This window comes from Hypanus sabinus, chromosome 11 (assembly GCF_030144855.1).
Source record: "Hypanus sabinus isolate sHypSab1 chromosome 11, sHypSab1.hap1, whole genome shotgun sequence".
Taxonomy (NCBI): domain Eukaryota; kingdom Metazoa; phylum Chordata; class Chondrichthyes; order Myliobatiformes; family Dasyatidae; genus Hypanus; species Hypanus sabinus.
The window spans coordinates 65255208-65375368 of NC_082716.1; the positions used below are offsets into that span (position 1 = coordinate 65255208).

General features: G+C 40.7%; 3 protein-coding genes across 13 annotated transcripts; 2 read left to right on the forward strand and 1 right to left on the reverse strand.

The window, feature by feature from the left end:
- The first annotated feature begins 226 nt into the window (after nt 1–226).
- LOC132402047 (E-selectin-like) lies at nt 227–68781 on the forward strand. 6 transcript variants are annotated; one of them, XM_059984550.1, is made up of 24 exons: nt 227–360; nt 4193–4271; nt 6131–6517; nt 9840–9947; nt 10659–10850; nt 11528–11713; nt 11795–11980; nt 13851–14036; nt 14949–15134; nt 21458–21643; nt 23284–23469; nt 27718–27903; nt 29825–30010; nt 30114–30299; nt 32086–32271; nt 33206–33391; nt 37017–37202; nt 37363–37548; nt 37664–37849; nt 46069–46254; nt 55094–55216; nt 60101–60134; nt 64356–64411; nt 67511–68781. In XM_059984550.1, exons 1-23 carry the CDS (start codon nt 352–354, stop codon nt 64408–64410), a joined length of 3777 nt encoding a protein of 1258 aa, XP_059840533.1. In that variant the 5' UTR covers nt 227–351; the 3' UTR covers nt 64411; nt 67511–68781. The 6 variants fall into 6 exon arrangements, with proteins under 6 accessions (XP_059840533.1, XP_059840534.1, XP_059840535.1 ...); XM_059984551.1 differs by lacking the exon at nt 60101–60134; XM_059984552.1 differs by lacking the exon at nt 29825–30010.
- Nucleotides 68782–79381: 10600 nt separating this feature from the next.
- dusp12 (dual specificity phosphatase 12) lies at nt 79382–99316 on the forward strand. 6 transcript variants are annotated; one of them, XR_009514793.1, is made up of 8 exons: nt 79382–79659; nt 81339–81452; nt 81552–81670; nt 82380–82470; nt 85601–85778; nt 88487–88760; nt 98828–98964; nt 99118–99316. XR_009514793.1 is itself a non-coding variant. In XM_059984560.1 (7 exons), exons 2-7 carry the CDS (start codon nt 81118–81120, stop codon nt 88646–88648), a joined length of 744 nt encoding a protein of 247 aa, XP_059840543.1. In that variant the 5' UTR covers nt 79516–79808; nt 81043–81117; the 3' UTR covers nt 88649–88854. The 6 variants fall into 6 exon arrangements, 4 of the variants coding, with proteins under 4 accessions (XP_059840541.1, XP_059840543.1, XP_059840542.1 ...); XR_009514792.1 differs by lacking the exons at nt 98828–98964; nt 99118–99316 and adding an exon at nt 89425–94736; XM_059984560.1 differs by lacking the exons at nt 98828–98964; nt 99118–99316 and adding an exon at nt 81043–81197 and having other exon boundaries at nt 79516–79808; nt 88487–88854.
- On the reverse strand, nt 95900–108420 carry LOC132401493 (L-selectin-like). The gene is made up of 8 exons (XM_059983521.1): nt 108348–108420; nt 105348–105770; nt 101905–102012; nt 100992–101205; nt 100837–100915; nt 98820–99033; nt 96736–96855; nt 95900–95931 (listed from the first exon to the last, which is right to left on the reverse strand). The coding sequence occupies exons 1-8, from the start codon at nt 108418–108420 to the stop codon at nt 95900–95902; spliced, it is 1263 nt and encodes a 420-aa protein (XP_059839504.1).
- Nucleotides 108421–120161: the final 11741 nt, after the last annotated feature.

Here is a 120161-nt window from a genome sequence, read left to right on the forward strand (position 1 = left end):
GGTGGTTGATTATCCCCCAATGAGGAGATACAGCCCCAACACACCTACCCTTCTTTTTGAAGCCAAAGTAACTAAGAATAATTGAAAATAAGACACTGCCTTTGGAAAAATAATACAAGGATAGACAGTTATCAAATGGAAACTTCAATAAATGAACCATGAATAACTTCCCGCATGCGTGAGGAGCTTCTCAGAAAAGCAGAAGTGGGCGAGTCCCAAATCAACAGTTCTTCAGGAAATCCACACAGAGGTTGAGCTTTACACTCCTGCTGTTGAAGAATTAACTGCAGAGGTTGGCTAACCACGAAGCTGTAAGGATTGGAAACCACGCTCTTACAGATACACTATCTAATGAAAATGGTGAGTGAAGATTTTTTTGAAGTCTGGGGAAGTAAACTTGTGTAACGCTTGCCTGCTGCAGTGTAATTCGTTTGGGCTTTAGTATACTGCTTGGAGGATGGACTGGCAGTGGTAGAGGGAGCACAGAATACAGCAGTAAAACCACAGCCAAGAGAACTGTAACCTCATTTATTTACATAAAGAAAAGTTCACAAGAAAATACATGAGGTTATTCTTGTTCCAGTGCTACATATGAAAGTGTCAATATTGTTAACTATTCATGACCAGATATCAGAATCAGATTTAATATATCCGACATGTGTCATTAAATTTGTGGCAGCAGTACATTGCGATACATAATAAATTACAATGAAAAGTATAAGAAAGGAGAACGTTGGATTCAATAAGTAGTTTGGAAAGAGAGGGAAAATACTGAGATGGTCTTCATGGATTAATTGTCCATTCAGAAATCTGAGGGCGGAGGGGAAGAAGCTGTTCCTGAAATGTTGAGTGTGTATCTTCAGGCTCCTGTACCAGCTCCTTGATGGTAGCAATGAGAATAGGACATGTCCTGGGTGCTAGGAGTCCTTCATGATGCATGCCCTCTTTTTGAGGCATCACCTTTTGAAGATGTCCTCATTGCTGGGGAGGTTAGTGTTCACGATGGAGCTGACTGAGTTTCTGTTATGCACTATTTATTGCATTGAGCAAAATGCCTGTATATTTAGTACAGTAAATGTGTTAATCTATTAACTGCAAAACCTTTGATTATCAATGCAGTCAGCTGAGGGTTATGGCTTTAGCCAAGTCATTTATCAAAAATATGAGAAGGAAAGGATCATCCATAGCCAGTAGCTGCAGAAGTGAAAGTGAAAAGAACTTAAAAAAAATTATGATAGATACCCAATTCAGGTGGCAGAGGAGGAGTTTCAGGGGTAGAGAATGGTGTGGGTGCAGACACACCCAGCCCTGTGACACTAGGTAAAGTCATTTGATTCCAAACAATTGATCTATTGATCACTACAAAATGTCTCCCGGGTGCCTCCCACTCCTTCTCCTCTCCCTTCTCCTTTTCCCAACCATGAATTAGACAAATACAGTGTAGGCAGAACAACAATAGCCTCCTTCCGAATTTTCTGGGGTAAATTCGGAAGGTGCAGGAAAGGTGCATCCGAAAGATGAAGAAGTATTCTAAAGGGTGGTTGAAGCAACCGTGGCTGACAAGGGAAGTCAAAGACAGCTGTAACTCTCTTACCAGAGCTTGTATACGGACTTGGCTGGTTAGCTAACTCTGGTAACAGCCAGGTGATTCAGCAGTGAGAAGGTCACCTTTAATAAACAGTATATGTATAGGGTTGGTGTGACTTGGGGTTCAACCAAACAGGAACATTGTGATGGTCCAATTAAAGAAACTTTGATTTGAGCAAACGCTGTGTAAGTACTGCCCATACACAGTTATCAGTAGCCCAGAAATGACAGATCATACACCAACATAAAATTATAACGGAAGTATATTTACCAAATTTTCACCTTTAATGAACAGCTACAGAAAAAGAAAATAAAAATAAAAGGATCCATTACAGTTAAACCAACTCAATGTGCACATAACGTTGGAGCTCATCCTGGGGTAGTTGGGGGTGTATCTCTTCGCTCACATGCTGCGTGACTGCATGAAAGCACATGCCACATTCCAAACCCCCCTCAAAGACTGTCTCCAACAAACTGACTCTCTCAGCAATATTGACCTTTTCTTCTTGGAGCCACAAAGCACTTCTTGCAACGAGGGTTTTCCTTCCAATGGCATTCTGCAACAACTCCCCTTGTGCCCTGCTCCGCAGATCCTGCCAAAAGACCCTAAGCCAAACTACTGTCCTTCAGAAAGCTCTTCCCCACAGCTCTCTAGAACCTTCTCTCACATCTCATAATCCTGATTGGCTGACTCACATTCCTTAGTTGGACAACATGGGTCCTTATCTTAGCCAAAGCCAAAACACACTTTCCAGCGTGGCACACTGCTTTTAAAGAAAACTGCTGATATAAACTATCTTACAGCATAGCAGCAGAAATTTTAGCCAGGACATTACACAACGTAAAAGCAAAAGAGAAGGCATATAATATTGAGGATTGGGATGCCTTTAAAAACAAACAGAAGGCAGCAACCTCAGAAGGACTTAGACAGATTGAAGAACAGCAAAGAAGTGGCAGATGGAATATAGTGAAGGGAAGTACATGGCCACCCACTTTGGCAGAAGGAATAAAGGAGTGGCTAGTTTCCAAATGGGGAGAAAATTTGAAAATCTAGTGGTGTGAAGGGACTTAGAAGTCCCTAAAGGTTAACTTCCAGGTTGAATTAGTCGAAAGATAGACAAATGTTAGTATTCGTTTTGAGAGGAATAAAATACGAAAGTAAGGATGTAATGCTAAGGCTTTATAAGGCATTAGCTAGACCACACTTAGAGTGTTCTCAGCAAACTTTGGGCCTGTTATCTGAGGAGGTTGTGCTGGGATTGCAGAGGGTCCAGAGGAGGTTCAAGCCAATGATCCCAAGAGTGAAAGGCTTAACATTTGAAGAATATTTAATGGCTCTAGGCCTGCATCCACTGGAGTTTAGAAGAATGAGGAGGGATCTCATTGAAATATATCAGATACTTAAAGGTTTAGATATAATAAATGTTGAGAGTATGTTTCCGATACCGGGGGAGACTAAGATCAGTGGACACATTCTCAAAATTGAGAAATATCTATTTAGAACAGAGATAAGGAAAAAAATTCTTTAGCCAGACGATAGTGAATCTGTGGAATTAGTTGTCACAGACAGCTGTGGAGGCCAAGTCATTGGATATATTTAAGGCAGATGTTGATAGGTTCTTGATTAATCAGGGCTTCGAAGAGTTACAGGTAGAATGCAGAAGACTGGGGTGGAGAGGGATAAAAAATCAGCCATGATGGAATGGTGATGCAAAAGCGATGGGCTGAATGGCCTAATTCTACTCCTGTGCCCTGTGGTCTTGTAACCTTTGTACGATCTCTCACCATATCAACCACCAACTTCCTCAGCCTGCATGTGACATTGCTGCAGAGCTGTTTGTATAAGCTTTTGTAAAATTTGTAATACTACAGATACATTTGGAGTGCTAAATTTGTTCATCCACAAGATCAAATTCATAATCCAGAAACCAAACAGGAAACAAAACTCAGATGATAAATCTCCATGGAAATTGTGGCCATATACAAAATTCAAATGATTAGAAAATATTATGGAACCGAATCACAATTATCTAAAACACATTTTCTACTAGTCCACCCAACACTTTTGGAGGAAATAATGATTCCAAGTTAAAGGAAGGAGTTCATGCTCTCTAACAAAGAAGTATAAAAAGGAAACATTAGACAAAAAACAAACTGAAGATATTTTATATGTATTTGCAATCATTGCAACCATAGAAAACATTACATTCTTTTCAACTTCATTGAAAGATGTAAATACTCTACTATTTTAATATTCATCAAGCTAAGACATCTAAATTATTTCCATTTTTTTTCATTTGCAAGCTGGCAGCAGGTCTGTCGGGTGGGGATAAAGTCAGCTTTGGCTCTGATATCCTCCTGTTCCGCAACAGATTGCTATGTCTGTGAGGAAAGCCAACTTTAGGAAGGAGATTAATGTTTATTATTGCAATCATACAATAACATTCAAGAATAAGATTTGTCCAAAAATGAGATCACAATAAATAAAAGTACCAAACAGCACAATTCAGTATCTTATACAAAGCTAAAGGCTGAGTTTGTTATTCTTTCACTTTGTACCCAGGATATTCTTCAAATTTTTGCTTGATCTATTCTTCACGTGCAGGTATCCCATGCTAGCGTGAACTGTCCGCGGATACAAGATAAGATATTCCGATTCTTGACATTAACTGTCATTATCTATGGTAAGATTCTGTTGATTATTTGACATCTGTTACTTGGTGCTACTGCAAGGACTGTTTTACTGTTTTAATAAATATTTTGAAAAATCATCGTCTTTGAAAAGACACCTGCTTGCATTACAATCCATTTTTCCCTCCACCACCTCCCCAACCAAATTTCTCACCCCAGGGGCGAAAAATTGGACCAGAGATTCTCATTCAGTCACTTGACAGTCCATTTTTTCCTTCCCTTTTTTGCCAAAATGTCAGTGTTTTTGCTTTATATAAATTTTCCTTCATCTCTTAAAAAGAACTGTCCCTGTCCCACAGAACTAGTCATTTGATCTGTACACCAAATGTATGAGGAAAAGAATCTGGAAACTGAATGTTCTTAAGAAGCAAATTACTTTTATTAATGTTATTTCACAAATTTAAGTAAACTGTCCTCCAGAAGTCACTATGCCAGAACACTTCACGCTACTTTTCCTGAGTTTGGAATTAGGATGCTTGTTTGCTTTGCAATCAAGAGCAGTAGCACATGGATCTAAAAAAAACCTTGAAATTCATTCCATGATCAGTTGTGTTAAACATGCCATGGTTCCAAAATATCAGTCGTGTATTAAGCATTGCCTTGGAAGCTTGAGAACTGAATTTCAGTACCAGGGAAAAAGTGCTATTGCTGCTGTCTGGAGATGAATGTCCAGGAAACGGCCCAAGGAAGGCAGGCTTGGGGATGGAAATAAAAATGAACTAGTATCTTGTCACAAGGCTGAAACCCATCATACATGTTGAATTTGTGCAGGAAAGTGAAGAGGAATTTGCAGGACGTTACTTGACAGAAACAGGAGAGAGGTTTTAGAGTAAAATGAAGAGGCTGCAGAGTGAAGCTTTTCAATAAACCTTTGACAGTGAAAGACCACACACCTGATGCTGTGCTTGCTGAATGAATAGTTTTTCCATTTGACACTATTGCTATTGCCTGGTTGACCTGAGTTAAACAGGTTATAAAAACATATTATCAGTCTATATTGCAATACTTAGAATAGAGTTTTGGTAACGCAGCAGTTGAAAGAAGTGCTTCATCAAAGGTTAAATTAAACAAGACTGTATACTCCTCACAACCATATGACACGTGTGCCTTGCGTCAGCTCTGCAAAAATCCTCCTTCATCAGAATGATATACAAATAAACACCAGTGTCTTCCCCCAGGCTGGCGTCCTGAGAACTTGTACTCAATTGGTTTTCTGGGGCAGGGCCTGCCTCTTGAACTATTGCAGACATTCAGATGAAGATATACCTCCAATGCTGTTAGTGTAGCATTCTGCAATTTAGAATCAAGCTTATACTCTGTCAAAATTTTCATGATAAAGGGCACAGGACCTTATCTTCTATGTGAGGGAAGAAAGGAAAATAGTGAAAGGGAGTGGGAAAGAAATATAGGTATGATAAGGGAGGAGATGATGGATAGACAGAAGGTGCAACTGAATGAGTGGCTGAAGAATGACTGTAAATTAAATAAAGTTCTGGCTTTCAATCAAAGGAATTGGATCTGGATCTCTGCTCTAGACTCTGTGTCCCTCTCTCCCTCACCCAATATTTCATCTCTGTTTTTCATCCACATGAGGGAGCATACCAAGCAGGATGAATGTATCCTTAAAGGAAAAAGAAATCTGCTGGATTAATTAGTCTGTGCTTATGCTGATCAAGCCCATTAATAGCAACCAATTGACAGCTGTGGTTGTAATTAATACTCAAGGCTTAATTGTACACCCTATTCTAATGCTTGCTTCTGGGAGGAATAAATTCATTAACCATATTTACCTTTCTCTTTGTACAATCAGCAACTGATTAAAAAATGTTGGCACAATGTTTTTGGTTTACAGGAGTTCTGATATTAGGAGGTGCACACAGCTGGTTATACTATTACAAAAATCAACTCATGACTTGGCAAAAGGCAAGGAAATACTGTCAAACTCATTTCACCGACATGGTGGCAATACAGAATATGGAGGAAATCGCTTACCTGGTAAACTATTTGAAAGGTGGGAAAGGTCATGTCTGGATTGGTTTGAGGAAGCACAACAATATTTGGACCTGGATCGGAACAAGTCGCAAATTGGAGGATATTGGCATGAACTGGGCTCCGGATGAACCCAACAATGGAAAGAATAATGAAGACTGTGTGGAAATGTATATCAATGTGGGAGAAAATTCAGGATTGTGGAATGATGAGCCTTGCAAGAGAAAGAAGAGGCCAGTGTGTTACAAAGGTAACTAAACAAAACCAGATCATTATAGATAAAAAAAAAACTTTTATTTTGGGGTCTGAGTTTGTATCACTAATAAAATCTCAGAAAGCTTTATAAGTCATAAGGTGACTTTTGAATGAGTGCCAGAGCCCTACTTCTATCCAGACTCACTGTCCCTGGTTTCCGTTCAGCCAAGCTGACCCACTTCCACTGTAGCCAACATACCTGAATGGACTCATACGTGGAGAAGGCAGACAATGGCTCTGGCCAGCATGCCACCTCATGCCCTGCACCTCTGAATTCATACTGGCTCCAAAGAATATCCCAATAGACACCATTTTAAAAATAACCATAAAACATCTCCAAATATAAAGTTAAATCACTTCATAGTTTTCAGTCTTAGCTGTGACGAGGCTATTTGATATTATAGGCCTGTATTGAATTTCTAGACAGTTTTCTGCCTGGCTCAACTCACTGGATTGCTTAAAAACACTAGGGGTATTCCTTGACCTTTATTTTTGAACTGTGGCCTCAGATCTTTGCCTGTTCCTAAACAGGCTGACGGTACGTGAAAAAAAGAGCAGCTCTGATACTAGTCTGTGGTTAGAAAGTGTTGCCCAGTATCTGTGGTTGTTAAGAATCACTAGGGACTCCAGGTACTGGAACCTAGAAAAAAATTCTGGGAGTCAGACAGAAACTGTGTAGGGAAGTGGACAGTCAAGATTTCAGCTCGAGATTCTTCAGCTGGAGTGAACAAGGGAAGTTAGCCAGTATAAGGAGGCCAAAAGGATGGGTGGGGGGAGAGCTGCCAAGAGGCTAGTGGATCCAGGCAAAGAGGAGATGATTGGCACATAGAATCAGGTTGGGGAGGGGGGTATGGAGATAGCACTAGAAGCTGGGAGGCAACAGGTGGAGCCTGTAAAGGGCTGCAGATGATTGAATCTGACAAGAGAGGAAAATGAACAGGAATCAAATAAAGGGAGGTGATCTGTGGTGGGCCGATGGGAACAGTGGGAGTGTGCCGGTGAAGGGCAGCTGGAGTAGGTTTGGAAGGGGAAAGAAACAGATAGAGGGCTGTGGGAGGTGGAGATGAGGAAAGAAGCCTGAGTAGAAAGAAAGTGTCAGAGAAAGAGAGAGAGAGAGTGTAGTTTACATGATATTGGGGAATTCAATGTTCATGTCATTGGGTTGTAGAGAATGTAGGTGGAATATGAGCTGCTGTTCTAGATTGCACTTTGGATCATCTTGGCAGTGGAGGAGACAGAAGACAGGCAGGTCAGTACCTGAAGTGGAATTAAAACTCTTTACCAAGGAAAGAGGCAGTTAGGTGGAGCTGACCAAAAAAGAGCTTGACACGATGACAGGCTTAGAACTCAAAGAGGTGTCAGCACAGGAATACAAAGGCGAGGCTTCCTCTGGGGACAAACCCCTCAGTGTCAGAGAGGAGGCCAGAGGGGATAGTAAATACATTGCAGGGCTTAAAGCTGGGGCCAGGCATGGGATTATAAGAGGGTAACATGTCGGGCTCGTAGAGAGGTAGTAATATAGGGAAATAGGGGCTTGGAGGAAAAGAGGGAGGGAAAGGGTGAGGGGGGGTGTTTGGTGTTGCAGGGTGGGATATGATACCAGTGGTTTGTGGGGGGGGGGGGTGTAGCATGATCAGTAGCAGGGGAAGACAATCAGGAGCATCATGAGGTGGTGGTGGAGCAGTGATTCCCAGGTGCAGAGTTGGGGGCATCCTATTTAGTCAGTGTGCTGCTCACCCTGTTAGGTGAGGGTCAGCTTTGGGGGATCCATTTAAAATTGTTTTACAATGATTATCTGACGTGTTCTGATATTAATCCATTTCTCTAATTTATTCCCTTTCAAATTCCAATCAAGCAGATTTTAAATGAGTATTAACATTTTCAAGTATATATCCAGGCCAGAACAATGATGAACTGGCTTATTAGGAGGTGCTAAAGAGGAACTTGAAGTGATCTAATAGACATCTTATTTATAATTTGAAATAAGTGGAATGTGTAAGGTAAAAGCAAAGCAAGAAAAAAAGACGTGAATCATCAAGATGCAAGTTAAAGACAGGAAAAGGCAAATTTTAAACAATTTTCTTCCTTATACACTCAGTGGAGTGGCCACTTTATTAGGTGCATCTGTACATCTGCTTGTTAATGTACATAGTTGATTGGCCAATCATATGGCAGCAACTTAATGCATAAAAGCATGCCAACATGGTCATGAGGTTCAGACTAAACATCAGAATGGAGAAGAAATGTGATCTAAATTACTTTGACCATAGGATGATTGTTGTTACCAGACAGGGTGGTTTGAGTATCACAGAAATTGCTGCTCTCCTGGGATTTTCACGCACAACCATCTATAGAGTTTACAGAGAGTGGTGCAAATAAACAAAAAGAAAAAAAAACTCCAAGGAGCAACGGTTCTGTGGGCAAAAATGCCTTGTTAATGAGAGAGGTAAGAGGACAATGGCCAGACTGGTTCAAGCTGCCAGGACAGTGACATTAACTCAAATAACCATTGCACGACAACAATGGTGTGCAGAAGAGCATCTCTGAAAGCACAACACATCATATAACCATATAACAATTACAGCACAGAAACAGGCCATCTTGGCCCTTCTAGTCCGTGCCGAACGCTTACTCTCACCTAGTCTCACCTACCTGCACTCAGCCCATAACCCTCCATTCCTTTCCTGTCCATATACCTATCCAATTTTTTTGTAATGACAAAATCAAATCTGCCTCTACCATTTCTACTGGAAGCTTATTCCACACAGCTGCCACTCGTTTGCCCTCGTGTTACCCCTAAACTTTTGCCTCCTAATTCTCAACTCGTGTTCTCTTGTTTGAATCTCCCCTACTCTCAATGGAAAAAGCCTATCCAGGTCAACTCTATCTATCCCCCTCATAATTTTAAATACCTCTATCAAGTCGCCCCTCAATCTTCTAAGCTCCAAAGAATGAAGACCTAACTTGTTCAACCTTTCTCTGTAACTTAGGTGCTGAAACCCAGGTAACGTTCTAGTAATCATGTAGTTTAGTAGCTACAGGAGTCATCTAATAAAGCGGCCACCGAATATACTTTATGTTCTTCATTCAAAAAACGATCTATATGTGAAATTGTATCTCAGGTAGAACAATCGAATCATTGAGGTCCCAATGAAATGACATAATATGAAAATTTGGAATCATTGTGGATGGATATAACAATGGCCAAACATATCTTTGGAATCAAACTGGCAATATTGTGACAGTTGAGGACAAGTGTTGATCAGCCTTTAATATTGTTTCATTGCATAAAGTAAATATGCTAAATCTTTTCACAGCTACATGCACTCCAGACATTTGCAATGGTCATGGTGAATGTGTGGAAACAATTGGTTCATTTAAGTGTGCTTGCTATGAGGGATTCCATGGAGAACGATGCGAGAAAGGTGAGCTCTTAGTACAACTCAATATTGCTTGAAAATGATCTGGTTTATTAGTGCACTTTAGGGAAGGAAACCTGGTAGGAGGTGGAAAATATAAAAAGAATTGGGGATCTGAAATAAAGCTGCAGACTCAGCAGGTTAGGCAGATTCTGTAGAGAGAAGGAAAAGGAGCTAATGGTTCAGGTGTGGTGAAAGATTTCTTTAGAACTGCCAGAGTGAGTGATATGACACTCCAAAACATGGTACAGCCAATCAGCTGCACTGAAGAACCCAGGCTTACCACTGTTTTGTTTTGAACCTGGTAAACCATAATGGCGCTGTGGGCCATACTGGAACTTTGAAAATTCCCAAAGGTAAGAGAATAATAAAGTTAAAACCAGGCAGGTCAGGGTGCCTACCTAATGATGCAGTGTTTGGATGGTGACTAACAATGCCTTTTATACAACTCCTCCAACTCTTTTTTTTTTGGTTTATTACTCGTTGACATATTTTACGGTTGACATTATTGCTTTTGTGATATTTTAACATTGTAATAATCTCATGTATAAAATAAGAATTTTACAAAAACTTCAGATGCTAGATGTAAAGTGAATTCTGGAAAAATACAGTCAAAATCTGCAGTAGTGCTTAACATTTGGGTTATAAGAGCCTTTCTGAGAATGAAACACCCAGACTTTCTTAAATTATATCGGTGTTATGTTTTTTTTTATAAAGTCCTTAAGTGCCTCGAACTGGAGACTCACGACCACGGCATTATGAACTGTTCTAATCCTTACGGAACTTTCAGCTACAACTCAACTTGTGACTTTAGTTGTGTTGAAGGATTTTCAATACAAAAAGACAAGGAAAAGAGGCTGCGATGTAATGCCTCTGCAGACTGGGATGCACCTGTACCCACGTGCGAAGGTATAATCCATGTTTATATTCTAAATTCCCATTCACTGGAAGCTTTCTGAGTGAGATACTTTACACTCAATAAATTGCAAGTGGGCACCCCATTCCCTAACCAATATATACCTAATGACATTGTGAACTGCTACTTTAAGGAATAGGAACTGGAGCTATCCCAGAAATACCTGGGACTGCTGGAAGTGGTATTACTAAATCATCATTTATTAATTATACCCTTATTTGTGAACTTTACCTAAAATCTTTCTTAATAGAACCCCACTTCAATTCTTTTTTAAAAAACTTTTTTATTGCATTTTTAAGTAGTTACAAAGTAAAGTATGAAAAAAAATGTATATAACCCTTCCCCCCTCCCCTTAACCCCTCCCCCCTAACTACCCTATAAAAAAAGAGAAAGAAAGAGAAAAAGAAAGAAAGAGTGCCTGAATATCGGAAGATCCCCACATGCTCCATGGAATTCGTAATAACTTTAATATATATATTTATTTCTTTCCCCCACTTCAATTCTTGTTGCCTTTTTAAAAGCTCACTTGCCCAGGTTGAGAAGCATTACACTAATGAGTAAAATGACTGGTTTCTTCTTTATTATAAAAAGAACTCAAAATTAAAGCTGATAGTGATAAGTAATTGTTGATTTTGCACTAGCAGCTTTTTTATTTGTCCCTGATGTTCAGCTAACAGGTGCCGTGGGATGGAGGTTCCCAGTAAGGATATCATGAACTGCTCATATCCATTTGGAAAGTTCCGCTACAATTCAACCTGCACTTTTGGCTGCAGAGAAGGATATGTGGTTCATGGAGCAGAGAGAATCCGGTGTTTAGCTTCTGGTCAATGGACAGATCAACAACCCAGATGCAAAGGCATGATTTTATTTTAAGATACTGGAATACCATTTTACAATGAAACAACTTCCTTATCGGTTTTCACTTAATTTCTTTCAGTTCAACAATGTGAAACTTTGGTAGATCCGGAGCATGGCACGATGAATTGCACTGATCCTATTAATGATTTTGGATACAACTCAACATGTGATTTCAGCTGCTCTGAAGGATTTTCGTTAAATGGACTAAGCAGGCTCCAGTGTAAAATTTCTGGGCAGTGGTCAGCCCAAACACCAACATGTGAAGGTACAGTGTAGCTAAATTGACAGTTTTATTCATAATTGTATGCAGTATTCATAAAAAAATTACAGATAGCTGTGAAAAAAAGCTACAAGACAGGCATCTCTTTGGAGGGACTGTGTAAATGCTGGAAGCCTAAAACAAAAAGGTTAAATGGATGTGGTAAAAATTTCAAGGCATGACTATAGCGACCTGCCTATGTCCATCTTTTTCAATCTTTCCTCACTGTGCATTCATTTAAATAGCTTGCTTGTATGCTTGGTTTTGGATGTTATTTGGCTGGAGACAGAATTAGGTTGTGTGAACTTCGAAGTCCATCTCTGCTTTTTAAACTACATTTTCCCACAGATCTACATCCACCACTTTGATGTGGTGATCAGGCCGCCTGACATTAAACCAAAATACCATATGCAAGTATGTTCTCAATTGAAAATCCTCAAACCATTTCCTTTTTGGTTGATTAATATCAGTATATTAATAATCACCTTTCTAAAATTCAACCAATTTTCTTTGTTATGTTTTGCAACTCCAAAACATAAAAGCTAACTGAATAATAAAACTCAGGGAGAGCAGGAGAATATGTAAACTTTATTTTTAGTTTTAGCAAGCCACACACTTATGATGTGGTGAAGACGTATACCATTCACGTACCTTTACATATAATCCTAAAATTAATTATTTAAACAAGCGAAGAATGTTTAATCAAACAATATATTTACAATATTACTCAAATATTTCTGAATATAAAATACAAAACATTCCTCTCTGTGGTAATGCAGTTTATTCATAAACGCAAGAGATTCTGCAGATGATGGAGTTCTTGAGCAGCACACAAAAAATGCTGGAGGAAGTCAGCAAGTAAGGCAGCAGCTATGGAGGGGGATAAAATGTCAACATTTAATCACTACCACAAAGCACATCTTCCCTTCCCACCAAATGCCCCACCCAACTCTCCACTTTCCATAGGGGTCACTTTTTTTATGACTCTTGTGTTCACACATCCCTCCTCACTGATCTGGCAATTGCCCCTGCGACTGTGACAAATGCTACACCTTCCCCTACACCTCCTCCTTCACCAGGTGAAGGAACACTTCCCCTGTATGCCTGTTTGGGTCATTTACTGAATCCAGTGCTCCCAGTGTGGATTCCTCTACATCAGTGAAATCCGGTGGGATTGGGAGACCACTTTGACAAGCGTCTTCTCTCCATCCACCACCCATTTCAATTGGACTTCTCATTTCCAGTCCAATATGTCGGTCCACGCTTCCACTACTGCCACAAATGCAGGTTAGAGAGTAAAACCACATATTCCATCTGGGTATCCTTCAACCTGATGGCATGAAAATAACTTCTAGTAATTTCTCCTCCCTCTTCCTGCTTTTTCTCATTCCCTTTCTGGTTCCTCTCTCACCCCTTCTCTTCTCTTCACTTCCTAATCACCATCCCTCCTTTCCTTTCTTCCATAGTCCACTCTCCTCTGCTATCTCTTTTTCAGCCCTTTACCTTTTCCACATCACCTCCCAGCTTCTTACTTCAGCCGCTTGTCTACTCACCTGCTCCCCGTCTCCTGCTAGTTTGTACTCTTTTCCCTGCCCACACTTTTAAAAATTCCTGGCCTCTGCTCCCTTCCTTTCCAGTCCTGCAGAAGGGTCTCGGCCTATAACACTGATAGTTTATTCCCCTTCCTAGATGCTGCCTGACTTGCTGACTTCCTCCAATATTTTGTCTCTGTTGCCGTTTAATCATGACCTCTGACCTCACAAACATACACAGATTCAACTAAATTGCGTTCCTTGTTTTTACATACAATCTAAACTTAAGAAAAACAATTGACATGTGTAACACAAAATAACCTCTCAGTCGTTCTTTATTGCAGCGGTGAAATGCAGTGAACTGAAGGTCCTTCCTAACCTCTCCATGAACTGTTCTGACCGCTTTGGAAGATTTAGTTATGGCTCAGTATGTGACTTTCTCTGTGAGGATGGATTTACCTTACAGGGGTCAGACAGACTGGAGTGTGAGGTTTCCGGGCAATGGACGTCAAAGGTACCCATCTGTAAAGGTATACTAAGGAATTGAATCTTTATACCCAACCATCATGTTTGTTAGTTATTAGTGATATTCAACTGTACTTCATATTGGTCTATATCTCACAATAAACGACTGGTTAACAAGCTTCCTTGTCTCTGTTATGGACCAAATGCTCACCATGATATTTGTTTTTAAAACCAGCTTTCCAAGTTCTTTAATTTAGTTACCCTAATGGACCATGTACCTTTAAAAGTGAAAGCAGAATCTCTATTTAAAAACTATTCAGAAATTGTATTTTCATGTAACACTTTGACAAATTATAAATGCACCAGATTTAAAAGTCTTCAAGCTTTAAAATGATGTGCTTTTAAATGGAATAATGCTTTGGCCAAATATGTCAATAATTCATTTTTATCTTTGTTCCAAACAGATTTTTGAGAGGTCAAATGTTTTGATCAATTCCTGCAAATTAGTTAGGATTTGTGTTCCAAAAGACCTTTTCCATTAGGCCCCCCATCTCCTGGGACATGGTTCTATTGTGAGGCTAGCCCTCTGATATCTCCATCTATGTCCTGAACAGACACAAAAAAAATGGCAATCCTATCCTCCCTGTTCTGTCCATAGATGCTCTTCCCAACATATGCTATTAAATAGTAAATCAGAATGGGAAACATAGCTGACTTTATTTCTGTTTAGTTTAGAATTACTGATAATAATTGTAATAGTTCAAATGACACTGAGCTAGGATTAAAGGATTAACTCATCACAGAGAAGGAATTCAACCAAAAATCATTCTAGTCAATGTTGCTCAGTTAGTTGATTAATTCAAAAATCAATGCCTTTTTATCAATGATTTAAATCATAAACCATTTTGATTATAATGCTGGTTAAAATGTTGATGGACTAAACTTAAATGTTTTACAAGTGTGATTTCATGTTTTAGCTATTCAGTGTACACCATTGAAAATTCCTGAGCGAGGTAACATGAACTGCAAAGATATGTATGGAGATTTCAGTTACAACTCGACATGTGTGTTCAGCTGCATTGAAGGGTTTGCAATAAATGGATCCAACAATCTTCAATGTGAAGCCTCTAGTCAGTGGACAGCAGAAGTCCCCACTTGTGAAGGTATCAAAGTATGAAGTCATTCATTTCTGAAACATGAGGATGGTATTTCTTAGACCATAAGATATAGGAGCAGAATTAGGTCATTTGGACCATCTGGTCTGCTCTGCCATTTCATCATGGCTAATCCAATTTTCTTTGCAGCCCCAATCTCCTGCTTTCTCCCCATATTTCCTCATGCCCTGGCCAATCAAGAATCTATCAACCTTTGCCTTAAATATGCATAAAAACTTGGCTTCCACAGCTGCCTGTGGCAAATAATTCCACAAACTCCCCACTCTCTGGCTAAAGAAATTCCTCCTCATCGGTTCTAAAAGGATGCCCCTCTAATTTGAGACTGTCTTCTGGTCATAGACGCTCCCACCATAGGAAACAACCTCTCAATGTCGACTCTATCAAGGCCTTTCACCATTTATTAGGTTTCAATGAGGTTACCCCTCATTCTTCTGAATTCTAGTGAATACAGGCCTAGAGCCATCAAATGCTATTCATATGAAAAGCCATTCAATCTGAAATCATTTTTGAGAACCTCCTTTGAACCCTCTCCAGTATCAGCACATGTTTTCTAAGATAAAGGGCCCAAACCTGCTCACAATCTAAGGTAAGGGGACCAAAACTGCTCACAATGATCACTGTGATCATGAAAAGTACTAGATAATCCAAGTTCTTTTTGAAATACACTGGGTGTTCAAACATAATATATTTAAAGCTACTGTTTTCACATTTTCTCTTCAGTTGTACATTAACAGTGTTTCTTAATCTGCTACCAGAAATAAATTGTAAATTGTAGAGTGACTAAGTATTAGTTAATCAGAACCAAAATATGTATGCAGTTATAAATCTGTAAGTGATTGACTCAGAGGCAGGAATTGTCAGGCCTACACCGGCAGGCACCTTCCAGTCTCCACTCAGCTAATAGGAATCACTTGCCACTCGTTTCCAACTCATTACCTGCAGCCTATTTAAACCCAGCTCTCATCCACAGCACTTGTTCACTTTTTGAACCAGCCAGTCTCAACTACTTGCTCCTAGTCTTCTCTTTTACTTTCTTGTAAAGTCACTGATTATTGTTCAAGCAGCTATTGGTCATCGGCATATTTTCTCAAGCGGTCATTCATAATGTGTTAGGAGTCTATAAAGCTGATAAGCTGCCTCAGTTGGTACTTCACAACATTTATATGTATTGTAATTCCTGTATAGCAATGGATTTTGTTTTTCCCCTATCTGCTCAATAATTCACAATTGTGAGGCTAATTCACATCATGGACTTCATGATCAGAAACATTTTGTATGAACTCACTGATTTATATGATGGCTACTGACCAATATCTTTATAGTGGATATGAATGTTCCTGTCAGGAAGCTTAAAGGAGGCTAGGCCCAAAGGAAGAGCATCAACAATAAGCCACAAGACAAGATCAAATGCCGGTTCAATGAGTGAACAAGGACTGTGGATGAGAGCTGGGTTTAAATAGACTGCAGGTGATGATATGACTCCTGTTAGCTGGGCGGAGACTGGGAGCTGCCTGCCTGTGAGGATTGCCTCTCCTCCAGCTAGCACCTGACAGCCCATGGCGTGCCTGATCAATCTGGTGGAATTCATCTGAGTATTGGATCCAAGATGAAACTAGATGTCACTCAAGACCTTTCCTCTGGGCCATACAGTTTCCAATTGACCAGGTACTGTAAATCCTCTACTGCCATGATGAGGCCAAACTCAGGTTGGAGGAGCAACACCTCATTTAACGTCTGGGTAGTCTCCAGAACCTTGGTATGAACATCGAATTCTCCAACTTCTGGTAATTCCTCCCTCTCCCTTCACCTTCACTCTGCCTCCTCTTCTAGCTGCCTATCACCTCTCTCATGATTCTGCTGCCTTCTACTACCTATAGTGCTTTCCCCTTACATTCTTTCTTCACCTTTCCTGCCTATCCCCTCCCTGCTTCCCCTTCCCCACCCCTTGATCTTTCCTCTGATTGGTTTTTCACCTGGCACCTTCCACCCTCCCCCCACCTTCTTTATAGGGCCCCTGCTCCCTCCTCCTTCAGTCCTGATGAAGGATCTTGGCCTGAAACGTTGACTGCTCATTTCAACGGATGCTGCCCGACCTGTTGAGTTCCTCCAGCTTGTTTGTACACGTTGATTTGACCACAGCATCTGCAGTGTACTTTGTGTTTTCTGTAAACCCTATCCTTGATGAAGTGAAACTATCAACCAGTGAACGTTGGACCACCTTCCACCATCTGAGGTTCCAGAGGTACAGGCTCAGGTAGGTTGAGTGATCCACGGGCTTGAGGCAAGGCAAAAGGAAGGCAGGTTGTGAACCTGAGGGATGGTGGCAAATGGAGATGGCAGATAACAGGATTGATGGAATGGGCAATTTTGAAGGGAATATGGATAATCATGAACAGGAGCAGGAGCTGGTGCATGGGGGGGTGGGGTGGGTGCTGAATCTTGGGTGGATGGCAAGGCATGACCTCCAGGTCAGAGTAGTCTGGCTGGGTGCCACCAACAGTTGGCCTGGATGAATGAATCAGCAGTACAAGTTGGAGAAGCCCAAGAAACACTTTGAGGGGGCATGGTTGGGACCATTCAATGAGGGTGTACACTTTCTCTGGGTCCACGCCTTGGGGTGAAAGAACCTACTCCAGGAAGGAAATGACTAGGGTGTGGACTGTTATCTTTCTAACTTGCAGTACAGTTGGTTTTTGAGAAGGTGCTGAAGGACTGAATGGACGTGACAGATGTGGTCTCTCGGGCCCTTGGAGAAAATTAGGATATTGTTGTGGTAGACAGCCACATACCTGTGTAGCTTGCCTTGGATCTTGTTAATGAAGGTTTGGAAAATGGCTAGACTGTTGGAAAGTCCAAAAGGCAAGTATTCATAGTAGCCAGTGTGTGCTGTGTATGCCGTCTTCCACTCATCCCCCTGGTGGAGGGAGATTGGGTTGTATGAACTCCATCGATCAGTTTGGTGAAGATCTGCACACTACGGAGCGTTTCAAATGCACTATCTATCGAGGGGAGAGGGTAACAGTTCTTAGTGGACTTTGTTGAGTCTATGGTAGCCAATGCTGGGGTGAAGACCCACATATTTAGACAATAGACAATAGGTGCAGAAGTAGACCATTCGGCCCCTCGAGTCTGCACCACCATTCTGAGATCATGGCTGATCATTCACTATCAATACCCAGTCCCTGCCTTGTCCCCATATCCCTTGATTCCCCTATCCATCAGATATCTATCCAGCTCCTTCTTGAAAGCATCCAGAGAATTGGCCTCCACCGTCTTCCGAAGCAGTGCATTCCACATCTCCACAACTCTCTGGGAGAAGAAGCTCTTCCTCAACTGTTTTAAATAACTGACCTCTTATTCTCAATCCATGCCCTCTGGTACTGGACTCTCCCAACATCTGGAACATATTACCTGCCTCAATCCTATCAAATCCTTTAATTATCTTAAACATTTCAATCAGATCCCCTCTCAATCTCCTCAATTCCAGCGTGTACAAGCCCAATCTCTCCAATCTCTCTGCGTAAGACAGCCCTGCCATCCCAGGAATCAACCTAGTGAATCTACGTTGCACTTCCTCAATTGCCAGAATGTCCTTCCTTACTGTCTTTTTGACAACGAAGAGTCCTGTACTAGCTGTGAACTGGGATGGTCAAATGAAGCCATGTGACGTTATCTCAGTGATGCAGTCATTCATGGTTTGGATCTTGAGGAGAAAGGGAGAACAGTTGGCTTTGGGGAAGGAAGGTGCCCAGGAGGAGGTCGATCATGCAGTTGTGGTCTGTGAGGACCTTTATTGAAGGCATTGGTGTTCCTTGGGAGTTTGGTGAGGTTGAGGGCTTCCTCCATCTCCATGGATTTTATAGACAGAGGTCAGCTGAAGTTGCATACAGGTTGGACTGCAGATAAGACCCTACCCAGTGAGCCAGATGACCAGGCGAGGTGAAGTTCGTGAGGGGAGAGTTGTGGCTAACCCAAGGTGGGAGGAGTGTTGGGTGAGTCAGTCAAGAGGAATTGGATGGACTCAGAGCACTCTCTGATGCACATGTGCACAGGCTGTGCATGCAGTCGGACCTCTCATACCCCAGGGATATCTGCCAATGGCCATGATGCAGGAGGGACAAGAAATGGGTTTGATAGGGGGTCCAAGCTGCACACAGCGTACAGTCCAGACAGTTACCTGTGCCCTAGAATCCACCAGAGTCTCCTGTTTGTGTAGAGTCCTTGGGGAAAGGGCAGAGAGAGTGAGTTGGGTTATGGTGATGGAATGAGCTTACCAGATAGAAGGCCCCTCATCTCTATCTGGTGATGTTGTTTTCCCAGATGCCGTGGGTATTTGATGCACGAGTGATTGGCAGATCTGCAGTAAATACACATTATTTCTCCACCAATATTCATGTTCTTGTGGAGGGAGGTGGGTGTTAAGAGAGCTCTCCTTAACTGTATGGGTTCTGGAGGCATTGATGATGAGGGTCCTGAAGCCTGAAATGGTAGTGGGAACAGAACTGGAATGCTTGCTGGTGATCTAGGTCATTCCATAAGACAGTTGTCAACACAGAGGGTCAGAACGATGAGGATGTCAAGGTTGGTGGGTGTCTCCTGGGAAGACAGCTTGCCTTTGGGCAATCCGAGAGGCTGTAATGGTGCTTGGCCAGCAGCACTTCTGCATCTTAGCTGCACTCTGCCACAAGGGTCCTGAATTTCACGGTGAGATCCCACACCGAGCACGAGCCTTGACAAAGGCAAAGTATCCAGTCCACTGCCCCACTTCCACTGTGGATGGTCAGGAACCCAGTGCTCCTCAGCAGTAAATTCTCATGTTTATTGCAGATGGTGGTTTTATTGTCCCACTTAGCAGTGGCCCATTTCAGAGCTTGCCCAGTCAAGAGAGATTTTGAAGGCAATCTGGGCTCAGTCCATTACATACTGAGAAGGCTCAAGTTCGATGTATAAGGTGCACTGGGACAGAAGATTGCAGCCAGCGGGTTGGGGATCTGTCAGAGGATTTGGGTACTGGAGTCTGGGGCACAGATAGGGGAGGTTGACTGTTGCAGGGTTGCTGTATCATGACGGAGAGTTGAAAGAGTGGTAAGCAGATGGTCAATGGTTTCTTCATGCTTCGGAACCACGTGGACAGACAACTTCCTTAAGGTGAACATATTCTGCCGGGTTCACTCATCCTGTCAGGGAATGTAGGGGAGGCTTGACCCAAAAGCAGAGCAGTGAAGATGAATCAGCAATAGAAGGTCTTTAATAATAGACTGCAAAAATAACAAGCCACGAAGGACTACAACATAAGAGAGGACAGATACTAAACACTGCAGGCAACAAGGTTACTGAAGACCAGGAGCAACTAGTTGAGGCTGGCTAGTTTGAAGAGTGAATAAGTGTGGTCAAGAGCTGGGTTTAAATAGGCTGCAGGTGATGAGTTGGAAATGAGTGGCAAGTGATTCCTATTAGCTGGGTGGAGACTGAGAGGTGCCTGAATCTGCAGACCTGACAGTTCCTGCCTCTGAGTCAATCACTTACAGATTTATAACTGCATGCATATTTTGTTTCTGATCAACTAAAACTTAGTCACCCTACAATTTATAATCTATTTGTGGTTGCAGATTAAGAACCACAATTAGTGTTCAACTGAAGAGAAAGTGTGAAAACAATAGCTTTAAATGTATTATTATTTTTGAACACCCAGTATATAAAACCTTGAGTTTGTTTCATGATCACATGTTTATCGATCCTGAATGCAGTCATTTAATTGTTTTTGGTTACTTATGTTCTGCGGAGACAAAATGCTAATTTGCATAAAGGTCCCATGGAAAGCTACATGATGAATAAGCAACTGAGCAGCTAAGAAAGACTACACCTTCCTATACTGAGAATGTCTCAGCCCTTGGATTTGAGATTGTACTCTTTGTTGGGGCACCTACCTAAATGGAAGGTTAAAACATGATTCTGCAACACTGATGATATAAGAATAGTTTATTTGATTATCCAATATTTCATCTGGCAGCTCCTTTCCATTATATTCTAATATAGAGTATGTCAAATGGAAGACTTGTTAAATAATAATGTTTCAATCCAATATTGTATGTTGAACAGCACTGGCCACAATTTAAATAAAACCAACCTTGTCATTACTTTTGGGAAAAAATAATAAATGTTGCTGTCTTTCATAGTATCAATATTTAGAACAAATGGGTCCAGTCTTATTTCAGAGACATTGATACTTGCACAAGGTGTTTTAGGATAGAAATAGAATCTGTAAGATTAAATTCGAAATGTTTCAAAATATCACTAAATCATCATTTCAGTTGTAAAATGCACGGCACTGGAGAATCCTGAGCAAGGGACTGTAAGCTGCTCCCACCTCCTTGGACCTTTCTCTTACAATGCAACATGTGACTTCAAATGTGAAAGAGGCTTTGTATTAAATGGATCAGAAACCATTCAGTGTGGAGCCTTTGGACAATGGACACCACAAATACCCTCCTGTGAAGGTACCATTCAAATTAATGGTTTATATATGCCTTTAGAGATTATATAATTGCCTTAAGTATTTCATGTCATAGAAATAGTCTTGCAATTGGAACATGCTCTGTTGTTTGTAGGTGGTACTTCGTAATTTAGTTCAACAGTGTTTGACTATTTGATCAGCATGTTTGTAGAGCCACACAGCAGTTGGTTTTCAGGAAGTAAATGTATAGGCACATTGGAAGTTGCCCAGTTTACATTGTCAGTGTGAATTAAAATCTTTTGATGAGCACCATTAATTTTGGAATCTTGATGTCAAGGTCCAGTCTGTCACTAGTTACTGTGTTGGGGAGTAATTCAAAGTTCAAAGTAAAATTCATTATCAGAGTACATACATGTTACCTCATACAACCCTGAGATTTTTTTCTCAGTGGGCATACTTAACAAAGCTATAGAACAGTAACTGTAAACTGTAAACAAACTCTGCTAATGCAGATATAAATAAATAATGAGCATGAAATAACAATATAACAGAGTCCATAAATGAGGGTAGCTATCTCCTTTTGTTCAAGAAGCTGATGGTTGAGGGGCAGTAACTGTTCTTGAACCTGGTGGTGCGAGTCCTGAGGCACCTGTATGTTCTACCTGTTAGCAGCAGTGAGAAAAGAGCATAGCCTGGGTGGTGAGGATCTTTGATGGAAGCTGCACTTTTCAATGTTTATGTCTTAAATTACTCAGTGCATTTTGAAATTTTACTTTTTGGAAAGATTAATATTGTCATGGGAATCGTCGGCAAATGTTCACACTGTTGCAGTGTGCTGGAGCTGCAATGCTTTCTCCAGGATTGACATCCCTCCCCATAATTCATTTCATTTGTAAACGTGTATGCAATGATTGTGCTAAGTATGCTTGAAAAGAGAGAATCCCAGGGGTGTATGTGGTGACATGAATGTACTCTGATAATAAATTTTACTTTGAACTTTGAATCTGGCAGATCTATTAATAGTGCTTTGTTAAATTGATTCTTTACCATCTCAACTATTGAAAAGCCCTTTTAGAATTTTAACACCACACTGATGGTAAAAAATCAAGCTATCAATATACCAAAAACAACTTTTGCACTTAATATCTCACTCATTGAGTAACAAAGCAAAAGCACCGAGAGATTGACTTTGCTCATCTTGGTACCTTGTAATTTACCAAGTCACCAATACCTGCAATATGATGTGTAATGCTTTTCCCAAGGTTTTAATTAAAATGCTCCAAGTCTCTAGTCACAAAGTATATTTATACACTACTTTCTTGGGTCGGAACATCTGAGCGCCTTCAATGCTTTGATTTACGGCCAAGAACACTTTGCATAAGCAATTCTGATTAGAGTTAGAGTACCGGCAAATGTTGGATGAAATAAGAGCATGGGTGATTACTCTAGCGAAAGTCCACATCCGATTCCCACATGTTCATAAACCGTAAGTACACAGGACTGATTATCATCCTCAAGCATTCTGAGGAAAATAGATTCCAACTATTTTCAACCCTTGATATTAAGAAATTTGTCCTTCTGTCACTTCTACAATGTGGCGTGATTTTGAGTGTAGAAATCCAGAGAAGTTAGTTTACATGCATTTTAACAGAATCAATGTGAATACTATCACTAATATTTCAGCCATGAAATGTGACATGCTGAGAAATCCAGACAGAGGATCCCATAACTGCACCCATCCCATCGATCACTACAGTTACAACTCCTCTTGTGACTTCAGCTGTGCAGAAGGGTTCATGTTAGTGGGATCACACAGACTTGAATGCAGAGATTCTGGACAGTGGACAGCAGAAATACCCACATGTAGAGGTATTGTATTCATCAAAGCAAAACTAGCTTATAATATGTATTGAACTCTTCTATAAAACTTCTTTCTATTTTTATAGCTATAATTACTTATGCCCGTTCCTTAAAAATAGTATGCCGCGTATTCACAATTAAAACATAGAAACATAGAAAACCTACAGTACAATACAGGCCCTTCAGCCCATAAAGCTGTGCCTTAACATGTCCTTACCTTAAAGATTACCTAGGGTTACCCATAGCCCTCTATTTTTCTAAGCTCCATGTATCTATCCAGGAGTCCCTTAAAAGACCCTATCGTATCCCGCCTCCACTACCGTTGCTGGCAGCCCTATCCACGCGCTCACCATTCTCTGCATATTAAAAAAACTTGCCCCTGACATCTCCTCTGTACCTGCTTCTGAGCACCTTAAAACTGTGCCCTCTCATGCTAGCCATTTCAGCCCTGGGGAAAAGCCTCCGACTACCCACACAATCAATGCCTCTCATTATCTTATACACCTCTATCAGGTCACCTCTCATCCTCCATCGCTCCAAGGAGAAAAGGCCGAGTTCACTCAACCTATTCTCATAAGGCATGCTCCCCAATCCAGGCAATATCTTTGTAAATCTCCTCTGCACCCTTTCTATGGTTTCCACATCCTTCCTGTAGTGAGGTGACCAGAACCAAGCACGGTACTCCAAGTGGGATCTGACCAGGGTCCTATATAGCTGCAACATTACCTCTCGGCTCCTAAACTCAGTCCTATGATTGATGAAGGCCAATGCATTGTATGCCTTCTTCACCAGAGTCAACCTGCGTAGCAGCTTTGAGTGTCCTATGGACTCAGACCCCAAGATCCCTCTGATCCTCCACACTGCCAAGAGTCTTACCATTAATACTATATTCTGCCATCATATTTGACCTACCAAAATGAACCACCTCACACTTATTTGGGATCTGCCACTTCTCAGCCCAGTTTTGCATTCTATCGGTCCTGTTGTAATGTCTAACAGCCCTCCACACTATCCACAACACCCCCAACCTTTGTGTCATCAACAAATTTACTAACCCATTCCTCCACTTCCTCATCCAGGTCATTTATGAAAATCACGAAGAGTACAGGTCACTGACCTCCATGCAGAATATGACCCATCTACAACCACTCTTTGCCTTCTGTGGGCAAGCCAATTCTGGATCCACAAAGCAATGTACCCTTGGATCCCATACTTCCTTATTTTCTCAATAAGTCTTTCATGGGGTACCTTATCAAATTCCTTGCTGAAATCCATATACACTACAACTACTGCTCTACCTTCATCAATGTGTTTAGTCACATCCTCAAAAAATTCAATCAGGTTCATAAGGCACAACCTGCCTTTGACAAAGCCATGCTGACTACTCCTAATCATATTATGCCTCTCCAAATGTTCATAAATCCTGCCTCTCAGTATCTTCTCCATCAACTTACCAACCACTGAAGTAAGACTCACTGGTCAATAATTTCCTGGGCTATCTCTACTTCCTTTCTTGAATAACGGAACAACATCTGCAACCCTCCAATTCTCCAGAACCTCTCCCATCCTCATTGATGATGCAAAAATCATTGCCAAAGTATCAGCAATCTCCTCCCTTGCCTCCCACAGTAGCCTGGAGTACAACCCATCTGGTCCTGATGACTTACCCAACTTGATGCTTTCCAAAAGATCCAGAACATCCTTTTCCTTAATATCTACATGCTCAAACTTTTTAGTCTGCTGTAAGCCATCCCTACAATTGCCAAGATCCTTTTCCATAGAGAATACTGAGGCAAAGTATTCATTAAGTACTTCTGCTATCTCCTCCAGTTTCATACACACTTTCCACTGTCACATTTGATTGGTGCTATTCCCTTACGTTTTATCCTGTTACTCTTCACATACTTGTAGAATGCCTTGGGCTTTTCCTTAACTCTGCCTGCCAAGGCCTTCTCATGGCCCCTTCTGGCTCTCCTAATTTCATTCTTAAGCTCCTTCCTGCTAGCCTTATAATCTTCTAGATCTCTATCATTACCTAGTTTTTTGGAACCTTTTGTAAGCTCTTTTCTTCTTGACTAGATTTACAACAGCCTTTGTACACCACAGTTCCTGTGCCCTACCATCCTTTCCCTGTCTCATTGGAATGCTGAACTCCACACAAATATCCCCTGAACGTTTGCCACATTTCTTCTGTACATTTTCCTGAGAGCATCTGTTTCCAATTTATGCTTCCAAGTTCCTGCCTGAAAGCCTCATATTAGAGTAAGGGGAAATTAAATGCTTTCCTAACTTGTCTGTTCCTATCCCTCTCCAAAGCTATGGTAAAGGAGATAGAATTGTGATTACTATCTCCGAAATTCTCTCCCACTGAGATCTGACAAATGACCAGGTTAATTTCCCAGATCAAGTACAGCCTCTCTTCTTGTAGGCTTATCTGCATATTGTGTCAGAAATCTTCCTGAACACACCACAAACTCCACCCCATCTACACCCCTCGCTCAAGGGACTTGCCAATCGATATTTGAGAAATTAAAATTTCCCACCACAGCAACCCTGTTATTATTACATCTTTCCAGAATTTGACTCCCCACCTGATCCTCAATGTCCCTGTTACTATTGGGTGGTCTATTAGTTATTGAACCCTTTGTGTTCCTATCTTCCAGCCACAGAGACTCCGTAGATAATCCCTCCATGACTTCCTCCTTTTCTGCAGCCATAACACTACCTCTGATCAACAGTGCCATGCTCCCACCTCTTTTGCCTCCCTCCATGTCCCTTCTGAAACATCTAAAGCTTGGCAATCGAAGTAACCACTCCTGCCCCTGAGTCATCCAAGTCTCTGTAATGGCCACAACATCATAGATCCGAGTACTGATCCACGCTGTAAGCTCATCCGCTCTGTTCATAAAACTCCTTGCATTAAAATAGACACATCTCAGACCATTGGTCCGAGCGCATCCCTTCTCTATCACCTGCCTATCCTCCCTCTCACACTGTCTCCAAGCTTTCTCTATTTGTCAGCCAATCTCCTCTTCCTCTGTCTCTTCTGTTCGGTTCCCACCCCCCAGCAATTCTAGTTTAAACTCTCCCCAATAGCCTTTGCAAACCTCCCCACCAGGATATTTGTCCCCCTCGGATTCGAGTGCACCCATCCATTTTGTACAGGTCACTCCTGCCCCAAAAGAGGTCCCAATGATCCAGAAATCTGAATCCCTGCCCCCGGCTTCGATCCCTCAGCCACACATTTATCGTCCACCTCATTCTATTCCTATACTGTCACATGACACAAGCAGTAATCCTGAGATTACTACCTTTGTGGTCCTGCTTCTCAACTTCCTTCCTAACTCCCTGTAGGTCCTGAGTTTCAGGACCACCTCCCTTTTCCTATCTATGTCATTGGTACCAATAAGTACCACAACCTCTGGCTGTTCTCTTTCCCACTTAAGGATATCATGGATGCAATCAGAAACATCCTGGACCCTGGCACCTGGGAGGCAAACTACCATCCATGTTTCTTTCCTGCATCCACAGAATTGCCTGTCTGACCCCCAACTATGGAGTCCCCTATCACTGCTGCCATCTTCTTCCTTTCCCTACCCTTCTGAGCCACAGGGCCAGACTCTGTGCCAGATGCGTGGCCACTGTTGCTTCTTCCAGGTAGGCCATCTTCCCCCCCTACAGTACTCAAGCAGGAGTACTTATTGTTAGGGGGGACAGCTACGGGGTACTCTCTAGCCTCTGACTCCTGCCCTTCCCTCTCCTGACTGCCATCCACTTGCCTGTCTCTCAAGGCCCCGGAGTGACCACCTGCCTGTAGCTCCTCTCTATCACCTCCTCACTCTCCCTGACCAGATGAAGGTAATCAAGCTTCATCTCCAGTTCTCTAACACGGTCCCTAAGGAGCTTCAGCTCGACGCACCTGATGCAGATGTGGCTGTCCAGGAGGCTGGGAGTCTCCTGGACTTTACACATCTAACACCGAGCACGTAACACCGGCCTCACACACATAATTCCTGTCTGTATTGTACACAGGCAACTTATATCACCTCGCCTCGACCCATTACTGCCAAAGCCCCGTTGAGCCAAAGCCTTCCTACTCTGACACCTGCTTCTCGGATGCCAGCTCTATAAAACTGTCTCCTTTTATACTCTTCTCGCTGTTCTACCTGGCTGACATCCACCTGGCTTGTGCAGTTGTGCCCCGATCAAACTGTTAAATTGAAGAAATTGAATGGTGAAATTCAAATTGTTTTTCAGCTGTATCCTGCCAGACAGTAACACAGCCAGAACGAGGGATGGTAAACTGCACCCATCCCATTGGAGACTTCAGTTACAGCTCAACGTGCAGCTTTGACTGCACTGAAGGGTTTGTGCTGCAGGGGTCGGAAGTGCTTGTGTGTGAAGCCAATGGACAATGGACAGCACCTGTTCCCAACTGTAAAGGTACTGAGCTCATTTCCACTAGTTTTCACTTTGAATTTTTATTATTAAATATCAAAACAAACATCAGATTTCTATTGCTAATCTGCTTTATTGAAACTGTACAGATTACAATACACAACAGTACAGTATAGTGCAGGTCCACTTTGCTCACAATGCCATGCCAACTTTGTAACCTATTCCACAATAAATACACGCGCACACACACACACAATATTGGAGGGAAGGTTCAGATATCTACCCTGAAAAGGTACTGCCTGGCCACTATCAATGCCTCTTCCCATATACACTTCTATCAAATTACCTCTCAACCTTCTTTGTTCCAAAGTGAAAAGCCCTAGCTCGAACAACCTTTCTTCATAAGATATGATCTCTAATCCAGCTAGTATGCTAGTAAATCTCCTCTGCACTTCCACATCCTTCCTGTAGTGAGGTGACTGGAGCTGAACATAATATTCCAAGTAGCAGCTATGGAGAGGAATAAACAATTGACTTCACGGGCAATGAGCCTTCATTAGGATTGGAAAGGAAGGTGGAAAAGCCAGAATGAGAGGGGGGGGGGCGAAAGGGTACAAACTGGCAAGTGATAGCTGAAACCAGGTGAAGGACAAGGTAAGAGAGTAGGGGAGAGTGGTTAAAAATAATAGAAGCTCTCCCTCCACTTCCCCTTTCTCCCATGGTCTAATGTCCTCTCCTATCAGATTCCTTCTTCAGTGCTTTCTTGTATTCTGCATTCACATTCACTCTTCCAAAGTATATCACTTCACATTTTACCAGACTGACTGCCATCTTCCATTTCTCTGCCCAGCACTGCATCCTATCAAAGTCATATTGTAAATGACAACAATCTTCTTCACTATATACTACAACACCGACCTCAGTGTCTTCTGCAGATTTACTAATCCACCTTCCACTGCTCATAGATGTTATATATAATTCCTGAAGAATGGAGTTCTCAGAACAGATCTCTGCAGAAAACTACAGGCCATGGACCTCCAGACAGATTACACTTATTCTACTACTACCCTCTGCTCTGAGAGCACGAAATCCAAATGCACACTGCTAAGTTTCTTTGAGCCTTACTCATATCAATACACACTACTCCCAGTGCTCTACCTTCATCCCTTTCTAAAATTGTCAATAAAGCTTGTGAGACACAACCTATACCATACAAAGCCTTGCCAATTATCCCTAATAAGACTGTGTTTCTCCAAATGCTTATACGAGGGGTGATTGACAAGTTCGTGGCCTAGGGTAGAAGGAGTCAATTTTAGAAAACCTAGCACATTTATTTTTCAACATAGTCCCCTCCTACATTTACACACTTAGTCCAGTGGTCGTGGAGCATACGGATCTTGGACCTCCAGAAAGTGTCCACACAAGGATGATTGATAAGTTTGTGGCCCAAGGTAGAAGGAGATGAGTTATACAGCTCTCGTTACATGCACATGCAGGTCAACTCTTTCAGTGATAATGCAGAAAGTTTGAAGTTAATAACTCCTCTCCTTCTACCTTAGGCCACAAACTTATCAATCACCCCGATGAGTTATTAACTTCAAACTTTCACATACTCTGTCAGGAACCCTTGCTGGGCATACTTAACAGATTCTGCCCCATCTACACCTTATTCACTAAAGAGGTGCCAAACAATTTTAGGAAAGTTGAAGCCACCGTGGCAGCTATTGCTATTATTAACCTTTATAAAATCTGCCTACTTATCTGCTCCTCTCAATTGCTATTAGTGGGCCTCCAAAATGTTCCCAATAGAGTGATTGTTCACTTCCTGCTTCTGACTTCCACCCATATGAATTCTCCCCTTTCAACAAGCAAGTCTTGGTAATGGCCAAAGCACTCCAGTTTCATGTACGAATGTGACTTGCCTTATCTTTCCAAATGCTAAAGAACTTTAAATTCTATATTTTAGCTGTAACCTGTCAGACACTGACAGACCCTGAACAAGGGACGATGAACTGCTCACATCCTATTGGGGACTTTAGTTATAGTTCAATGTGTGACTTCAGCTGTGTTGAAGGGTTTGCATTGAAAGGGTCAAAAAATCTACAGTGTCAAAGCAATGGACAATGGACGGCACAAAACCCCAACTGTGAAGGTACTAAACAACTTCATTTTAACATTAGCTTTCAATTTTCTATAAAATTTGCTATTACATCTGCAAAATTTAAAGCTGAGAAAATTCTACTCTTGTACTTCAGTTCTAATCTGCGAGAGACTGATGCAGCCCGAAAAAGGTGCAATGAACTGTTCCCATCCCATTGGAAGCTTCAGTTTCAACTCGGCATGTGACTTCAGCTGTGCTGAAGGGTTTATACTGAATGGCTCAGACCATTTACAATGTGAAGCTAATGGGCAGTGGACAGCACAGAGCCCCAAATGCACAGGTACCAAGGAATTCGGCATTAACATTTAAAATAATATGCAAAATATGACTCTATCATCTTTAAAGTTGAGACCATTTTAGAATATATCCTGTCATACATATTTCTAATTTTAACTTAAAATCTTGCATTCCATTCAAAAGTTGCCCAAAACTGATAAAGATTGAACAAGAAGGAATGAACGGCTCCCATCCCTTGATACTTTAGTTACAGCTCAACATGCAACTTTATCTCTGAGGAAGGGAATTTATGCCATATATTGAGTGGGTCAAACAGGGTACTGCGTCATGCCAATTTTTAAACAATCTCCATCAATAAATTGTCAGAAATAAGGTCAGGAAAATGATTTAAGAACTCAGTAAAACAAAACAGAAGCATAGTGGTGAGTACATTCCTGCTACACTGGGCACTCACTAATCCACTTACCATCAGAACCACTCTCCAACAGATGCCATCGCGTCTGTCACGCACCTGGCCCGGAAAACAAAGACACTTCTTTCAGAATGCTGTTTCTAGTCTTCAGTTTGGCATTTCACACTATTTTCCCACAGACTTTGAACAGACTCCTACTCTTCAATCTAAATACCCAACATGTTGGACTTGCTAACCAACAGACCTCAGATTGTCAGGGTGCACAACCACTCTTTCCTCCACATCATCCTCAACATGAGTGCCCCCCAGGACTGTGTGCTGAGTCCCCTGCCGTACACACTGCTCACACATGACTGCGCTGACAGATATGCGAGCAATCACGTTATCAAGTTTGCCGGTGACACAACCATGGTGAGACTCCTCACCATCAGCAGCGAGAGGGCCTACAGAGGGGAGGTGGAGGAGCTTGAGGTCTGGTGCCAGGCAAACAATCTCTTGCTCGATGTTAACAAACCGAAGGGGATGGTTATTAACTTCAGGAAAACTCACACACTCACAATCCCCACCCCCACCACACTGGCTGCACAGCAGTGGAATCTGTGAGCAGTTTCAAACTCCTGTCAGTGCTCACCTCTCATGGTCACAGAACACACCCTCCACAGCTCACCAACACCTCTACTTTCTGAGGAGGCTGAAAAAGATTTGGACTATATACATGACTACTCACATCCTTCCCCAGATGCATAGTTGAGATCACATCCAATTTACTCATCTTTCAAAATTATAAATCTCTGATACCACATGACAAGTTACCTTTACTGTATATAATTGGGCTGGAATGTCTGAGCACCCTCAATGTCTTCAGTTATGAACAAAAACAGTTTCCCTAAGCAATTTTATAAGATTGGGATGTGATCAACTCTTCAATGATAATATTTAAGTGAAGAATGAATATCACAACATCAAAAAGAAATCCTGGAGATAATGAAAAAATGTGTTCAAATCATCACTCTTTTGGATGGATTTGCAATTTTGCTTAATATGATTCTGCAAAGTATTTTTGGTGGGAAGAGAGGAAAAAATGATTAAAATTAAGTATGGGTAAATAACAAGTAGGAGCAAGAGTGGGCTACTCTGCTTTTTCATCTGCTCTGCGTTCAATAAGGCATGGGTGATTATTCCAGTGGAAGTCCACGTCCCCTGATTCCTGCGTGCCCATAGCTGCAGCCTTAAAAACACGAAGCTGATAATCATCTGCAAACTTTCTGGGGACAATGGATTCCAATTATTTTCAATAGTTGATGTTAAGAAATTCATCCTTCTGTCACTTCTGCTATTTGGCATGTTAGAAATCAAGAAAAATCAGGGCCCATGCACGTTAACAGAATCAATGAGAATACTATCGCTAATGTTTCAGCTGTGAAATGTGACATGCTGAGAAGTCCAGACAGAGGAACCTATAACTGCACCCATCCCGTCGTTCGCTTTGGTTACCGCTCGTGGTGTGATTTTAGCTGTGCTGAAGGGTTCACATTAATGGGATCACACACACTTGAATGTAGAGCCTCTGGACACTGGACAGCAGAAGCACCCACATGTAGAGGTATTGTATTCATCAAAGGAAAACAAGATTGTGTTATGTGTTCAACTCTTCTATAAAACTTTCAATTTCTATGAAGCCCCTTTTTACCAGTAATCTCCAGAGATGCAGCTCATTAGCCCCTCACTAACAGCCACTAGACTCAGCGGTGAGAAAATCGCCTTTCTCTAACGAAGGTCGGAATGCTTGGGCGTCCCATCAGTCCGGCAAGTTGGGCTGCCTCGACCACCTGAATCCCAATCTGTGTGAATACTGTCCTTGTGCAATTAGTCATTGGCAAGAAGTAACAGATCATACACTGCATACAAATATAAAGAAAGTATATTTACAAATTTCAGCTTTATCAAGCAGTTAGGAAAAGGAGAGGGAAAAAAAGTAAAAGGGCCCACTACAGTTAACCCAGTCCAATTGTTGGAGCTCATCTTGAAGTTGTCTTTAACTCACACACTGGATCCTAGGTCTTTGTGCGCACAGCCTTCTGAATCCATCTCTAACAAACGGTCTCCTCCATGGGAATACTAGTCCTTCCGCCTTGAAGCCATTCATCTGCACAAACTCCTTTTGCGACAGAGACGGCATCCTCACCCATCTTCCTGCCTGTCTTCTCTCAGCTCCCGTCAAAAAGTCCTCAACCCACACCAGCAGTGTTGGTCACAAAAATCTCTGTGCCCAGCATTCTCTTGAACCTTCTCCCAATTCCACCATCCTGATTGGCTGGCACAACATTCCTAAGCTGAACAGCATAGCCCCTTACCTTTAGCTCAAATCCAAACATGCTAAGAGACTGCTCTTAACTGCTAAAATGAAACACCAACAGCACAGCAGTAAACATCTTAACCAGGACATTACATTTATAACAATAGTTACTTCTGCCCATTCATTAAAATGATATACTGTGTATTCAGAATTGAATGGTGAAATTCAAATTGTATTTCAGCTGTATCCTGCCAGATAGTAACACAGCCAGAACGAGGGATGGTAAACTGCATCCATCCCTTTGGAGACTTCAGTTACAACTCAACGTGCAGCTTTGACTGCACTGAAGGGTTTGTGCTGCAGGGGTCGGAAATGCTTGTGTGTGAAGCCAATGGACAATGGACAGCACCTGTTCCCAACTGTAAAGGTACTGAGCTCATTTCCACTAGTTTTCACTTTGAATTTTTATTATTAAATATCAAAACAAACATCAGATTTCTATTGCTAATCTGCTTTATTAAAACTGCACATTACAATACACAACAGTACAGTACAGATCCACTTTGCTCACAATGCCGTGCCAACTTTGTAACCTATTCCACAATCAATCTGAACCTTCCCTCCTACTTAGCCCTAACCCTGAATTTTTCTTTCATTTGTGTGCTTATTTAAAAATCTCTTAAATATCTTCAAAGTATCAGCATTCACCACAATCCTCTGCTGTGCAATCCAGACACTTACCTCTGACATTTGTCCTGAACCTTCCTCCACGCACCTTAAAATGATGTCCTCTGGTATTTGCAATTGCTGCCCTGAAAAAGATATTGGTTGGCCACTATCAATGTCTCTTATTATATACACCTCTATCAAGTTGCCTCCCATCCTTCTTCGCTCCAAAGGGAAATGCTCTAGTTTGATCAAGCTTTCTTCATAAGACATGTTCTCTAATCTAGGCAGCATGCTAGTAAGTCTCCTCTGCACCTCCATATCCTTCCCAGAACTGAAACCAATACTTCAATATGGAGAGGAGAAACAATTGACTTTTCAGGCAAAGAGCCTTCATTAGGACTGGAAAGGAAGGTGGCAGAAGCCAGACTAAAAAGGTGAGGGAAGAGGTGGAGGGAGACGGCCTGGCAGGTGATAGATGAAACCAAGTGAGGGGGGAGTTAAGTGAGTAGGAAGGGGTATGCTGTAGGTATTTCATGTCAGTTCTTGTACAAGCAGTCTGTTCTGCTTTTAACATGTTTGGGTTTGAGCTTATGGTAAGGGGCTATGTTGTTCGATTTAGGAATTCATGGAACTTAGAATGGTATTTGACCCACAATCATTTTGCCAACATTTTAACCTACCCTATGATCAATCTAACCCTTTTCTTCTACAGAGCCCATAACCTTTCATTTGTCTGCCTATCTAAAGATCTCTTAAATGTCTTTAATGTATCAGCCTCTACCTTCCACAGTGCATTCCAGTCATTTGCCACTCTGCGAAAAAGCCCTGTCATCTCCCCTAATCTTTCATCCACTCACCTTGAAATTATTTTTTCTAGTATTAACAATTGCTGCCCTGAGAAAAGGTGTTGGCTGGCCACTATCTATGCCTCTTATCATCTTATACTCCTCTATCAAGTTGCCTCTCATCCTCCTTCACTCCAAAGAAAATAGAGATAGCTTGCTGAAACTTTCTTCAGAAGACATCCTGACATTCCAAACAGCATCCTGGTAAATCTCCTCTGCTCCCTCTCTAAAGCTTCCACATCATTTGTATATTGACGTGACTGGAACTGACTCAATAGTCCAAGTAGCATTTATGGAGAGGATGAACAATCAACATTTTGGATGAAACCTTTCGTCAGGACTGGAGGGGAAGGGGAAGCCTGCACAAGAAGGTGGGGGCGGGGTGGGAGGGGGAGAAGTATAAGCTGGCAGGTGATAGGTGAAACCAAGTGAGGGGGAAGGTGTGTGGGTGGGGTGTAGGTATGAGGTAAGAATGTAGGAGGTTTACCCTCCTCCTTCCCTTTCTCCTATGGTTCTCTATCTTCAGCCCTTTACCTCTTCCTCCTATCACCTCCCAGATTCCTACTTCATAACCCTTGATTTCCTTGACGTTGTGGAGGCTGGTGCCCTTGATAGAGTTTGCAAATCTCCGCAGCATTTTCCAGTTCTGTTCAGTGGCCCCTCCATACCAGACAGTGATGCAACCTGTTAGAGTTCTCTCCACAGTATTACTGTAGAAATTTGTTAGTGTCTTTGGTGACATACCAAATTCCCTCCAACATAATTAAATATAGCTGCTGACATGCTTTCTTTGTAATTGCATCAATATATTGGGCCCAGGATAGATCTTCAGAGATGTTGACACACAGCAACTTGAAGATGCTCACCTTTTCCTTTGCTGATCCAATTGAGGACTGGTGTATGTTCCCTCGATTTCCCCTTCCTGAAGTCTACAATCAGTCCCTTGGTCTTACTGATGTTGAGTGCAAAGTTGTTGTTGAACACCACTTAACTATCCGATCTATCTCACTTCTGTACACCTGCTCATCACTATCTGAGTTTCTGCCAAAAACTGTTGTGTAAATGGCAAATTTGTTCAGGGCATTTGAGCTGTACCTAGTCACTCTGTCATGGATGTAGAGAGAGGAGAGCGGTAGGTTAAGCACGCATCCTTGAATACATTCACGGAAGGGGTATGGAGGGCCCGTACAGATCAATGGGCCTAGGCAGATTAATGATTTGGCACAGACTAGAGTGGACCAAATGGCCAGTTTCTCTGCTATAATGTTCTATGACTCTATGAAATAAGGTCAGCAAAATGATTTGTGATGGATGATTCTGGAAATTTTGGATACAAAATCATCTATTAATCTAAGGCAAACTGAACTTTTTGATCTTTATCTCTTACGTTACTCATTGTTTTTGAATTTTTATTTTTGGGAAGATTTTGATCTAATTAATATTGGCCTACGTTTAGTCATGGGTGTTGTCTGCAAACATTCACTGTGTACTGCAACTGCAGTGAATTCTCCAGGATTATCATCCTTCCCTGTATTTAATTTCACTTGTAAACATGTATGCAAGCAATTTGACAGATCTATTGATAGTGCTTTGTGAAGTTGATTCTTTACCATCTCAACCACTGGAAAAACTCTAACATTTTGACACCGCATTGATGACAAAATCAAGCAATAAATACCCCAAAAACAACTTCCTCACTCTTAACATCTTGCTCAGTGAGTGACAAAGCACAAGTATCAGCAGATTAAACTCACTGTGTTTGACATTTTGTAACGTACCAGGTCATCTGTATCAGTGCCTTAACAAGATGATAATATTTTCTATGGAATACGTAATTGTTTTCATCCTATATTTTAATGTGAGGCCGTCTCACAGATCCCATGCAAGGTTAGGTCACTGCAGGATCTTTATAACTGCTGTCAGATTAAAGGAACAATAGTAGGAACATTATTTTCTTAAATGAAGATTTAAGAAATACAAGAACACATCCAATTTATTCTTATTTTTTCTGTAATTAATAACTCCATCTCTCTAGTCACAAGGGAAGTTACATTAATATAACACTTCCTTAATTTAAATAATACTTTCTTAGACGACAGCATTTTAGCACCTTCAATGCCTTGGCTTGTGACCAAAAACACTTTGTGTAAGCAACTCTCATTAAAATTGGGAGGATATTAGTTCATGAAGATTGAGGATCAAAACATGAGTAATAAATCTTGGAGATGGTAGAGAAGCATGTGTGTTGGAAGATAATTTTTCAAATCATCAGTCCTTTTGGATGGATTTGCAATTTTGCTTAATATGATCATGAAGCTTTCTTGGTGATAAGAGAGTTGAATGTAGATCTTCTGAACTGCAGACTGTACACATGTGGAGTGTTGTATTCATCAGAGGAAAACTAGCTTGTGTTATATATTGAACTTAATAAAATTTTGTTCGATTTCTATAACAACAATTGCTACTTTAGCCTGTTTCTTTAATAAAAATAAGTTGTGTGTTCACAATTGAATGGTGAAAGTCAAAATTGCATTACAGCTGTAACCTGCCAGACAATAACACAGCCAGAACGAGGGATGGTTAACTGCACCCAACCCATTGGACGCTTCAGTTACAGCTCAACGTGCAGCTTTGACTGCACGGAAGGGTTTGTGCTGCAGGGGTCGGAAATGCTTGTGTGTGAAGCCAATGGACAATGGACAGCACCTGTTCCCAACTGTAAAGGTACTGAGCTCATTTCCCTGTCTTAACTTGCTAATACTAATAGATGTTAGATTCCTATTGCTGATTTGCTTTTTGATACTATACACTTTACAAATTCATGAATCTGCCATGCCTTACTTATTTTTCTAAATGCTAAGGGAATTTAAATTCTATATTTTAGCTGTAACCTGTCAGACACTGACAGACCCTGAACAAGGGACGATGAACTGCTCACATCCTATTGGGGACTTTAGTTATAGTTCAATGTGTGACTTCAGCTGTGGTGAAGGGTTTGCATTGAAAGGGTCAAAAAATCTACAGTGTCAAAGCAATGGGCAATGGACGGCACAAAACCCCAACTGTGAAGGTACTAGACAACTTCATTTTAAAGTTAGCCTTCAATTATATTAAAATTTCCAATAAAAGATTGGTATTATATCTGCAAAATTTAAAGCTGAGAAAATTCTACTCTTGTCCTACAGTTCTAATCTGCGAGAGACTGATGCAACCCGAACATGGTGCAATGAACTGTTTCCATTCCACTGGAAGCTTCAGTTTCAACTCCGCATGTGACTTCAGCTGTGCTGAAGGGTTCACATTAGTGGGGTCACACAGACTTGAATGCAGAGCTTCTGGTCAGTGGACAGCAGCAAAGCCCACATGTAGAGGTACTGTGCTCATCAAAGCAAAACTAGCTTGTGATATGTATTGAACTCTTTATAAAATTTCTTTCAATTTCTATAACTATAGTTACTTATGCTCATTCATTCAAAATAGTATGCTGTGTATTCACAATTGAATGGTGAACATCAAAGTGACATTTCAGTTGTAACCTGCCGGACGATAACACAACCAGAATGAGGGATGATAAACTATATCCATCCCATTAGAAACTTCAGTTACAGCTCAGCATGCATCTTTGACTCCACGGAAGTCTGTACTGCAAGGGTCAGATATGCTTAACATCTTGTATTCCAGTCATAAGGTGTCCAAAACTGAACACCTGAAACAAGGGACAATGAACTGGCCTCATTGCATTGGAAATTCCGGCTATAGCTCCACATGTGACTATCTGGGTGCAATGGGTTTACACTGAGTGGGTTGGATGGGTTACAGTGTCAAGCTAATGGACAGTGGATGGTGCAGATCACCAAATGCAAATGCACCAGAAAAAAATTGCCAAGGCTTGAAATTGTTGAAATCATTTGTACAGATCTTTTTGTATTATCCAAAGACTTACTCAGCGCCAGTGCCAGAGTAGCACAGCAGTGAGCATGACAGCTTGGAGTGTCAGAGTTCAGAGTTCAATTCCGGTGTTGTCTGTGAGGAGACTGTACGTCTTCCCCACGGAATGCGTGGGTTTTCTCCAGGTGCTCTGGTTTCCTCCCACAGTCCAAACACGTTCAGGCTAGTAGGCTAATTGGTCATTGTAAATTATCCTGTGATTAGACTAGGGTTAGATTGATGGTTGCTGGTTGGCACGGCTCAAAGGGCCAGAAGGGCCAATTCTGGGCTGTATCTCAATAAATAAATAAACATGTATAAACCCTTCACTGAAATTGTGGGATAGTATTTCTGTCGTTTAGGCGAACCGGTGCTGTAGTGGCACCCTCACCAGACTTTAAGGCAGGTGGTTCCCAGTTTGAATCTGGACGGTTCCTTCCATGCTTTCTATCCATGCTGGGTTGAGTGTCGAGCTAGCAGCTCTTTAAAATCATTATCTGACAGTAAGGTCGAATTGAAACGCCAATGCTTATTATTTGTGGAAGGCCAGGAAAAGTTATGGACAGGCCACCCGGTGTATGGTCTGATATCACTCAACTCTGATAAACACAGGAACAGACCGAAGGAATCAGCTGATAATCGATAAAAAAAAATCAATTCAAGTAAAGGTGTGATGAATATGTGAGAAGAAAGAATATTCTCTCTTATTTGGGTGGAGAAAATGCTATACATCGGAGATGCCATAGTTGGAAAGGAAGGACTGAATTAATGAGGCAGATTTGCTTAGTACTCTGGGAATAGGAGACAATCGATCCAGCACTAGATCTAACCAACAGTTGAAGTCTCCACCTAGTATGAGAGAGTATGAACTCAGATTAGGCAGCGCAGAAAAAAAATGTTCAAAGAAGCACACCTTGTCCGAGTTAGGAGCATACATGTTAGCCCGCACTACCAATGTATTATATAATTTCCACGAGACGATGACTAAGTGGCTGTTTGTGTCTGATATTGCATTGTGGAGCTGAAAGGGAATGTTTTGGTCAATGAGAATTGAGACCCCCCCACCCCCCCCACCCCAGCTTTACTCTGAAAGGTGGAGTGGAAGTGCTGCCCCGCCCATCATGACATAAGGCGGGAATGATCAGAACTGTAAATGGGTGTCTCTTGTAGAAATGCAATAGCTGTATTAAACTGTTTGAAATGTGAGAACACCTTCCTTCTTTTAACAGGGTGGTTCAGTCCCTTGACATTCCAGCTCACAAAATTTAATGGACTAACTATTCTCCTTTAAAAAAGATACAGATTGATAGGCATAAGCGGTATCAAGATTTCGGGTATCAGCTCCGGGGCAAAAGTGTAAAACAAAGAGAAGCAGAGCAGAAATAAATCCTGTATAACAAGGACTTTAAAGGGTTCTTCAAACAATATTGGCATTAGAGTATCCTCCCCCACCCCCAACCCACAAGACAGCTGCCAAAGAACATAGCAACAAGCAGACACCCAACAGTATGACTTCCTATCAGTTGTAGCATCATCTGCAACTCCGTTATTGTTACTTAAAGGAAACAGTAAGCATTTAACATTCCTAAACTGATATTGTGCTTAATGAGAGGTAAGAGATGCTGAAAATGAGGGGAGAAAATGGGATTATTATGGGATTAGTACAAATGGGTAGTTCATGGTCAGTGTGGAATTGATGGAACGAGAACTCTTTCCATGCAACTTGTCTCTCTCTGTCTCTAAAAGCTGATAGAAAGGATGTAAAGATTCCTGTTACTAGGCTCACCATTCAGACTTCCAGGAGTGCACTATGGAGAGAGGAGATGGGTTTACTTCTCTTCATCCCTCTGGTTTAGGGTGAGGAAGGTTAGCATACGAGTGCTGGGAGAAAGAAGTAAGTGTAGATATGTAATTTTAATTTAATATTTCTATTTTAGTTAATTAAATAATTTAAACAATTTAAATGCATTTGAACTTCCCTTAAGTTGTTTTTGAAAACAATTTTAATGACTTTGCAGTTGGCAAGCAGTCAGGGTATTCCTGAGAAATGCAATGTAAAAAGCAAGTACAGGTCAATTTGTCCCTTGAGCCTGTCATGTTTTGTAACTCAGAAGCTAATTGAAAGAAAAACACGGGACCAGGATCCATTTTGTCTACTTAGTGTTCCTTCAGGGAGGTGCTCACATGTGACGTGGTGAAGTATTACCATATGCTATCATATGCTACTTACATATAACCTGCCGAGCAGACTCAATGGACGAATTCTGCTCCTATGTCGAATAGTAAAGGATAATGTAAACACCAAAAAAGGCATAAGAAAACAATATTTACAATATTATTTAAATATTACTGAGATATTAAATATACTACACTCCTTGCTGCTTAGCTATAAACTCAAACTCACTATAGGATGCATCTCAACTCATATGTAATGTTTTATTCTTTAGTCATATTATATATATGTATGTATGTGTGTATGTGTGTGTATATGTATAATACATATGCACACACACACACACACACACACATGCACACACACTATACTATATTATGCTATATAATACAACTACTATATAGACATCCACAGCAAAATAAATTTTAAATTGTCACAATCAGGCATAGGGATTTAATCTCTTACTCTTGCGGAATGTAGTCTTTTCTGATGAGGAGGTGTGGGGTGGTGGTGTCACCCTGTTTGGCAGGCAAGATTTAAGGCTGTGAAACAATCTCAGGTTTTGGGCCTCTGATGCACCATCAATAACTCTCTCTGAGACATGAAGGCGAGATATCGGCTTTTATTGACTGGAAAAAAGAACAAGCAGCAATTGACCACCACACTGCATCCTGGAGACTGAGGCCAGGGTGGAGTCCCCAATCGCTTTTATACCGGGGTCGGTGGGAGGGGCCACAGGAGCAGTCAGCCGGGGGTGGGGGGGGGCGTGTCCAGACAGGTATATGTAGTTCACCACAGCCTCCTCCATGGTGGTTATAAGAGTTGACCCTGGAAGTGGCTCTGAATGATTTAGTGAAATCCACATGAATCTTCTGCCAGGACAATGCAGGCCATTCCCAGGGATGGAGAGGTGTTGCTCTTGGCATCCTCCTGAAATGTAGGCATCCTAAACACTGCACTACAAGTTGATCAATCTGATCGATCCCAGGTTACCAGACAAAGCTTTGAGCCAACCCTTTCATTTTGAACACGCAGTTGACCAGCAGGTACAATAGCTCCTCCAACACTTTAGCTCTCAGCTTGGATGGTACTACAACTCTCAAGTCCCACATAAGGCAACCCAGATCAAAGGCAATTTCATGGTGATGCTGGTAAAAACGGAGAAACTGGAATTTCTGCTGCACCTTTCTGCCACTTTGGGTAGCCATTTACACCTGAGACAGTGTGGGAACTTTGCTGCCTTCCCTTTGGATCATCTCTGCTGTAATAGGGAAACTTTCAACTTACATTCAGAATAATACGTCAAGAGGAGTGTCCTCTTTTGTAAATTTTTCAGGCATTTCATTTACTCAGGGTAAACAGGACAATCCATCAGCATTTCCATGATGAGTTGCCCTCTTGAATTCGATCTTGTAATTGTGTCCTCTAAGAAACAGAGCCCATCTCTGATTCGTGCTTCTGCTGTTAGTGGAACACCCTTCTGTGGATTGAAAATGGACACTAGTGGTTTCTGATCAGTAATGAGGGCAAACTCTCTCCCATACAAGTAGTGGTTGAAAGATTTTACACCCCAAATCAGACTTAAATCCTCTCTGCTAATCCACGTGTAATTTTTCTCTGCAGCAGTAAGGGAATGTGATACAAAAGTTACGGGGCATTCACTTTCATCACTCATAACATGTGACATGACATAAGGCGAGACATCACAGGCAAGCCTCACTGGACAATGTGGTTCATAACGTGTGACATCAGCATTTCCGTTGTCTTTTAGAGAACAACCGCACGCTGCTTTGTCCATTGCCATTTCTTCCTGAATTATAGTAATGAGTTCAAAGGGCGGAGCTCAAAAGCCTGGTTTGGCAGCAACCTGTTACAGTAACTAACAAACCCTAAGAAGGAATACAACTGTGATGCATCATTTGGCCTTGGGACATTCACCACTGCTTGAACCTTCTCAGCACCAATCAACAGCATGCAGATTAGTACCCTTTTTGAAAATACAACTTGACCTTTTATCTTCTCCTTGGGCAGTCCATTTATTTTTGTCTGCCCAACATATTCTTTCTATGTGTCCTACTTTGTGGCATTTTCTGCAAGTTTCACCTTTAAACCTATATTGGTTTTGTGTATGTGAATCCCTGCCATAACAGTAACACAATTTGTTCAGCCAGGCAGGTTTCTGTTTAGACATTGCAAATTTAATGGCACTCACTTTCATTACTGACTGCAACTCAATTGCATCTCTGGCTGCTGTCTCCATTGATACAGTGATTTCAACTGCTCTTTTAAATGTGAGTTGTGCTTCAGTTTGGAGCTGTTTTTGAATGCCTTTGAATACTTTCTAATAAGATTTCACAAATTAAACAATCTATCATTGCATCATTAAACCAACGCTGAACTGACAATGCTCAGATAACCTCTTAATTTCAGCTGTAATAGACTCCTCTTCTTTTCAATTCTGCTTATGAAACCAAAAGTGTAATGCAATCAACAATGGTTTTGGTTCTAAATGTTCCCGGATTTTATTCAGAACATCAGCAAAGCTCATTTTCACTGGTTTGGTTGGAGTAATTAAACTTCTAAACAAACTGTATGTTTTTCCACCTTTTGGTACTCATTTTTCAATGGCTATTTCCTTTGCTTCAGAGTACTGCTCAGTTCTTTCAGTATACATTTCCAGTCATCTGTTGTGCAATTGAACGCCTCTATCTTTCTGATGTAGTCAGCTATTTCTGCTCTTTTGTTTCAAATTTATAATTATTATCACCCAGTTATCATTGTTTATGAACCTGAGAATATTGTCTGCTCTCTGTCCCTCTCCCCTTCTGAAGAACCACATGCTGCACTTCATTTTTAACTCTTAACAGCTCGCTGCTCTTCAACAGGTAGTCATCTCAGCTTCATTTTAGAACTTCCTCATCATCACTATTCTGTTTTGTAACTCCAGATTCTAAATGAAAGAAAATCACAGGAGCTGAGATATGTTTGCCTACTTAGTTTTTCTTTAGTAAAGCATCAGCATATGACGTGGTGATGTAATGATATAAATCACAATGAATTATGTAAGCAAAGAATACTTAATCAAACAATACTGTATGTTTACAATATTACTCAAAAATTACTGAAATACTAAGTGCACTACAGAACTTGAATCTTCATTTAAGAAAATTGGCTGCACCAACATTTCGTGCTGCCTCTTTCCACAAAGGCCCAAGATCAGAGCCTGCTTCCTCCTTGCTGATAGATGCAGAGGTCACTTTACCTGACCCTCTACATCCAGGAAAAGTGCTAGCAGTCAGATAACAAGGCTAGATCCAGCACAATGTGGCCCATTGTATTCACTCATTTGCTTTTTTTGTTTTTGGAGCCAGCTGCTGGATCTGTTCCGCTGAGATCAGTGTAAGGGAAGGAGAGAGAAATGAGGACATGGTATAAATTAAAAAATGCATGAAATCTTGTGCACTGACAGGAGACATTAACAATAACAGAACTGCCCAATTACAATTGCTGCATGCTAATACAGGTCTATAATTAAATATGTGAACTGTATGTTATCCAAGGTTCCCTTGCCAGAGTACGTGCTCTGCTCCCATAGAAAATATTAATTGGTCAACAATCTGAGTGATATTGAAGAAAAATTCTCATGCAAATTGTCAGCAAAACTCTGATAATCTGCTATCTGATTATTCAGAAATCCCGATGGTTTAGCATTTGGCTCATTGGATGCTGATTCCTATGCTTTGTCTAACACAGAGGTTCACAATTCCCATCCTTCATTTAGACAGTGTTGTGTTACAATGTTAAAGTGAATTAAAATGTTAGAGTAATAATTGGAAAATATCCCAATAGTGTGGAAATTTATGCCACTCTGACACCCCAGTGTCTGTAGCCTGGTTGTTGTTTTGTTTTGTTGTGGCTGCTGTATTTGCACGTAAGGAAAAGGTGCCTAAATTTACAAATGGGAGATGAAAAGCCATATATAACTACTAAGTCTTTAAAAATCTTTTAATTAGCTTCTGGACAACACATAGCATTGGTAGTGCTGGGGAGATTTATGATTAAGACTGGATCTATCATTGGGACAGTTGCAGAGGTGTCAGATAATATGAAAAATTCTGCTGAGAAAGAAATAAGTTGAAAGTATAATACTGGGAAATTGAAGTGAGGTGACTCAGGAAGTTTAATGGTAGTGCTGCTGGGGTGGGGGGCAGGAGAGGGAGAGTGCTGTAGTTGTGATTATCATCACAGTTTGACATACTTTTTTGAGATTTTCTAAGTGTGGCCTCAGAGGTTGTGAGTTTGCTCTTTTACAAAATTGAAGCAAACTAGACCAATATTTATGACCATTTGTCCTAATGTGGTGTTTTATAAATATTGCCAAAGTTCCTTCTGAAAAACAAATGAATGAGATGTTAGGATCTGTGTCCATAGGACACTCAAAGCTGCTGTGCAGGTTGACAGTGTTGTTAAGAAGGCATATAGTGTGTTGGCCTTCATCAACTGTGGGATTGAGTTCCAGAGTCATGAGGTAATGTCATAGCTATATATGACCTTAGTTAGGCCCCACTTGACGAATGTTCAGTTCTGGTCACCTCACTACAGGAAGGATGTGGATACTATAGAGAGAGTGCAGAGGAGATATACAAAGATTTTGCCTGGATTAGAGAGCATACCTTGTGAAAATAGGTTGAGTGAACTCGGTCTTTTCTCCTTGGAGCGACGGAGGATGAGAGGTGACCTGATAGAGGTGTAGAAGATGATGAGAGACATTGATCATGTGGATAGTCAGAGGCTTTTTCTCAGGCTGAAATGGCTAACATAAGAGAGCTTAAGGTGCTTGTATATAGGTACAAGGGGATGTCAAAGTTGAGTTTTTTCACACAGAATGGCGGGTGCGTGGAATGCACTGCCGGCAACGGTAGTGGAAGTGGATACAATAGGGTCTTTTAAGAGGCTCTTAGATAGGTACATGGAACTTAGCAAAATAGCAGGCTATGTGGTAGGGAAATTCTGGTCAGCACAACATTGTGGGCCAAAGGGCCTGTAATGTGCTGTAGATTTCTATGTTTTTTATGTTTCTGTTTCTATTATGGCAGGCCTCATTTGTAATGATTTGCAATGATATAAGGTAACTGATTTGAAATAATCAACTTTATGGATGGATTTCAAATTATTCCCAATAAGGAGGAGTGAACAATGAGAGGTGCAAAGAGGAGTGCTTCACTCACAAGTGCCTCTGGTTTCCAGCTGCTCCTTCTTTTGCAAGTTGTCTTATTGCTGTGAACAGCACACATTGATGGTATCTGTTAAAAAGAAAATAATTTTCACGTTAATGAAATGGAAATATGATAGAAATGAAGTGAATCGAATAGGAAATCTGTGCTTGATTTGCCCTGTTTACTCTAAGGTACTGCAATGTAATCATCAGTGAAGATTTCCTATTAAGAGCCATCACACAAAACAACTGACAGAGGTCTGCATTTTTTCCAGCTGTGCAATGTGATGCACTGAATACACCGTATCGTGGCTCAATGAACTGCACCCATCCATTCGGAAAGTTTCGTTACAGTTCGAAGTGTGAAGTGAGCTGTGTGAAGGGTTTTGCTTTGAAAGGAGCAGCTGAAATTGAGTGTACGGGTTCAGGAAACTGGACAAATATGTTGCCAGTTTGCAAAGGTAATTGATTTCCTTTTAACTACCCCAAATTTTAAATGCAAAAAAAATTGTTTTTAGTCATTTTGCTTTGAATCTTTTAAAATCTTTTTGTACAAATGCCTTTATAGGAAGACAAATGAAGCAAATTGTTCCTAAGGTTAATCATTAGATCCACCCGTGAGTTGGGACATAACTTTCCCAAGGGAAGGTCGGGAAATTACATTGCATCAGGCTTTTTACTTTATATCCTTAATCTGGCAATTAAGCTTCTAATGCTGTTGTTCTAGAAAATAATAAATATCTTCATTAATAGTTTGTTACAGGGGTACTACAAGGTGCTGTTCCTCTCTAACTATGCAAGGTTCTTTGAAATGGACATAACGGAGGCTTTTAGTTTTGTCTAATTGATGGCTTATTACTCACAACAATACTATTATCAACTGATCTGTCCTCTCCTACTTACAAACATTTATAGATTGGATTATTTGAAAGATCCTCTTGCAGAAAATATTCATGCTTACATTATCTAACATGCTAATTGTATTAAAAACATGAATCACAGAACTAGTCCAGAATCCAAACAGTCTCTTGGGTCCCCCAGTGTTGTGCTGAACTAATTAATGAGTGATCAAATGCCCAACTAAACCAATCCCTTCTATCTGTGCAATGTCCATATCCTATTTCTTGCATCTGAGAGCCTCCAGAGTACCTCTATTGCATTTGTCTCCACAACCATCCCAGACAGCACATCCCAGGTACCCACTGCTCCCTGTGAATGTATTAAAAAAACCTGACCTGCACATCTCCTTTGAACTTAGCCTCTCTCACTTTTAAATGCATGGCCTCTGATACTGGACATTTTAACCCTGCAAAAAGAAGATATTGGCTGTCTACTGTATCTATGCCACTCATAATCTTATAAATTCTATCAGATCTCCCCTCTGCTGTGCCAGTGAAAACAGCCCAAGTTTGTACAACCTCCCCTTATAACATTCACCCTCTGATCCAGACAGCAACCTGGTAAACCTTTTCACATTCAATCCAAAGCCTCAACGTTTTTCCTAATGACGGGATGACCGGAACTGAATGCAATACTTCAGATGTGGCCAAACTGGACTTTTATAAGGCCACAACATACCTTCCCAACTCTTGAATTCAATTCCTTAACTTATAAAGGCAAGCATGCCATATGTCTTCTTTACAACCCTAAGTTGCTACTTCTAGGGAGCTATGGACTTGGACCCCAAGATCTCTCTGCACATCAATACAGTTAATGGTCTTACCATTAAGTGTACTCTTCCTTTAAGTCTGATCTCCCAAAACACAGCACTTCACAGCTGAAACTCCAGCTGCTATTTGTCCAACTATATCTACAACTGAGCTTTATCCCACTATATCCTTTGTCAGTCTATGTTACCCACAACACTACCAATCTTCATATTGTCTGCCAGCTTACAACCCATTCATCTATGTTTTATCCAGGTAATTTAACTAAATTACAAACAGTACTGATCCCCACAGAACACCACTAATCACAGCCTCCAGCCAGCAAAGGTCCCATCGACCATTACCCACTCTCTACTATGGGCAAACCGATGCTGAATCCAAATGGCTGATTCAACGTGGATCCCATGCATCTTCATCTTTAGACTAGTCTTCAATGAGGATCTTGTCAGATGCCTTACTAAAATCCATGTTGACAACATCCATCATCAATCACATTCATTATCTCCTTAAAACTTAATCAAGTTCATAAGACACAACTGGCCATAGACTGCCCTAATGAGGCCAAATATTGATAAGTCCTATCCCTGAGAATCTTGACTAGTACTTTCCCTATCACTGATGTAAGACTCACCGATCAGTAGTTTCCAAGATAATATCTGTTCCCTTCTTGAGTAATAGAATAACATTTGCTTATTAGAAGTGCTCTTTTTCGGTATTATTTCAACAGTTCTGAATATCAAATTGCAACCACATCCTATTACTGCAATTTTCGGTTTACCAATGGTGGATAATATTTGTTTATCCCCCTCAGCTCAACAGATGTTTGCATTTGTTACGTTAATGGCTAGAAGATCTATCCTATTGAACTGGAAAGAAATTAATCCTCCAACTATATTTCAGTGGTTTTCTCAAACTATCTCTTGTTTGAGCTTTGAAAAAATTACAAGTGTTGCCTTTTATTCTTCAGTTAAATTTGAAGAAACTTGGAGACCATTTATCCAACATTTCCATATCAGTTAAACTGACTTTTCCTAAACCCTGCTTTTATTATCCTTAATTATTTGGATGGAGGTGCGGAGTTATTGATGTTACTGTGTATATTTGACAAAATGCAATGGCCCTTGTTGGTCAGGTTTTTTTCTTTTTTGGGGATTTTTTTTCTTCTTATTTACTCCCTTTTTTCGTAATTACTATGAGTTTGGGAGATTACTATATATGGATTATCATCTATATGAATATATAACCTATTAATTATGTACTTTCAAACTCTCTGTTTTCATGTTTCATTTATGTTTGTTTAAAATTAATAAAAAGATTAAATAAAAAAGAAGTGCCCTGGGCCTTTGGCGGTAGCTAGAGAGAATACAAAGATATTAGTCATGGCACCAGCAATCTTATCGCTTACCCCTCCCAATAACCTGAGATATATCACATCAGGACTTATCCACTTTAACGTTGTTTAGGAGATGTAACTTTACATTCTTTTTTATCTCAAAATGTCCTAGCAATTTAGTACACTCCATACTTATCTCCCTATTCTCCACATCCTTTTCCTCGGTAAATACTGATGCAAAGTACTCAATTAATACACTTCTTTGTGTCAGCATGTTCCCTCCTTTATCTTTGAGTGGTCCTACCCACTTCCTATTTATACTCTTGCTCTTAATATCTGTATAGAATGCCTTGGGATTCTATTTAATCCTGCTTGCCAAGGACTTCCCATGATCCCTCCTGGCTTTCCTAATTCGCTTCTTGAGGTTTTTTTCCTAGCTTTTAATGATCCTCAATGGTTATGTTTGATTTTACCTTCCTCAACCTTACATACATTTCTGTTTTCTTCATCACCATCTCTCTCAACATCCACAGTTCCCTTACCTTGCCACCCTTGACTGACTTCTTGGTGGAACAAATCCACCCTGTATACTGTGCAGTTGGTCTTTAAGCATCTTCCACATTCCAGATAAGGACACACTCAATAACAACTGTTCCCCATTTATGGTCCCTAGTTCCTGCCTAATGCTCTCGTAATTTGCCCAGCTCCAAGTTCTATCCTTGCCTATATCCTAAAACTTAAGGAACTGTGATCTCTGTTCCTAACCGTTCACCCACTGAAGAGGTCAGTCACCTGGCAAGGCCTACTCTCCAATACCAGGCTCAGTATGACATCTCTTCTTGTTAGACTATGTACACGTTGATTTGAAAAACCCCACCTGATGCATCTAACACAGTCGGCGCCATCTAAACCTCTTACACCAACAATGTCTCAGTCTATATTAGGCAATTTGAAATTACCCAGAACAAGGCCTGTTGTTTTTCTATCTTTCCCATATCTGCCTGCATATCTGTTCCTTGATATGCTGTTGGCTAAATGGAGGTCTGTAGATCACACCAGAGTGACTTTATCTTTCCTATTTTTTAAAAAAATTCTACCCATATAGATTCAGTGGACGAGTACTCTATTATGTCCCCTCTGGGTGCAGCTGTGATACTGTCCCTGAGTAGGAGTCCACTTGTCCATCTCTTTTTACCTCCCTCTTGAACTTTTCTAAAACATCAAAACCCTGAGATATTAACATTCCTGTTCCTCTCTCAACCAAGACTTTGTGATGGTCACAACATCATAGTTCCATGAACTGATCCATGCTCTAAATTAATCAACTTTATCCATAATACTTCCAATATTAAAGTACACACACTTCAAACTATTCATCCCATTGTGTCTATTACCTTGCTTCTACCCATTCTAACTGGTCACGAGATCCATCTTCCTCTCAATTCTCCCACTTTCAGATTCATTGTACAGCTCAATTAAAAGGTAGATTTGAATTTCAACAATGCAAATTTATTTAGTACCTCCTTAGTTAATTTTTAAACTGTGTTTAAAGTGACCATTCTTAAGCTTAAACATTCACTCCTCCATCACCAACATTGGATACAATGTGTGCTATCTACAAGATGCAACAGACTGCTGAGATTTATTTCAATAAGACCTTCCCAAACCCATGGCCTTCATTATCTGGATTGAGACACATGGTGACATTCTGAGCTGCACTATTGCTTCAACACACACACACACACCTTCTTCCCTTGGAGATATATCATTTTTCCTCTGTGATTGTTTAGTTATCATACTTGAACTTCCTATTAAACAGGAAGGAGGGTATTCATCACAGGATCATTGCAGTTCAACAATTTTCACTTTCTCATTGGAACTGCACAATTGATGATTGAGTTGAATTGACTTTATTTCATACATTCTTCACATACATGAGTAAAAATCTATACGTCTCTGTCTAAATGTGCAATGTGCAATTTATAATAAATAGTTTGTACAACAAGATAGTCAATATAGCATAGAAACACAATTGTATCAGCATGAATTAGTCAGTCTGATGGCCTGGTGGAAGAAGCTGTCCCAGAGCCTGTTGGTCCTGGCTTTTATGCCCTGGTACTGTTTCCCAGATGGTAGCAGCTGGAAGAGATTGTGGTTGGGGTGACTCAGGTCCCCAATGATCCTCCGAGCCCTTTTTACGCACCTTTCTCTGTAAATGTCCTGAACAGTGGGAAGTTCACATCTACAGATGTGCCAGGCTGTCTGCACCATTCTCTGCAGGGTCCTGTGATTGAGGGAAGCACAGTTGCCATACCAGGCAGTGATGCAGCCAGTCAGGATGCTCCCAATTGTGCCCCTGTAGAAAGTCCTTAGTGTTTGGGGACACATTCCAAACTTCTTCAAATGTCTGAGGTGAACCCTGCCAATGAACAAATAGGGGGGAGAACTGTAGCTTCCGAGCACTATCAGAGCTCACTTTTAGAATGGATTGTGATCAAAACCAGTTAACTCATTTTAATCTTGTAGCAACAATATATTATATCTCAGATCAAACAAATGATAACATTTCTCTAAAATCAGATGGGGATTTTGCCTCAGCAATTATTATTTACAATTAAGTTCCCTTTAGAATATTGCAAAACATTGTTATAAATGCACTTGTTAACTATGCAGAAATAGAAGAAAAATTGTGATTCTGCAGTCTTAACATGAAGTTCTGTTTGAAAGGAATGAAAGGATGAGGGGCATTGATCGTGTGGATAGCCAGAGGCTTTTTCCCAGGGCTGAAATGGCTAACACAAGGGGCATAGTATTAAGGTGTTTGGAAGCAGGTACAAGGGGGATGTCAGAGGTAAGTTTTTCACACAGAGAGTGGTGGGTGCATGGAATGAATGCACTGCCAGCGAAGGTGGTAGAGGCAGATACAATAGGGTCTTTTAAGAGACTCTCATAAGCTTATGGAGCTTAGAAGAATAGAGGGCTGTGCGGCAGGGAAATTCTAGGCAGCTACTAGGGTAGGTTACACGGTTGGCACAACATTGTGGGCCGAAGGGCCTGTAATGTGCTGTAGACTTTCTATGTTTCTGAACTGTCATCAAAGTTGTAGGCATACCTCTGTTTGCTCCATTCAAGCTGATCTCCACTGAGTGTTGAACGTAATGATAGCTTTCTTAAAAGGCATTTGATACAAATAGTGAAAGATTTTTCATATAGTCATTTGTATTTGTATAACTCCTACTTTAATATTTTTGTGAAATAGTAATTGATTTAAAAAAGTACTTATTTCCATAACTAGTAACAGACTATAATCATAATACTGTCGTTCCTTTGCAATACAATGTGGTAGTGAAATATCAGGAACGGTATAATTACTCCCCAGGGATTACGAACTGTTCATAACCTCTGGCAACTTTAGCTACTGCACAGTGTGTAACTTTGACTGCACTGGGAATCCTAAGCTGAAAGGGCCAGTGAGGCTTCGGTCTAAAAAAAAATCTAAACAGTGGACAGAGGAGATACCACTTGTGATTGTAGAAAATTCAGCTTATAGTGCAGTGAAAGAATTGATTTTTTAAAGATTCCGATTTGAAATGCAAGACTTTGATTATATAAAGATGATGTGTCAGTCAGTTGTGCGATTGATCCTTTTTTCTATTTCTTCTAAGCTGTGTTGGCAAATGCACAGAAGAATGTTACACTGGCCCATTTGGAAGGATCCAAGTTGGAAAAGGGTCCATTCTGTGGTCATTTTTATTTGGGCTGTGGAAAATTGTTAGTCTCCATGAAAAAAAATTCTACTGTTGGCAGCTGGTCACTGATCCTAGACCTAAAGCGGATGCGTGAACTTTGTACGGGATTGGGTTTCATCTTAAAGTCGAAGAGCACTACAACAGAGAAACAGGCCCTTCTGCCCCTCCAGTCTGTGGTGTCCCATTGACCTTCACCTGGACCATATCCTTCCCATTCATGTACAGTACTTATCCAAACTTGTCTTAAATATTGGAATCAAACCCACCTGTACCATTTCCACTGGCAGCTTATTCCCCACTCAAACCACCCTCTGAGTGAAGAAGTTGCCCCTCATATTTCAGCATCTGCAGAATCTCTTTCTTTATGATTTTCCCCCTCAGGTTCTCCTTAAGTATTTCATCTTTCACCCTAAACCTATGAACTCTAGTTCTAGTCTCACCAAACCTCAAGGGAAAAGGCCTGCATGTACTTACTTTATCTATACTCATAATTTTGTATACCCTATCAAATCTCCCCTCATTCCCCTAAACTCCAGGGAATGAAGTCATAACCCATTCAACCTTTCCTTATAACTTAGGTCCTCAAGTCCCAGCAACAACCTTACAGATTTTCTTTGTACTCTTCCAATCTTACTGTTACCTTTCCTGTAGGTAGGTGACAAGAACTGCACACAACACTCCTGTACTCAATGCTCTGATTTATGAAGGCCAATGTGCCAAAAGCTCTCTTTACAATACCACTGTATCTACCTGTGATGACACTTTCAAGCAATTATGGATCTGCATTCCTAGATCTGCAACAACAAAGTAGACTATCCACATGTACTGTGATAGCTTATTATGAAGCTATCGTGCATCCAATGAAGTAAGGTGATGCTACTTGAATGCTTCACACAAGTGAACATAATACACATCCTAAGCTGAAGTCTCCATGATCCTGCATGCTCCCAAAGGTGTGAGTGTCAGTTATTTGCTTGGTCCACTCTCAATTTCCCATGTTCTTCATAGTGCATCCGTCATACAAGGCCAAAAACTTGGAATCCTTCAGAGGAAAAGGAGGCATTGCTATTCATTGTGCCTCCCCAGTTCTTTGAAGAGGTTATCTGACTTGCTCCCTGTGGTGAACCTCATATACCTGTCTGGACACGTCCCTCTGCTGACTGCTCCTGTGGCTCCTCCCACAGACCCTTGTAAAAAGGCGATTGGAGGCACTGCTCCTCCCTCAGTCTCCAGGATGTTGTGTGGTGGTCTCTTGCTACCAATTATGGTCTCTTGCAGCTAATAAAAGCCTATCGTTCGCCTTCCGTCTCTGAGAATTATTAATGGTGTATCACTCCCATACCCCATGACCTTGCAGTTATGCTTGCCTTCTGGTGCCCTTATAGAATCTACTTATACCATACTTTCATTTTGTCTTCATCAATTCCTAACCCCCCTCTGTGGAAGAAGGTTTTCCTCATTTTCCCTTTAATTCTTTATTAGTTACTTTCTATCTGACCTCTAGTCATTAACCTGCTTAACAAAGGAATTCTAAACTCTGGAAAACCCTCCCAGTTTTGAATATTATGTTTTCATCACTCATGAAGCTTTTAATAAGGCTTAAATAGTGATGTTTCAATAAATTACCTTGACTTTCTTGTTTTTTTACCTTGAACCCTTTATTTACAAAACCAAGTATCCTATTAGCATTGTTAATAATCTAATCAAAGTACTCTGCCAACTTTAGGTCTCCTTGCTCTTGCATCCACCCGTCAAATAAAATACAATTTGCTCCCTCGGCCTAGAGGCAACCTTGTCTGCAAATGTCACACATTTATATGTGTGTGCTGTGTATGAACAATGGATTAAAACAATGCCCTTTCTTAATTTGAAGATCTCGCTCTACTATGTCTTCAATGATTCCCAGCAATTGCTTATTTACCTCTTTTCTTTACTGATCACCCTGTTTGATCTTCTGCTGGAAAGTCATGCCTTCACTTAAAATGGCCTCACAATCTCTAACAAATGGAAGCCGAAGCATTATATGAATATACCTACCACAGACTCTTCTGCAGTTGTTCTATTTTTCTCAGTGATTCACTAGAAGCACCGGGTACAGATTCTTCCACGACTGTACTCGGTGAATGTATCCAAATAACATAACCTTTTCCTATTTGTTTTTGGGTCTGTTCGGTGCACCTTTTGTTGGGGGAAGGGAATCTCACTCCTTGATGAGAGTAATCCCTGTTTTATAAACTACATATTTAAAGACCGATTGTCAGAATCTTACCTATGGTCAATTTGTAAATAATTTCGATGTCTTTGGAATTTCCAGCTCCTGATACACATGTTGCATTGATGAGGTGAAATGGCAGCTACAGTGAAACCTTTGGGGAGTGACAAAGTGCAATATTTCTTCATTAACATGAAACCAATCAGTGCAGATATGAACAGGGGCTCAAAACATTCTACTTTAAGCTTTGCAGATGCATGTAATGATAATGTGTAGCTAATTAAACTTTGTACCACATAGTTTACCATTGACACCATGGTGCCTCCTTATGTTTTGTAGATATAGAACCGCCTCTTCGGTCAGATTTTTTGCTCTACGTGGGTGGAATTGCTGCAGTAGCTGTACTCGGCCTTGTTATCGCCATGATAATGATCTGGATTAGAAGGAAAATGAAGTCACAAGGTAATTAGCTCTTATTGTTTCTCTAGGAGCTGAGTATAAAGCAGTGGGTTATGTCCATTTTTCATTTACCTGCTAATATCAAAACCTGATGTGCCCTTTAGAAAGATGTGTGGAATTTGCACGTTTTCCCCTGTGACCTCTGTTTTTCCTCCAAACATTCGAGTTCTTCCCCCACATTTCAAAAATGTGCTGGCGGGTAATTGGCCACTCGATTTTGACCCTTGCATAGGAGGATGGATTATGAATTAAAGGGGCAAGTGATGGTACTGGGGGCAATGCCCTGAGAGATGGCATGGGCCAAATTACCTCCTTCAATTGAATGAAAGTTAAGGAACATCACCATATAAATAGAGACTTCAACATTGTATCTCTAATGAATATAAAATGTAAGGACAAAAGCCCACTCAGTTCTTTGTGGCTTCTCTTCCACTGTAGCTAACCATTTACTTCAATGCCACTTTCTGGCACTTATCTTATATCCTTTGACCCGCTTGATATCCAAATATCTGTCAGTTTCTGTCTTTCACACACTGAGATAATGCATCTCTTGGGTTAAGAATTATAAAGGTTTGCCTCTCTCTGGATGAAGGAGATCAACCTCATCTCAGCACTGGATAACTCGCTGGCTATTTTGAGATGTGACACAGGAAACTGACTCAGCGGTTCGACCAGCATCTGACCGGGGAAAGGAGCTGGCAATATTCTGGGTCAAAACTATGTATCAGGAATGTTACAAGGCTTCCAAGCAAAACACCAACAATTCCTCCCCCCCCCCCCACCTCCACCGATGTTGCTCAGCCTGCAGAATTTGTCCAGCAAATTGTTTGCCTCTTGAGATAGTGATCACCATTTCAGGACAACCTGCTACAGGGTACACCAACTCCACACTTACTCTGTTAGAATTTGGTATGTTTCAATGAGATCACCAATCTTTTTAATTGAGTGCCATGGTAGCGTGGCGGTTAGCACGATGCCATTACAGGCCAGGGGGAGGGGGCGCAGTTTGGAGTTCAATTCCAACATCATCTGTAAGGAGTCAGCACATCTTCCCCTGGACCAAGTGGATTCTCTGGTGTCCTCCCACAGCCCAAAGATGTTCTGGTTAGTAAATTAATTGGTCATTGTAAATTGCCCTCTGATTAGGCTAGGGTTAAATTGGGGTTGCTCAGCAGCGCAGTTCGAAGGCCAGAAAGCCCTGACCCATGCAGTATCTCTAAATAAATAAATAATTTTAGAGGGCAAAGAACCACTCTCTGCTCAATCTCTTCTTTGGTCACAAACTCACAATCCCAGTAATGCACACCCTCCATTGCAAGAGTATCCTTGCACAGAGGTATGGAGAATAGAAGCAGGAATAGGCCAGAGGTCATTGGACCTCTGAATCATTCATTCCATTCATGGAAGATCACTTACCTTAAGAGCACGTTCCTGCTCTCTGCCCATTCCTTGAAAATCTATATTTCTCCTCCTTAAAATCATTCATTGACTTAGCTTCTGCAACCATCTGGGATTGAAAATTCCACAACTTGCATGATTCCACTTTTTGAGAGAAGAGGTATCTCCTCTCAGCTTGCCTTATGACTCCCTGAGCTTGCATCTCATTTGTCTACATCAGTAAGAATTGTTTTGTGTGTTCAATGAGATCATCTCCCATTCTTTTAGTCTCTAGTAAATACAGGTCTTCTATCCCAAGAATCTGTCTAGTGAATCTTGTTTGCACTCTTTGTGTTTTCTTCAATGAAGAGGTCAAATCTGTATGGTTTTCTAATTATGGCCTCACAAAAACCCTTTCTAATTGTTTTTATAATTAAATAATTCAAATCCCAAATGCTGCATGATTTAATTTTGCATACTAACCTTTTATGTTGGACTTTATCAACAGATTTCTGAAAACCAACATGTAGCATTTCATTGAGATTGACAGATTAAAGAAGGAAGAGGTTTAGAAAAGTTCCACCCAAGATTTAAGAGAATGGTTCCTAGGATGAAGAACTATAATTACAATGAGACAGTAGAGAGATTTGGACAGATTTCTCCAAGGAGAAGTCTGAGAAGGTATCTCATAGAAGTATATAGGATGCTTAGCAGTCTGGGTAGAGAGGCCAGTGGGAGATGACTCCTTTTGGGTGGAGTTGGCAAGGACTAGACATCACAGGCATAAAGTAAAGCAAAGAAAATTAAGCTGATATAGAAAAAACAATTTGTTATGGCATGTCTTTGGAATATGGAATGCATTGCTTGCAGATATAGAGGAGACATGTTCTATTTGTGGCCTTCATGAAAGAACTGGATGAACATTTGAAAGAGAAAAATATTGTAAGATCACAGATGTAGGACCAGTGAAGTGGAACCACTATGGTCACTACGGTCTTTGGCACTACAATCGCTACAATTCGTTGAACTTTTAGTGATTCTTACACTAGGACAAGCAGTCCCTCTGAATTCACATCCTTCAATTTCTCGCCGTTTAAAAAAAAAACTCCACCACCACCTTTTTCTTTGGATGCTCTCATTTTTTCCACGTTCTGTCCTTGCTCCTTCAGATTGCCTGTCCCTAAAACACTTCAGCATTCTCTCACAGCTCCCTAGCTTGGTATTGTCAGAGAATACTTGAACATACTATGCTCCTCATTCAAATTAATTACCTGGCTTCATAATTCACAACAACATAGAAAGGGCAATTGGCCCACCGCTCAGAGCAATTTCACTCCTCCAATTTCCTGTAAGCTATTCTCTCATCTATTCCTAATAATACTCCTCTGATTCTGCCGATCCAGTCACCTATATGAGGGTTGATTTTCCAGTAGCCAAATTACTTCACAACAATGCGTAGATGTCAGGGCTGTGGGAGGAAAGTGCAGCACCCGAAGAGAAGTGCAAATTCACTCAGATACCACCAGGGGTCAGAATTGAACCCAGCTCACAGGAGCCGTGAGGTAAGAATTGTCTCAGTCTGCAGCAGAATTGTCCTCATCTGTGGCACTACTCTGATCAGAAACCCCAACCTCTTACATTCTTACTACATTTTCTGTCTGTTAACTAAAACACATTCCACACCAGTATAACACCATTAACAACAAAGTGCCCAACTTTGCTTAATTACCCCTTGAGTGGCATGTGATTCCAGATCTTTTGAAGGTCTAAACATTTCCCTTTCATAACTCCATGCTGACTCTGGTTGTCAGATCACTACTGACGAACCTGCCTAGAAGGATCAGCCCACTCTCCCTTGAATCATTTCACATTGTAAGACGACACGCAGACCTTCAATGAGAAAACTTGGCCTGCCCAACAATGTTGCACTGGCCTTACTCCACTGAAGCACCACCCTATCTTACACACTTGTTGTGAAATCGTAACTATTGCACTCTGCACTTATGGTTAAAGGTGCCATTTATTCATCTTGAATAATTCAATGGTTTAGTCCAAGGGATCTACCAGATATTTCACTATTTAAATGAAAAGTGAAAGTAAATTCTGATGTATGAATACTTGAGGTGATTGAACCAAACAGTTTTCCATTTTGGTTTTGGATGTTAATGTTACTGAATACTGTTGCTTGTGTTTAATGCCTAAATGGGTTCACAAGGGCTCAAACCTGTAATAATTATTTTGCAAAGTATGATTCCTATTGTGCTTTGTTCCAGTTCCACCTCATCACTCCTCCACCTCCCCTTTTACACCGTTACCCCACTTAACGCTACCACACAGATCACTGATACATTATAGTGCTCTTGGTCCTGCTGACCGAACACTCACAGGTACGTATCCCACTGAAGACGTCTGCTTGGGCTGCACACTGCCCAGGCAAGAACCTCTGCCTTATCTGCTACTCCATGTTGCTGTGCTGGGAACTTGGACTGAGCTCCTGTACTTCCCGCTGCTGCGTTCTACTGCGCTGGAAATCTGGCACAAACCTCTCTGTCCCCAGCTGCTGTGTGCTGCTGTGCTGGGAACTTGGTGTAAATTCCTCTTGCCCCTGTTTCTGATTGTGTCTATGCCGGGAAGCTGAAGTGAACCCATGCCTAGCTAACATGATGAAACCTCTGGGATGGGGAGAGCTAAGCCGCAAATCAAAGAGAAGGGGAGAGAGCAGGCTCCTTGACATCCAACAGCAGCTGTTGAGGGTGACGGTGAGATCCAGACTATGTATCAATGCTTGGTGCATGTGCTGCTGGTCCCCACGGCAAGGGCATACTCTCACCTGTGCTGGCCAGGATGCAGCTTGGACCCCACATCTCGTGACTGCAACCTGCTCAGCATCACCCTCACAGGAGCCTCTGCACATTCCGCAGTGAGTCTCCTCGTCAGTGGAGGTCAGGGACACCAAGTTTGCCGCACAGCAGTGCCATTAGAAATGCATTTTTCTACATGTACTATGCTAAAACGACCCCCTTTAACACTGAATCTATTAGCACCCTTGTTACTGGGGAGGTATCCTGAGTGCTAAGCAAGGTATCAGTGTAAATCAGGCATTCCCAACTTTTTTTATGCCATGGACCCATTTCATTAACCAAGGGGTCAGTGGACCCCAGGTTGGGAACCCCTGATCTGATGCTTGCAATTGATGAACTGAATTCTTATCATCTTGTGCAAGTACAGACTGTTAACTACTGTTTGACCAAGATGATACCACCACTATACCGTTCCTGTCCATCTATGTGCTTTATTTGGCAAAAGTCAGTAGACAATAGTCGCCAATGAGATAAGCACGTTCATTAAGCTATCTTCCATTTCCAGAAGCACTGTGGCTAAATATAGCCTTTCTGCTTTGCCCCTGTTTAAAATCATTTGATGATTTGAATATCTCTTTATAATTTTAAGTCTCTTTAAAATTCAATGCTTCAAGATGCAAGTCTTAATATTCCACATTTTTTTTGTTAGCTTCAGATGATTCACAAATGCTAACCTCTGAAAGGTAACTTCAACTTTTCCACATTTCCTTTCTTTCACTATTTGTATTTGTCAAAGTGGGGATGTTAACAATGAGAAGTGAAAAGTATTTTAATTTTGTCTGCCCAGTATCATGTTCCTAGAATAAAAGTCATACATAAGACATCAAAATGTAACTTGTTTTTTTTAAGTCCTTAACCATAAATTTTCCTCTGTCTTGAAAGTGTAGTAATAATGCTAATGTTACAACTTGTACAAATGAATGATCCATGTAGCTTTTCTGATAAAGTGACAACTAGTTTTATGTAATGGATTAATCTATCATGCATTTTTTTGATAGTACACAAGGCCAGCAGTGACCAGAATTTCATCCCCTTTCCAGAGATTGGTATCAAATACAAATTTAGGATTATAAGTATTATTTTCTCAACTGTGGATGCTGTAAACCTGAATGAAAGACAGAAAATGCTGGAACACTCAGCAAATCAGGCCGTATCTGTAGAAGGAAAAGACATTAGGATTTCAGAATTGTTCTGATGAAGCGTCCCAGATCGGAAACATCAGTTCCTTTCTCTTTTGAAAAATGCTACATGAACCACTGAGTGGCCCAAGCATTTTGCGTGTTCACACACGTATCCTTTCTACACCCTAGCCTCACTTCAGCATGTTAATCTCAGGATGCTGGAGTTATTCCTTTAACACAATATGATGACAGAAGTCTTTTCAATTCCATTGGACCATTTATTACCTCTGGTAGATTACTAACAAGGGAAAGTCATAGAGTCATACAACTGAGGAAAAGGCCCTTCAGCCCAACTGGGTCATGCTGAGAAGGACACTAATCTCATTTACCTTCATTTGATCAACGTCCCTCTCCTATTCATGTACTGGCCCACGCGCCTTTTGACTTTATTAATGTACCTGCCTCAACCACTTCTGCTCACATCTCATTCTAGACACACACTGTCCTCTGGGTGAAATAATTGCCCCTCAGATTTATATTAAATCTTGTGCATTTACCTTAAACCTATGCCCCATAGTTCCAGATTCCTCAAACCTGGAGAATAAAAGTTGCATCCATTCACCTGATCATTGCCGCTGATGATTTTATACACCTCTGTAAGGTCACCCTCATTCACCTGCTCTCCGGTGAATTCAGTCATAGCCCACTCAACTTCTCTCTATAACTCAGCCCCCTAAGTCCTAGCAACATTCTTGTAAATATTTTCTGCATTATTTCCAACTTAATGGCATTTCTCCTCTAGGAGGATGACATAAAACTGAACATAGTATTCCAAATAGGGTCCCACCAACATCTTGTAGAACTGCAAAGTAACATCCCAACTGTTCTGATAAATGCCAGTGTGAAGAAAGCCTTCGCCACACTGCCTACCCGGGAGGTGTTGAATAAAAGCCATGAATTGAGCATGTGGGTGTGAATATCATCAGAAGAATGTATTTAGAAAGGAGAGGTTTCAATAAAACAGGAAGATGTTGAATTTAAAGGAGATGGTTAGGCAAATGGAGTTCAAATTTCTATCACTAAAACTGAGGAATTTCTCACTGGAGAGGCAAGGATCTGACCCTCGTAACCTTTTAGTAAGGTATGAATAAAACAACACACCCTATTAATTTGCCTTGTTTGATCCACTAGCATGTACAGTGTACCACTTTAAAACTTCAAGTAGGGAATGAGAGTATCAACAGCAAAATTAGTATTTAACTAATCTTAACTATCTTCTGTGAAGCAAATAATGAACAACTACTATTGTCCTTGTAATGCAGACACCTGTGCAGTACTAATGCATAGAGGGTTCAAGGACTAAGATCCAGAGACATTGAGGTAATTCCTAGTCCTAAAAGAGTCCAATTTTGAAGGGAATCTGTAGGAAGTCGTTTTCCAGGCACATCTGCTGCCTTGTCCGGCTAGTTGGTAAAGATCACAAGTTTGGTATTTGTAATTTGAATAGCTTGACAGATAATTGCACCACATATTTGTGATGGGGCAGAATGAAATCTGGTTGTGTTTGGAGGAGTTTTAATCACTGAGATTGTTTATCATGGATGGTGTCCAGCTTCTGGAATGTTATTGAAGATACTCTTATCCAAGCAAGTCCATTAGTGCTTTATTGATAGTGGAAAGGATTTGTTAAGTCACTCCTGCTTCTGATCTGTGCTTTCGCCCCAGTATTCATGTTTGGTGTTGGGGTGAAGATACATCTCTACCAAAGAGATGTAAGGTGCTCCTTCCCTCCATAAGCCTGCATGCCACCCTTGAGAAAGGTGTAGCACCTGCTTAGCCCCCATTCAGTCATGTGAAGCCATGGCTGTAGGCCGTGGATGGTTGCATGAGCAGCTGGTGCATATCACAAGTCCTGATTGCTCAACCACGGATGCCAGGCAGGCAATCTCTGGAGAGTAGTGATAATGGCTGGGGTCACCTGTCTTGCAAAGACACTGCCCAGAAGAAAGCAATGGCAAACCACTTCTGTAGAAAAATTTGCCAAGAACAACCATGGCCATGGAAAGACCACGAACATGGCACATAACAAATAAACAAGTCTGAGCTTCTGGTTAAAAGTAGTGAGCAAGTTTCTGGAGATAGAGGACAGCAATGGTTGTGCTGTTGCAGGTCAAGTACAAGTGGTGGGGTTCTATGTTGCCAGAAATTGTCATTATCTAGCATTTGCATGGCATAAATATGACTTGTCTCTTATCCAGATTTTATTGCATGTAGCATGGTTTTTCTTTTTTGCTTTACATTGCTAATGAACATTGTTTGTCAACAACAAACATGTCCACTTCTTATGATTGACCATATAGCTGAAGAAGCTAGGACCCAGCGTTGTATCCAAGTGTCATGGGGCCAAGGTGATATATCCCCCAATTTATCTTTTCTCAGTCTATTCCTCCTAGAATGACAGTGGTGCCAGAGGCAGTCCTTGGTGTAAAGGTATAGTCTAGTCTTTACAGGGACACTGCACTGGCCTCTCTTATCAAATAATGTTATACAGTACTCAGATGATTTACCTGAGGAACATTGGTGAGGATAATATCAAGTAAGGATTTTTAAAAATTATTTTATTGATTCACCAATCATTGCTGACCAAATCTGACAGCTTTATCTTTCGAGGCTAGTTCAATGTTAAATGTACATTCTTGAGATGTACATTTAAGTTCCACCCACCCAGAGTACTTTCTGTATCTTTGCTTGTCCCAATGCTTCTTTCAAGTGTTGTAAGATGTACAGTGGATTAGTGCTGGTTCATCTGTGAGGCAATTACCAGTGGGTTTCCTTGCCTGTGCTTGACCCAATGCCATGAAACTTCATCAATCAAAGTTGATGCTAAGGCCTCCTGTTATCATGCACTCTCATCACTCTTAGTAGGTCTTTTCAAAAGGTGAAGGAGGAAACACCCATTGGCTGAACAATGTGATTCCGATTATGACTCTATTGGGCTGTTGCTTGACAAGCTTGTGGTAAAATGCCTTCCAGTTTAGGCACCAGACACCAGATGCTTGTTAAGTGGATTTTGCAAGGCCATCTTGGCAGGAATCATTAGGTGTTGATTGCATTTTGTGCCTTAGTCAATGCCTGGAAGTCCATTAGACTTTATTCTTAGTCTTTTTAACATAATGACTTTGATACAGTGAAATGGTTTGCCAGACAATTTCAGAGGCTGTTTTGTTTTAATCACATTGATGTGAGTCTTGATGGACAACAGTTCTCCTCCCTTGTAGCAAGCCAATCAAACAATGTTTTTCAAGAGGGTTGATTCTCTTGAACACCATCTTCCCACTGATCATGCTGCGATTAGATCCTTTAATCAATCCTGACAATTAACTAAATGTCTATTCCCACACTGTTTCTGTAGGATTTGAACTTAAGACTCCAGATTATTGGTCCAGGGATATAACCACAAACCGTTCCCTCCACCACTGTTCTAAACCACCCCAAAACCAATGTATTTCCACACACACTCTCAGCGTAATCATTCTGTAACACTAGAGAAGATGCATTTGACAATGAAAATATGAAATATTTGCTCCATTACTGTTAGTTATTGCAGGAAAGACTGAAAGCAATTAATGTTTAAGTACTTGCTCTGAAATTTCTGGGGCGATTTTTTTTCACATGCAATTGAATATGTTCATTCTGAGATCGGCAAAACTTTTGTTAGTTCTCAGAAAAACTACAGCGGGAGTCATCTCAGAAACAAATTAAACTGCCATATTTGTCTTCCAGTGCTGAAGTTAAACAAGATACGTTTGAAAATCCTACATTCGTGAATAATATTTAAGGTAAGATTATAAACCTTAACAACATTGTGGGAAACAGTAATGCTCCAATTTTGTGGGACATATTGGAAGGAAGACAAGAACAAATTTGGTCTACAAATGCAGGTTTAGAAGGGTTATTTTGATATGATGCATATCTTCTGTCAATTACACTACCTTACTGAGTGTGAATAGCCTTTGTGTTAGCGTTTTAACATTCTGTATCTGTTCAATACTGTTTTGATGCTGTGTGTGTGTGGGCCTCCATTAGTTTTGATAGACCATGGATTTGCACCCCTTGGTAAGTTTCCAGGGCGCAGGCCTGGGCAGGGTTTTTTTTATAGAAGACCAGCATTTGCCCAAGCTGCAAGTCTCCCCTCTCCACACCACCGATGTTGTCCAAGGGAAGGGCATTAGGACCCATACAGCTTGGCACTGGTGTCATCGCAGAGCAATTAAGTACCTTGCTCAAGGACACATTCGCAGCCTCAGCCAAGGCTCGAACTAGCGACCTTCAGATCACTAGACGAATGCCTTAACCACTTGGCCATGCACCAATATGCTATGTAAAATATGTCTGTACGGACAGTCAAACTGGATAACAGAGAGCTCAGGCAGGGGTTCTCCTGATCAGTGAAAACTACCAACATTCACTGTCTAATTAGAAGGTCCCCAGAGTATAGATTATATAACCATATAACCATATAACAATCACAGCACGGAAACAGGCCATCTCGGCCCTCCTAGTCCATGCCGAACTCTTAATCTCACCTAGTCCCACCTACCCACACTCAGCCCATAACCCTCCACTCCTTTCCTGTCCATATACCTATCCAATTTTACCTTAAATGACACAACTGAACTGGCCTCTACTACTTCTACAGGAAGCTCATTCCACACAGCTATCACTCTCTGAGTAAAGAAATACCCCCTCATGTTTCCCTTAAACTTCTGCCCCCTAACTCTCAAATCATGTCCTCTCGTTTGAATTATGATTGCTTTCCTCCACTATCCAGGAGCAACAGCACTGCATCCTTTGGAAACACTGAGAGTGCTCTCAGAGTAAAGATATTAGCCTAGAAATTAATTTGCTAAAGAAGATCAAGAACTTCACACGAGCACAGCAAATTTCAGGTTATTTGGTTAGGCTCCACTGAACAGTAATAGAACCATAGAACCACAGAACACTACAGCACAGAAAGCAGGCCATTCGGCCCTTCTAGTCTAGGCCAAAGCTTTATTCCACTAGTCCCATTGACCTGCACCCAGTCCATAACCCTCCAGGCCTCTCCCTTCCATGTATCTATCCAATTTATTCTTAAAACTTAAGAGCCCACATTTACCACTTCAGATGGCAGCTCGTTCCACACTCCCACCACTCTCTGAGTGAAGAGGTTCCCCCTAATGTTCCCCCTAATCCTTTCCCCTTTCACCCTAAAGCCATGTCCTCTCGTATTTATCTCTCCTAATCTAAGTGGAAAGAGCCTACTTGCATTTACACTGCCTAAACCCCTCATAATTTTGTAAACCTCTATCAAATCTCCCCTCATTCTTCTATGCTCTAAGGAATAAAGTCCTAATCTATTCAATCTTTCCCTGTAACTCAACTCCTGAAGACCCAGCAACATCCTAGTAAATCGTCTCTGCACTCTTTCAATCTTACTGATATCCTTCCTATAGTTAGGTGACCAGAACTGCACACAATACTCCAAATTTGGCCTCACCAATGTCTTATACAATCTCACTATAACATCCCAACTCCTATACTCAATACTTTGATTTATGAATGCCAGGATGCCAAAAGCCTTCTTTACAACCCTGTCTACCTGTGACGCCACTTTCAGGGAATTATGTATCTGAACTCCCAGATCCTTTTGTTCCTCCACACTCCTCTGTGACCTACCACTTACTGTGTATGTCTTACCGTAATTTGCCCTTCCAAAATGCAACACCTCACGCTTGTCTGCATTAAATTCCATCTGCCATTTTCTTCCTTGCTGTTTAAAACGCCTCCAATCTTAGAGTCATCAGCAAATTTGCTGATCCGATTTACCACATTAATGTCAGCAGGAACCTTGTCAAGCAATACCAATACCAGATATGTACTTTGATGTTGTGTGAAAAGTTCTACTTCACATCCAAGGCCTGTGACCGTTAAATCCAGAACAGGCCCTTTTGGCCCAACAAGCTATGCCACCTGGCAACCCACCTATTTAACACTAGTGTAATCACAGGACAATTTACAATGCCCATTCAACCTATGCCCCAAGCTGTAATTGTATCACACCAACCACTTTCTGGGCTCATTTAGCATTGAAATTTTGGAGCTTGGAACCTGAAGCCCACACCAAGAGCTAGCAACAAGCTATGTTCATCACCTCAGCAATGTGTGTTTCTCTAAATAAAAGAATTTCTAAGCTATCCACTTCCTTTTAACGTACCATAGTATAAATTTTTCTTGATAAAGCAGCTCTATGCTTTTCAGTCATGGAACTTTTTGTTCAGTTAGAATAAATCTTTATTTCTTAATCTCCAAACATCTGCTACAATAAGCAACCTGTCTGGATGACATTGAAAAAATTACAGCAGCTGTCACAAAAATTCCACTATTTACTCCGATCCCAGCAGGGCAGGGAAATACACTATGAAGCTAGAAATTGACTCCTCTAACCGTTACCTTATGAAGAGTGAAAAAGTCTAGAGGTCCAATTTTCAATACACTGCACCTCATTTATTATGCTGTTTTGTTCTTGGTATGAAAACCCACAAAATATTTCAAAAAGGTCCCAATGTCTCAGCACAACTATCAAACTCAGATGCTTAAATGGGATGACACCAATACTTTTTACATCCTTTACAAAGCAGCAGTTAGTCATTTCATGTCTTCATAGCGTATTTCCGTGCCCTGTGCATAAACCATGCACTTCACATTCTTAGAGCAATGGAATATAAAAATGCCATGAAAAAGTACAATTGTGGGCACTTTGCCAAGGAGTAGATGGAGTGGAATGACCTGTGACTACCAGCCTCTGTGGGAGCTTTAAATCATTGGAAAAATTCTTAAAATTATCTTCCACAGGTATGTAGTTCATAATTTTATGATAATTTTTTTTCTCCCTACAGGATCCACATGATTAAGACAAAATCTGTACAAATGTGAAAAGGGCACAAGGCCAGTGAAAGATTTACCTTGACCATGACCTTTGTCTTCATTGCATCCAGAGATTTTGCCTTATTTTCTGACATTAAGTCCTGGCTATGGAAAACCTCCTCCAGCAAATTCACAGGAAAAAACAAAGACAATCCTTTTGCCCCTGGAAATACTTGGATCATTATTTTCTTTTCTTGAACTATCCAATTTTAGGCTTGAAAGAGAAATTCAATAACTTGGTGTTCTGAACTGGGCATTCTCCACAGCACTTTTCCATTGTTGTTCAACTTTGTAACATTCCACTTCTCAATGCCCTATGTCTCATCCATAACGCACATTGTATTCCAGGTATGACGCCCAATAGAATACTTACCCCTACCTCTGCCAAGATCCACAGGTATTTTGTGTTTCTGAGAATCATCTTGGAACCCTAATGGCATAAGTAAAAATACCAGTTCATTGAATTAAGTTTGTCCATTGCACTGGAATCCAGTTAGTTCCATTCATTCCCCCACTCTCTCTCAATTGCACTGGATGTTCATTTCCCTCAAATGCTGGTCCAGTTAACCTCCACTTCCACCACCTTTGTGTGTAGCAAGTTCTAAGTCATTGCCATCTACTGTATAAGAAGGATTCTACCTCATATTGCAACCTCTTCCCCCTCCACCCCCGGCATCTTGCCCAAAACTTTAAATCTACACCTAATCCTTGTACCATGAGTTAATGGAAACAGCTTTTCTGTCTTCCTTACCTAAACATCTCATCTGTACACCTCTGTCAGATCTGTTTCAACCTCTCTTGCTCTAAGGAGATGTCCCCAGCTTCCCTATCCAATCTCCTTCATCCTAAGAACCATTTTGGTAAATCCTCTCAGCAGACCCACACTTTTTCATTAATTATTTTCATTAATTTCCATCCAAGTGTCATTAATGTACATTCTGTCGAACGGCTTATCCTTCATTTACTCAGTCTACAGCTTCTTCACTAAATTCCTGCCCACTGGCACTGTCATAGTTTTGCTTCATGTATCTCTGGTACATAATGATCATGACTATGCATAACTGTCTAAAGTTTGCTTTTCTGAGTGTGTGAATTGTAAATGGAGTTCTGTACGTTTGAATGGTTAACCAAGGTGTGGTCTTCATTATAGTTTTCCTACCTTCAATGGGAGTTTGAAATGTTAAACCAGCATAACTATATTGTCTTTGAAGCAAATCATGCAATAAAATATTTATATAAAATATTTTATATTTTATCTTATATCTTATACAATAAAATATATATATAAAAAGATGAGAGGCATTGATCGTATGGATAGTCAGAGGCTTTTTCCCAGGGCTGAAATGGCTAACACGAGAGGGCCCAGGTTTAAGGTGCTGGGGAGTAGGTACAGAGGAGATGTCAGGGGTAAGTTTTTTTACTCAGAGTGGTGAGTGCGTGGAATGGGCTGCTGGCAACGGTGGTGGAGGCAGATACGATAGGGTCTTTTCAGAGATTTTTGGATAGGTACATGAAGCTTAGAAAAATAGAGAGTTATAGGTAAGCCTAGTAATTTCCAAGGTAGGGACATGTTTGGCACAACTTTGTGGGCCGAAGGGCCTGTATTGTGCTGTAGGTTTTCTATGTTTCTGTTTCAAAACTTATACCATAGTGGGTAAGGAAATAATCAATTAAAATTCAATAACATTGTATTTAAAGAAGGTACTATCATTCCAAAACTCTAAAACTGCTAGACGAGCAGATCTTATTGTGTTGATGTTGTCTATTTATTCTATCAACAATTTAATCATCCCTGTCATGATATGTAAACATTCCACAGCACAAACCATATTTTGTTGAACTATGGTTTAAACTAGCTGGTTGTATAGCAGCATCCGCATGGGACCTCGAGGCGAGTGGTCCCTGGCTCGAATCCAGCCGGCTCCTTGCACGTTTTCCACCTGTGCTGGGTTAAGTGTCAAACTAGTAACTTGGTCTCATTAAAAAAAAAGACAAATGCTAAAGAAACATAGTGTTGCTGCCCAATGCGCCACAAGGCATGGAGAGGAACTAACTATAGCTTAAAACAGATAGCAAACAAACTCAAAGCAGATGTGAGAATGTTGGGATTCAGGGGTAATATTTCAACTGTTCTCAGTTAAGTCTGCACCTTGTATTCAATGATGAAATTGTACCAGTGAATACCCAACGTGCCCTCAGCTACCTACACCACAACATTGAATACTCCTAAATATTTTGCTGATTGCAAGTGCTTCAGAACTTTGTAAAAGGAGAAAAATAAATCCATGTATAGCTTCTGAAACTGGATAGAGTACTTTAAACAGGCAAAGACATCTGGCCACATTGTGAAAGATTTGACATAATAGTAGACTATTTTTTTGCATTCTGCATCTGTGAAACAACATTTCCTGTTCTTACAATATAAACTAGTCGACATGTGCCTAAGAGTGCCCCTATGTTGGACAACAGAATTATTGGCTTCAAGTTATAACCAGGCCTTTGATGAATGAGCTAGATCAAATGCATTACTGTTGTTACATGTTACTAGATTCAAGATTCAAAAACTTTATTGTCACTCTAACCGTACATCAGCTCTGCAGGGCAGAATGAGACAACATTTCCCAGGAGATCTGTTTCACAGATTGTGAGACACAGAAGAAACCAGCTCAACAAAGGATTAAGAGTTTGCTAATAAAAGAATGACAAATATCAAAGTTCAAAATAAATTTATCAAAGTGCATATACTGTACGTCACCATATACAACCCTGTCATTCATTTTCTTGCAGGCATTCACAGTAAATACAAGAAACACAACAGAATCAATGAAAGACCGAAACTAAAAGGACAGACAAATAACCAATGCACAAAAGACACACAGGCTGCAAATACAAAGAGAAATCATAATAAATAAATAAGCAATAAATATCAAGAACGTGAAATGAAGACTCCTTAAAAGTGAGTCTGTAGATTGTGGGAACAGTTCAGTGATGGGGCAAGTGAAGTTGAGAACATTGAGAACATCATCAATGGATGATGCAACCTGTCAATATACTCTGCACTAGACATCAGCAGAAGTTTCTCAAAGTTTTAGATACATGCTGAATATTTGTTGTGCTTTCTTCATGATGGCACTTGTGTGCTGGATCCAGGACAGCTCTTCTGAAATGACTCCAACAAGGAATTTAAAGTTGCTGACCCACTGCATCTCTGATCCCCTGATACTGACTGATTCATGAACCTCCGATTTCCTCCTCCTGAGGTCAATAATCAGCTCCTTGGTCAAATATCAGGGAATGACCAGGGCAAGGACTTCTGAAAATTCACATCGTTAAAGAAGGAATCTTCCAAGCATTTATTCTGTCAAACCTCAGAGATTTTTACATATTTCAATAAGACCAAATATCATACTTCTAAATTCTGAAGTTTTCTCATAAGACATTGCCTCCATATTCAGGGTTATCCTAGCAAATCTTCATGTCTAGGATATTTAATTGCTCCCCTGTATTTTTTCTAGTATTAATAGGATTTCAGTTCTTCCACAATTAAGTCCAAGATCAAGTATCTGTGTAACTCTAAAATTTCCTTGACCCCCCATTACTGTTACCCAGTATAATTTTCTCTTGGAGGCATTTTTCTTTGACCTCTTCATGTCTATGTTCTTAAGGAAACTCTTGATGTTGTTTGATAAAGGAGGCTGATGAAGATTATCATGATATATATCTGATTATGGAAGACATTTCAACCTTTCCAGCCAAGATGGCACTGATATACCACAGCAACATGCTGCAAGCTGTTAACAAAACTTCCAAATATACCTCTTATGAATTATACTCACTGCAATCTGCAGCGTACTTTTGAACTATCTTAATGAACTAGCGATTTCACGATCTTCTGAAGGACTTGGTGGACTGAACTCTCAAGCACATAGGTACAGCATCTTTAAGCAGTTGAAGGTACATTGACAGAGCTGGAAAAGGGGGGGGGGATGGACTCCAAGCCAAGCTGAGATACAGAGGAATGAGACTCCCTCTACCCAGCATCTTGTCAGCAAGTGTACAGACACTGAAGAACAAGACCAAAGACTTAAGGGCAAGTTTGTTGTATTGGAGGGAAATAAGAAATTGCTGTGTTCTGTGTTTCACAGAGAAATGGCCCATCCAAACACCCCGGGATTCAGAGATCAGACCTGAGGGCCTCTTGATACACCAGATGAACTGAACTGCTGAGTCAGAGAAGGCAAAATATAGTTAACAGTGTTTCATGATAAACTCTCTGTGGTGCTCGGCCACAACAGTCTCACTCATTCTGCCAACCTGGAACATCTAATAATTAAGTGCTGACCATTCTACTTATCAAAGGAGATCTCGTCCATGATCCTGACCCCATTAGCCAACGTTAACCAGGGAGTCGAGATACTAAGTGCTCCCATCATCAATTAAGAAATTGCCCCCACCCTAACGCATTTCAGATCATAGTCAGAGTCTTCGATTTGATTCTGCCCAATTACCGTCAGCATATTACCTGTAGCAACAGGGTTCCCAATGCACTAAACCATGGCTATACCACAATTCGGAATGCATACTGTTTCATGCCAAGACCGCATTTTGGGAAATCCGATCACTTGGCTATCCTCCTCCTACCTACATACAGACATAGTTCCAGAGATGAGGACAACAAAGAGGTGGTCAGGGAGGCAGAGGAACAGCTACGGGGTTGCTTTCAGTCAGCGATCTGGGTTGTATTCAGGACTCGTCAGAGGATCTGAATGAAGGCACCACGGTTGTCAGTCTTTAGTAAACAGGCGAGAGTGAGTCTGAGTCCACAAGATCATTCAGACTTTTCCCAAACCAGAAGCCCTGGATGGACCATGAGTTCCACAATCTGCTGAGGTCCTGGTCAGAGGAATTCAGGTTTGGTGGCCAAGTGAGGCAAAAGAGGTCCATGTATGCTCTCCAGAAAGCCATCTCACATATGAAATGCCAATTTCTGACCAAACTTGAGTTGTCCACTGGGGGATGCTCAACAGCTATGACGGAACATGAATGGTATTACATCTTACAAAGTGAAACCAAGCGACATAGGTAACAACAAGGCTTCTCTCCTAGATGAGCTCAATGCCTTCTGTGCTCACTTTGAATATCAAAACATGGAATCTTTACAAGCTCACACAGTCCCCGATGATCCTATAACTTCAGTCTCTGAGGCTGACGAGAGAGTATCCTTCCGGGGGCCGAACCCAAGGGAAGCATTGGACCCAGATGGGGGAACTGGCCGAGTACTAGAGATCTATGCAGATCAACTGGCTGGAGTGTACACCGATACCTTTAACCTCTCGCTTTGGCACTCTGAGGTACCCAGCTACTTCATGCGGGCTTCAATTATACCGGTGCCTAAGAAAAACATGGTAACCTGCCTCAATGACTATTGTTCAGTAGCACTTACATCCACTGTGATGAAGTGCTTTGAGAGATTGGTGATGAAACAGATTAACTCTTGCTTAAGAAGCAACTTGATAAACTCCAATTGCCTACCGGCACAACAGGTCTGTAATAGATGCTGTTTCACTGGCTCTTCACTCAACCCTGGAACATCTGGACAGCAAAGACACATATAGCGGGATGCTCTTTATTGACTACAGCTTGCCTTTCAACAGTAACATCCCCTCAAAACTAATCAATGAGCTTTAAAACCTTGGCCTCAATACCCCCTCCTGCAATTGGATCCTCAGATTCCTCACAGTGCCAGTCAGTTCACATTGGCAACAACATTGTTGTGGTATTCAGTGGGTTAATCCTATGCCACTCAGTAAGCTGCTCCCACATGGGAGGAGTTCACATATTGTGCAAGCAGCGGTATCAATAAAGTTCAGTTGAGCAGCCTGCATGCTGCTGTGCTCCGCACTCTCCCTCATAGCAAACACAACGTGGTGTCGGAAATGGTTGATTGTCGGTGAATCTGGGCTGCACACCAAAGGAGATTACCAACAAGAAAGAATTTATAGTAAGACTATTTTTGTTTGCATATATCAATGAAAAATATCCACTGCTTGTGCACTATGAGACACAGCTGAGACCTGGACATGGTGGCTAGGCAACACCCTTCAGCTGCACCCAAAAGTAGGTAAACTGCAATCATCTGTGTGCTACCAGTGCACTGAGTCAGTCAAGCTCACAGGAAGAGAGAAAATGAAGATTTTTGCAATCATCTGTGCACTACCAGTGCACTGAGTCAGTCAAGCTCACAGGAAGAGAGAAAACAAAGATTTTTGCAATCATCTGTGTGCTACCAGTGCACTGAGTCAGTCAAGCTCACAGGATGAGAGAAAACGAAGATTTTTGTAGTCCAAATAAATAAAATACTATATAAACAAACAGGAAAATGGAGCAAATATCTGCAGTACTGACATCTACTTACCTAATAAAGCTCCACAAGACATTTAATTTCTTTAAACTGACAGACTTTGAGTGATGACAAGACACTTTGAGAGATTTAGAGTTGCGAACAATCTCATTCAGGCTTCAGAAGAGCATCAAGTAAACACACTGATATACTGCATGGATGACAAAGCAGATGACATCATAGGACTGACAGATGCTCACAAAAAGGAGTACAAAACAGTGCAGGACAAATTCAAAGAATATTTCACAGGAAAGAGAAATGTTATATATGAAAGGGCAAAGTTTATCTTCAGCAAACAAGAGTCAGATGAAAGTGTAAATGACTCCATCACAGACAACTGTGCAAATGGAAATCTGATAGATGAGCTCATTAGAGACAGGATTGCTGTCAGGCTACTAGACACCAAACTGTCAGAGAGACCTCTCTAGTGTGTAAATCTCACACCAGAGAAAGCTATTACAATGGTCAGGCAGAGTGCGAATTTTCGTCTGCAACAGGCAGGATTCAGGCACGATAACGATGCTGAGGTAAAGCCAGTAGAAAAAGAAGGGCACAAATGAGGTGCAGTCAGAAAGACTACTGAATGAGGACAGAGTAGAGCACAGCTCAAACAAAACAGACGAGCAAAACAAAGAGCAGGTAAAATGTCCAACCATGGGAGAAGCGACTTGGATCCACTGCAATTTGCCTACTGGCACAACAGGTCCACAGCAGATGCCGTTTCATTGGCTCTTCACTCAACCCTGGAACATCTGGGCAGCAAAGATGACTACATCAGAATGCTCTTTATCAAATACAGCTCTGCATTCAATACTATTATCCCCTCAAAACTAACCAATAAACTTCAAGATCTTGCCCTCAATACCTCCTTGTTCAATTGGATCCTCGATTTCCTCACTTCCAGGTGTCAGTCAGTTCAGATTGGCACCAACATCTCCTCCACAACATCCTTCAGCACTGGTGCGCCACAAGACCGTGAGCTTAGCCCTCTGCTCTGCTCACTTTATACTTACAACTGTGAGGCTAAGCGCAGCTCCAGTTCCATATATGTCTGCTACTCAGACACTGGCTGAATCAAAGGTGGGGACGAATCAGCATATAGGAGGGAGAAGGAGAGCAGCCAGATGTCTGGGTATATATTGGTACCAATGACATAAGAAAGAAAAGCAAAGAGGTCCTGAAGAAAGAATTTAGAGAGCTAGGCAGAAAGCTGACAGGCAGGACCTCCAGGGTGGTAATTTCTGGACTGCTACCTGCTTCACGTGCCATTGAGGGCAGAAACAGGATGATTTGGCAGGTTAATGTGTGGCTGAGAAGCTGGTGCAGGGGCAGAGCTTCAGGTTCTTGGATTATTGGAATCTTTTTTGGGGGAGGTATGAACTGTACTAAAGTGACGGGTTGTACCTGAACCCGAGGGAGACCAATATTCACGTGAGCAGATCTGTTAGAGCTGTTGGGAAGAGTTTAAATTAATATGGCAAGGGACTGGGAACCAGAGTGAAGGGACTTAGTTAAGGATGGATAGTAAAAAAGGTACAGGGTAGATGTATTCCAAAAATGAAGAAACACTCAAACGGCAAAATAGTACAACTGTGGCTGACAAGGGAAGTCAAAGCTAATGTAAAAGCAAGAAAGGACATACAACAAAGCAAAAATTAGCAGAAAGATAGAAGATCGGGAAACTTTTAAAAACCTACAGAGAGCAACTAAAAGAATCATTTGAAGGGAAAAGATAAAACATGAAGCAAGCTAGCAAACAAAATAAAAGTGGATGGTGTAAGCCTGAGGTTCAATCACCATACATTTGTCCAGGGGAAGACAGCCTCTGGCCCAGCCAAACTGAGAACTCTCGTTTGTGTGGATGCTGCGTGATGTGTTGCACGGTTACAAATCCGAACCACAAAATATCAGACAGTACACCATATGCAATTTAATGATTGAACTTTATAAATCTGATTCTGACTATAGGGTTAGTAAAGAAAATAAAAAGAAAAAGGGCCCATTTTAGTGAAACAGTCTAAAGTGCATGTTGGAGTCGTCCATTTGACCCCCATCAACCTCCTCTGAGCGTCACTGACAGTCGAACCCTCACTCCGAGTCCACTCCGTCCGGCAATCTACCAACTCTTTCCATTCGCGTCTTCCCTCTTCATCTCTCGCTGACAAAAGACCGCAAAATCCCTGCTCCCAGACAAAACAAGAAAGAACAACATGCCTCTCATTGGCTAGCATACATTCCATAGCCTCCATTATCTCCAGTCATGGCTCAAACATTGCTGCTACTCAGAAACCATTACCTTAGAAGTGAAACATTACAGAAAGGCCATTACATTAGCAGTGAAATCTTACAACGCATTACAATAGTAAAAGCTTTCTCAAGTATGTAAAAGAAAATATCAAGTATCAAGTATAATAAAAGAGAGATGAGAGTGGATATAGGATTGCTAGAAAAAATGAGGCTGGAGAAATAATAATGGGAAAAAGGAGTTGACAGATAAACTAAATGAGTATTTTGCATCAGTGTTTAGTGTGGAATTCACTAGCATTGTGCCAGATGTTGAAGGATGTGAGGGAAGAGTAGTGACTTCAGTTACTATTACAATGAAGAAGGTCCTCAAAAAGCTGAAAGACCTAAGGGTAAATAAGTCACCCAGATCAGATGAACCACACCCCAGAGTTCTGAAAGAGGTAGTGGTAGAGATTGTGGAGGCATTAGTGATGATCTTTCAAAAAAATCATTGGACTCTGGCATGGTTCCAGGGGACTGGAAATTGCACTCTTTAAGAAAGGAGGAAGGCAGCAGAAAATAAATTATAGACCAGTTGGCCTGACCTCAGTGGTTGGGAAGATGTTGGAGTCAATCGCTAAGGAGGAAGCTATGGAATACTTGGTGACAGAGGACAAGATAGTACAAAGTCAGCATGGTTTCCATAAGGGAAAATCTTGCCTGATGAACCTGCTGGAATTCCTTAAGGAGATTACAAGTAGGATAGATAAAGGGGGTGTAGTAAATGTTGTATATTTGGACTTTCAGAAGGCCTTTGACAAGGTGCCATATGTGAGACTGCATACCAAGTTAAAAGCCTGTGATATTACAGGAAAGTCACTGGCATGGTTACATCATTGGCTAATTGGTAAGAGACAGCAAGCGGGAATAAAAGGATCCTTGTCTGGTTGCCTGCCAGTGTGTGGTGGTGTTCTGCATGGATTGGTGTTGGGACCACTTCTTATTATGCTATATATCAATGATTTAGATGATGGAATAGATGGCTTTGTTGCCAAGGTGGCAGATGATACAAAGATTGATGGAGGTGCAGCTAGTGTTGAGGAAACAGGTAGGCTGCAGAAGGACTTAGTTAGCTTATGAGAATGGGCAGAAAGTGGCAAATGAAATGCATGTTGGAAAATCCATGATCATGCACTTTAGTAGTAGAAATAAATGGGCAAACTATTTTCTAAATGGGGAGAAAATCCAAAAATTTGAGCTGCTAAGGGACTTGGGAGTCCTTGTGCAGAACACCCTAAAGGTTAACTTGCAGGTTGAGTCAGTGGTGAGGAAGACAAATGCAATGTTAGCATTCATTTCAAGAGGTCTAGAATACAAGAGCAAGGGATGTGATACTGAGGATTTATAAGACACTGGTGAGGCCTCTCCTTGAGTACTGTGAACAGTTTTGGGCTCCTCATCTTAGAAAAGATGTGCTGACATTGGAGAGGGTTCAGAGGAGGTTCACAAGGATGATTCCAGGAATGAAAGGGTTAGAATTTAGAAGGATGAGGGGGAGATCCTTTGAATGTTGAAAGGCCTAGGGTAGATGTGGAAAGGATGTTTCTCATGGTGGGGGAGTCTAGGACAAGTGGGCACAACCTCAGGATAGAGAGACGTCCATTTAAAACAGAGATGATGAGAAATTTCTTTAGCCAGAGGGTGGTGAATTTGTGGAATTTGTTACCACAGGCGAATGTGGAGGTCAGGTCGTTGGGTGTATTTAAGGCAGAGTTTGATTGGTTCTTGATTGGACACGGCATCAAAGGTTACGGGGAAATGCTGGGGAGTGGGGCTGAGGAGGGGAAGAAAGGATCAGCCATGACTGAATGGTGGAGCAGACTTGATGGGCCAAATGGCCTAATTCTGCTCCTATGTCTTATGGTCTTATATTGGAATGGGAATGGGAATGGGAATGGGAATAGGAAATAGAATTGAAATGGGTGGCCACTGGGAGATGCAGCTTCTTCTGGTGGACAGAGCGTAGTTGCTTGGCGAAGTGGTCTCCCAATCTATGTCTGGTCTTACTGATTTACAACAGGCCACACCAGGAGCACTGGATATAGTAGATGACCCCAAGAGACTCACAGACGAGGTGTTGCCTCACCTGGAAGGACAGTTTGGGAATCTGAGTAGGAGTGAGGGAGAAGGTGTAGGGGCAGATATGGAACCTATCCTGCTTGCAGGGATAAATACCAGGAGGGAAATCAGTGGGAAGGGATAAATGGACAAGGGAGTCGCATGGGGAGCAGTCCCTAAAGCATAAATTCTACTTGCCATTCCCATTGACATGTTAGTCCATGGCCTCCTCTACTGTTGCAATGAGGCCACAGTCAGGCTGGAGGAGCAACACTTTGTGTTCCGTCTGGGTAGCCTCCAACCTGATGGGATGAACATCGATTTCCCGAACCTCCTGTAATTGCCCCTCCACCTTCACCATTCCCATTCATTACCTCTCTCACATTATCTCCTTACCTGCCCATCATCTCCCTCTGGTGCTCCTCCTCCTTCCTTTTCTTCCATGGTCATCTACCCTCTCCTGTCAGATTCCCCCTTCTCCAGTCCTTTGTCTCTTTCACCCACCAATTTCCCAGCTCTTTACTTCACCCCACCCCTCCCAATTTCACTCAATACCTACCGCCTTGTGCTTCCTCCTCCCCTCCTCCCAAACTTCTTGCTCGAACTTCTCATCTTTTGTTTCCCATTCCTGATGAAGGGTCTTGGCCCGAAACGTCGACTGTACTCTTTTCCGTTGAATCTGCCTGGTCTGCTGAGTTCCTCCAACATTTGGTGTGTGTTTTGAGTATTGCAATGCCCAACTGAAGCTCTCCCACCTAACACCAACTTCCTGTCGCTTGGCCAGAATACTACATGCAGCAAATTATAAACACGAGAGATTCTCAGACAACACACACAAGTTCTGGAGGAACTCAGCAGATTAGCGGAGACCATCCCTCTATAAATACTGCCTGTCCTGCTGAGTTCCTCCGGCATTTCTTGTGTGTTACTTTGGATCTGGCAGAACCTTTCACGTTTAGAGATGCTGGAGGAACGCGGGAAGTCAGTCAGTATCTATGGAAGGAAATGAACAGTCGAGGTGCTGGTGACCGGAAATGTCACTCCAGCGATGTCAACGTGTGGCGTCACCGTACGCGGTGACATCACGGCCGGCGTGAGCCAGCGTGCGTCGATTTCGGCGGACATGATCGTGGTGAGGAGCGGCCTGTTCCTGGGAGCTGCCGGTGATGTGGCCCAGTCTCAGAGCCTGGCGGACCGCGGCATTTCTCATGTACTCACCGTTGACTCGCAGGAGCCCCCGTCTCTGGGGAACGTCTGCGCGAAATTTGTGCAGGCGCTGGACGAGCCCGCCACCGACCTGCTCAGCTTCCTGGACGAGTGTGTGGGCTTTGTGCAGCAGGCACAGGCTGCAGCGGGCGCCGCAGTGTTGGTGCATTGGTACGGCGACTATTCATGCAACAGCTTTCCGGCTGGAAGTGGTACAGCGGTGCATCCACTGCTGCCTGCATTTCTCCATAAATAGACTCTATCCTCCATCCTTTGCATTGGAAATTATATCTTGGACATATTTGCTGCGAACGAATAAGGCGCGTTAAAGATGCATTATTCAAAAGTTCCATCCCTATGAAAAGTTTTAATAAAGGATTTCCCTGCGGTGGAAAAGTTTACAACTTCAATCACAATCACGTTGCCAAAAATGTTGTGAGAAATAGTAAACGGCGGTTTCACTGAATTGAACCCGTTGATCCAGTTTCTGCTTTGTGATGAGCAAAGCACTTTTCAAGTTCAATGATAAAAGTTGAATCATTTTTATTGGGCATGTTTCTTCTGATAACTGATGGATAGCAGCTTCAGATGAAACATCATGCTCTGTAGATACTAAAGATACAAAAAAATATATAAAAGCGAGCATCTGGTTATAAAATTGATAACTGCAATTTTGCTATGTACCTAATTTGTTCATTGGACTAAAATTCTGATCATCTGGCATTTGTAACTTTGTTGGGCCAAGACAAGTAGATTTTCTCTCATTAGGTTTCCCAATGCACTTCTATTTCTTTCTAAAATGATTTTGCAGTGTAATAACTTTTACAGTCTATCTGGTGTCTATAAATATAAAACTATTCTCATTCCACAACCTCTGTTCCATTCTGAGTCCAGTTTCAGCCACTTGCCCAGCCTGCAAATGAAACTCCCTGCTTCAGCCATGTAACCTACTCACGCCAGTTCCCCAGCTCATACTGGGGGCTAAAGAGACAGATGTGAATTAGTGAAATTATAAGCCAAATGACAGAGACTGAATTGAATTACATTGGAGACTTTCATTTTCTGGCATTATTTTCATTATTATTTATTCCATTTGGGTAGTCCCCAACTTAAATTGCTGTTTATTCTGTCTAGGTAGCCCCCAGCCTGATGGCATGAATATCAATTTCTCCTGGTAGGAAAAAGATCCCCCCCTATAAACTTTTACTTCTTCTCACCTGGCTGCCAGTTCCCCTTGGCTCCCCTCTTTCCCTTTCTCCTATGGTTCACTCTCCTATCATCTTCTCCAGCCCTTGACCTTTCCCATGCACCTGGATTTGTCTATCACCTTCCAGCTAGCCTTCATCCTGTACTGCACCCCCCCCCCCCCCATCTCTTTATTCTGGCATTTTCCCCTTTCTTCTCAGTCCTGATAAAGGGTCTTGGCCCAAAATGTCGACTGTCATTTCCATAAATGCTGCCTGACCTGCTGAGCTCCTCCAGCATTTTGTGTGTGTTTTGGGTTGCCTACATCTGCACAAATAGTCAAGTTTATTTTTAATTGCTTCTATTTAGACTGCAGGTACCATCATGCTCTACTTGGTCATCATTCTTACCTCCAATGCAATTAATCGGGTAATTGTACTATAGATGTATCACTGGGACTACGTTATTCCTGTGCTGGTCCATATTCTGGATTATTTGCTGATTTCCAGGGAAAATGAAACAAGGTTTTATTTTATATTACTTGTATTCAGCAGCACAGCATTATTATTTAGATTGACTTAAGGAAGATGTAGAATTAAACTTTTGAATGTTTGATCTTGGAGAGAAGATTTTCAAAGTTATTAGTAAACTATTTTATTTTACAGTCATGCAGGAGTCAGCAGAAGTGCTGCTGTGGTAACTGCTTTTATAATGAAAACCGATAACCTGAGTTTTGAAGAGGCATATGGTACACTTAAAGCCATTAAACCGGACGTCAGGTAGGGTTGATGTAGTTACTTGGGATTCCGTGTCACTATTTTAATTAATTATAGTCTTTTAAAGGGAAAGCTTATAAAATATTTTGCTTTTGTTTTTAGGATAAATGATGGGTTTGTGAAGCAACTGAAGCTGTATGAAGCGATGGGCTGCAAAGTGGATTTAACAAGTGCTGATTACAAACAGTATCGACTTCAGAAAGTTACTGAGAAGTACCCAGGTAATCTCATGCTGGCAGGATAAGTACAGAAACTGCTATGCAAATCCATCTTATGATTTGAATTTTCACTCAATTATTTTCCATTTCTTAACTCAAATTTGCTATTTTTACTGAATATGCAATTGTTCTATTAGCCCTCTTTGAATGTATAAAAGCTACCAGCTGTGTGTGAATTCATTATGCATAATGAGATTTTTGCTTTCTAATTTACATTTAGTTTATTGCTTCACGACACCTATAGTTTTGCACAAAGCACATTTCTGGACCTATACTTCATCACTGAATCCTTTAACACTGTAACATTATTGAACATTATTATCATACACTTTGCCTTTTACCTGAGTAATATTTTATTGATTTCAAAACAAAATTCTCAAGACCTCTGTGTGGTTTATCGAGCTCTTTTTACAATACGATTCTTTTCACGTAGCTGCTTCAGTAATAAGGAAAGAAAGTTAATTTGGGATCTTGTTTTACAAATTACAAATTTATGAGAATTGTGTCATCTGATCCTTTCTCACCAAGTGGCAGTTTAAATCCTGGGTGATCACGGTCTGAGACTGTATTTTTAATATATCTAACAAAAGTGAAATTACTTTTTATGATCTATGTAACATACCACTTCAGCTTAATGTCATTCTTAATTTCTATGTATGTACAAGAAAATGATTTAAATTGCTTGCAAATACCTTTTTATCTATATATGTAGAACTGCAGCATTTACCGAGGGAGTTATTTGCCTTGGATCCCATAAGTCTTGGGAAAACAAGTGAAGCAATCTACAGGTGCAGAAAGTGTAGGTGAGTGGGATTTCTTTTCCTAGATGATAGTTAAACAGCATTGCTTGGTTTTAGGCCATTAAAACCTTTAGTGAGCTTCTATCAACATACATTGTGTTCTGGACAGATACATGCCTTAGTAAAGTGGGTGACAGAACCCTGTCAATCTGATTTTAAAATGTCAGCACTCAGTTGTTGAAGTGGTTCCAAAGTTCTACCAACATTAGTATATAGACATTCTCTCCTGAAACATTGCTCTCATATTAATTTAGCATTTATCATTCTGATCTCTGTAAATCCATTAAAATGTTATAAGGTGCAGGGCCCAGACCTCCAGCTGTGGTTTAACCAATCCTTTTAACAGTTGCAGCATGTCTGCTTGTAATCTGAGACTATGATTTTATTTTTTGTAACTGGTATTTCTAGGGACTTATAAAGCTCCTTGATTTCCATTTAGCATTTCATCTTTAGATTACAGTGCATTTACTGTGGCATGCAATTTGGGCACCCCGGTCAAAATTTCTGTTACTGTGAATAGTTAAGTGAGTAGAAGATGAACTGATCTCCAAAAGTCATGAAGTTAAAGATGAAACATTCTTTTCAACATTTTAAACAAGATTAGTGTATTATTTTTGTTTTGTATAATTTGAGTGAAAAAAAAAGCACCATGCAAAAGTTTGGGCACCCCAAGAGATTTGAGCTCTCGGATAACTTGTTACCAAGGTCTCAGACCTTAAGTAGCTTGTTAGGGGTATGGCTTGTTCACAATCATCATTAGGAAAGGCCAGGTGATGCGAATTTCAAGGCTTTATAAATACCCTGACTCCTCAAACCTTATCCCAACAATCAGCAGCCATGGGCTCCTGTAAGCAGCTGCCTAGCACTCTAAAAATTAAAATAATTGATGCCCACAAAGCAGAAGGCTATCAGAAGGTAGCAAAGTGTTTTCAGGCAGCCGTTTCCTCAGTTGGTAAAGTAATTAAGAAATGGCAGTTAACAGGAACAGTGGAGGTCAAGTTGAGGTCTGGAAAACCAAGAAAGCTTTCCGAGAGAACTGCTCTTAGGATTGCTAGAAAGGCAAATCAAAACCCCCATTTGACTGCAGAAGACCTTCAGGAAGATTTGGAATGGTGGTGCACTATTCTACTGTGCAGTGACACCTGCACAAATATGACCCCTATGGAAGAGTCATCAGAAGAAAACCTTTCCTGTGTCCTCACCACAAAATTCAGTGTCAGAAGTTTGCAAGGGAGCATCTAAACAAGCCTGATGAATTTTGGAAACAAGTCCTGTGGACTGATGAAGTTAAAATAGAACTTTTTGGCTACAATGAGCAGAAGTATGTTTGGAGAAAAAGGGTGCAGAATTTCATGAAAAAACACCTCTCCAACTATTAAGCATGGGGGTGGATCGATCATGCTTTGGGCTTGTGTTGCAGCCAGTGGCATGGGGAACAATTCACTGGTAGAGGGAAGAATGAATTCAATTACAGTTGGCCCTCCTTATCCGTGGATTCCGCATGCGCGGATTCAACCAAACGGGAAAACCCAGAAGTTCTCTCTCCAGAACTCATTGTTGGAGTATGTACTGACTATTTTTTCTTGTCATTATTCCCTAAACAATACAGTATAACAATTATTTACATAGCATTTACATTGTATTAGGTATTATAAGTAATCTAGAAATTACTTAAAAGTACAGGCAGTCCCCGGGTTATGAATGAGTTCCATTCCTGAGTCTGTCTTTAAGTCGGATTTGAAATCGGAACAGGTACATCCGGTATTATTTAGCGTCAGTTAGTCAAACGTTTTCTTAGCATATAGTACATATTTTACCTTTCTATGCATATAAAAAACTTAAGAAACATACGTATTTCAATAATTAAACCACTGCGTTGCTTAGTAATGATTCATCGGGGCAGGGCCTTTCACATGCTCAATTAAAATTGTTCCGATCGTTGACCGACTGTAGCCTAACACTTTTCCAATGATCGGTGGCGTTTCATCTCTTTCCGATCGCTTTATTATTTTCACCTTACTTTCAATCGTGATCGTGATTATTTTCGTGAACAGAAACACTGCGGATTCAGAGCTGCACCGGGTCCTACTGTCCACCGCACGGACACATGTTAAATATAGTATGGGGTTCCGCTGGGTCCTAAAGACCACCATACTGATTTAGGTTAAATAAGGGACTTGAGCATCCACGTTTTTTGGTATCCGCGGGGGTCTCGGAACCAATCCCCTGCGGATAAGGAGGGCCGACTGTAAATACCAGCAAATTCTGGAAGCAAACATCATACCGTCTGTAAAAAAACCTTAAGACGAAAAGAGGATGGCTTCATAATGATCCTAAACACACCTCAAAATCCACAATGGACTACCTCAAGAGGTGCAAGCTGAAGGTTTTGCCATGGCCCTCACAGTCACCCAACCTAAACATCATCGAAAATCTGTGGATAGACCTCAAAAGAGCAGTGCATGCAAGACAGCCCAAAAATCTCACAGAACTAGAAGCTTTTTGCAAGGAAGAATGGGCAAAAATTCGCCCAAACAAGAATTGAAAGACTCTTAGCTGGCTACAGAAAGCGTTTACAAGCTGTCATACTTGCCAAAGGGGATATTACTAACTACTGACCGTGCAGGGTGCCCAAACTTTTGCTTCAGGCCCTTTTCCTTTTTTGTTATTTTGAAACTAAAAGATGGAAATAAAAAATTAATCTTGCTTAAAATATTAAAGAAATGTGTCATCTTTAACTTTATGCCTTTTGCTTACTTAGCTATTAGCAGTAATGGAAATTTTGACCGGGGTGCCCAAACTTTTGCATGCCACTGTACCTGTATTGAAATCCAGGTGGCGTAGTTTTGCCAATTTACATAATGTTTTCCTATGTAATTGTATGAATTGCATAATAATTACTGCCTGCAAATATTCATGATGTTCAATTGAGTCAGACTAGTCTTTATATGTTTTCTTCTTCTTCATCTAATCTTGTGAGTGAAAATAATGTTTTGATGGAGATGTACTAAAGCTACAACCCAACAGTTCACAATCTCCTTGAAATTTCCATTTGTGCAACTGTTTTATAATTTTCACTGTCAAGTATGTAGATTTTCAATGTAAGGTTTCTTCTTTTAAAATATAATTTTAGGCGTTGTTTATTTCGTGGCTCAAGTAGTTTGACTCATGAACCTGGAACTGGAGCAACAGCGTTTGCTCACAAGAGGTTGTCTCAAAGCCAGAGGTGGGATCAGACTAGATGTACATCATATTTCATTGAACCTGTGCAGTGGATGGAGCCTTCACTACTTGGTGTTTTGGATGGACAGGTAAATTAGTATAGATAGTGCTATCGGAGACAGGTATCTAAGTCCAAGTGAAATTGACTCTTGCTTTATATTGTAGGTTTCCTAAATTTCAAGGTGTGTGCAACTGAAGGAAAAATACCACACTGTGTATAACTCTCAATATAGTTTAGGTCAATCAATTTTCAACATAGGTTAAGCTCTACATCTCAAAAGTATATCCAATATTTTTCATTAGTGTAACAGGATTGCATTGATCAAATAGCTTCAATGTGACTTTTGATGCAAAAAAGTAAAATCAGTGGATAAATGAAAAATATTCCTCTGTGAAATATCAAAATTTAACTATTTAATAGAACAAAGAATAGTACAGCACATTACAGGCCCTTTGGCCCACAATGTTGTGCTGACCCTCAAACCCTGCCTCCCATATACCCCCCCCCCCCCCCCCGACCTTAAATTCCTCCATATACCTTAGTAGTCTCCTTAACTTCACTAGTGTATCTGCCTCCACCACTGACTCAGGCAGTGCATAACACACACCAACCACTCTCTGAGTGAAAAACCTTCCTCTAATATCCCCCTTGAACTTCCCTCCCCTTACCTTAAAGCCATGTCCTGTTGTATTGAGCAGTGGTGCCCTGGGGAAGAGGTGCTGGCTGTCCACTCTGTCTGTTCCTCTTAATATCTTGTACACCTCTATCATATCTCCTCTCATCCTCCTTCTCTCCAAAGAGTAAAGCCCTAGCTCCCTTAATCTCTGATCATAATCCATACTCTCTAAACCAGGCATCATCCTGGTAAATCTCCTCTGTACCCTTTCCAATGCTTCCACATCCTTCCTATAGTGAGGCGACCAGAAGTGGAAATGTTTAAAAATGTTTTCATCATGAAGGCCAGTTTAATGTAGGTAAGTAAAAATAGTTAGATAGTCGCTTGAACTAAGGAGATGTAATAGACAAGTATGTTTGTTAAGTCTATTTGTGGGTATTAAAAATATTTAAAATAGTCTGCTGGTATTGGGAATCAAATGACAGTATGTCTATGCTTTAATGCTTCAGTATTTATTTACCTGAATTTGTTATTAAGAGCTGAATTACCTGCAGCTTTCAGTAAGGTTATTTTTGAACAGGAAGATAACGCTGTCTTGACTGGCCACTGTTACCTCTGACATGCAAACTTCCATCAAAAAGCTTCAAGAAGTCTGCTGACAGAACAGAATAACTGAATGTCATTCTGGTCAGAGGCTGTGGCAGAACTCAAGCCCCCTGTCATTCTTGAGTGTTCCTTAACATTTTGTGAACACTTGGCAAAAACTGTCAGTAAACATTGAAGTGGGAATTACCTTTATTGATTAACCGCCTGCAACCATGTGAGGAACGAAGGCCCGAGAGTCTGGTTGTTTACTTATGTTGTATTTCACTGGCACATTATTGTACCCAACCTGCACCTAATCACCCCACACTAACTGGTTGGTGCCCAAGTCAACAGAATGCTCTTCCCCCTCCCCACTCCTTTGATATTCACACTTTCCAAGCATAATAGCACAAAGATACTACACAAGGTTGCATCAGCAAATTTGTGGTCGGAGTACGCAGGAACTTAAGATTTATCAGTACCCATGACCCTGTATAACTATCTGTCATCCCATCTAACTGTACTTGCAATTGTCAGTCACTTTTGCTGATAAAATGGAGGGAGACATGGCTAACAGATTTCACAGCCCTTCCTCAGTTCCTATTGACTGTTTCTTCAAGCGGATACCCAGTTAACATGAATGTGCACTCTTAAATTGTTTCCATACTTGCCTTAACCGACAGGTAGTCCACCCGTTCAGATGCAATTCCTGTAAGGATCCCTTACTCAAGTGTCATAAAGTTAAGAGAGTGCTTCATATTGACATTTTTCTACTCTTTAACTTTGAGGGAAGGCTAATAGAATTAAACACTTCTCTGGTGTCACTGCAGTATTGCTGAGTAAACACCAAAAATCAAAGTTTCATTGAAGTACCTGGAATATTTTTGATTTTAATGATCTGTATAAAACCAGTTTTTGTTGAATATAATTCCTAAGACGTTGTCCCCACTGGCAAAATTGAAAGATTTATTTGACACACGTACACAGAAACATAAAAATAATAGTGAAGTGCATCACTTGCATCAAATCAATCAGTGAGAATTTCACTGGGATGCCCACAATTTACTAACCCGAACTGTTTACCTTTGGAATGTGGGAGGAACGGAGCACCCAGAGGAAAAGCAAATGCCCAGGAGAAAACGTACAGGCTCTTTGCAGCCCTAATCAGTGGTCCATATTCTGTTGCTAAATTGTTTGCTCTCTCAGCATAAACGTGAAGTATGTGAAGCAGTGGAGAAGATTCAGAAGGGAGGAGTTGAAATTTTAAAAGTGGGTCCTTTTAGAAGGATTGTTATAGTATGCAGGAGTCTAGAATAGAAAAATAGCCTGAACGACCACCAAAACCAGTTTAAAATAGTTCTGAAGGTAAGTATGTAATATCAAATTGAATAAGTAAACTATTTTATATTGGGCTACTGTACTAATGACAAAGATGGTCTTACAATAGAAATCCATTCATCCTTTCTATGTAAACAATAGGAAAGGTTTCCCAATGACTGAATCCTGCCTATGGCATATTGTCTCTTGTCAGTTAAATGGAAGATAACATGTATATTATTGTTTTAATTTCTTTTTAATATTTTGCTATTTTTCAGTTGCTTTGCCCAAAGTGCAACTGCAAGCTGGGATCTTTCAACTGGTACGGTGATCAGTGTTCCTGTGGACGTTGGGTGACTCCTGCTTTCCAGATTCACAAGAATCGAGTTGATGAAATGAAACATTTAAATTTCATGAGTGTGGGAAATGTGAATAGTTGAAGAGTACATCCAGTGGATTGTATCTGAAAAAATAATTAAGTGGAGGAAAATTTTATCCTTGTTCCATCTTAATCTAAGCTGCAGATCCTGAGGAATGCTGCAATAACTTGAGGTGGTTATCATTTTCCTTGCAAATATATCTAAATATCCGCTATTGTACTGCAAGCCATTTTATTTAGTACACCAAGAACTATTAAAATATCCTTTGGTTTCATCTAGCTCTTGATAAATTTCATATCGACAGGCAAGTTCTTCTCTTTGATTCACCTCAACCAAAACATATGGTATGGTTAACATTCTTTTAGGAGACTTTTGGATAGGTACATGGAGCTTAGGAAAATAGAGGGCTATGGGTAAGCCTAGTAATTTCTAAGGTAGGGGCATGTTCAGCACAACTTTGTGGGCCAAAGGGCCTCTATCGTGCTGTAGGTTTTCTATGTTTGCATGACCAAAGATTAAAATCGACACACAGAACAAAAATGATTAAAAAAAAAACATGGAGAGGCTGTCCCTATCATGAAGTAATCAAATGGGAACTTCTGAAGAGTTAAATGTTGCCCTGCTCCTTCAAAACTTCACTTCCATTTAAGGATGTAAAGTCAATTTTCGAAGCTACTGGCTACCCACTCCAGAATCAATATTAGACACAGTTTACTTTTAAAGAATATTATACTATTAACAGAAACCTTTAATTTCACAAATGCAACATTTCATTGAGAAGTTACATTGGAAATACAAAGAAAATAAAAATATCTTAATCCCATCTATTTTAACAGATATCCACTAGATGGCACTCCATTACACTGAAGTGTGGGCCAGAACAGTACTTGTACTGCCACCTTCTGACCCAGAGTAGAGTGCTGTTATTAAACCAGAGCTATCACCTGATACCAAATTGGTTTGACGTTTAGTTGGTGAGAGGTACATTTTCAATAAAGAAGTTATGTCACAAAATTCAATATAAATTGTATTAAAAGATTTAATGGGTAGAGATTTACAAAACATTATTGACTTTAACAGTATGATACTATTCATCAGGACATGCTAATTCAGAGTATAAATAATGACAATGAAAATAATTTCTTAAATGTTAGATTACATGTTGAATACTTAAGCACATATTTAGTATTTATATTTGTAGCATGCAATAACACAGTCAAAGTCTTGTAGACTGTAAAAATAGATTTTCATAGCATTGCTTGTTGAAATTTGGATTATGTTGACAAAACAAAGAAGCTTTATATTGTATATTTTCCATTACATTTCAAAATATTTCATAGAATATTTCATTTCATAAACTATTTCATTGTTCTACACTATATAATGAATGCTTGTTTAAATCTGATTTATTTTTAGAATAAAAATTATAGTTAGCATATATATGTAAACACAAGAAGCTTTATGAATTATTTGAATAATGTTTGCTTGATACAACACAAGGTCGTGGTATGCAATTTAACTGACATATGAGGAATATATCCAAATCATTCCCAAGATGTTAACAACTAACAGTGTTCCATGGTATGTTCCTATTTAGGTTAGCAAAAAAGCTAAAAATGCACCAAGCATTAAATATGATTCCTTTTGTTGATACAAATAAAAACATAAAATAGAAATATTGTGTTGAATAATTAGGTTGGTACTCAATGATAAATTAATAAATGCAGTATTTCAAGAAATTACATTAGTAAGGAAACTTATCCACCCTTGAATGTTGTTGATAGGATACTCTGACAATATTCTTCTAATCAGAATATTTGATGTAGTTACACATACTGTGGTGATGAATTTTTTGTCTGATATGCAGAAGCAGGGAGGACTTAAAAGTATTAGAAAAGTGGGAAACTATAGAGGGAATGATCTTTTGGACTGGTGGACAATAGAGAACAGTGATGTATTTTAGAGATGGAGTTGATGAAGACAGGATTTTGAGATTTGAAGCTGGCGTGAAATTGAGGGGAACTAATTGAGGGGAAACCAAGTGGATTTTCCTTGGTGATACTTTTAGAACACACATTTCAGAGTAATTTGGTTGCTAAGATATGGCAGTTTCAAACTTTGTACAAGAAGGTTAGGAAAGGTTTGGTGAGGCAGCTAGTTTTATCTGAGGTCAATAATCCCATTAGTATATAAAGTCTGGAGGCGCTTTTTAAATCTTATTTTGCTGTATTTAATAACAAAGCAGATATTTAAATCATTATAAAGGATTTTACCACATCCAAGGTTTTAAATACTATTTATATTTTTAAAAAGGATGCTGCTGCTGGTCCAATCTGTGTTCTCTAAGCAAGGTTTGAAAAATGGACATCATTGCGTTAAACCATACTGTTGGGTTAGATGCAGCTCAATTCTATCCAATACTAAAAACAACCACATGGTCCTCATTCCAAGTCAGATGATCCAATTAAATTTAAAAAAATTAACGATTGTTAACCCATCACTGATTTCACCCTGTACTGTTGGGGATTTTGGCAAACAATTGGCTAAGTGATCACCCCTCAGTTTAGGGCAATAAGGAAGTGTAGATGGTTATTCCCAGTTATAATAATCCCTTTTTAATAACTTAATAACAGACCAATAAGATTCATAAGGATTTAAACCATAAGATAAGAACATATTAATCTCTGCTTTAAATATATCTGATGACTTGGCCTACACAGCTGCATGTGGCAATGAATTTCACAGCTTCACTACCCTTTGGCTAAAGAAATTCCTCCTCATCTCTGTTCTAAAGGGACATCCTTGTATACTGAGGCTGTGCCCTCTGGTCCTAGACTCCCCCACTATAGGAAACATCCTCTCCATGTCCACTTTTTCTAGGTGTTTCAATACTCAATAGGTCTTAATGAGATCCCCTTCATTCTTCTAAACTACAAGGAGTACAGGCCCAGAGCCATCAAACATTCCTCGACCATTAACCCTTTCATTCCTGTGATTCTTCCTATGAAACTCCTCTGAACCTTCTCCAATGCCACTAAATAAGGGCCCAAAATACTCTGAGTAGCTTGACTAATGTCTTATAAAGCTTCAACATTGCATTCTTAGGAACACTTGACTTAGCAATTTCTTTTTTTGATATAACAGCTATCACTAATTTTCAAAGCTTCAGGTAGGATAGTGATTCATGTCTATTGTCAAATCTTTTTTCAGACCTATGAAAGAATCTGTTTATTTTTATTGAAAATAGGCTATCATAGAGGAGTTAAGTAGGGTGATCCATTTATAACCATATTTAACCATATAACAATTACAGCACGGAAACAGGCCATCTTGGCCCTTCTAGTCCGTGCCGAATGCTTACTCTCACCTAGTCCCACCTACTTGCACTCAGCGCAAAACCCTCCATTCCTTTCCTGTTCATATACCTATCCAATTTTTTTTTAAATGACAATACCAAACCTGCCTCTACCACTTCTACTGGAAGCTTGTTCCACACAGCTACCACTCTCTGAGTAAAGAAGTTCCCCCTCGTGTTACCCCTAAACTTTTGCCCCTTAACTCTCAACTCATGTCCTCCTGTTTGAATCTCCCCTACTCTCAATGGGAAAAGCCCACACGTCAACTCTATCTATCCCTATCATAATTTTAAATACCTCTATCAAGTCCCCCCTCAACTTTCTACGCTCCAAAGAAAAAAGAGCTAACTTGTTTAACCTTTCTCTGTAACTTAGGTGCTGAATCCCAGGTAACATTAGTAAATCTCTGTACTCTCTCTAATTTGTTGACATCTTTCCTATAATTCGGTGACCAGAACTGTACACGATACTCCAAATTTGGCCTTGAACAATTTGTCCCATATTAATCAGTATTGTGATGGGCATTTTATTATTATCTACTCTAATTCCACAACTGGTGGTTTCACGGCAAGGGTGTCACCACAATGTCTCTTCCACGAAACCTCTGTGTCCCACACACTCTTCCCAGGGACACACACTGAGATAAGCATTAATGGCTGCTGCAAGATCATCAACTCACGAGTAGATAGGATGGTAAAGAAGGTGTGTGGCGTTATTACTTTCATCAGTCAGGGCATTGAGTCGAAGTCTTGCAGCTGTATTAAACCTGGGTTCGGCCACATTTCAAGTATTGTGTGCAGTTTTAGTCTTCCCCATTACAGGAAGAATGAGGAGGTTGTGAAGTGTGTAAAGAGGAGATATTACCAGCATTGGATAATATTAGCTCTTAGGAAAGGTTGAACAAAATTGGAATGTTTTCTCCGGAGCTTAGAAAGCTGAGGGGATTTGTTACAGAGGTTCATAGAATTATAAGAGGTATAAATGGAGGCTTTTTCCCCAGGTGTCTATTACCAGAGGAAATCTTTTAGGAGTTATTAATTTTTTTAATATTTTTAGGGATTCTTAAATTAGTTATTACAGTTTTCTGTTCATTTTGTTGCTATTGTTGTATCCTTATATTTTAGTTATTGTAATATATTTTTGTTTTTATTTTTTTCAATGTTACTAGCATATATGATGTAAACTGAGTGATTCTAAACCCTGGTTTTCTGCTGTGAATTTCCGTTTTGGTATTTACTCTCTTTCTGTTAATACAGCATTAACAGATAGGTGGTGGTGTCTTGACATTGCATATATGAGCTGCATTAAAACTCAAACTGAGATAAAATTTTAAAAGCAAACACGAGGAAATCTGCAGATGCTGGAAATTCAAGCAACACACACAAAATGCTGGTGGAACACAGCAGGCCAGGCAGCATCTACAGGAATATCCTTCCTATAGATGCTGCCTGGCCTGTTGTGTTCGACCAGCACTTTGTGTGTGCTGGGCTAAATTTTACTGTGACTATTATATTACTAGCTGGCACAACTTCAAATGCCTGAAATTTGTGTTAGTACTATTCTGTGATACACCATATCCAATATAAAAATGTAATTTAGAACAATCTCTGATATAATATTAATAACATGTTTTTTAATAGAAGAACCATCAAAATATAACAGTATTCTCGATCATGTGTTTTTGAGCTGTTTGCCAGAACAGATCATGTAATGCAGCATTTTGTTGTTCTTACGTGCTATCTTTATATGAATCAATTATTATTTAATATAAAGAATACTTAGTGCTAGAGAAATAACGTACAGAACATGCTGTCCCTAGAATACAGGGTACTGTCTCAATGTATTTACAGTATGTATGAACGCTGAAATGCAACAATATGTTTCAGACCTCTTATCTAGAAAGTATCCTTTGTCGTTCTTGGGTCAAACTAGGGTTGGGTTCTTATAAATCACTTGCCTCATAAAAGGGTGAAGTATTCATAAACCCCACAATTATTCCCTTGTGAGTCTCTAATTAGCACAAAATTTAAATGGTACAATTTTAAAAGGCATGCTTTGGATCCATGATATTAATGAGAAGTACTTGGTTGCTTCCTTCTTTCATTATATGCATTTTAAAATGTTTATTTTTATCAAGGCACATTGGCAGTAGGCATGAAGGTTCTGGAGCAATCTTATAAAACTTACCGAAGAATTCCACCATCTCATTAGAGTTAATTTAATGATGGATGGGATTCGTTGGTTTGTTTTCAGGGTTGGTACTAGTCTTCAAAAAAACTTTCTAGCACTTCCAAGCTTAAATCACTGTCAATTTTTGGTATCATGTTGAGTTTATTTCCATACAGTTTCAATGCGATGTGAGGTCTCACGAAACACACTTTGCGTCTTATCAGTTTTAAGAAGTCATTGATGCCACTGACTTTTCATTATACACTCAAAGGTAATTCAGCAATCTAAAGCATCCCACAATTAAACTGCAGTTGTTTCCAATTTGTCTTCATTTCTGTACACAAAAGTGAAATATTTGAAGTTGAGCATATGCTTATAATGAATATGCAAGAATTGACATACACCAAAATGATTTGCATATAACACTGTTTCTGTGTTTTAAAATGACTTCTATCTATATTATGTGTTTCCCTGTATTTTCGGGTCAACGATGAGGCAGTAACATGTTTCTGATCACAATAAATGCTGTCCTCCAAGGTCTGAAAGAAGTATTTCCTATTCCAATGCTGATTGTTGTCATCTAGCAAAGTGACATTGTCAAGCATACTGAAGAGCAAATCTCAGTTTAGAATTAAATATAGCAAACCAGGATGCAAAAAGGATGATTCACTGAATAGAATCACAAAATGGGAGAGGAGGCCTTTCCATCCTTCCATTCCATGCAAGAGCAATCCTGCTAGTCCCACATCCATCTTGTAGCCCCATAAATTATTTCACCTGGCTTATCACCTGGCTTTTGAATGTTAGAATGGAATCTGCCTGTGCCACTCTTTGTTGAAAACCCTAACTGTTCAATCTATAAAAAAGACTTTCCTTCATGTTTTTTTTTCAATCACACTCATCCTATGTTCCTTGTCTTTTTGAAGCTTTCTGCCAATAGGCACAGTTTCTCCAATTTCTTTCATTATCCCATTTGAACCCCATAAACTCCTCTGTTCAAAAGAGTAAACCTCCAGATTCTCTAGTTTAACCAAGTAACCTGAAATCCCTTATAAACTCTCTCTAATCTACCCTATCTGAAGCTTCATATCATTCCAAAAGTTTAAGCCTGGAACTGGATATAATATTCCATTTGTAGCCAAACGTGTTCTATAAAAGTTTGTAAAACTATTTGTTTCTTCCTATATTTTATTCTTCTATTTATAAAGTCAGGGATCCAATATACATTTAACTGTTTTTTGAGACTGTCATGAAATTTGCAAAGACCTTTTCACATATTCTTATAAGGCATCGGAGTTTTACTTCAGTGGTTGGTAAGTTGATGGAGAAGATCCTGAGAGGCAGGATATATGAACATTTGGAGAAACATAATATGATTAAGAATAGTCAGCATGGCTCTGTGAAGGACAGGTTGTGCCTTACAAGCCTGACTGAATTTTTTGAGGATGTGACTAAGCACATTGATGAAGGTAGTAGATGTATTGGATATGGATTTCAGTAAGGCATTTGAAAGGCCTGGAAGAAATGTTACTTGATCTTTCACAAGAGAATTGAAGGTTTATTTTCTCCACTTTCCTTCCTTTTACTGAAGAAATGTAAGGGGGTCATGACCCCTTTGTCTTTTGGAAGGACATCACATGAGTTGACTGCCGACATTGTCCTGCTGCTAATGGCTGAAAGATCATAGGCAGCACGTCCTAGTTTCTAAATTACCTGTGGTAATTTAGAGTATCTCCCAGCAACACAGTCTCTTAAATGTTACCACCTTGGTAGTGAAAACAAAAGATTACCTTGCAAGTGGATTTTTCTCTTGTTTTGCTGTAAAAGAAAATGAATGTCACTATTGATATGTTTGCTGTTGCTCTATCAATGCCGACATAATTTAATTTTGTTGTCATTTACATCATCCCCTCCTGTGTCACAGTCCATTCTGCTGTCAAGATTGCAGCTGAGTTGGCTGATTGCAGACTTCTGTCACTGACACTCTCGGGGCAATGTGTTACACACAATGGCAGCACAGAATAGTCTTTCTTCCTCACTCCTAGTTGGTACTCTAAAGCAAGTTATTCCATGTCTCTAGCCAGACATAATAGATCCAATTAGCCAAACAAATAGTTGGATACATTTGACAAGAACCCCTCATTTTACTTAAATCTATTGAAATTGGTGAAAGCCAAGTATTTTGTTTATAGCATGTTCTCAGTCCTCTGATTTGCAAATGCTCTAAGTACATTGCCACAAGCCATGAAAATCTTTAGTTGAAGCAAACCTCCCCAGTCTTTGCAGCCACTACTGAAAATACGAAGTCACCTTTAGTGCAAAGGGGATGGTAATTAAGGAATGATCTCAATGACTATTCACCATCAGCATCAAAATGCAATAACTAGTTCCTGAAACCATTTTGATGATTTCATTTTTTCTTTCTTTTACTGGTGAGGAGGGCTAGGCTATTCCCTCGCAAGGATGCCATAATGTCGCTCAAATGTTCTGTATCATTTACTAACTCCATGGCTGATCTCATCTTGGCTCAAATTCACCTTTCTGTCTGGGTTCCATAAGTGACCAAGAAAACAACAGGCAAACAATAAGAAAAAAACTTGGAATTATTGATTAAACTCTTACCTTTTCTATAACGATGTATAATACCCCAAACTACAAATGACAGAAGCAGCAGTGCAAATGCTGTTCCCACAGTTGCTACTGTGGCCTTTTGTGGTTCCCAGATTTTGTCAAAAATATAAACTGTCAAAACAAAGTGTTAAAACTAGAGAATGAATGAAAACAGGAAAATGCAACATCATGCGTAGCAGACAGATAAGCCCACTTCATTGAACCGAAATAATTAATAACCTGCTGTACATTAGTAATTAATAACAGGTGCTAATATTGAGATTTGTCCATAGGATTTAAACTTCTTCATCTTGGATTCCTAGAAACATTTTATGTTGTATGCTTGCACTGGCCAAGATTGACAAGACTCTGCCAACCAAGTGACTCCACCATAATGGTTCTGGTCACAAAGGTTTAACATGACTCTCCTGACTACCCTTTGGTCCCTTACATCAAGGCAATTTTACTTGTACCACTTGTGAAATCATTTCTTCTAGTTGAAGACTTAGAAACCAAGTATCAGAGTAGTCATGTCACATCCCCATTTCAAGTAGTGCCTTTGTAATATACTGTGAGTTTTATTTATCTACTTTCCAAATTACTTGCTGAGCTCCAGACTTCCCTTCTGAACTACTTTTGAAGGTTTGGTAGATTTTTTAATAGTATAGGGTTAGCAGCTTAGTCTAATGTCAATCCCTTTGATTCAGTTCAAGAATGTAGTTTCCTAATTCCTTACATGATCTGGGCTGGATCACTAGTAATGAGTGCCCTCAAGTGAAATGCCTCAGAAGAAATCCCCCAATTGTGGCACTGTTGTATTTTACCATTACCACAAAAATGTAAATATCAAGTGGGTTCGATAGAGAGAGACCAACTCGTGCAAGCAAGTTATTTTCCAGCCCATCAACCTGTGGGAAAAGTTACTGTTTCACATTTTAAAACAGAAATGTACATTAATATAAGACAAAATTCTGATAATGCTGACAATCTCAAAATAAAAACAAAATGTTTGAAATACTCAGCAAGTAAGACCAAACTTGTGGAGAAAGAGAAACTGAGTTAATATTTTTAGGTCAATAACTTTTCATCAGTACCCTGAGTATTTTTGCCGATTTGTTTTTATATTAGAATGTTTTGTACACTTGGGAACTTAAGGTTGTTATAGCTGGGGGTGGTAGTGGGAAAATGCATACTCCCAATGGCATGCATCTCAAATACCCTCTGACAACCAAGTCCAGCTCTTCGCCTTCAGATATGGCCTAGCTACTAAGCCCAGTGAAACTGTTTCTACTGACAGGGGAAGGGGCAAAGCGAGTTATTGGTGCCTTAAAACCAGTCACCAGGCTGATGGGGCTCATCAATGTGGTTGGCAGCTCATCTAGGAGAAAGAAAACTCTGATTTCAAACCTCAGCTGCCTTGCAGCTATACGCATTTATGGTGAAAGTTTTGGGAGTAAATCCTTAGGAAAAATCTGGAGCTGGAGTCCCTAAGGCAATCCTGCATTGAGTTCAATGCTGGCAGGCAGCTCCTAGACCAAACTACATTGGTTTCTGCTGTTCCTTTGGATTCATCAGCTGCATAGAGAGGGGGAAGCTGCTGCATGGGCAACAGCTTCCACCACATATCGTAGTGCCCTGGCCTGTGTATCAAACTTTGACAGCTAGGATGTAACTTCCATGGTTGACCCTGAGCAATGGAGGCATCCTTTGTATATTTAAAGATGTATACAATATATCTGGCTAAATTAACATAATGGATTACCTCTGGCTTCACAAACTCTAGATGCTATCCTAATTTTAAGTACCTTTAGTGGTGGGGGACTGTGTTGTCCAATTTCCCACAGGTCTGGTCTCCTGTGTGCCTGGTCCACAAAGCTCAGATCTTGCACTTCTACAAAGGCTTTCTGTTAAGCTATCATTGAATTCTCCAGTTGAATCTGTGCAATTGCTGTTTCCTTGTCCACAAAACTTCAGATTTGTATACTGCATAGCTGAAGAATACATTTCAACTGAGCACACATTTAGTCGAGCTAATAAAATTATACAATTTTCTATACACATTTAAAATAATTTACTTCTATTTTATCTAATTGTACCTTCACAGGTGGGTTTCTGCCCATTCCATTGTCCAGATGTTCCACACTGAATGCTGTCTAATCCACCGAGATGAAATCCTTTATCACAGCTAAACGTACACACTGACTTGTAACCGAAATCTCTGAAGGGGTGAGAGCAGTTCATGTATCCTTTCTCGAGAATCTCCAGATTTCCACACTTTACAGCTGAAACAAAAAGAAATCTGATTGAAATCTAGTGAGTAACGTGCTTCTTTCTCCCTTACAAAATTGTCAAAGTTGCTGATGATGGATCGTACTTAACCCTTTACCTTCACAGCTGGGTGTCTCTGCTGTCCATTGTCCTGCCGCCGTGCACTGGAGACTCTGTGACCCTTGCAGTGTGAACCCTGCCATGCAGTGGAAGTCACACGTGGAGTTGAAGCTGAAGTTTCCCAGAGGGTGGCTGCACAGCATTTTTGCTTGGACAGGAGCACTCAAAGAGGCACATTGCTTAACTAGCCAGGAAATATGACAATAATATATCAGTTATGGAATGAAATAGTAAGAGTGAGTTGTCAATGGTAAAAAGAATTGCTGTGATCTAACATCTAAATATTGAGAAGATGAATGTTTTATATTCTTCACTAGCTGGCATTATTCAAGGCCAGATAATGTCATTGTCTATTCTGTAATGTCTGTGTTCCGGTTCATGGTCCAGTCCATGGACTGAAGTCTCTGGGTCTTCCGGCTGTCCCTTGTTTCATTTGGGCTTAATCATAGGCACCTGATTCTCATCTTGAGACCGGGAATATAAGTGGCTCTGGGTTTGAATGTAGGTGCTGGTTTGTCTAGTCCTTGCCTCTGTGGGGTTCATCTTGTCAGTATCCTGTCCTTGCCTCAGTGGGTAAGTCAGGCTGTCTTTGCCTTTACCCTGCGGCTGGATCGTCCCTTCCATATCCCCGACTGTTACCGCAGCAGTAACTTCCGTCAGAACTCCCGAATGGGACTGGCACCTGAGCAAGTGCAGTTGTGCCCGATTCGGGTCCCTGTTCATTGTGGACTCTTAGTGGCTTCGCTACCCGGGGCTGTGTTACGGATTCGGTCGTTTTCGTGACCAGCTGAGTTGACTGCCGTTTGTGCCACTCCGAGCAAAAGGTACGAATTCTGTCGTTTCCATGGCCATCTGAGTTTTGCTAGTCCGGTTGCTGCTTCTCCAGGCCGAGATTCGAATGGACTGTGGTTGTTTTTGTTGTCTTGTATTCAGCTCAGTAGGTAGTCCGCTTACACTACTTGAATGGACTGTCCTTGTTTGTTGTTCCGTGTCCAAGTCCAGCCCAAGTCTCAGGCTCCGAGGAGGGTCCAGTCCATGTCCAGGTCCAAGTCGTAGCTCAGGCCTTGAGTCCTGGTCTCATCCAGGGCCAGTGTCCGTGTCCAGCTACGCCTCTCCCCGCTTCTGCTTTGCTCTCCCTCGATCAGGACCAAGTCTGAACTTCATGTCCTCATTCAGCCCTGGAGTCCCGTGTCCTGCCCCCATGTTCAGTCCTGTTGCCTTGTCACGTCTAGTCCTCGCCTGGATCCAGAGTCCGATCCTGAGTCAAGACCCAGGTTCCAGGTCCCTGTCCAGTTTCTGGTTTGGAGTCCTTGTCCAGGTTCCAGTTCCTAGTTCCTCTTCCAGGCCCTGCTTTCCCAGTCTAGTCCTAGCCCAGGCCTTGTATCCTAGTCTCGTCCAGGGCCTGTGTCTTGTCCAGTGTCATTTCTTCCCCACTTCCCTTGCTTTCTTGTCACACGTAGTCCTGTCCCTAGTACGTCAGTGTCAGTGTCTTGCATTTGGGTCCTCTCTCAACACCCACCTTTTGACAGATAAACAATTTCTATCTAAACACATGGATTTGAAGATCTACAGTACAATGATATTGGGGGAGAATTATTGTTCTGGTAACAGATTGTACCTTCACAGGTGGGCTTCTGCCCATTCCATTGTCCAGATGTTCCACACTGAATGCTGTCTAATCCACCGAGATGAAATCCTTTATCACAGCTAAACGTACACACTGACTTGTAACCGAAATCTCTGAAGGGGTGAGAGCAGTTCATGTATCCTTTCTCGAGAATCTCCAGATTTCCACACTTTACAGCTGAAACAAAAAGAAATCTGATTGAAATCTAGTGAGTAACGTGCTTCTTTCTCCCTTACAAAATTGTCAAAGTTGCTGATGATGGATCGTACTTAACCCTTTACCTTCACAGCTGGGTGTCTCTGCTGTCCATTGTCCTGCCGCCGTGCACTGGAGACTCTGTGACCCTTGCAGTGTGAACCCTGCCATGCAGTGGAAGTCACACGTGGAGTTGAAGCTGAAGTTTCCCAGAGGGTGGCTGCACAGCATTTTTGCTTGGACAGGAGCACTCAAAGAGGCACATTGCTTAACTAGCCAGGAAATATGACAATAATATATCAGTTATGGAATGGAATAGTGAGTTGTCAATGGTAAAAAGAATTGCTGTGATGTAACATCCAAATATTCAGATTAATATTTTATTCAAGGGCAGATCAACAATTTCCATCCAAACAAGCATAGATTTCAAGATCTACAATGATGACTAGAACTATAAGCCTTGAGATGTTTAGAGAGCTCCGCGCACTGTCAAAGAATCAAACTGACGATTCCTAACCTGAACGTGCTGTTTCATCATTGGATTACTTCCCAATTCCAACACAAAGACTGCCCTCCTGATAAGACCTGGCCAGTGACCTCATTGCCACATTCCAAATTTGATCATGTCGACCCCCTTCTAATCAGCTTCCAGTGGTTTGTTTTCCATAAATGTTAGCAGTCGATGTTTTTGCTCCTTCACCCTGACCTCCCCCACTCACCAGCATCTAATTTAGTCTTCTCATCGTTGTTCAACTGAGCTGCTGACGGAAATCTTCCCGATCTCTAAACTCTACCAGATAAATAATCCTCCTCAGAATCCCATTATTCCTTCTACATCAGTCTTCACTCCCCGTTGGCCATCACTCGAGGGAGCGCGGGCCACACTGTCTGATTCCCTCGAAGCCTTAGAATGGTAAACGCAAGCCTAAAGTGAGATTTAACAATGTCCATCCACCTGTTCAACAACTCACCCGATTCACACTGCGAACCATAGAACCCCTCATCGCAAAGGCATTTGTAATCTCCGACAGTTTCCACACATTCTCCTCGATGATTACAGGAGTTAGGCTTGCATGAGGCTATCGAAGAAAGCAACAGAGTCTCAGAATGGTCGTTCACAGAAGTACATTATCGTATGTGTGTGTGGACATTTACATCAGCCAGACTCGCTTGCCCTCCAGCACGGCACCTTTAGACAGCAGATGTCAGCCCCCCACGGCCTGCCCGGGTGCCAGGTGAGCCCGCCGGACGGCACCGCTCCTGCGCCCAGCCACCAGCCTGCCGGTGAATACACCGCTCATCATTCCAGAAGTTAATTTTGAAAAAAAAAAATCAAAAAGTCTTCAGCCGCTGATACAGTGTAAGTTGGCATACATTTTGTCACAATGACGGGGTCTGGGCGCCCTCGCAGGAGTGTTGCGGAACGAGGTCAATTAGTGTTTCATTGTGGTTTTATTTAACTCCCCTCCTTTCGTTTCTGTCTTGTCGAAATTTGACCAAAACCACAGCAATGTCAACGCTTCCTGCTCACCTTTTGTCCTTCTTCCGGGAAAGAAGACCACCGATTAGATTTATGCTGTAAAGGAGCGGTTTTTATTTCGTGTTTAGTTACTGGTTCCGCGCCGCATTGTCGATGTTAGCTTTTGACTTGAAAGTTTTAGTTAAAGGCCCTGTTGGCCTAGCGTGTATATGTTTTTTTCTGTTAATTCTGCGCATTTCTTATTAAAAGTCAGTGTCTCTCCTTCTACACTGGGGCCAGAACCACACATCCTTGTCACAAATACTGGATTTTGGTATTACCTCGATTTTAGTGATGTGTATAAAACTTACAAAATTTACTTAAGGATGTCAAAATGAGTGGTAATGGATTGTTATGGATCTGTTTTGCTACATAAGCAAAAGAATTATTTTATTTAAGCAAAACTGGTTTATTACCCAAGTGAAAACAGCATAAACTGATGTCTCCTTTGGAGGTTCATGGTACTTGATGCCCAGCTGGAGGATAAGGATGGCATTTATTTGCTATGATTCACAGAACAGATTTGTCTGTTTTATTTTGACACCATTGTGTTAGGTTCTAATATGCTTGAAATTGGGTAATGGAGGCAAGTTTTGGATAAAGCCCAAGAATGTGACCAACTAAGTCATTAGCATTGATTTAAGTAAAAGAAAATTGTGAGGTTTCCTGCTTTCTACCCTGAGTCTCCTGGTGTCTGTGCTCAGGGGCCCATATTCTTCGGAGTCCTTATAATAAAATATGGTGATAGCCCTTTCAGCCCATCAAGTCTAGGCTACCAGCAAGAGACCATCTACAGGAATCACTGGAATCCCATTCATTCCATCTTGATTCAATCACCTATCACAGTTGAAGCCATTTACAGTGGCCAATTAACCCACAGTCCACAAATCTTTGGGATGTGGGACAAGAGAGAACCTAAAGGAACCCACGTTCCCAGATGGCATCGAGGGTGAGGATTGAACCCATATTGTGGAGGCTGTGAGGCAGCAGCTCTACTAACTGCAGTATGCAGCTGAAGCTGGTTGGAGGTATTTGATGCCTCTGCAGTTCACCGGTAAGGTTTTGTAACGCCAACATGATATTTAGTTATTCTATTCAGGAATTCATGTCATCTCCTAGGTTCAATGTAGTGTCAGATTGTAAGAATTTATCACTGCAAGCTAAACCCACTGTCTCTTCTAAACAGGGATCTCACCATTTGTGTTCTGACATTCATTGCCTCAGAGTCCAGTCATGGAGCAGGAACTCGCAGCCCCTGAAGCTGTGATATGTTAGATCAGGATAGAGAGGGGCAGCAAGTCCAGTGTACTGGTGGATTAGTAGCTTGCATACTTTTAAATTCATTTAGATTAGGTAATTGGTTTTAATTTTTTTTTGTTTCATTGATTTTTAAATAAATTTTCAATTTTCCTTTGGAACATTCAAAATCTTTCACAATTCTGACAGCCACCAAAGTTTATGGCAGGTCTTAGTAGGCTGGATGAAGCATGTTCTAGTCTGCCCAGATATTGCACCTTGCCAAGTCCGCTGCCTCCCAGGACAGAGTTTGTGGAAATGGCAAATTGATACTTAAAATGCAGGATAACAGCAACTGGGCGTTTGCTGACTGGCTGCATGTAACAATGCCAAATGCAGAGAAAGATTCCCTCAGAAATGTGCAAGTTTATTTAACTACCTCAGCAGTTTCACTTCCTAGCAGGTACAACAAAGATTTACATCTGGATTGATTACTTCGTTTATAAATAAATCCCTTGCATATTCTTAAATGTACAGTACTCACCACTGACTTTAAGAATATTTTTTCAGAAAGATTTAGCAGTGATTCCACCTATTCAGACATGATGTGTCATAACCACAAAGCAAAATGGTTGAAAACGATTAACTATTTCCTCACTTTACTGAAAATGAACTGATAATCAGGCTGTAGGCAATCAGGTTGTGGTAAATAAGCTTTAGAAGATAATTCATTATGAATTTAGAGATTAGCCCTGCTTCATGATGATTTTGTTATATTAAAACAACATGATTAAGTTGTCAGCAGGCACTATCTTAAAAATTTTAACCTGCTCCACAGAGACCGAGAGAATATATTTAGATATTTATAAATGTGGTGTCTTAGCACTTCAAATAATTTATTTGTTTTATTCATGGATTTAGACAATATCTAACTTTTTAGTCAAAGATGATAGTCTCAATAATATGATATCTGTTACAACATAAGGAGGTGTAGATTAAATTTTTAGGTAAATTTTCCAGTAAAGTGGTATGTAAAAAGGGCTTCTGAGTTGCTATCATTTATTTTTCATGATAGTAAATGTCCAGATTAGTGCCTCCAAAGAGTTGAGGAAAGAGAATCAGAATCAGAAAAAGGCTTAATATGGCTGGCATATGTCATGAAATTTGTTGTCCTTGCGGCAGCAGTACGATGAAATACATAGTGATAGAGAGAGAAAAGCCGTGAATTGCATATATACATATATATAATGAATTAACTAAGTAGTACAAATATAAAAATTGAATCACTTCTAGTCACCTGGAAATGCATAATAATAGAGAAAAACCATGAATTACTGAAAAAATATATAATAGTTCAATTAAATAAGTAATGCAATAAATGGAAATAAAGAAAAGTAATGAGATAGTGTTCATGGGTTCAATGCCCCTTCAGAAATCGGATGGCAGAGGGGAAGAAGCTGTTCCTGAATCATTAATAGTGGGGTGGTGTTCATGGGTTCAATGTATATTCAGAAATCAGAAAAGACAACATTACTATTCCAGGACTTTTCATTGAGTATTTCAGTTGTGCCGTTAGTTAGGACTTGGAGCTGTACAGTCATTAAATTCTTAGGAAGCACTCATCACATTTACCAAACTCTGAGAACATTTTTAGCTTACCTAAATAGCAAATTGCTGCTTTCAGTTTGTTGCAGCTATGATTGTTCCATTTTCCTGCTTCTTTCTGTCTCTTTATATAGATTTCCACACAATCCTCTCCCCCAGAAGTTGGTTCTCCTTCCGCCCAGTTTTCTGCTTTCTTGTCGAGTGATTTATTTGTTCCAACCCAGGTCCAAACACCAGCAATCTTCCTTATTCCAATCCAGTAGTATGTTGGATTTCTTGGTAATATCTGATTTAGATGATTAACTTCTTCTTGGTTCTGAATTGCAACTAGGTCAGTGAAGGATTTTTGGCAGTATTTCCTGGCATCTTCCCATGTCAAATTTGTATCTGAGTAGTTATATTTCCAAGCGTCAACTCCTTCCCAAATTACCAGCTCTGTGAAGAAAATTATAGTTCTTTGTGATGCCTGAACTAGTTCTACAATAAACAAAATGCAATTGACTTAATGGTCCCTATAGACTGGTAGATCTGCTCTGTCGCAGCTCCAGTGATCCGGATTCAATCCTGATCTCTGATGCCATCCATGAAGAATTTACATCATTGACTCTGTGGTTTCTTCCCAGTGATTCAGTTTATTCCCTCATCCCGAAGATGTGTGGGTTAAGTAATTGCCCCTACCGTGTAAGGGAGTGCTAGAACCTAGAGGGAGTTAATGGGTACATGGGGAGAATAAAATGAGATTTGTGTATTTGAGTCTTTGATTGTCAACAAGAAATCTTTTATGTGCTGTGCAAATCTAATTCAAGCAGAATTCCATGAACTTGAACCCAAATCTTGACTGCTTTGAGGTTTCCATCATTAGCATCAGAGTAAGCCGGAAGAAAGTTACAACTAGAAGCAAGTTTTTTCTCCCTCAAGCTTGCTCTGTCATTTACAACAAGATCATTGATGAACTTCTACCTCAACAAAATTCTCCTGCCCAATCCCAGTCTCTCTCAATTGCCTTAATGTACAGTAACCTATGAATGTAGTCAATGACTGGCTTTCCCCTGCCTCTGTGGGAGATAAATTCAAAGATTCATCATCCTTTGACTGAAGAAGTTCCTTTTCATTTTGGTCCTAAGTGCTCTTTATCTTTGGGTCAATCACCTCTACTTCTGATTCCTTTGCCAAGGGAAACAGCTTCTTGTATCAACAGGTAATTATATAAGCTTCACTTCTCTTCTTTCCAAATTCTACATGATACTATCTTAGCCTTCATTACTAGTCTAGGATGAGACCCACCATCTCAAGAACCAGTCTGTTGCTTCATTGCTGTGAACCCTGTCATCCCAAATATCAGGTATATTCTATATTCCCCAAGAAAGGGATCAAACTTGAACACAGCACTCACCAGAGCACTATATAATTGTGGGGAACTCTCATGCAGATTAAAATGTAAAAACTACCAAAGAGATGCACTGCAGGTAAACAGTAAAGTGCAAGATCATAACGAGGTAGATTGTGAGGTTAAGAGTCCATTTTATCATACAAGGGGTCTATTCAAGAAACTGAAAACAGTGGAATAGAAGCTGTCCTTGAGCCTTGGTAGAGTGTGCTTTCAGGGTTTTGCATCTTCTGCCAGATGGGAGAGGGGAGACATGAGACCATCATTTTAGAATCGGTGAAATTGAATAACCTCGATGGTGTACTAAGATGCAATTGATTGGGAAGTCTAAGCATTATAGTTCAACATGCACAGACCCACACTACACTGACATGCAATGCATTGCCCATAATGCCAGAAAGGAACTAAAATGCAAAGCTCCTTCCCTAGCCTGGAAAACCAGAAGCATGGAATAATGCAAGGGGCTCAAGAACTCATATCTACTACAAGCAGATTCTGGTGAACTCAGGAACAGATCCTGACCTGAACGGAGTTAATGCAAAATCCTTCAGTCACCCGAACATGAACAGTCATTCCAACAACAGGATAACCAAACAATACCATAAAGACTTTTACAATCACACTCCCTCAACCCACCATCCCCCAGATCAATAAGGAAATATTTTACAAACTGCTAATCAAAGCAGCTTTAATTTTTGCTATTGAACCCTCTTGGTAGCTGCTACTGATGTTTTTGATTTGGGGAATAATTAGAGGTAGTTTTTGTTTTAGAGGAGTAAATATGATCTGGGCACATCCACTTTTGCAAGTTTTATTATTTTTGTGGTCTGTCAGATTTAAATGGTGAAAAGGTGTTCAGCAATTCCTTGATACTGCTGTTGCTACCTGTGGGCAGGCTTCAATATTTCACCCCAGTCGTCATTCCAATGAAAGCAGTCTAAATATAAATTGAGTCGGTTCCTAAACTAACTGCAAAGCAATTACCAGAAGTACTCCGTCATAATGGGGTACTGGCCTGGAAATAATACTGTACCATAGATGAAGACTAGAATCCAGAAATGATGGGTTGTTCTTTGAGAGGGTTGATGCCCCCGTTGGTAATCATAAGTTTCAATGCAAGATACCTGTAGAAGGGAAATTCACCATTATTCAATTAGAAAAATCTAGTATTCTGCATTAAAAAACGTCTTCTACGTGTCTTTATAGAACAGAGCAAACTTTTAGAAACACTTGTACTTGAAGCTCCTGTAATGTTTTTTACATTTGTTATTATGATATGTTCTAAAACTGATAATGTATTGCCCAGTTTTCTCAGTGCTTGTGTTAAAAATTTATTGACAGAACATGACGACTGTGAAAAATTAAAATTAAATATTAGAGAAATTAGCACTGCTGATAACTGCTTAAGCAGTACAATTCATGAATTTCCCAACATTAGATAAGATATTAACTTCATTTAAATAGGCTACTGCATGCATTAAAATTGTAGATAGAGATACTGTACAAAAGCATTAAGATTAATGTGGTATAAATATTGCCACATATTTTTTTAAGTTTTAGACTTAACAAAGCTGCATGTAATATTGCTCGATACATTTAATAATTAATTCTGTTTGTTTGCATTTTTGTTTCCTCATCTCATAAATATCAATGTTGTTTCCACATACTCCAGAAATCAGTTCTGGGGATTCCTGCAGATATATGGTTTGTATTCAAATGGTGCTTCCCACTTTTACTCATTTTACTCAAATAAAACACACAACTCCATTGTGATCTACATGTTGAGATATTATTCCTAATCTTACCATATTGAAATACACATCTAAATTATATTTGTACAATGTTGCAGTGTTTTAAGTACATTTATTTTGTGCTTCCACATATGTACAGTATGCATACATTTTAAAATATTGTACTTTATGAATGAGCGTTTTTCCCAAAAAAATATGCCTTACCATATTTTTTACACTGCAAAATTTTGTTGTTACTTCCTCCGAATTTCTATGCAGCTATCCACTTGGAAAGAAATCGAGCAGAACTTATCACTTGCACCATGATTCTGTGACCTCTGGAGAATGTTTCTTTATAAACCAAGTCCTTCATTGTTATTTTTAGCCTTATATACTTGACACCAATATTCTGATGACGTTGTCAATGTTAGGTAATTCCGTGCTGCTAGTTATGCTCCCAAGGCCACAAAAAAAAACAAAGGAGATTTTATCAGTCGTCAGCATCCTATTCACATTAAAAGATTTTTTCTATGTGAAATTAAGGAACTTAAGAGAACTTTTATACCAATGTTAAATGGAGGCACTGTTGGAAAGATCAATGAAGGAGAAAACAAAGTTAAGATTAATCTTTTCATTAAATGTGCTAAATGCAAAGAACTTTGGGATCAAAAGGTTTAAGTTCCACATTAGCACTCCAGTAGAATATTGAGGGAGTGCTGCATCGTTGGGAGAAGTCTTTATTTGTATGTGTTGTTTACCTGAAATTTAACCTGTCCATTTAGGTGAACAAGAACAATAGGCTTATAAGTAAGTAGGGTTGGGCATTCAAGGGGAATGTGATTGGATGTGTCTTCATTTGTTGTGAACTTGCAACATTATTGTAGTTTTTTGAATGGATTTGCTGTTCAGGAGATGACAATGTAGCACAGCGTGTTAGAGAGGCAATCCTAAATATCACAGTCACTTCTAGTCACCTGGCTTCTTGACCAACATTCCCTATAAAGAGACAAGAAGTGAATATTCTCAAGTAGAATTTCTATCTGTTTGCTGTCAGTGTTCTACACCCACCCATTTTCAGGGTGCTTCATCAGAATCAGAAACAGTTTTAAAATCACAGGCATATGTTGTGAAATTAGTTAACTTGGTTGCAGTGGTACAAAGCAATACATAATAATAGAGAAAAAGTGTAAATTACAATAGATATATAAATCTAATGCCCTTCCCTTGGACAACATTGGAGGTGTGGAGAGGGGAGACTTGCTGCATGGGCAACTGCCGGTCTTCCATGAGAAAAAAACCCAGGCTTGCGCCCTGAAAACTTTCCAAGGCTCAAAACCATAGTCTATCGAGACTAACGGAGGCCTATATATATATATATGATGGTTCAATTAAATAAGTAATGCAAAATGCAATAAATGGAAATAAAGAAAAGCAGTGAGTTAGTGTTATGGGTTCAATGTCCATTCAGAAATTGGATGGTAGAGGAGAAGGAGCTGTTCCTGAATTACTGAGTGTGTGCCTTCAGGCTTCTGTACCTCCCTCCTGATTGTAGCAATGAGGGGCATGACCTGGGTGATGGGGTCCTTAATGATGGGTGCTGTCTTTTTGAGGCATTGCTCTTTGAAGATGCCCTGGGTACTACAGACGCTAATGCCGATGATGGAGTTGACTAAGTTTACAACTCTGTGCAGCTTAATTTGATCCTGTGCAGTAGCAATCCCCCTCCCCCATATCAGATAGTGATTTGGCCAGTTAGAATCCTCTCCACAATACATATGTAGGAACTTGCAAGTGTTATAGGTGACACACCAAATCTCTTCAAACTCCTAACGAAATATAGCCACTGTCTTGCCTTCTTTATTGCTGCATCGATATGCTGGGTCTAGGTTAGATCCTGGACACCCTCTCAGCTCCTTCTGAGATTCTGCCAACAATAGTTGTATCATCAGCAAATTTAGAGATGGTATTTGAACTGTATCTAGCCACACAGTCATGGGTATAGAGAGAGTAGAGCAGTGGACTAAGTACACACCCCTGAGGAGCACCAGAATTGATTGTCAGTGAGGAGCATGTATTATTACCAATCCACACAGATTGTAGTTTTCTGGTTAGGAAGTCAGAGGAAGGAACAGAGGCCCAGGTTTTGTCACTAATTGATCAGGGCTGTGGGACTGCTAATGTTAAACACTGAGCTATAGTCAATGAAAAGTATCCTAACATAGGTGTTTGTATTGCCCAGGAGGTCTAAGGTGATGTGAAGAGCCATTGAGATTGTGTCTGCCATTGACCTATTGTGGCGATAGGCAAATTGCAGTGGGTTCAGGTCCTTGCTGAGGCAAGAGTTCAGTCTAGTCATGACCAACCTCTCAAAGCATTTCATCACCATAGATGTAAGTGTTCCTGAGCAATAGTCATTAAGGCAGCTCACACTAGTCTTCTTGGGCACTGGATTAACTGTTGCCTTTTTGAAGCAGGTGGGAACTTCTGACTGTAACATTGAGAGCTGAAAACGTCCCTGAACACTCCTCCCAGTTGGTTGGCACATGTTTTCAGAGCCTTACCAGGTGCTCCATCAGGGCCTGACACCTTATGAGGTTCACCCTCCTGAAAGACAGCCTAACATCGGGCTCTGAGACAGAGATCACAGCGTCACCGGGTGCAGCAAGGATCTTCACAGCTGTAGTTGTGTTCTCCCTTTCAAAGTGGGCATAGTAGGCATTGAGCTCTTCTGGTAGTGAAGCATCACTGTCATTCATGCTATTGGGTTTCACTTTGTAGGAATGTCCCTCAAACCCTGCCAGGGTTGATGTGCATCCGACGTTGCATCCATCCTCATTCGGAATTGTTTCATTGCTCTTCAAGTGGCCCTCCTTAAGTCATACCTGGTTTTCTTGTAAAGACCTGATATAAGGTATCAAATAGAAATCATTGATTTTCAGTCACCTAACTTGTGTTCAAAGCACAACTAAGGAGTATGAAAATTTTAAACAACTGCAGATTTTGGAAATTTTAAGTAAAAACAGGAAGTTTTGGAAGATTACCAACTTAATATGCAGTCAAGGGACCTTAACTTCCCTTTAATAGCCACCATATTTCAGTCAATTAGAGAAATTCTCTTGCTTTCCTCTATTGACTACTCCCACCTTCTCCTCAATCTAAATTGATGGTGTTCTTTCTCAGTTTTGATGAAGAGTCCCAAATCTGAAACATCAGTTGTTTCCTGTTCCAGAGATGCTGCTGAACTGGCTGAGCTTTTCCAGCTCTGCGTGGGTACATAATTCATTAACAGCCCATCCAACACCTAAATATTAATCTCCAGTACCACTGGTGTACAGTGGCTGCAGTGTGTGCAGGATCTACAAAACTCACTGCAGTTACTCATGAGACTGAAAGCACCTCTCAAATCCACCACCTGTACCAAAGGAAGAATACGGTCATCGATACATGAGAACACTACACCCACAAGATCCCCTCCAAGCTGTGCTGATTCTAATTTGGAATATGTTGCTTCATCATCTGTGGGTCTTAATCCTGGAACACCATGACAGTAGCTTCACAGTGGTTTAGAATCTCTCTGGGACATCAAGGATGGCCAACCAGCAATGCCCAGCTGCCAAATAAACCCTTTCCAAGATAACCCCATCTCATAGCATTAAGAACAGCATTAATGTGGAGATACAAGATGGTCAGAATTCTAAGGATCAAGAAGGGCTCTGAGAAAAGAAATAAAGTGGGGTCAAAGAGGGATCTTTGGTTTAAATGCTTTTGATGGTGATTTGAAAGTGAGTGAAAATCAGCTTTTATTTTATAATATTTCTCTCACTAAAGGAACAGAAATTCCCTTGGAACCTTGGATTGTGTTAGAAAGGAAATGGCTGGCCAGCAACATCAATATGAATTCAATTTTTGGAGCCATTCATTAGCTGTTGAAAAATGCCTGTCAACATATTAACATATCAATGCATCTAACATTCCAAAATGAATTTACATTTTTACGCTCTTGGTAAACAGATCAATTTTAGTTGGCAGAAATCAGACATCTGCATTTTACTCACACAATCATTTTGCTCTTGGTTTTGTGCCTGTAGTGTTCGCCAAGAGGGGGTCTTCCATTTCCAGTTGTTAAGTGCAGATTGGAGGCTGTATTTGATAATAGAGCCTAAGATGCTGCATAAATTGATGAGCTATTTCTAGATTTCTCTGCTCAATATTTTATGCTGAGACTGTTAGATGTTCTTCTAAATTAAATAATTGTTATATTCTGTGGTTCAAGGTAAACTATGTTCTAGGTTGCCTTTCAACTTCTCACAATGCTCTCATGTAGTTGTCTTCTATCATAGCAAAATTCCCTGAACTCTTATTTCAAAATACTTGATACTTACTATCACTGTGAGATGGCATTAGACGATGTTTCATCTCTTGCTTCCTTTATTTATTTATTGAGATACAATGCAGGTTAGGCCCTTACAGAACTTCAAGCCACACTGCCCAGCAACCCCAACCTAATCGCAGGACAATTTACAATAACCAGTTAACCTACCAACCATTATGTCTTTGGACTGTGGGATGAAACCTGAGCACCTGGAGGAAACCCTCATGGTCACGGGGAGAACATACAAACTCCTTACAGGCAGTTGGCAAGTTTCAAAATTAAATATAGTAGAGACTCCACACTCCTAGTGTGCTTATAAACCCAAATAAAGTTCACACATATTTGTGTCAATGCAATTGAAGCACTTTATCATTGCGTTTTCAGTATATACATTAAACAAGCTCTGGTGTTGGTTGGAGCACCAGTCTCCAGATCCGCTGGCTGATTATTCGGGTCTGATTGAGCTGATGCACTCTCATTCTGCAGCAAAGGTGGTGGCACATTGTCCGTATTTGGATTCAGTCTCCAGGAAGTCTTGTGCAATCTTCCTCAGATGACATCTATTTCCATGATCATTTCCCCTTATAGAATCCAGTTGTGACAGTTCTCTGAAGATCATTTGCCACCTTTCTGTTAGGAGCAAAGTCCCATTGGTCTTCTGACTGACAGGATAGCATTTTCTCAGCTGTCCCAATCACCTCTTTCTCTTTATTCCCATTTATTCCAGCAGCGATTCTAGATATCAGCTATCTTGGAGCAGTTTTATTCTCATTTAGGGCTTCATCAATCACTTGGAAGTGAGTCCACCTGATATTGAGATGTTTCTAGGTGGCGTGATTCAGTGCATGTTTCCGTTACCCTTCGTGGAAGGCAACATGACTGGTTTTCACAGCACGCCTGCCCTTCCCATTGGATTGGGAATTGTGTGCTGATGATACCGCCTCAACTTAGACACTGAGTGCAAACTCATCTGCAACAAATTTTGGGCCATAGACTGTTGCAGCCACATCTGGAGTGCTGTGTTTAGCAAGCTGAGCCTTCACCTTGTGAATGACAGCTGATAATGTAGTTGAATTTATTTCCAGCAAGTTGGGAAAGTAAGCATCCACCCCCAGACTAGCTTGTACCTTCTGCTGTGAAGGGAGTCTATTGTCCAAAGTACATCCAGCACCTTCTCCCTTTGTGGATTTTTGTACCCCCCTCTCTGGAAAGCAATCGATGGGAAGAACTGAGCTCAGCTCAAATGTGAAAGTGCCCAGCAAGACCATGTAAGAATTCCTCGGTTTCTTTGGCCTCTCATAACAAGTATGTACAATTGTCAATAGAATATCCCTTCTTGCAGTTTTGCAATAGTCAGATCTTGTGGGCATATTTACACTCTGTTTCTTTTTGTCTGCAGTCTGTCTTTACTGCAGGAAGATGTGGACATCACAGTGTGCCAGCAATCTTACAGCTGAGATGGTGGTCAGTCTAGCAAGAGAACCAGTTGAAGTTTATTTGGTGTGTGGTTGAAATTCTTCATCACAAAGTATTCAGATCTGCTTGAACAACTATACATCTCTAGAATTGCCTTCGTCCTTCCTGCATGCCTGTTTGAGCTGCAGTAACCAGAAGACACTTGAAGGCAATGTTTTTTCTTCCTTTGGACTTCGATTGCTTTCCTTTACATCTGTACATGAAGGCTCCCATCTATCACTTTTTATCTCCTTTGAAGTCTAATCTTCTTCAAAGCTAAGTGTATCACCAACTTCGCTCTTCGCTCCAGGAAATCTTTCACACAGCTGAACTAACCTTCTCTAAACTCTGGGTGCAGTGTTAATCCCAAGAGGTATCCTTGTCCACCAATAATTCCTAAAAGATGCTGAAAGTCATTCGAACTGAACACCCATTATCAATATCTACATCCCAGAATTATGCACACTTTCACCCAGTGTTTTCACATAGAGTTTCTCAAAGAACAGTAATAGTTCTAGGCAAAGCCTCATTTAAGATCAATATAAAATGTTCATCTTGTTTTCTAACATGTCATTGCATTCAGCTCTAGGAGCTCATTTGCCATTTTAATAAAGTAAGCCTTGTAGAAAAGTATTCATGTCATTGTTGAGGTCATATCATATGATGTCTTTGTGCTGATTTATAAGATGCACCCAGGTTTCTCCGTCTTTACAAAGAATTCTGAAATTTGCTCTCGCTATCTCATATTTACAATCATCGTAGTGCCAGAGCAAGGCACTAGATGGTGCTACACTCCATAATTGTCAGACAACAAGGTTACATGGTTTTGCTGAACAGCATACTTTAGAATATTGATTTGACTTTATTTCTTACATCCTTCACATACATGAGAAGTAAAAACCTTTACATTACGTCTCCATCTGAATGTGCAATGTGCAATCATTTATAATAAATACAACAGTCAATGTAACATAGAACTACACTCAAATCAGTGTGAGTTAATCAGTCTGATGGAAGCAGCTGTCCCAGAGCCCGTTAGTCCTGGCTTTTATACTGCGGTACTGTTTCCCGGATGATAGCGGCTGGAATACATTGTGTTTGGGGTGGCTCGGGTCTGCAATAAACCAGGCAGTGAAGCAGCCAGTCAGGATGCTCTCAATTGTGCCCCTGTAGAAAGTTCTTAGGATTTTGGGGCCCACACCAAACTTCCTCGACCGTCTGAGGTGAAAGAGGTGCTATTGTGCCTTGTGTACAGACCACGTGAGGTCCTCAGTGATGTTTATGCCAAGGAACTTAAACTGTTCATCCTCTCATCCTTGGATCCATTGATGTCTATAGGGGTTAGTCTGTCTCCATTCTCCTGTAATCCACAATCAGCTCCTTTGTTTTTGCGACATTGAGGGAGAGGTTGTTTTCTTGACACCACTGTGTCAGAGAGATGACTTCCTCCCTGTAGGCCACCTCATTATTGTTTGAGATTAGGCCAATGAATGCAGCTCTATGGCAGTTTCTTTGGGTGATTTTTTTTCTCTCACTATCTGCTTGAAATGTGACTGTAAGTGACAGATCTGTAGGTGAGGCGTGTACCTTCTCACTCTCCTAATTTGCTGAATTGATTGGGAAATCTGCTAACAGAGTATATGAGTAAAACCCAGTGTGCTGCTGAAAGCTGTGAGACTGGGTCATGTTTTATCCAACCAGTCACCCACTAAAATTCTGTGGCTGTGATTGGTGAACCAACCTGAACATTGGGTTATTTCAGAGTACAGCAATGAGAATGTATACAACCAGAGCCACCTTTATACTAGATTATAAAAAAGTACAGATTTTCTCTCGCAAGCAAAACCAATTTAGTCTGATAGTTTAACTTGCTTCATCATCCAGGATGCCCACATCACTTACAGCAAAATACTCATTCCCTGACCACTCCTAGTGCTTTCTGTTTGACTCTAAACCACTTAAGGTTTTGGGCAACTGTGACCTTCAAGATGTTAATGCTAGGTAATGTGATACTTCTAATCGTTTTGACTGACAAAGGGAGGCAGTTGGTTTAGTTCTTGTTAGAGAGATGTCTGCTTGGCATCGGTGACATCAGGATTACTTGCAGCTCTCAGAGTAAACCTGACGGTGACAAGGTGGATATGGACTGCTTTGTTACTGCAGGAGTTCAGCTCAGGTTGAAACACTGGAAGCGATGATTTCAGATGGAGAGAATTCATCAGTGAAGCAGCTGAACCTGGACATGACTCTGAGAAATTCATGCAATGATTGGCTCCATCAGCTAGAACTATGCTCTCCATTGGTAGCTAAAACTTCTAACCAATGAGAGCTTTCACATTGAACTCAAACTTATTAGGATTCCTTAAATCTATACAATTGCCCTGATGCCAAGGAGTTCACAAGGATGTCAAGTGGAACAGCATACTTGCAGTACCATTGCAGGCACATCAGTAGAGACAATGCAAAGAAATAAACAATATATCAATGATTCATTAGTAATACAAGACTGTAAAGAGAAAGAGAGGAAAAAAGCCTGTGCAAAAACTACCTTGATGCAAAAAGAGACACAGTCGGATACAAGTCTAGGGTAGTGCAAGATTTGACTCGTAATGTTCCATGCTGATGTAGGATCAGGCTTGTGCACTTTGGTTTAAGAACCTTTTGTTCATAGGAAAGTAGCTGTTCTTAAACCAGATGATCACGGGTGTAGGTACCTCCTGTCTGAAGGTGGGACTCCTCAGTGACAGATACCGCTTCCTAGAGACAGCACCACTTAAAGATGCTGTCAATGGTGAGGGATGGCTGTGCCTGTGATGGACAAGGCTCTTTTGACATATTTCTGCAGTCACTTGTGTTCCTGTGTGTTGGAATTGCTGTATCAGGCCAGGATACTTTCAACAATGCATCGGTAGAGATTTAATAGAGTATTTGATGACACACCAAACCTCCTTAAGCTTCTGAGAAAACAAAGGTGCTAGCCATGCCTTTCTCATGAGTGTACCTATATGTCGGACAGGTCATCAGGGATGTTAACATCCAGCAATTCAAAGAGGCTTTCCCCTTTTACTTCTCACCCAACAATTAGAATTGGCACGTGTTCCACTACCTTTTCCTTTCTGACGTGAGTAATAAGCTCCTTGGTTCTGTTTATGTTAAGAGTGAAGTTGTTATTGTGGGACTACTCAACTACATGTTCTGTCTCCTGTGCACGGATTCATCACAACGCATGACGCGGCCAACAATAGTAATATCATTGCCAAATTTATAGATAGTACTGGAGCTGTTCTTAGCCACACAGTCATGAATAAAAAGAGAGTGGGGTCTAAGTGCGTAGCCTTAAGGTGCATCTGCATTGTTGATCAGTGAAGGGGAGGTATATTTAGCAATCTCTACTAATTGAGGAAATCAAGAATTTATTTGCAAAAGGATGCTCAAAGGCCCAGGTCTTGGAGCTTAGTGATAAGTTAGGAGGAGAAGAGATTGCTGAACATTGAGCTGTAGTTGATGTAGTTGCTGAGATGATCCAGAACTGACTGGAGAACCAGAGAAATAGCATCTTCTATTGACCTGTTGTGAGAGGTAAATTGAAAGGAATCTGGGTCATCTCTGAGGCTGGAAATACTGGCTCAGGTAGGCATGTTATAAAGAATGACTGGATAGGTTGGGGCTTTCATTCCTAGTGTGCTGAACTTACAGAAGTACATAAAATCATGTGATAAAATCATAAAGTCAAAGATGAAGTGAATGTCACAGTCTTTTTCTCAGTGTAGGTGAGTCTAAAACAAGAGGGCATAGGTTTAAGGTGAGAAGAGAGATATTGAAAAGAGACCTGAGGGGCAACTTCTTCACACAGAGTGTAGTGGGTATGTGGAATGAACCATATGCTTGAGGAAATGGTAGACATGAGTACAGCTGCAGTGTGTAAGAGACATTTAGACAGAGGGGAAAGGTTTAGAGAGATATGGGACAAATGTAAGCAAATGGGAGTGGTTCAAGGAAGTGAGTTGATAGGTATGGATGAGATGGGCCGAAGGGTCTTTTTTCTGTGCTGTGTAACTCTCTGCCTCAGAATCATGGAGATACCAAGGAGTGAAACAGGTTTTCTGCCTATTTACATGTCGTCTCATATACCTGCAGTAGGTCTGTTTCATCTGTGCCTTGCCTATTAAATACTTGTCTAAATGTCCATAGAATACAGGGATTTGGTTTAGTTATGTGGACAGACAGGTGAGGTTTGTTTTATTGTTGAAACGGAAGCATCTGGGATCTAATCATCTTTATCGCTCTGATGTGGATGAACATGGTGTTATCCAAGATCATGATCATTCTTGGCAAGTTTTTCTACAAGTGGTTTGTCATTGTCTTCTTCTGGGCAAGATTGGTGACCCCAGCCATTATCAATACACTCCAGAGATTGTCTGCCTGGTGTCAGTGGTCACGTAACCGGGACTTGTGACATGCCCCAGCTCTTCATATGACCATCCACCACCTGTTCCCATGGCTTCAAGTGACCCTGAGCAGGGGGCTAAGACAGTGCTACCACTTGCCCAAGGGTGACCTGCAGGCAAATGGAGAGAAGGAGCATCTTACTCCTCCTTTGAAGGAGACGTGCCTCCACCCCAGCACCCATGGGATCTAATCAAGATCTTTAAGATCACGAAAGGCATTGATAACAGCGAGCAACGATGCTATGGAAGCGTAGCGTTAACACAACACTATTACAGCTTGAGAGTTCAAATCTGGTGCTGCTCTGTAAAGAAACGTACATCTTCCCTGTGGAATGTGTGGCTTTCTTCCTGTTTCCTCCCACAGTCCAAAGGTGTACCGGGTTTGACCGGTGGGGGGGGGGGGGGGGGGGAGGGTTGCTGGGGAGGCATGGCTCGAAGGGACAGAAGGGCTGTCTCCGTGTTGTATCGCTAAAAGAATAAGAGTGGCAAAGGAACCAAAAGTTACATGAGGAGACCAGTTTTTGTACCACATGGAATGGACTGCCAGGGGTGATGCCCAGATGGGTTCAATTGTGATATACATAAGGGTGCAGGATAAGTGTATGAAAGGTAAGAATTTCTCAGGATTCTGCGGATAGGGCAGGGAGATGATACTCTCCTCATTGCTTTTACACACAGTTGGTACAAATTTGAAATGTCTTTATCCTTACCTTTCAGGTCTTTATCCTGAATATTACAATTGCATCTATCTCCACATCACCTCTATTAATCCATTCCAGACTCCAACCATTTTCTGTACAAAAATAGCTTTGCTCCAAACAAATGGCCTCTCCTAGCAGCCATCATACTGACATTCCCATGTTAGTATAGGTCTGATTTTCCCCTCCGATACACATGACATTAAATGCAATAATATGTTTAATCAGTAACACACAGCTAACTATCTAAGCAGTTGTCAAGCTTGCAAATCATGTGAATGGATTGCTATTCACACGAAGACGACAACAGTGTGAATGAGTTTACCAGCATTCATACTTCTCAGGCAGTGAGACGTTGTGTGTTCGGGCCATCGATGAGCTTGGCAGTGCTGCAGAACTCAGACCTCTTGGCAATCAGAACATTTATATGACCCTCTTTTGCTTTCTCCTTTTACCATCCTTTGTGAGAAGTTTACTTTTGCTGGAGCACTCATATTTTCCGTGTTTGCTGACAATGCAGGAGACCAGGCAAGTTTGGCTCACAGAACAATCCCATTTCCCCCATTAATTTTCCATGTAGCCCATGCTCCCTCCAATCCCACCCATTCTCCCAATTTTACCACACGTCTACACATTAGGACACTAAGAGTAATACGTTAACCTAACAGCCTGCACTTTTGGATGTAGGAAGAAAATAGAGCACCTGGAGGAAACCCATGCAGTGACAGGGAGAATGTCCCTGCTCTATAGGTGCTCTATACTGAGAGCACCAGCATTC

What these genes read in the sequence shown, in the direction of transcription:
- LOC132402047 (XM_059984550.1), top strand. An exon ending in ATTAACTGTCATTATCTATG is followed by an intron (nt 4,272 to 6,130) that starts GTAAGATTCTGT and finishes TTTGGTTTACAG; the next exon opens with GAGTTCTGATATTAGGAGGT. An exon ending in ACCTGTACCCACGTGCGAAG is followed by an intron (nt 10,851 to 11,527) that starts GTATAATCCATG and finishes CCTGATGTTCAG; the next exon opens with CTAACAGGTGCCGTGGGATG.
- LOC132401493 (XM_059983521.1), bottom strand. Translation starts at nt 108,420, where the DNA reads ATGAGTAAAAGTGGGAAGCACCATTTGAATACAAACCATATATCTGCA. An exon ending in AGCAGCAATTTGCTATTTAG is followed by an intron (nt 102,013 to 105,347) that starts GTAAGCTAAAAA and finishes TTTCTTCGATAG; the next exon opens with CCTCATGCAAGCCTAACTCC. An exon ending in TATACATCGTTATAGAAAAG is followed by an intron (nt 95,932 to 96,735) that starts GTAAGAGTTTAA and finishes TTTCTTTTACAG; the next exon opens with CAAAACAAGAGAAAAATCCA.
- dusp12 (XM_059984558.1), top strand. Translation starts at nt 79,406, where the DNA reads ATGATCGTGGTGAGGAGCGGCCTGTTCCTGGGAGCTGCCGGTGATGTG. An exon ending in GCCGCAGTGTTGGTGCATTG is followed by an intron (nt 79,660 to 81,338) that starts GTACGGCGACTA and finishes TTTATTTTACAG; the next exon opens with TCATGCAGGAGTCAGCAGAA. An exon ending in AGTTACTGAGAAGTACCCAG is followed by an intron (nt 81,671 to 82,379) that starts GTAATCTCATGC and finishes CTATATATGTAG; the next exon opens with AACTGCAGCATTTACCGAGG.